The sequence below is a fragment of the Phacochoerus africanus genome, chromosome 7, assembly GCF_016906955.1.
Source record: "Phacochoerus africanus isolate WHEZ1 chromosome 7, ROS_Pafr_v1, whole genome shotgun sequence".
Lineage (NCBI taxonomy): Eukaryota > Metazoa > Chordata > Mammalia > Artiodactyla > Suidae > Phacochoerus > Phacochoerus africanus.
The window spans coordinates 24,246,575-24,390,753 of NC_062550.1; the positions used below are offsets into that span (position 1 = coordinate 24,246,575).

At 36.7% G+C, this 144,179-nt stretch overlaps 8 protein-coding genes and 3 pseudogenes across 8 annotated transcripts; 7 read left to right on the forward strand and 4 right to left on the reverse strand.

Annotated features, from left to right (window-relative positions):
• Window positions 1-11,131: 11,131 nt before the first annotated feature.
• LOC125130374 (CD2-associated protein-like) lies at window positions 11,132-15,813 on the reverse strand (annotated as a pseudogene).
• A 197-nt stretch (window positions 15,814-16,010) lies between these two features.
• On the forward strand, window positions 16,011-23,872 carry LOC125130375 (olfactory receptor 6C1-like). Its single transcript, XM_047785742.1, has 2 exons — window positions 16,011-16,079; window positions 22,910-23,872. Exons 1-2 carry the CDS (start codon window positions 16,011-16,013, stop codon window positions 23,870-23,872), a joined length of 1,032 nt encoding a protein of 343 aa, XP_047641698.1.
• Window positions 23,873-27,161: 3,289 nt separating this feature from the next.
• On the reverse strand, window positions 27,162-28,132 carry LOC125131724 (olfactory receptor 6C3-like). Its single transcript, XM_047788494.1, has one exon. It carries the CDS (start codon window positions 28,098-28,100, stop codon window positions 27,162-27,164), a length of 939 nt encoding a protein of 312 aa, XP_047644450.1. The 5' UTR covers window positions 28,101-28,132.
• Window positions 28,133-35,786: 7,654 nt separating this feature from the next.
• Window positions 35,787-36,741, reverse strand: LOC125131725 (olfactory receptor 6C1-like). Its single transcript, XM_047788496.1, has one exon. The coding sequence runs from the start codon at window positions 36,725-36,727 to the stop codon at window positions 35,789-35,791; it is 939 nt and encodes a 312-aa protein (XP_047644452.1). The 5' UTR covers window positions 36,728-36,741; the 3' UTR covers window positions 35,787-35,788.
• Window positions 36,742-47,470: 10,729 nt separating this feature from the next.
• LOC125131726 (olfactory receptor 6C3-like) lies at window positions 47,471-48,406 on the reverse strand. Its single transcript, XM_047788497.1, has one exon. The coding sequence runs from the start codon at window positions 48,404-48,406 to the stop codon at window positions 47,471-47,473; it is 936 nt and encodes a 311-aa protein (XP_047644453.1).
• A 5,933-nt stretch (window positions 48,407-54,339) lies between these two features.
• On the forward strand, window positions 54,340-55,339 carry LOC125131727 (olfactory receptor 6C75). Its single transcript, XM_047788498.1, has one exon. The coding sequence runs from the start codon at window positions 54,342-54,344 to the stop codon at window positions 55,278-55,280; it is 939 nt and encodes a 312-aa protein (XP_047644454.1). The 5' UTR covers window positions 54,340-54,341; the 3' UTR covers window positions 55,281-55,339.
• Window positions 55,340-67,624: 12,285 nt separating this feature from the next.
• LOC125131728 (olfactory receptor 6C76-like) lies at window positions 67,625-68,560 on the forward strand. The gene has a single exon (XM_047788499.1). It carries the CDS (start codon window positions 67,625-67,627, stop codon window positions 68,558-68,560), a length of 936 nt encoding a protein of 311 aa, XP_047644455.1.
• A 9,364-nt stretch (window positions 68,561-77,924) lies between these two features.
• LOC125131053 (olfactory receptor 6C65-like) lies at window positions 77,925-78,864 on the forward strand (annotated as a pseudogene).
• Window positions 78,865-86,211: 7,347 nt separating this feature from the next.
• On the forward strand, window positions 86,212-87,153 carry LOC125131729 (olfactory receptor 6C76-like). Its single transcript, XM_047788500.1, has one exon. It carries the CDS (start codon window positions 86,212-86,214, stop codon window positions 87,151-87,153), a length of 942 nt encoding a protein of 313 aa, XP_047644456.1.
• Window positions 87,154-114,366: 27,213 nt separating this feature from the next.
• LOC125130376 (olfactory receptor 6C2-like) lies at window positions 114,367-115,338 on the forward strand (annotated as a pseudogene).
• A 10,025-nt stretch (window positions 115,339-125,363) lies between these two features.
• LOC125131730 (olfactory receptor 6C68-like) lies at window positions 125,364-126,302 on the forward strand. Its single transcript, XM_047788501.1, has one exon. The coding sequence runs from the start codon at window positions 125,364-125,366 to the stop codon at window positions 126,300-126,302; it is 939 nt and encodes a 312-aa protein (XP_047644457.1).
• The last annotated feature ends 17,877 nt before the right edge of the window (window positions 126,303-144,179 follow it).

Genomic DNA, 144,179 nt, shown 5'->3' on the forward strand with positions numbered 1-144,179 from the left:
AGAGCATTTAATTAAATCTTGAAATTCCTCACTCTCTGTATAACTACACTTGCTCTTTTTATTCCTTTCACACTCCGCATTACAGTTAATATATCTTTCTGATCAATTTGTTCCACCTCCATGCCTAAGTGTCTCCCCTGCATTGTTTACTGACATTTGGAAATATAGTAAAAGTTATTCCTCCTTCAGAATCTTCTGGAAAGTAAATATATTTCTTTAAGAGATACTTTATAACACAAAGTAAAAAATAGCTTTAATTCTGTTAATATCAATTCCTGAAAGGTATGTATACTGTCACAAATGTAGTGGTTCAAAATTAGCATGTAATTTCTTGGGTATTTTCAGATGAACATTGATATTTTCCTAAGGTTTAAAGAATCTACATGTTCTGTATTATTGAATATTAAATTCAATCCAAAAATATAATATGTACTAGTGCATTGCACTTTAAAGATAAGAGTTTTATACTTTGTGAAATTGAGTGCATATTTTCAAGATAAATATTGATCAGATACTATATATTACTTATAGGGTATTCATGCTAGCTATCATTTGGGGATAATATTTTTTAAAAAATTTCAAAATATAGGCAGTAAAACTAAAACACTGCCACTTTCCTGAACTCAGTGAGCATCTTTATGAAACATACTTTGAATTCTTTTTCAGGTGTTTATATACCTCCATTTTATTGGGGTCTGTTTTGGGAGATTTATTTTGTTTCTTCGATTGTGCCTTTTTTCTATTTCTTCACATCCCCTATAATTTTCCGTTGTTGTGGATCTACACATTTGACAATAATCACCCTTCCCAGTCTTTTTAAGCTGGCTTTGTTCGGTGAAACCATCAACATTCAGCCCACTCAGAGATTCTGGGGGCCAGTGAAATCTTTTTTTGAGAAAGTATCTTCCCAGATTTGTGTTTGGAGATTCCTAACTACATAATCTTTGTCCATTTGTATATGGAGCTCATAATCTCTGGCTCCCTCTGTTTCTGTGTGCTGTAACAGCCCTTAGGCATCTAGAGTTTGTCAGGTCCCAGAGGGGCTCCCAGAGAAGCTACACAGACCCCAGTCCTCCAGCAGACCCTGAAAGGCTCAGGTGTGGGACACATGCTCCCCACCACACACAACTTTTTCTTCCCTGGGAAAGAGTCACTGAGTTGTGCTGACCTCAGTCTGCTGTAAATGGGTCCTCTGGAGCATAACATTTTCCAAAGAATCCCCTTACAGGGTCATAAATTTTACTTTCTTTAAATTCCATCCTTCTAAATTAGTTGAATCTCACTTCATGGCTTAAAATATGATCAGAGGTTTCTAAACATTTCTTGTACACTTGAAAATTATACGTAAAAGTGGTTGAGTGCAGTGTCCTACTTGAGTCAGTCTACTCAAGTTCAGTAATCACATGATTTAAATCTGTACTTTTACTGTTGGTACCATTACTGAATTATTTAAATCTCCCCAAACAACTAAGGAGCTGTTTCCTTCTGTTTGTAGTTTTGTCAAGTTTTTATAAGTGAAAATATTAACACTATGTTTTTATGCAGACACAAATTTGCAATTGTTATATCTTCTTAAACATAGCTTTTTCTCATTATGAAAATATATCAATTCTTCTCTATCAAGTATAATTTTTTTCTGTAATACTGGCATTGACGCATACTGACATAGCTACACCAGTATTTTAAAAATATATATTGTTTACATGGCATACATTTTATCTATCAATCATTTACTTTTGAGTGGATACTGGCATATTGTACAGATTCAAACTCTGGCCTGGGAACTTCCCCATGCCATGGGCGCGGGCATTAAAAAAAAAAAAAAGTAGACATTCAGATTGGCTATTTATTCTTGTGTGAGAAAGACTAATTGTGCCTTTCAAGAAATTAGTCTCAGAATTCCTGTCATGGCTCAGCAGTTAACAAACCTGACTAGCATCCACAAGGATGAGGGTTTGATCCCTGGTCTCGCAGTGGATTAAGGACCTAGCGTTGACCTGAGCTGTGGTGTAGGTCATAGATGTGGCTTGGATCCAGCATTTCTGTGGCTGTGGCGTAGGCCAACAACTGTAGCTCTGATTTGACCTCTAGCCTGAGAACCTCCAAATGCTGCAGGTGCAGCCCTAAAAAGACACACACACCCCCAAAAAAATGAAAGAAATAAATTAATCTTTCTCTATTGATTTCTTTTCTATTTTATTGATTTCTGCTCCAATTTTTATTACTTCTTCTCTTCTGCTTAACTTTGCTTTAATTTGGTCTTTTTCTAATTTCCTGAGGTGGGCATCTTAAATGATTGATTTTAGATTTTTTTTTCTTTTTTATATGTGCATTCAGTGCTATAAATTTCTCTTTAAGCATTGTTTTTGCTGCATGCCACAGATGGTGATAAACTGTGTTCAGTTTTTTTTTTTATTTAATTTCAAAATATTTTAAAATTTATCTTCAGATTTTTTTTCCTTTTTCATGTTATTTAGAAGCATGTTGTTTAATCTCCATGTATTGGGGGATGTACTAGCTATATATTTTTAATTGATTTCTAGTTTAATTCCATTGTGTTGTGAGAAGCAGACACTATTATTTCAAAACTTTAAATGTGTTAATGTGCACTTGATGGGCCAGTATGCGGTCTGTCTTGGTAAATAGTCCATGTGAGTGTGAGAGGAATGTGGATTTTGCTGTTTTTGAGTGAAGTATTCCACAGATGTCAATTTCATCCAGTTGACTAATGACATTGTTGAGTTGTCTTTGCCCTTATTGATATTCTACCTGCTAAACAGGTTCACTTCTGATAGGTGGGTGTTGATGTATCCAACTGTGAAAGTGTATTCATCTATTTCTTTTTGTAATTCTATTAGTTTACATTGTTTGATTATCTGTCATTAGGTGCATACACAACAGGAATTTTTATGTCTTCTTGGAGAATCGCTACTGTATCGTTATGTAATGCACTCCTTGGTTTCTGCTACCTTTCCTTGCTTAGATGTTTGACTGTCTAGTTAATATAGCTACTCCTACATTCTTTGAATTAGGGTTAGCATGGTGTATTTTTCTCCATCCAATTACTTTTAGTCTATATGCATCTTTTTATTAATGGTAGGTTTCCTTCAGACAACATATGGTTGAGTCTTGTTTTTTGATCCATTCTGAGAATCTTTGACTTTTATTGGTAAACTTAGACTGTAGATGTCCAAAGTGACTACTGATATAGTTGGATTACTATTTTCTATGTTACACCCTTTTCTCTATTCCTACTTTTGTTTTCCAGTCTTTCTTGCCTTTTGTTGTTTACGTGAACATTTTATATGATTTCATTTACTCTCCTTTGATAGCATATTGTTGCTGCTGTTTCTCCTTTCCCTTCTTCTTCCTTTTTTATGTTATTTCCCAACTGTTTACAGTACATATTACAATTAAAATTCATTTTCAAATCAGACTTTTCTACTGCATGAATCATGTCAGTACCTTAACAGATCAAATACCTAGTTTTTATTTTACCTTTACTTATTCCTTTTCTCTTGCTTTTTTAAAATTTATATAGATCTGAGTTTCTGACATATTATTTTCCTTCCTTCTAAAAAATTTCTTATAACATTCCCTTCAAGTTGTGTGTACTGACAACAAATTCACTTAATGTTTATTTCTCCTTCAAGAGAGAACTTCACAGGGTGCAGAATTACAGGTTGGTTGATTTTTTTTTCTCTCCACTATTTAAATACTTCACTCCACTCAATTCTTGTTCGCATGGTTTCTAAGGAGAACTTACACGGCATTCTGCTCTTTGCTCCTCTATACCTAAGGCATTGTGTTTGTTTTGGCTTCTTTCAGGATTTTTTCTCTATGTTTGACTTTCTTTTCTTTGTAAAATGATATGCCTCGGCATAGTTTTCAATATTTCTTCTCATCAGTCTTCTCTGAGCTTCCTGGATCTGTGGTTTGCTGTCTGATATTAATTGCGAGAAATTCTCAGCCCTTTTTGTTTCAAATATTTCTTTTGTTACTTTCTTCTCCTTCTGGTATTTCCATTATACATATGCTACTTCTTTTCTAGTTGTGCCACAGTCCTTGGATATTCCATTCTTTTTTTTTTTCCCACTCTTTCCCTTTGCTTTTAGTTTTTGAGGAGACTGTTGACATATGTTATAGCTTGATAGTCTTTCCTCAGCCATATCCTATCTACTAATGAAGTCATTAAAAGCATTTTTTTAAATTTCTGTTAAAATTTTAGAATGCTGTTTCCCTTTTACAGTCTGTTCTTGCATTTTGACTGCTTTATCTGATCAAGACCTTATCATATTAACTACAGTTGTCTTAAATTCCCAGTTTGATAATCCTAACATCTTTGCCATGTCTGGTTCTGAATCTCTGTATTGTCGGAAAAAAAAATTTTTTTTTGCCTTGTGGTATGCCTTCTACATTTTTCTTAACAACTACGTGTAATATCCTGAGTAAATGGTACTGGTTTAAATAGGTCTATAGAAGTGGAGTACTTAGGTGTGGAGTGAGGGGAAGCATTCTCTGGTCCTATGATTAGGTCTTAGTTTCATGTAAGCCCATGCCTCTGGACTATAAACTTCACAAGTGCTCCTTATTTGTCTTCTCCCTGCTTAGATGGAAAAGAATGACCACAGTGGGTTTGATTTGGATATTTCTTCTCTCACATGGAAGGCTGGAGGGTACTAGAGTTGGGTATTTCTTTCTCCCAGTTCAGTTAGGTTTCGGCAATGTCCCAGCTGGTTAGGCATTGGTTAACTATTTTCCTTGAGGGAAGACCTTTTTAGGAACAGAATGCTCTGATGTGTTTCAAAATGGCTCCTTTCTTCTGCTCCCTGCCAGAAGCATTAGGTGATTTTCTGTAATGTTTATTTCTGAACTTGGCCATGCTCCTGGAAGCAAAACTCAAAAATTTTGTGGAGGTTTCATTTTATTCTGGTCTCTTTACAGCTTTTTTTTGTTTTGTTTTATTATAATTTTTTAAAATTTTTTTTTAGTTTTTTTTAATTACTCAAATGAATTTATCACATCTGTAGTTGTATAATGATCATAACAACCTAATGTCACAGGATTCCCAACCCACAGCCCAATCACATCCCCCCACCCCCCAAACTATCTCCTGCAGAGACCATAAGTTTTTCAATGTCTGTGAGTCAGCATCTCTTCTGCAAAGAAGTTCCGTCTGTCCTTTTTTCAGATTCCACATGTAAGTAATAGCATATGATGTTGGTGTCTCATTGTATGGCTGACTTCACTTAGCATGATAGGTTTTAGGTTCATCTATGTTGTTAAACATGCCAGTATTTCATTCTTTTTTTTTTGTCTTTTTTGTTGTTGTTGTTATTGTTGTTGTTGTTGTTGCTATTTCTTGGGCCGCTCCCGCGGCACATGGAGGTTCCCAGGCTAGGGGTTGAATCGGAGCTGTAGCCACTGGCCTACGCCAGAGCCACAGCAACGAGGGATCCGAGCCGCGTCTGCAACCTACACCACAGCTCAGGGCAACGCCAGATCCTTAACCCACTGAGCAAGGGCAGGGACCGAACCTGCAACCTCATGGTTCCTAGTCGGATTCGTTAACCACTGCGCCACGACGGGAACTCCTTCATTCTTTTTAATGGTTGAGTAATATTGCATTGTGTATATGTACCAACTTCTTTGTCCACTCTTCTGTCGATGGACATTTAGGTTGTTTCCATGTTTTGGCTATTGAAAAGAGTGCTGAAATGAACATTGGAGTACGTGTGTCTTTGCAAGTCGCGGTTTTCTCTGGGTAGATGCCCAGGAGTGGGATTGCTGGATCAAATGGTAGTTCTATGTTTCCTTTTATGAGGAATGTCCATACTGCTTTCCACAGTGGTTGCACCAATTTACAACCCCACCAACAGTGTACTAGGGTTCCTTTTTCTCCACACCCTCTCCATCACCTCTTGTTTGTAGAATTTTGGATGATGGCCATTCTGGCTGGTGTAAGGTGGTAGGTACCTCATGGTGGTTTTGGTTTGCATTTCTCTAATAATGAGTGATGTTGAACATCTTTTCATATGTATTTTGGACTCTCTGTTTAGATCTTCTGCCCATTTTTGGATGGGGTTGTTTGTTTTTTGGTATGGACTGCAGAAGGTGTTTATAAACTTTGGAGATAAATCCCTTGTCAGTGGATGAACTTGCAGAGATTTTCTGCCATTCTGTGGGTTGTCTTTCCATTTTGTTTAGGGTTTCCTTTGCTGTGCAGAAACTTTGAGGTTTGATTAAGTCCCATTTGTTTATTTTTGTTTTTACTGTCAATACTCTAAGAGGTGGATCTGAGAAGATGTTGCTGTTGTTTATGTCAGAGAGTGTTTGGCCCATGTTTTCCTCTAAGAGTTTCATAGTGTCAGGTCTTGAATCCATTTGGAGTTTATTTTTTGTGTCTGGTGTTAGGGAGTGTTGTAATTTCATTCTTTTCCATGTGGCTGTCCAGTTTTCCCAGCACCACTTATTGAACAAGCTCTCCTTTCTCCTTTGTATATCCTTGGCTCCTTTGCCATAGATGAGTTGGCTGTAGGTGCATGGGTTGAATTCTGGGCTTTCTATCCTGTTCCACTGGTATCTATTTTTGTCTTCCATGCGGTTATGATGATTGTTGCTTTGTAGTATAGTCTGAAGTCCGGGAGGCTGATTCCTCCAGCTCCATTTTTCTTTTTCAGGATGTCTTTGGCTACTCTGGGTCTTGTGTGCTTCCACACAAACTTGAAAATATTTTGTTCAAGTTCTGTGAAAAATGTCCTTGGTAATTTGATAGGGATTGCATTGAATCTGTAGATTGCCTTAGGTAGTATAGTCATTTGGATAATATTAAGTCTACCAATCCACGAGCGTGGTATGTCTTTCCATCTATTTGTGTCATCTTTGATTTCTTTCATCAGTGGCTTATAGTTTTCAGAGCACAGGTCTTTTGTCTCTTTAGGTAGGTTTACTCCTAGGTATTTTATTCTTTTGGATGTGATGGTAAACGGGATTGCTTCCCTAATTTCTTTTGCTGCTCTTTCATTGTTAGTGTATAGAAATACCATCGATTTCTCTGTGTTAATTTTGTATCCTGCGACTTCGCCAAATTCGTGGATGAGCTCTAACAGTTTTCGGGTAGAGTCTTTAGGGTTCTCTAGGTATAGTATCATGTCATCTGCAAATAGGGGTAGTTTTACTTCTTCCTTTCCATTGTGGATTCCTTTTATTTCTTTTACTTCTCTGACTGCCATGGCTAAGACTTCCAAAACTATGTTGAAGAGTAGTGGCGAGAATGGACATCCTTATCTTGTTCCTGGTCTCAGCGGGAATTCTTTCAGCTTTTCACCATTGAGAATGATGTTCGCTGTGGGTTTGTCATATATGGCCTTTATCATGTTGACAAAGGTTCCCATTATGCCCACTTTCTGAAAGGTTTTTATCAGAAATGGGTGTTGGATTTTGTCAACGGCTTTTTCCAGGTCTATTGAGAGGATCGTATGGTTTTTATTCCTCAGTTTGTTAATATGGTGTATCACACTGATGGATTTGTAGATATTGAAGAACCCTTGCATCCCTGGGATAAATCCTACTTGCTCATGATCTACAATCCTTTTAATGTATTGTTGGATGCAGTTTGTTAGTATTTTGTTGAGGATTTTTGCATCAATGTTCATCAGTGAAATTGGCCTGTAGTTTTCTTTTTTTTTGGTATCTTTGTCTGGTTTTGGTATCAGGGTGATGGTGGCCTCATAGAATGAGTTTGGGAGTATTCCATCCTCTGCAATTTTTTGAAATAGTTTTAGAAGGATAGGTAGTAGCTCTTCTCTAAATGTTTGATAGAATTCGCCTGTGAAGCCATCTGGTCCTGGGCTTTTGTTTGTTGGAAGTTTTTTCATCACAGTTTCAATTTCAGTTCTTGTGATGGGTCCATTCATCTTTTCTCTTTCATCTTGGTTTAGTCTTGGAAGATTGTAATTTTCTAAGAATTTGTCCATTTCTTCTAGGTTTTCCATTTTATTGGCATATAGTTGCATGTAGTAGTCTCTTATGATCCTTTGTATATCTATGATGTCTGTTGCTACTTCTCCTTTTTCATTTCTAATTTTATTACTTTGAATCCTCTCTCTTTTTTGCTTGATAAGTGTGACTAGGGGCTTATCAATTTTGTTGATCTTTTCAAAGAACCTGCTTTTCGTTTCATTGATCTTCTCTATGGTTTTCTTTGTCTCTATTTCATTGCTTTCTGCCCTGATCTTTATGATTTCCTTCCTTCTACTAACTTTTGTCTGTTCTTCTCTCTCGAGCTGCTTGAGATGTCAAGTTAGCTTGTTTATTTGAGCTTTTTCTTGTTTCCTGAGGTGGGCTTGTATTGCTATAAACTTCCCTCTTAGAACGGCTTTTGCTCCATCCCATAGGTTTTGGAGTGTCGTGTCTTGATTGTCATTTGCTGCTAGGCATTTTTTAATTTCCTCTTTGATTTCTTCAGTGATCCATTGATTGTTTAGTAGCATGTTGTTGAGTCTCCACGTGTTTGTGTTTTTTGCAGTTTTTGTTGTTGTTGGTTTCTAGTCATATAGCATTGTGGTTGGAAAAGATGCTTGATATGATTTCAATTTTCTTAAAGTTACCAAGGTTGGATTTGTAGCCTAGGATGTGATGAATCTTAGAGAATGTTCCATGTGCACCTGAGAAGAATGTGTATTCTGTTGCTTTGGGATGGAATGTCCTATAAATATCTATGAAGTCCATCTGGTTTAATGCATCATTCAGGGCCTGTGTTTCCTTATTGATTTTCTGTCTGGTTGATCTGTCCATTGCTGTATGTGGGTTGTTAAAGTCCCCCACTATGATTGTGTTGTTCTCGTTTTCTCCTTTTAAGGTTGTTAGCAGTTGCCTTATATATTGTGGTGAACCTGTGTTGGGTGCATAGATATTTAAAATTGTTATATCTTCTTGGATTGATCCTTTGATCATTAAAATATTCTTTGTCCCTTAAAATATTCTTCATTTTAAAGTCTATTTTGTCCGATATGAGTATTGCTACTCCAGCTTTCTTTTGATCCCCATTTGCATGAAACATTTTCTTCCATCCTCTCACTTTCAATTTGTATGTATCCCTAGAAGTGAAGTGGGTCTCTTGAAGACAGCATATATACGAATCTTTTTTTTTTTTTTTATCCATTCAGCCAGTCTATGTCTTTTGGTTGGGGCATTTAGTCCATTAACATTTAAGGTAATTATTGATATGTATGTTCTTATTGCCATTTTAATTGCTTTGGATTTGTTTTTGTTGCTCTTTTTTCTTTCCTTCTTCTCTTGTTCTTTTCTGCCTATAGCGGATCCTTTAGTATTTGTTGTAAGGCTGGTTTAGTGTTGCTGAATTCTCTCACCTTTTGCCTATCTGTGAAGGTTTTGATTTCTCCTACAAATCTGAATGAGAGCCTTGCTGGGTAGAGTAATCTTGGTTGGAGGTTTTTTCCTTTCATCACGTGAAGAATGTCATGCTACTCCCTTCTGGCCTGCAGAGTTTCTGCTGAAAAATCTACCAATAACCTTATTGGGTTTCCCTTGTATGTTACTTGTTACTTCTCCCTAGCTGCTTTCAAGATTTTCTCTTTATCGTTAATTTTGGTCAGCTTGATCAATATGTGTCTTGGGGTTTTCCCCCTTGGGTTTATTTTATATGGTACACGTTGTGCTTCCTGGATTTGAGTGAGCGGTTCCTTTCCCATGTTAGGGAAGTTTTCGGCTATTGTCTCTTGGAATATTTTTTCTGTCTCCTTCTCTCTCTCTTCTCCTTCTGGCACCCCTATAATATGGATGCTGGTGTGTTTAACGTTGTCCCAGAGTGCTCTGAAACTCTCTTCATTTCTTTCAATCTTTTTTCTTTTGCGCATCCGTAATTTCCACTAATCTGTCCTCCACCTTGCTTATTCATTCTTCTGCCTCCTGTATTCTGCTGTTAGATTCTTCTAGTGCTTTTTTTATTTCTGTTATTGTATTTTGCATCTCTTCTTGTTTAAGTTTTATATTTTGTATCTCTTTGCTCAGTGTTTCCTGTAAGTTATCCATCTTTGCCTTCAATTGATTTCCAAAGTCTTGTATCATCTTCAGCATCAACAGTCTAAAGTCTTTTTCCTGGAGGCTGAGAATCTCCTCCCCATCACTTAGCTGATTCTCTGGGGTTTTTCCTTTCTCCCTCATCGGAGTTATAGTTCTCTGTCTTTTCATTTTTATAGGTTTTTGGTGTGGTGACCTTCTTACAGATAATAGAGTTGTAGCTTCTCTTACTTCTGATGTCTGCCCCCCTGTGGGTGATGTCAGTATGCGGGGCTTGCTGTAGGCTTCCTGATGGGAGGGGCTGATGCCCGCCCACTGGTGGGTGGAGCTGATTCTAATCCCTCTGGTGGGTGGGGCTTAGTCTCTGGATGGGATTAGAGGCAGCTGTGTGCCTGAGGGATCTTTAGGTAGTCTGTTTACTGAGGGGCGGGGCTGTGATCCCACCTGGATAGTTGTTTGCCCTGGGGCTTCTCAGCACTGACTGATGGGTGGGGCCATATTTTTCTGAAATGATCACCTCCAGAGAAAGGCAAGGCTGCTGAATATTCCCAAGAGCTTTTCTTTCAATGTCCTTCCCTTATAACAAGCCATGTTCACCCCTGTTTTCCCAGGATGTCCTCCAAGAATTGCAGTCAGGTTTGACCCAGATTCCCATGGAGACTTTGCTTTGCCCTGGGACCCATTGCACATGAAAGTCTGTGTGTGCCTTTTAAGAATGGGGTCTCTGTTTCCCCCAGTCCCATGGAGCTCCTGCGTACAAGCTTTACTGACCTTCAATGCCAGATGCTCCAGGGGCTCTTTCTCCCAGTGCCAGATCCCCACACGTGAGAGTATGATATGAGGCTCAGGATTCTCACTCTTGTAGGTGAGTCTCTGTGAACCAGTTAGTTTCCTATCTGGAGCTTCCCACCTTGGAGATATGGGGTTGTTTATATCACGAAATCACCCCTCCTACCTCTTGATGTGTCCTCCTGTTTTTCTTCTGGAGTAGGATATCTTTTTTAAGGTTTCTTGTCCATTTGGGTGAAGAATGTTCAGCCTTAGTTGTGAATTTTGTTGTTTTTAGGAGGGAAGTTGAGCTCCAATCCTTCTATTCCACCATCTTAATCCTTTCTCTGGATTTCTCAGAAACTGTATTTTCACAGAATGCCACCAGTGCTGGGTCTTCCTCTTGATTTATTTCTTCGGAGTGAAAGACCTTCAATTTTACCAACTGAACATTCAGTTGTATGTAGTTGTCACAAATAAATGCTTGAACTTTCTACAAACCGCTTGTAACCAAAGGAATGCACTTCCTCATCCTCTGTGAAGTCGTCTTTCATGGTGATAGAGCCAGGGAGCTCTGTACCACTGAGGAAGTTCACGCCCATGGCAGCCCCCATGCATTGGCCATCTACGCTCCTGCCCTCCCTTCCCGCTCTGCGCTCTGTCTGGTTTCTTTAGAGGTTTTAACTCTCCAAGTTGACCACATTAAATCTCCAGCAATTCATGTGTCATAGGCTCAGGTTTTCCTATGGTGGCACTGGTGCCTATGGCAGTTTCCACCATTGAGTCTCTGCTCCAGTAAGACTTGACTACCTGTATTCACCTGTCCAATTCACCTTACTCAAGTGCAGTTGTTTACCCTGTGTCCTTCCTGCTCCATAGATCCAAAAAGGTGTTGATTTTTCAGTCTGTTCCTCTTTTTTCCTCTTGTTAGAATTGTGTGGTTATCTCCAAGTTCTTACACACATACCTGAAAACTGGAAGTGTCAGATATCTTTTTTTTGTGTGTGTGTGTGTGTGTGGGTGTGTCTTTTTGCCATTTCTTGGGCTGCTCCCACGGCATATGGAGGTTCCCAGGCTAGGGGTTGAATCGGAGCTGTAGCTGTCGGCCTACGCCAGAGCCACAGCAACGCAGGATCCATGTCTGTGACCTACACTACAGCTCACGGTAACAGCAACGCCAGATCGTTAACCCATTGAGCAAGGGCAGGGATGGAACCCGCAACCTCATGGTTCCTAGTTGGATTTGTTAACCACTGCGCCACAACGGGAACTCCAGTTCAGATGTCTTTGAAAGCATTATTTTTGTCTTTAGGGTCTCATTTCTATATGTTTTTTGCATGAGTATTGATTTGCCTCAAGCTACTCCATCTTATAGAAACAGAAGGCTCCACATATTAGTTTTCATTTAATTCTTCTAATAATGTGCAGATTGCGTTTTATAATCCTATTTTTGAAATGAAGACAGTAAAGCTTTTATAAGTTTTCTAGCACACAACATGAATAAATAGCAAAGCCTGAACCTAATTCTCTTATACTAGAACTCTATGTTTTACTTTTATTTTTTGCCTTTTAGAGCTGCAACCATGGCATATGGAGGTTCCTAGGCTAAGGGCTGAATTGGAGCTGTAGCCCCTGGGCTATGCCACAGCCACAGACAGCAACATCAGATTCAAACCACGTCTGCAACCTACACCACAGCTCACAGCAACGCAGGATCCTTAACACACTGAGTGAGGCCCCACTGAACCCGAAACCTCATGGTTCCTAGTCGGATTCATTTCCGCTTCACCATGACAAGAACTCCTAGAACTCTATTTTTTAAATCATCATGATAAACTCTCTTCCTCTGATATTCTTGCAGTAACATTAGCACTTACTTAGCAAGGTAAAAATGGTTTTTGAAACTTTTAATCCCTAAAACTAATAAAAGTTACGTATACTTGAAAAATTTAATACAAATTAAAGATTAATATAAAAATGGCTCTTTTAGTGGATATGCAGTTATACAGATTAGCTGTGATGTGATACTAGTTATAATGATTAGCTGTAATATGAACAATTAGATAATCATGTGCCTCAAATTAGCTTAATCTCCAAATATACTTTTATCAAATGTTAGCTAAGAATAATTTAGAATATTTAACAAGTATTTTCACACAAGATTTTTGTACAATTTTTGATGAACATGTAATTCAGCAGAAAAATTAGATAATATTGAAAGTATTATTTTAGTAAAAACATAATCAAAAAATAATCAAGAAATGATGGGATCAATCACATAAATTACTTAGTACAATGGAGCAAGTTTGCTGATTTAAAAAATGCTTAATGCAGTAGAAAGCTTTTTTTTTTTTTTTTTCTGAATGTGGCCAACTATATTTGGTTTTAAATAAGCTATAATATTACACTTTATGATATAGTGAACACTCTTTATAAAGTTGGTACCTAAATGACAGCCAAATATCTCCATCAATTAGTCTATTACATAAATTACACAATGTAAAACCTGAATAGTACATAATGATAACTTGTCAAAGTATGAAACCACATACGGAAGTTCTCAAAGTTTTGGAGTTTTGTTTTTCTAACATTACCATTATTAAAAATCTAAAGGAGGGGCATGAAGAATTAAATCGCAAGATCATGAAATGAGTAATATTTGAGCCTGTAAAATAAGCAGAGAAGTACAGCAATAAGACTGGTGTTTGCATATTATATGTGCTGTAGTTAAGGGTTAAACTGACTTTTTTTTTAAGTTCCTTAAACCTAATGAATTTAAAATATAGCTCACATTTTCCCCAATATATTTAACAAGCCAATACATTTTAACTAAGTTCCTTTTGTGAATCCTACAGTGCAAGCAATATAAAATACTCCAAAAGTTTAAGTTATTTTGATTATTCCAGTTGCAGAAATTATTTTATCTCATTAGTTATTACTATATGCATGGGTAAGTAATCTGGTTTGGAGCTAGGAAACTCCTATTTTATCACCCAAAGTATAAACTAAACAACACTGCAAACAAACAGGCACAACAGTGTAATCCTGGGTAAGAAGCTAAATGTAAAAAATACATACATACCAAGTTTATATCCCTTATGTATTAGGGGAAAAGTAGTGACTATCACTACTACAAAGATAACCTGTCCCTCTCAAATAGTATATTTTACGGATTATTTGTAAAGATATCACCATATTTATAGTACAGATCTCTTTAAAATACTACAAAATTTCAATAAAAAAACTAGGGTGAATTTTTTTTCCTTTATACAGATTCAGTAGTATTTTCAAGCAACCTAAACAAAAAGTTTGCAATCCCAGCACATAAGAAATAAGGCCTCTTTTTTTTCATATTGGCAAAACAAAATACGTTAAAAAAATTTACCCTCCCTTAAAAAAATTTACCCTCCCCTACATTTTTCTATAGCTATAATAGTTCATATACTCATATTTCTTTCTTTTTCTTTCTTTCTTTTTGTCTTTTTAGAGCCACACCCGAGGTACATGGAGGTTCCCAGGGTGTGATTAGGGGCTTTTCTGTTTTTTTCTCCTCTGTTTCACTACTGCATGTTCTTGTCCTAAGTTTCACAGAGCCTTCTTTAAAAATATCTCCAAATCCAATTCCTTGGATTTTCTTTGGCTGGGTAGGAAGTGATCCAGATGTGGCTTCATTCCCATTCCCGGAGAGGTCGACCCAGTCAAAACTGTTTCTGAATCCTCCTGGGCTTCATGAGTTTCGCCATCGTCTGTTACCTCTAATTCCTTCCAAAAGTTTGAGGGAAACAGTGCCGACTTGTTGTTCAGGGTTCAGGGTTCCACCCCACCAGCCTTCCTCTGCTTCTTCACTAATATCGATAATGTTTCCCAATTTCAGCTCCAGTTCAGCCTCATTTTGTGGAATGTATTCAAAGAGAACCTTACACTGAGGTTTCTTGGTTTTCTTCTTAATGTTTTTCGTTTGTGCATGTGGCTGAATTCCTCCAGCTAGAAGTCCACAGGTGCTGATTCGTTGTACAAGACTTGCAACATTCCCTTGCTTTTCCCATTTGATAGGCAAATTTTTACCCTTGAATTCTGTCTCCCTCCTAATTTCCTTAGTAAAATTGTCAGGAAACATTCCTCTGCTCCCATTCAGTTCTCCTTCCAGCCATCCTTCCTCCTGCAGTTTTCGCACATCCCGGATGATTTCCCCCAACTGGAATAGTTAACTCATCACCACATACAGAATCATAGTCATGCTCCACAATGTAGTCGACTCAGAGCCCGACACTCTGGCTCCCTCCACGCCTGGGGTTCTCAGTCGCGACAACAAAGACTCGAAAAGTTCTGAATTAAGAGACAGGTTGTTTTACTTATATCTGTTTAGAACTTAGCTCTTAATTAAGTTGTGTGACATTGGTCAAATTATTGTCCCTCAGTGGCATGCCCTTGTTTTTGGTAGGCTGAGTGAAGGTGGGAATCACTTCTATTTTGATTCCATGGTATCTCCAGTGTTTACATAGTATCTAATGATAGCAAGTCTTCAACAAGTTTTTGTTGAATGCATAACAAAGTGATTGAATGTTAACAGACTTTTTGTCGTTTTTTTTTTTTTTTTTAACATTCTTTTTTTGGGTGAGGGAGTGTACCTGTGACATATGGAAGTTCCTAGGCTAGGGGTCTAATTGGAGCTACAGCTGCTGGCCTACACCACAGCCACAGAAATGCAGGAACTGAGCCATGTCTGGGACCTACACCACAGCTCAGGGCAACACTGGATCCTTAACTCACTGAGCAAGGCCATATGTCAAACCTGCATCCTCATGGATACCAGTCAGATTCTAAACCCATTGAGCCACAAGGGGAACTCCTTTTTTTGTCGTTTCTAAAATTAGACTGAAAGAAATTGGATTTATAAATTCTTGTAAAATTCCTAGGTTTTTTTATTTCATTATCCACTGGAACCCAGCCCACCAAGTAAAGCGGACCTCTGGATGGTAGATCCGCCTCAACAATTAGCATCATTATGGTTACAGAAAAATAACCTGAAAAGATTCTTGGAAGAGACTAAAGAGTTTAATGGATATTTTATCCAATTTTTCCCATACCTTTCAATGGGAAGTCACTGAGCACTGAGCGCTACATTCCATCTCACACTTATTTTAATTGTTCTCTAATTTTTGAATAATTTAGTTGACAGTTAATAGCTTAAAGATCCACTTATGGAGACATTTTACTCTATAAGAGTAGAAAATGTAATATTTCCACTTAAAATCCCAGTATTTTACTCGGTAAGATTAAAAAAAAAAAAAATCTTCAGAGACATCCGCATGAGGAAAATTCAGGAAACCTCTTCTAAAACTTTTGCACATTTGGTTATTTTCACATAAACATAAGGCAAAATACTCCATATGTTGCTGGCCTACTTCTCATGTCCTTTTTCTCTGTGGACATTGTTCCTCAAGTTTCCTGTTTTGGTATTGGTACTAATGTTGATAACATGTTTGTAATCCTTAGCGTGTTTTCCTTCTCGCCCTCTTTGGCACACTGAGTCGCTGGAGTATCTCCCATGAGCCTTGGGCATATACGGTAGATAAAATAACACATGGCTTATCCAGGTTACAATCCATATAGAAATTATATCCAGAAAGGCCTACAGTAACTCCATATCTTGCTTCTCTTCAGTATTTTTGCTCTCTTGACTACAATAGAAAATGTATCAAAAAATCAGAGCTATGGAAATAAAATAATTGGAAAATGTATGAAAAAATCATAGCTATGGAAATAAGAGAGAGCGATTTTTAGAAAAGCTGGATTTCTTAACCTAAAACTGAAATAGTTGCATTTTTTCCATAATTTTACCAGCTGATGTGATACCTCTGTATAACAAATAGAGGTAAGACTGTAATGTTAAAGCCAATGAAAACTTTTCCTTTTTTTTAGCTCTGATTCATTATTTATTAGTGCAACTTTTCATCACATTGAGTGGAATAATTTGGGGATGCCATTTCTTTCTGTAGATACCAAAGAAATGAAAAATGAGCATGGTTGCATTTCCTGTTTGGTGTACTAATTTATTTCTTTACTAATTTTTGGAAAAATTGCTCTCTGAATTTGGTCCCACTCATTGAATATAGGTTTAATAAATAGCATATGCATCAGTTTCAGGCAGAAAGAGTTTAGAATTCCAGTCTTATCATTACCTAGATGTATGAACTTATTTATATTATTTAAACTCGCAATGTCAGTTTCTCCACAATCAACATAGTGTTATTGTAATGAGTCGATGACAAAGCTTTAACATTATCTCTCAAATGAGTTTCCTCAGAAATGTTATTATTACTTTACAGTGGGACTATCTTTTTCAACTGTGATAACTGATTTTGTTTTTAGAAATAATAAAGATGACAGTATTTACGGTGTGAGTGTATGAGACAAAAATTTATATAACTGGATTTTACTTTTAATTATCCCTTGTAATAATTCCATGAACTATTATTATTTTCCTAGTAAAAAAAAATAAATCTAAAACTCAGAAAGAGTTGTATTTTTTATACATTTCTCCTGAAATGGAAAAACTAGGGGTTGCTCCAATAATCCCACACATTATAAATTAAAATTAAGTTCTGCATTCCTGAATATAATCAAAGCCATTTATGATAAACCCACAGCAAATATCATACTCAATGGGGAAAAACTGAAAGCCTTCTCACTCAAATCTGGAACAAGACAGGGATGCCCACTCTCACCACTGCTCTTCAACATCGCACTGGAAGTCCTAGCCACAGCAATTAGACAAACAAAAGAAATAAAAGGCATCCATATAGGAAGAGAAGACATCAAACTGTAACTGTATGCAGATGACATGATACTATACATAGAAAACCCTAAGGACTCAACCCCAAAACTCCTTGAACTGATTCATAAATGCAGCAAAGTAACAGGATATAAGATGAACATTCAGAAGTCACTCGCATTTCTGTATACCAGCAATGAAGTATTAGAAAAGGAATACAAAAATACGATGCCTTTTAAAATTGCACCTCACAAAACCAAATACCTCGGAATACACCTGACCAAGGAGGTAAAGGACCTATATGCTGAGAACTATAAAACTTTCATCAAAGAAATCAAAGAAGATGTAAAGAAATGGAAAGATATTCCATGTTCCTGGATTGGGAAAATCAATATTGTAAAAATGGCCATACTACCCAAAGCAATCTACAGACTCAGTGCAATCCCTATCAAATTACCCATGACATTTTGCACAGAACTAGAACAAACAATCCAAACATTTTATGGAACCACAAAAGACCCAGAATCGCCAAAGCAATCCTGAGAAACAAAAACCAAGCAGGAGGCATAAATCTCCCAGACTTCAAGAAATACTACAAAGCCGCAGTCATCAGAAGAGTGTGGTACTGGTATCAAAACAGATAGACAGACCAATGGAACAGAAGAGAGAACCCAGAAATAAACCCTGACACCTATGTTCAATTAATCTTCGACAAGGGAGGAAAGAACAGAAAATGGGAAAATGACAGTCTATTCAGCAAGCATTGCTGGGAAACCTGGACAGCTGCATGCAAAGCAAAGAAACTAGAACACACCCTCACACCATGCACCAAAATAAACTCAAAATGGCTGAAAGACTTAAATATACGACAAGACACCATCAAACTCCTGGAAGAGAACATAGGCAAAACACTCTCTGACATCAACATCATGAATATTTTCTCAGGTCAGTCTCTCAAAGCAATCGAAATTAGAGCAAAAATAAACCCATGGGACCTCATCAAACTGACAAGCTTTTGCACAGCAAAGGAAACCCAAAAGAAAACAAAAAGACAACTTTCAGAATGGGAGAAAATAGTTTCAAATGATGCAACCGACAAGGGCTTCATCTCTAGAATATATAAACAACTTACACAATCCAACAGCAAAAAAGCCAATCAATCAATGGAAAAATGGGCAAAAGACCTGAATAGACATTTCTCCAAAGAAGATATACAGATGGCCAACAAACACATGAAAAAATGCTCAACATCGCTGATTATAAGAGAAATGCAAATCAAAACTACCATGAGATACCACCTCACACCAGTCAGAATGGCCATCATTAATAAGTCCACAAATAACAAGTGCTGGAGGGGCTGTGGAGAAAAGGGAACCCTCCTGCACTGTTGGTGGGAATGTCAACTGGTACAGCCACTATGGGGAAGAGTTTGGAGATACCTTAGAAATCTATACATAGCACTTCCATATGACCCCGCAATCCCACTCTTGGGCATCTATCCGGACAAAACTCTACTTAAAAGAGACACATGCACCCGCATGTTCATTGCAGCACTATTCACAATAGCCAGGACATGGAAACAACCCAAATGTCCATCGACAGATGATTGGATTCGGAAGAAGTGGTATATATACACAATGGAATACTACTCAGCCATAAAAAAGAATGACATAATGCCATTTGCAGCAACATGGATGGAGCTAGAGACTCTCATCCTGAGTGAAATGAGACAGAAAGACAAAGACAAATACCATATGATATCACTTATATCTGGAATCTAATATCCAGCACAAATGAACATCTCCTTAGAAAAGAAAATCATGGACTTGGAGAAGAGACTTGTGGCTGCCTGATGGGAGGGGGAGGGAGTGGGAGGGATCGGGAGCTTGGGCTTAGCAGACACAACTTAGAATAGATATGCAAGGAGATCCTGCTGAATAGCATTGAGAACTTTGTCTAGATACTCATGTTGCAACAGAAGAAAGGCTGGGGGAAAAATGTAATTGTAATGTATACATGTAAGGATAACCTGACCCCCTTGCTGTACAGTGGGAAAATAAAAAAAAAAAAAATTAAGTTCTGCTGCTATACAATTTATAAGAATTTCTTTTCCTTTTTAAGTTAAAAATTACCTTCAAATACAGATGCTAGTTAACAAATTGAGATAATCAGGAGAGAAAGAGAACATCTCTATAAAAACCCACAGATTTTGCAAGTGATTTAGGGGATTACAGGTTTTCCTTCATTATTCTTCTTCATACTGCTTTGACTGACTGGTTTGACCTGACTCCCCTTTTCCATTAGCAAAAAAGAAAGGTCATTTTTTTTTTCAGAGGACTCAGAGAAATAACTGTAGGACTAATTGTAGGACTATTTAAAGGCAGCCTTAGAGTAATAATCTGAAAGTAATCTAAATTGATTCTTCTTATGAATTTTTGTCATGTAGTCATGATGAAGTTCTTACATGGTATTGAGAGTCAGCAAACACAGATGGAGCAGAATGAATCATTCCAGAAACAAACAGGTGGCTATAAAATTAAAATTTACTCAAGATAGTCAAATTCAACCAATATTCTGTTCTCTTCTGTGACAAATTCACCTGGCATATAAACCTAACACCAGAAAAAAGATTGTCAAGTCAGAGAGAAAGATAGAGAATTGGAAAACTACCCAGTAATGTTGAGGGTACTAATTGCCTTGAGGACGTATGTGTTCACAAAGATACTTATGACTTCTTAGGGGTCTTAATATAAGAAAGGAGAGTTCGGTACACATAGAGAATGTGGGAAGATAATTTAGGTTTCCAATTATATCATGGAATTTAGGGAGCCTCCCACCCAACTTCTCATAATTTAAATAAAATTAGGAAAAACAATCTCTTAATCTTTAGTAATCATTTAAATAATGTTGTTTCTTTAAATTGGACAATTCACGGGTACCATTGTTCTTTTCTCTAAGAGGACATCCTTACAACTGACTATGGACATTCTTGCAATTTACTATGAAAATGTCCTGAAAATCATTTCCAGTTGTTTTATTTTACACAATGGCAAGCATTTGTTTATTGAGTAGGCTAAGTCTCCCTTTCAGTGAGCTACAAGCCTGATCCAACAATGAGATATCCAAGACATTCAAATTCTTTAAGAAGAAAGATACAGGAAGGAATATAAAGCTTGGGATCAGAAGTTCCACAGACGAGGAAAACAATGTGGATGGGTAGGTAGGAAGGAAAATCTGAAATGATGCCTTAGAGACTTGGCTGTATTCTTCATTACTTCACCCAGACATCCCAGGAGTGGTTGACAGATCACATCCCAGAAATGATTACAGAACAGAGTCAACCACAGCTGTTGCTCACAGAGGATTGTCATTTGAGAACAATGACTTATGCTTGTAAATGTCCATCACATCCTTGAATTGCCATACATTTGTTTATAGGATGTGTAATTGTGACATCTGTTTTCCTTGTCAGTGCTTTTAAGACTTTTTCTCTAGCCCCTGAAGAATATCAAAATAAAAAAAATGTTCATTTTTTTGTGAATCTCACATGCTTTCCCATTAGCATTGTCCACCATATATCTTAGCTAGAATTTTCCTTAAGTTGACAGGAGAAACACTTTTTTGCTATACAGTGAGGTGAGTGAAAAGAAGGCTCAGTATTTTAAGGGGAAAAAAAATTGAAAAATTTCACAATAGTTTCATCAAATCTATATCTTGAAATTAAATATTCATTCTATTGCAAAAACTTCTATCACTGGAATGTAACTACAGGTGTTAGTGAAAATTCACAGAATGACTGATATTAAAATGAACTGGTTCAGTTAATTGAAGGAACTCATGGCTAACTTTTAAAATAAATGCATTATTACTATTATTACTGTTATTTGGGAAGAAAAATAAAAGGTTTTCATTGCTATTACATGGATTACTCCAATACACTGACAAAATAGAGCTCCTATTAAGTGAATGCTGATGTAGATAAAATGAAAAACATAAAAATGTTACATGGGGAGTTCTCTTGTGGTGCAGTGAGTTAAGGACTCAGCTGTTTTCACTGTGGAGGCTTGGGTTGCTGCTATGGTGAGGGTTCGGTCCCTGGTCTGGGAACTTCCACATGCTGTGGGTGTGGCCAAAATAAATGACATGAGATAGAAAGCCTCTGTGTGTGTGTGTGTGTGTGTGTGTGTGTGTGTGTGTGTTGCGTGAACAAAGAAAAGGAGGGAGAGGTGGGGAGAGAGAAAATACTAATAACATTTAGAGGGCAGACATTTTCAAGAAACATATGGTCTCTGAAGGATAATGTCTGATTTTAGATATTCATGCAATTTGGTTTCCTTGGTGCATGACATAGATCCAAGCTACTAAATGTCCACTCTGCCTCCTCTCTACTCCGGCCTCTCCAATACCTGAAAACATTATGGTAATGAACCCATCACCTGTGGCTTCAGATGAGGAGTAGGAAGGTGGGAAGGTGAATGAGTCAGAGGGAAGCATCGAAATCTGTCGCATGGTTAGATTTCATTCCAACGGCTTTCATGTTGGACACATACCTATCTGAATGACCATTTTCCTGACATATTTGGCTTTTCTATTCTATAGTATCAAATTATAATACAAGAAATTAGATGATAGACTAGGATGATACGATTAAACTAGAGTTGCAGAAAATGAGTTTTCCAATGGAAAGGACTTCCTTTAGGGAAAGCATTTTAAAAGTCAAAGGAGGGAGAGTCCCCAATGTGGCTCAATGGAAATGATTATGACTAGCATCCGTGAGGACTCAGGTTCCACCCCTGGCTTTGCTTCTTGGGTTAAGGATCAGGCATTGCCCTGAGCTGTGGCGTAGGTCACAGACATGGCTCGGATCTGGCATTGCTGTCGCTGTGGTGTAGGCTAGCAACTACTGCTCTGATTCAATCCCTAGCCTCGGAACCTCCATATGCCTCGGGTGCAGCCCTAAAAAGACAAAACAAACAAACAAAAAGTCAACAGGAGGCATTTCTACTCCAATATTCCCGATGTTTTAAAAAAGCCTAGGTTAAAATCCTTGTTCTTCCCATTTACTGTGTGTCATTTGGATAAGATTTAAAAAAATCTTTTTAGCCTGATTCCCATCTGTTAAGATAGGGATCTTATAAAGAAAAACTTATGTAAAACACAAGAGCCTGGAAAAAAATTCCTTTAAATCACTTTATCTTCATTAGGTTGTTTTAAAATTTCTCAAGTTAAATTAGTATGGCATCATATGTTTATTGCAGGGATAAATTCCTATGCTATCCATGGATAATCCCCACTTTTTAAGTCCTTTTGTGTTTTCTCCTGAAGGTTACTCAAGAGAAGAAGAGCAAAAATGGAAACTACACAGTAATAACTGAGTTTATCCTCCTGGGACTGTCAGATGACCCACAGCTTCAGGTTGTGGTCTCTGTCTTTCTGCTCATCACCTACCTGCTCAGCGTCACTGGGAACCTGACCATCATCACCCTGACCCTGCTGGATCCCCACCTCCAGACCCCCATGTATTTCTTCCTCAGAAACTTCTCCTTACTAGAGGTGTCATTCACAACTGTCACTATACCCAAGTTCCTGAGCACCATTATTTCAGGAGATAAAACCATTTCCTTTAATGATTGCATGGCTCAGTTATTTTTTTTCATTCTTTTAGGAGTCGCTGAATTTTACCTTTTGGCCGCCATGTCCTATGACCGTTATGTCACCATCTGCAAACCTCTGCATTACTTGGCCATCATGAATCCTAGACTCTGCATATTGCTGGTCTTTCCTTCTTGGCTGGCTTCATTCTTAATCATATTCCCATTACTCATGCTGTTCATACAACTTGATTACTGTAAGTCCAATGCTGTGGACCATTTTACTTGTGATTATTTCCCCTTATTACACCTTTCCTGTTCAGACACCACATTCCTAGAGATGGTGGGTTTTTCCTGTGCTGTGTTTATTCTATTGTTCACGTTGGCATTAATAATTCTGTCCTACATATATATCATCAGAACGATTGTGAGAATTCCTTCTACTAGTCAGAGGACAAAGGCCTTTTCCATGTGTTCTTCCCACATGATTGTCATCTCCATCTCTTATGGTAGCTGCATTTTTATGTATATTAAACCCTCAGCAAAAGACAGGGTGTCTCTGAGCAAGGGAGTGGCCGTGCTAAACACCTCTGTAGCCCCCATGCTGAACCCCTTTATTTATAGCCTAAGGAATCAGCAGGTCAAGAGAGCCTTCATGGACTTGGCAAGGAAGGTTGCATTTTTCTCCAGGAAATGAAAACATAAAAGAGCTGTTTCATATTTTCAAGGCATAATGAAGAGCAGTTAAATGAAAATTTGGGCTTTCAAAATACTTTAATTTCCACATAGTCTCCTAGAGTTATTTTTCATTGCTTATACTTTTATTGCCAGCAGGTTACCAAGGATATTTGCATATACATTTTTTCCCCATTCTAATTCTAATTCTTCTCATATAAGTTATTTTTAATTTTTTTCCCATTCAAATTCCCTTCCTTCTCTCACACACGTTCCTTCTTTGGGCTGGTCTTTCCAGTCTGTAACTGTGAGACTGGCCTCATTTCCTTCTCTGAAACTTTTTTGAATGCCAATTTTTTCACAATAATTCTAAAAAAAATTAGAAAGACAGAAAGTGGCAGAGCAAGAGCACATAAGAGAGAACTGTGTTTTATGATTTCACCAGGAAACATTTTGTCTAGATATTCAAGAATTAGTAAATCGTGTTTAGCATTACTTTTGGTTTAATGCACAAAGATCATAAATGTAATCTGACCATCATATTACTGGTACTATCCACTCCATATTGTGGCCACTTAGTCACTATGTGAAAAACAGTATAACTAGAATAAAGTAAGTATATATTCTCAAGAAGTCAAGAAATATTTCTCATTACTGATTTTTAAATTTCTATGCCATATATCAATTCAAAAATCTGTTATTGGAGTTCCCTTGTGGCAAGTTAAGGATCTAGTGTTTTCACTACAGGCTTAGGTTGCTGCTGTGGTGCAGGTTCAGTCCCTGGCCCAGGAACTTCCACCTGCTGTGGGTGTGGCCCCCAAAAAATCTATTATGAATACATAGTTGCTTATGAAAAATGATTAAAGAGCTCCTCTCCTTTTTGGGAACTCCATAATTAACTTATATACCATAAAACTGTTCAAAAAACCTGAGGAAATAAATATTACTGGATACTAAATATGACTACATTTGCGGTGGTCAGTTGTATGTGTAAATAAATGCTTGATGTTAAGTTGGTCTTTTTGATCATCAATACTAAGGGCTTTTGTAACTTGCTCACAATTGTGGCTATTTTGAAATAATCACTTCACATACAATTTCTTTAATTTCCTGCTTAAACGACAAATCTTCTAAACAGGAATAAAGAAGTTAACAATGGCAAAGTCTTTATATAAAATACACATCTTTTCATTAGAAAAATCTTATGTTCATTCTATTTTAAATATTAGAGTAGGGCATCTTCTGGAAAATGAACTCATCAGTATTTAGATGACAATCACACAATATCATGCAATTCTGGCCATGAACTTTTTTTTTTCTGTTTTCCATGAAGTCAAAAATTAAAATAATAATTGTTTATACTCAAATTCATCCTACATTAAAATACTCAAACTCATCCTAAATTTTTAACCATTTTTGGTAAGACTGCAATCATAATTCATTGAGCCAAATTCCTCATGATATTCATGTACTATGTTCAGTTGAGAGACTCATATCCATGATTTGCTGAGAAACAAACAAAACAACGTACGAAACAACACTGAGATTTCCAGTTTGCAGGGAGGTCTTGGCATTACTATTTGCTTCCTTCAAACTGAAACTATAAATTCTAAGCTTAATTGGAACATTTGAATATATTGAAATTTAGACTTGATTGCTGACTGTGAGTTCTTTTTTTTTTTTTTTTTTGTCTTTTTGTTCTTGTTGTTGTTGTTGCTATTTCTTGGGCCGCTCCCGCGGCATATGGAGGTTCCCAGGCTAGGGGTCGAATCAGGGCTGCAGCCACTGGCCTACGCCAGAGCCACAGCAACGCGGGATCCAAGCCGCGTCTGCAACCTACACCACAGCTCACGGCAATGCCGGATCGTTAACCCACTGAGCAAGGGCAGGGAGCAAACCCGCAACCTCATGGTTCCTAGTCGGATTTGTTAACCACTGCGCCACGACGGGAACTCCTGACTGTGAGTTCTTAATCACTCAATAAATATATACTATACACTGCAGATAGGTATAGATAGGAGAATTAAAGGAACTGTAAAATTATTACAAAAGTTATGAGGAAGTTTATGCTGGTATTATCAGATGAGTCAGCTCTCAAAAACTCTATAGACAAACTCCTTAATAGGTATTGTACATGTTTGGAATATATATGAGCATTTTGATTATCAATATCAGAGGTTAACAAAAACTTTTCAATAAAGGGCAATATATTGATAGTTTACGCTTTACAGGCTGTAGCTTCCCTGATGCAACTACTCAGCTCTCCCTTTAGGGTGTAACTGCAGCTATAAACAACCTGTCAATGAATGGAATGAGGTGTGTTCTAATAAAACTTTTAATCAAAATAGGTTTTGAGCAAATTTGGGCCAGGAATCATAGTTTGCCTCCCCCCCATGTAAGACTTTTCCATAAACATTGACCTATATAGTATTTATTTAATATAAAATAATCTGACTGAAATGTGAAAATTTAATAATAGAGGTAAGATTCTTTTTAGAGTTTTATTGAAGTCTATTTGATTTACAACGTGGTGATTGATATAGTTGTAAGATTTTAAAATTTAACTCAAACCTTTATTTTATTTATTATGAACATAAGTGAGGGAAAGCTTATAAAATATATCCAGAGAAAGTATAAAGATTTCTGCAGAAGAATAACAACGCAGGTACCTCATAAAGTTGTTGGCAGGATCCAATGAGCCAATAAGGAGAAAAGAATTAAAATAGGTCTGGAATCTAGTAATTGCTGAATAAGATTTTATCTTCTATACTTCTCCCTGTTTTTCTCCTTCTCATTATCATCAGCTATATTATTAATAGCATAAAAAATAGAATGTATTGACTTTCTAATCTTTTTTAAATATTTAAGTAGATATTTATATTTTATTTCCAACCCTGTTGTGATTGTGGTAATTTGATTTCACAAAAATGCCATAGCGAATCAAAATTTCCTGAAAATATTCATTTCTATTACCAGGTAAGAAGGAAAACTTCAGAAATTCACATCTATCCTCACACCCTTTTCATCAAACTAAATAGCCTATGTCTCTTCAAAAACAAATCACTTCTCAAAATCATAACATTAACCTGTGTTTTATATGCCATCTGAATACATTTGAATAAAACAAATTATAGAAATTCTGAAGCAATATTCAACTTTATCCAAGGTACTGGGTTCAAAGTGGGGGAAATTTTAATATGGGAATGGACACAGGGAAAAATATATAGCTATTGTGAAAGCAAGAGTTTTGAGAAAGTATGAATAATAGAAGCATTGACAAGAACTTTATTCTTTTAATGCCACAAATATTTTCATTTATTTGAAAAAAACATAATCTTTTGGATGCTATCTTTAAAGGCTTGCTTCACTTGCTGGTTCCTCAGGGTATATATAAATGGATTCATCATGGGAGCAACAGAAGTGTTCAGAATAGCTACTCCTTTGGTCAAGGACGCCTTTTCTTTTGCTGAAGGGTTGGCATACATGAATATGCAGCTCCCATAAGAGATGGAAATGACAATCATGTGAGAGGAGCATGTAGAAAATGCCTTTTTTCTCTGACTGGCAGAAGGCAGTTTCAGGATTGTCTTCATGATGAACACGTAGGATAGAAGGATTAATGCCAGGGTGAAAAGCAGAATCACTATGGCAGAGTAGAAACCAATCACTTCCAGGAGCCATGTGTCAGAGCAGGATAGTTGCAGGAGGGGGAAATAGTCACAAGCAAAGTGATCAATGATATTGGAGCCGCAATAATCTAACCGGAGAAAAAGAATAACTGGCGGGAAGATATTTAAGAATCCTGCCAGCCAAGCGAAAAAGACAAGCAGTGTGCAGACTCTTTTGCTCATGATGGTTGTATAATGCAGGGGTTTGCAGATTGCGACATAGCGATCAAAGGACATGGCAGTTAGAAGATAAAATTCAGTGATTCCCATGAAGATGAAGAAAAACAACTGAGCTATACAATTACTGTATGAAATAGTTTTGTCCCTGGTGACAATTGTGCCCAAAAATCTAGGAATGCAGACAGTTGTGAAGGAAACTTCTAATACAGAGAAGTTCCTGAGGAAAAAATACATAGGGGTGTGTAGATGGGAGTCCACCAGGGTGAGAGTGATGATGGCCAAATTTCCCATGACACTTAATATATATGTGATAATTAAAAAGAGAAAAATCACAGTCTGAAGCTCTGGGTCATCTGAGAGGCCAAGAAGAATGAATTCTGTGGGTACTGTGTGGTTTTTCATTGCCAATCCTGTTTCCCCCTTGAGAACAGAAAATGTGCATTCCCCTTATAGAACATAAAACAGTTTACATAGGTTTGAGGAAAGTATATAACATTTTTAAAGTATCTATGATGATAATGCATGAAATTTAAAAACATATTTGATCCTCTCCAGTAACTAATTTCCTTTTGACCTTTCATTCGAGTATTGAATATTATCTCAAGTTCAATACTGATCTCTCTTCTTTGAAAATACATCATCACAGGCCATGGACAAAATAAAAATCTTGTGATCACATTTAAATAGAGCTATTTCTTCTATAGTTTCTTTAAAATTAAGCTTAAACTTATTCTTTACAATATTTAGCTTCTTTTGTAAAAAATATGAAAATATTTTAATTGATTCTTCTCCTTTCCTTCAGTATGACAAAAACCGTATGGACCTGTATGGATTGTAGATATTCTAAATACAGTTTGAAAGCTTAACAGAGGCTACATAGGCCTACCTCCACATTTTTATTTTGAGAAACTGGGACACACATAGTTTAAGAACCTTTCACAAGTTTAAACCGCTGGTCAACATAGCAATCACCTCACTTTAGAACATATGTGTTTATCCATGGGAATGTTTTGTTGACATTCTCTCCAAATTATGTTTTTAAGGGTTTAGTTGATGCTGTCACTTTCCCACATCCTTTTTTGTTTTCCTTTTTGGGATGAAAATGCCAGAAGAATAAGAAAAGGTAACTTCTGCTACTAAAATAAATAATTGCCCAGAAACAGTTTACTTCATACAATGTACAGTCATTTTTTTGTTGGTGGTGGTGGTGTTTTTTTCTTTTTTTTTTTAAACCATTGCTTTAGCAAATGAACAAGTGGAAGGTCAAAACATTTACCAGGAAACAGATACTCCTTTAAACAGGGGATGTCTTTTTTTATGTCTTATTTCTGTAACAGAGAACCATTTAACTGAGAAAAAAATTAATGAACAACTCAAGACATCGCTGTGCTGCTTCTTCAGAAGTTCATTAATAGTCTTCTTGGGAGTAAACAATCATTTGCTTTTTAATATCAAAAGATTCATAAATTCACAAACACCACAAACACGTGCAAATAATACTTTAAAATATTTGAATGAAATTGAATAATATATACTAAAACTGAATAAAAACAAACTTACTTACTTCCTGGTTCCTCTTGATGATTTAGTTCACACTGAATCATCTAATTTGTTTCCATGTTTATATAATTTCAGAGCTGGTAAATTGAGTTTGCAGCTTACTTGGTTTCTATTGTATTGTCAAAACAAGTATTGTGATTTAACTTTGTCATGGCTCTCAAGGATTATAATTCTCATTATACATTTGATCCACAATATCCTAGATTCCTGATAGTGCAAAATTGGGGGAACATTTTAATCATAATACGAGTCATAGTGGCTTTTTGCCTCTTACCCAAAAACTCAGCTACACCTATGTGGACCAATAAAGCATTCTGACATTTGCCCCTTTTCATATAATACAAAACACTATTTATTAAAACAATTTCTTTGTACTAATGCGAAGAGTTTAAATGAATTTTTTGTAAGTCTATGTTATATATCGATACAATTTTAGTAATATTATCCTATAAACACTGCTTCAAAAAATAGACAATAGGAATGTTCTCTGAGTATGTCACACACATGGAGCTGGACTTATTTTATCTGTGTCTTTCTTGTTGTCTCAGGTGAATTCATTAAGAGTGTGAATGAGGCATCATTAAAAGATACAGGTGAATCTTTTTCATACATATGGATAAGAAAGCATAAGAAAGCAAATTAATTGAGGTGAATGAGTCAAATTCATGTGATATTGAGTCTGTGGAAATTCAATTCAGATTTAACTCTTCTATGACTGTATAAGGAATCCACATTTTTTTCTCCCAGAAATTCTGGCTTTTACATCAGGAGAGTTACTGTGCTTATATCCTTTGAATGTTGACTTTATATCACAGAAATTGACAGACCCTACAAATCAGCCCCTCACCTCCACCCCTTGAGAGGCAGACATTTACCAGAATTGACTAATACTATTCATTTAGAACGCACATCTGCCATGTTGTGTGTACTCACTAGATATTTTTGCTTATTTTTCTTTGTACTATACCTTCTAATTTATGAGTCAAATTGCTGGTGATTTTTCACCTCTCATGTTATCTTTTGATACCAAGGACAACACAGAAGTCCAAAAACGAGTTAGAAATGTTAACCTCAATACTTTATAAGACTGCTTTCATTCACATTCCTAATAAAAAAATAGAAGTTGGACTTAAATTTTAAAATCTTATATTTGTTGTTGAATTTTCAAATTTTAGTGAAATTACCTTATATTAAATGAGAAAGAACATATGGTCAATGTTTATGGGAAAGTCTAGGATGGGGGTCTGGGGGGCAAACTGATCCATGGGCCAAATTTGGCTCAGCACCTATTTTTATTAAAAGGTTTATTGGAAAACACTTAAGCCCCTTCATTTACACATTAGAGCTGCATTCACACTACAGAGGGGGAGTAGTAATTACATCAGACACTACGGTTTGCAAAGTCTATATTATTAATATATTGCCCTTTACAGAAAGTTGGTTGACCTCTGATACTGATAATCAAAATGCTCATGCCAAGTCCAAACATTTATAATAACCACTAAGGAGGCTGTATATAGGGTTATTCAGAGAGGCGAATCGTATGATAATATCAAATTAAATTCCTGCATATCTTTTGTGATAATTTTACAATTCTTTTCATTCCCAGGTTTACACCCATCTGCACTTTCTGGTCTATTTTACTGAGTGATTAAGAACCCACAATTATCTATCAAGGCTAAATGACACTATTTTCAAATGTTTCCAGTTAAGCTTAGAAATTATAGTTTCAGCATAAAGGAAGTAATTTCATGACATTCCTGCAAACTGGAAATCTCTTCAGTATTTTATTATAAGTTCTCATCTTTGCTTTTCAGCAGATTCTAAATGAGTCTCTCAATTAAGTATAGTACATGAATATTAGGAAGAATTTGGCTCAACTAATCACAATTATAGCCTTTCTTTTTAAGAAAATTGGTTTTAAAAATTTAGTATATTTTTGAGTGATCTTGTGTGTGTGTGCGTGTGTGTGCACGCGCACGCTTATTAGGGTTGCACCCGCAGCATTTGGAGGTTTCTAGGCTAGGGATTGAATAGGAGCTACAGCTGCAGGACACAACCACGGCCATACCATGTCAGATCCAAGCCATGTGCAACCTACACCACAGTGCAATGGCAATGCCATATCCTTAACCCACTGAGCAAGGCCAAGAATAGAACCCTCAACCTCATGGTTCCTGGTCAGATTCATTTCTGCTGTGCCACAACAGGAACTCCTATAATCTTCATTATTATTTCAGTTTTTGACTTCATGGAAAACAGAAAAATAACACTTCAGGGCCAGAACTACATGATCTTCCATGATCATTATATAAATTAAAATAATAAGCACATTTTCCAATACAATGCCATACTATATGCTTAAAATAGAGTGAACAAACAAAGTCCAGGACCAGATGGCTTCACAGGCAAATTCTACCAAACATTTAGAGAAGAGCTAACACCTATCCTTCTAAAACTATTTCAAAAAATTGCAGAGGAAGGGATACTTTCAAACTCATTCTATGAGGCCACCATCACCCTGATACCAAAACCAGACAAAGATACCACAAAAAAAGAAATTAAAGGCCAATTTCACTGATGAACATTGATGCAAAAATCCTCAACAAATACTAGCAAACCGTATCCAACAATACACTAAAATGATTGTACATCATGATCAAGTGGGATTTATCCCAGGGATGCAAGGGTTCTTCAATATCTACAAATCCATCAGTCTGATACACCATATTAACAAACTGAAGAATAAAAGCCATATGATCCTCTCAATAGATGCAGAAAAAGCCTTTGACAAAATCCAACACCCATTTCTGATAAAAACCTTTCAGAAAGTGGACATAGTAGGAACCTACCTCAACATGATAAAGGCCATATGTGACAAACCCACAGCAAACATCATTCTCAATGGTGAAAAGCTGAAAGAATTCCCGCTGAGACCAGGAACAAGATAAGGATGTCCATTCTCGCCACTACTCTTCAACATAGTTTTGGAAGTCCTAGCCATGGCAGTCAGAGAAGTAAAAGAAATAAAAGGAATCCAAATTGGAAAGGAAGAAGTAAAACTACCCCTATTTGCAGATGACATGATACTATACCTAGAGAACCCTAAAGACTCTACCCGAAAACTGTTAGAGCTCATCCACGAATTTGGCGAAGTCGCAGGATACAAAATTAACACAGAGAAATCGATGGTATTTCTATACACTAACAATGAAAGAGCAGCAAAAGAAATTAGGGAAGCAATCCCGTTTACCATCACATCCAAAAGAATAAAATACCTAGGAGTAAACCTACCTAAAGAGACAAAAGACCTGTACTCTGAAAACTATAAGCCACTGATGAAAGAAATCAAAGATGACACAAATAGATGGAAAGACATACCACGCTCGTGGATTGGTAGACTTAATATTATCCAAATGACTATACTACCTAAGGCAATCTACAGATTCAATGCAATCCCTATCAAATTACCAAGGACATTTTTCACAGAACTTGAACAAAATATTTTCAAGTTTGTGTAGAAGCACACAAGACCCAGAGTAGCCAAAGACATCCTGAAAAAGAAAAATGGAGCTGGAGGAATCAGCCTCCCGGACTTCAGACTATACTACAAAGCAACAATCATCATAACCGCATGGAAGACAAAAATAGATACCAGTGGAACAGGATAGAAAGCCCAGAATTCAACCCATGCACCTACAGCCAACTCATCTATGGCAAAGGAGCCAAGGATATACAAAGGAGAAAGGACAGCTTGTTCAATAAGTGGTGCTGGGAAAACTGGACAGCCACGTGGAAAAGAATGAAATTACAACACTCCCTAACACCAGACACAAAAAATAAACTCCCAATGGATTCAAGACCTAGATGTAACACCAGACACTATGAAACTCTTAGAGGAAAACATGGGCCAAACACTCTCTGACATAAACAACAGCAACATCTTCTCAGATCCACCTCTTAGAGTATTGACAGTAAAAACAAAAATAAACAAATGGGACTTAATCAAACTTCAAAGTTTCTGCACAGCAAAGGAAACCCTAAACAACACAAAAAGACAACCCACACAACGCGAGAAAATCTTTGCAAGTGACTCCACTGACAAGGGATTCATCTCCAAAGTTTATAAACACCTTCTGCAGCTCCATACCAAAAAACAAACAACCCCATCAAAAAATGGGCAGAAGATCTAAACAGACAGTTCATCAAAGAAGATATACAGATGGCCAAAATACACATGAAAAGATGTTCAACATCACTCATTATTAGAGAAATGCAAACCAAAACCACCATGAGGTACCACCTTACACCAGCCAGAATGGCCATCATCCAAAAGTCCACAAACAAGAGGTGCTGGAGAGGGTCTAGAGAAAAAGGAACCCTAGTACACTGTTGGTGGGATTGTAAATTGGTGCAACCACTGTGGAAAGCAGTATGGAGATTCCTCAGAAAACGAAACATAGAACTACCATTTGATCCAGCAATCCCACTCCTGGGCATCTATCCAGAGAAAACCACGACTCACAAAGACACACGTACTCTGATGTTCACCGCAGCACTCTTTTCAATAGCCAAAACATGGAAACAACCTAAATATCCATCTACAGAGGAATGGATCAAGAAAATGGGTACATATACACAATGGAATATTACTCAGCCATTAAAAAGAACGAAATACCAGCATGTTTACCAAAATGGATGGACCTAGAAATTATCATGCAAGTGAAGTCAGCCATACAATGAGACACCAACATCAAATGCTATCACTGATATGTGGAATCTGAAAAAAGGACAGACGGAACTTCTTTGCAGAGCAGATGCTGACTCACAGACATTGAAAAACTTATGGTCTCTGCAGGAGACAGTTTGGGGGGTGGGGGGATGTACTTGGGTTATGGGATGGAAATCCTGTGAAATTGGATTGTTATCATCATTATACAACTACAGATGTGATAAATTCATCTGAGTAATTTTAAAAAATGGAGTAAACATAAGATTTTGCTAACAAAAGAATCTCAATCATACATTCAGTAAAACTTTGCCATTGTTAGCTTCTTTATTCCTATTAGTTAGGCTTGCCTTTTAGGTAAGTGAGTAAATGAATTGTATGTGTAAACAATTATCTCAAAATAGCTGTAAGTATGAGAAAGTTATAAAAACCCTTAGCCTTTTTTTTTTTCTTTCTTTCTTTTAGGGTTGCACTAATGGCATATGGAGGTTCCCAGGCTAGGGACTGAATCGGAGCTGTAGCCACTGGCCCACACCACAGCCACAGCAACATGGGAACTGAGCTGAGTCTGCAATCTACACCGCAGCTCATGGCAAAACCAGATCCTTAACGCACTGAGCGAGGCCAGGGATCCAACCCATGTCCGCATGGATATTAGTCAGGTACATTAACCACTGAGCCATGATGGGAACTCCTAAAAACCCTTAGCTATTGATTATCAAAAGGGCCAACTTAACATGAAGCATTTAAAATACAACTGAATTCACAGAAAGTATAGTCATATTTGGTATCCAATATATTTATTTCTTCAGGGTTTTTAAAGAATTGTTACCATATATGTTAATTATGGAATTCCAAAGAAAGGGACAGGGTGCTACTTCACAGTTTTCCCTAAGCAAATATGTATTCATAATGTATTTTTGAATTGATAAATTATATGGCACAGAATATTTTAAAATGCGTAATGAAAAAGTCTGATTTCTCAAGAAAATACACTTACATTATCTTTTAGTTGTATTGATTTTCACATAGTAACTAAGTGACCACACTATGGAGAGGACAGTATCTGTAATATCCTAGTAAGACTGTCAGACAATGTTTACAGTCTTTGCGTAGTAAAGGTAAAGATAAACATAACCTAATATTTCTGAAATTTCTGGAAAGAATGTTTCCCATGAATTCATAAAACACAGTTCTCTCTTGTGTACTCCTTTCTATAATTCCTATCTTTCTATAATTTTCTAAGAATTTTTGTGGAAAAAAATATGAAAATAAAAAATATTTTAGAGCTCCCATTGTGGCACAGTGTATTAAGAATCCCGCTGCAGTGGCTCAGGTTGCTGTGAGGTGCAGGTTTGATCCCTGGCCTAGTGCAGTGGGTTAAAGGATCCAGTGGTGCTACAGCTGTGGCTCAAATTTAATCCCTTGCCCAGGAATTTCTATGTGCCCTGGGTGCTGCCATTAAAAAAAAAAAAAATTCAAAGAAGGAAATGAGGCCAGTCTCATAGTTACAGACTAGAAAGACCAGCACAAAGGAAGGAAAGTGCATGAGAGAAGGAAGAGAATTTGAATGGAGAAAAAAAATGAAAAATAACTTATATGAGAAGAATTAGAATTTAAAAGGAAAAAAGAAAAAAAAGATATATGCAAATATCCTTGGGAACCTGCTGGCAATAAAAGTATAAGCAATGAAAAATAACTCTAGGAGACTATGTGGAAATTAAAGTATTTTGAAAGCCCAAATTTTCATTTAACTGCTCTTCATTATGCCTCGAAAATATGAAACAGCTCTTTTATGTTTTCATTTCCCAGAGAAAAATGCAACCTTCCTTGCCAAGTCCATGAAGGCTCTCTTGACCTGCTGATTCCTTAGGCTGTAAATAAAAGGGTTCAGCATGGGGGCTACGGAGGTGTTTAGCACGGCCACTCCCTTGCTCAGAGACACCCTGTCTTTTGCTGAGGGATTAATATACATAAAAATGCAGCTGCCATAAGAGATGGAGATGACAATCATGTGGGAAGAACACGTGGAAAAGGCCTTTGTCCTCTGACTAGTAGAAGGAATTCTCACAATCGTTCTGATGATATATATGTAGGACAGAATTATTAATGCCAATGTGAACATCAGAGTAAACACAGCATAAGAAAACCCCATTATTTCTAGGAATTTTGGATCTGAACAAGAAAGTTGCAAGAGGGGAAAATAATCACAGGTAAAATGGTCAATAATATTAGACTTGCAGTAATCAAGGTTTAAGAGCAACATGAGTGATGGGAATATGATTAAGAATGAAACGAGCCATGAAGAGAAGACAAGGAGCACACAGACTCTTTGATTCATGATGGCCAAGTAATGCAGAGGTTTGCAGATGGCGACATAACGGTCATAGGACATGGCGGCCAAAAGGTAAAATTCAGCGACTCCTAAAAGAATGAAAAAAAATAACTGAGCCATGCAATCATTAAAGGAAATGGTTTTATCTCCTGAAATAATGGTGCTCAGGAACTTGGGTATAGTGACAGTTGTGAATGACACCTCTAGTAAGGAGAAGTTTCTGAGGAAGAAATACATGGGGGTCTGGAGGTGGGGATCCAGCAGGGTCAGGGTGATGATGGTCAGGTTCCCAGTGACGCTGAGCAGGTAGGTGATGAGCAGAAAGACAGAGACCACAACCTGAAGCTGTGGGTCATCTGACAGTCCCAGGAGGAGAAACTCTGTTACTACCGTGTAGTTTCTCATTTTTGCTCTTCTCTTGTATGACCTATTATAGGAGACATAAAGAGAAGATAAAGAAAAGGAGGTTGTCCGTGGATAACACTGAGATTTGTCTTCAGAAGTAAACTTATTATGCCAAGCTAAGTTAAGAGATTTAGAAACAATTTAACAGAAATAGATAACTTGTTTTAAAGTAAGTTTTTACTGTATGTCAGGCTCTATGTTTCACATGTAATTTTTTTTTTTAATAAACCCACTATTTTACAGATTGGAACCAGCCTAAAAAGATTTTTAAGAAGCTTATCCAAATCACATACCCACAATGGGAAGAGCAGGGATTTTTACTGAGGCTTTCTAAGTATCTGAAATACTGACTAGAAATTCTGCTGTTGACTAATAAGCCTCCCGTAAGGATATCCTTCCCACTGGAAACGTCTTTGTCTTTTCTTCAACCCCAGTAAAGGCATCTCATTTCCTAGGTTCTTTCACCTAATTTTTTGTATTATTATTTGCAGGTATAACACAGAAAAGCCAAATATGCCAAGAGAACAGTCACTCACATGGGTATGCCTTTAATATGAAAGTCACTGGAGTTAAACTTTAACTATGTGACAGATTTTGAAGTATCTGCTTTGATTCACCTTCACCTTCCCAACCCAGTCCTTCTCACCTGAAGCCAGGGGCTCATTACCATGACACCATCAGGTGTTAGAGAGTCCAGAGTAGAGAGGAGGCAGAGTGCACACTGAGCAGACTGGATCTGTGTCATGGGCTAAGGAAACGAAATTGTATGGATATCTGAAACTAGACACTACTTTTCAGAGAACATATTTTCTTGAAAACGTCTACCATCTAAATGATATCAGTAATTCCACCACCCCTTTCTCTCCCTCTGTCTCTGTATATACACAGGCTTTCTATCTTCTTCATCTATTTATCTATTTCTTTCTTTCTTTATTTATTTATTGGCCACACCCATGGCATATGGAAGTTCCCAGTCCAAGGACTGAAACTACACCATAGCAGGAGCCCAAGCAGCCGCAGTGAAACACTGGATCCTTAACCCTCTGCACTGCAAGACTACTCCCTATATACCTTTATATTTTCCCATTTATATACAACAGCATTCACTTAACAGAGGCTCTATTTTGTCAGTGTATTGGAGTAGGCCATGAAATAATAATGGAAGCCTTTTATTTTATCTTAGTAAAGCAGTAAGGATGATACCATTAAAGGCAAAAGGTAGGAAGAGTGCCCTCTGTATATGAACCAGTTCATTTTACTGTCACTCATTCTGTGAATTCTTATTAACAAGTACAGCTTACATCACAGTGTCAGGAGAGAAGTATTTTTGTGATAAAATATTTAATTTCAAGATATAGATTTGATGATTTGTAGTGTGCAATGCATCATAATACTCTGAAATTTCTCGTGTTTTTTTCCTCCCCTTAAAATCCTGAGCCCTTCTTTTCACTCACTTCACTTTATAGCAAAAAGTGTTCCTCCTGTCAACTTAAGGAAAATTCTAGCTAAGACATATGGTGGACAATGCTAATGGGAAAGCATGTGAGATTCACAAAAAAATGAACATTTTCTTTCTTTTGCTATTCCTCAGGGACGAGAGAAGTCTTAAGAACACTTACAAGAAAAACAGACATCACAATTACATACCCCGTAAACAAATTTATGGAAATTCAAGTATATAATGGACATTTATAAACATGAAAGTCATTGTTCGCAAATGAAAATCCTCTGTGACCAACAGCTGTGGTTGACTCTGTTCTGTAATCATTTCTGGGATGTCATCTGTCAACCACTCCTGGGGTGTCTGGGTGAAGTAATGAAGAACACAGCCAAGTCTCTAAGGCATCATTTCAGATTTTCCTTCCTACCTACCCATCCACATTGTTTTCCTCGTCTGTGGAACTTCTGATCCCAAGCTCTATATTCCTTCCTGTACCTTTCCTTTTAAAGAATTTGAATGTCTTGGATATCTCATTGTTGGATCAGGCTTGCAGCTCACTGAAAGGGAGACTTCACCTACCCAATAAGCAAATGCTTGCCATTGTGTAAAATAAAACAACTGGAAATGATTTTCAGGACATTTCCTCCATTCCACAGTCAATTGTAAGGATGTCCTCTTAGAGAAAAGAACAATGGTGTCCCCCACATTGTCTAATTTAAAGAAACAACATTATTTAAATGATTACTAAAGATTAAGAGATTGTTTTTCCTAATTTTATTTAAATTATGAGAAGTGGGAGGCTCCCTAAATTCCATGATATAATTGGAAACTTAAATTATCTTCCCACATTCTCTATGTGTACTGAACTCCCTTTTCTTATATTAAGACCCTAAGAACTGGAGTTCCCGTTGTGGCGCAGTGGTTAACGAATCCGACTAGGAACCATGAGGTTGCGGGTTCGGTCCCTGCCCTTGCTCAGTGGGTTAACGATCCGGCGTGGTGTAGGTTGCAGACGCGGCTTGGATCCCGCGTTGCTGTGGCTCTGGCGTAGGCTGGCAGCTACAGCTCCGATTAGACCCCTAGCCTGGGAACCTCCATATGCTGCGGGAGCGGCCCAAGAAATAGCAACAACAACAACAACCACCACCTCAACAACAAAGACAAAAGACAAAAAAAAAAAAAAAGACCCTAAGAAGTCATAAGAAATGCTGTGAACATGTATAGCCTCAAGGCAATTTGCACCCTCAATATTAGCTCATGGTTTTCCGAGTCTCTGTCTTTCTCTCTGACATGACGTTCTTTTGCTTGGTGTTAGGTTTTTATGCTGGGTTAATTTGTCACAGAAGAGAACAGATTATTGGTTTACTTCAGGTTATTTGCAGATTATTATCTTAAGACTGCCTCTTCAAGACACATTACAAGCAGCCAGAAGAAGTCCTAGGAGCAGAAGTCTCCATTTATGCAACAAGTATAAAAAGTACAGAGGGTTCTCTTTAAAATCTGAGAAACATGCATTTTTATTAAAAAATCGTCCCCCCCCAAAAAAAGACTGCCTCAAATTACAATTAATTCTCCTACAATTAGTTCAGAATTCTATTTCTCTGAGTCCTCTGAAAAAAAAAAAAATGGCCTTGCTTTTTCCTCATGGAAAAGAGGAGTCAGATCAAATCAGTCACATCAAAGCAGTCTGCATAGGAGTAATGAAGGAAAACCTGAAATCTTCTAAATCATTTGCAAAATCTGTGGGTTTTCATAGAGAAGTTCTATTTCCTGATTGTCTCAGTTTAACTAATATCTACATTTGAAGATAATTTTCAACTTAAAAAGAAGAAATTCTTATAAAAATACAGCATCAGGATTTAATTTTAACTTATAATGTGTGGGGTTGTTGGAGAAACCGCTAGGCTTTCCATTACAACAGGAATGGATTAAAAATACAACTCTGAGTTTTAGGGGTTTTTTTTTTGTTTGTTTGTTTGTTTGTTTTTTGCACTGTGAAAATAAGAATAATTAGTTCATGGAATTATTGTGAAGGCTAATTTAAATTAAAAGTAAAATTATGTTGTTTAAAAATTTTATAGCATGTACTCCCACCTGCTATCTTTATTATTCCTAAAAATAAAATCAAGTATCATAATTGAGAAAAATAGTCCCATGATGAAACAATAATAACTATTTTTGAGGAAACTCATTTGAGAGAGCAATGCTCAAGCTTTGTCATTCACTCATTACATTAACCCTATGTTGAGATGGAGAAATTGACATTGACAGTTTAATACAAATAAGATCATATAATTATTTAAAGATAAAACTAGAATTCTAGAGTTTCTCTGCCTGAAACTGAAGCATGTGCTACTTATCAAATCTATATTCAATGAGTAAGACCAAACTCAGAGTAATTTTATGAAAATCACTGAAGAAATGAGTTAGTATGAGAAATAGGAAATGTAACTATGCTCATTTTTAATAACCCTTGATATACAAAGAAAGAAACGGCAACCCCAAATTATTCCACTGAACCTGATGAAAAGTTGAACTAAGAATTAATACATCAGTGCTAAGAAAAGGAAAGTTTTCACTGGCTTCAACTTTACAATCTTACCTCTATTTGTCATACAAATGCATCATATCAGTTGGTTGAAATTACGAAAAAGAAATATCAGCAACTATTTCAGTTTTAGGTTAAGAAATCCAGCACTTTTAAAAATCAGTCTATCTTAACACATTTGGAATTATTTTATTTCTGTAGCTAAGACTTTTTGATGCATTTTCCTTTGTAGTTATGAGAGCAAAACTATTGAAGAGAAGCAAGATATGCAGTTACTTTGGGCCTTTCTGGACATGACTTCTGCATGGATTTTAACGTGCATAAGCCACATGTTGTCTCATCTACATTTATGCCCAGGGCTCATGGGAGATACTCCAGTGAGTCAAATGTGCCAACAGGGGCCATGAAGAAAATACACTACAGCTTATAAACATGTTACCAACATATGCACAAATATCGAAACAGAAAACTTGGGGGTAATGTACAAATAGACAAAAGGGTATGAGAGGTAGGCCAGCAGCATATGTGATATTTTGCACACTCTCTAAATGAGAAACTATCTATATGTGCAACGGCCTTAGAAGAGGTTTCTTGAATTTCCTGAATCAAAATTTCTCTGAAAAATAAACTTTTTCTCCCGTTGCTGATTAAAATACTGGGATAACTTGATCTTATGTGGCAATGCTACATTTGATAAGGGATGAGTTCTCCAAGAAGACATAAAAATTCTCAAAGACCATGCACCTAACAACAGATAAACTATGGGAGGCATAAACTAATCGAATTGCAAATACATAGATGAATACACTATCACAGCTGGAGATGTCAACACCCATTGATCAGAAATGAACATACCCATCAGATAGGAAATCAAGAGGGACACAGAACTCAGCAATGTTATCAACCAACTGATTAAAACTGACACCTCTAAATACCCAGTAACAGGAAAAATCACATTATTCTCAAGCTCACACTGAAAATTTACCAAGATAGACCATATTTTGGGCCATCAAACACACCAAAAATTTAAAATACAGGAATAATACAAGGTCTCTGTAAAAGGCAATGACTGGAAGAAATATCTGCAAAAGAAACCTCTGACAAACAAGTGTTACACAAAATAGCCAAAGAATTCTTAAAACTCAGCAATAAGGAAACAAACAACCTGATTAACAAACAGGCAAAAGACCTTAACAGACATTCCCCAAAGAAGATACACAGATGGTAAATAAGCATATGAAAACATGTTCACATCATAAATCATCAGAGAAATGGAAAATAAAACAAGACTTTCCTGTACACCTATTAGAACGGCCAAATCTGGAACACTGACAATATCAAATGCTGGTGAGGATGTGGAGCAATAGGAACTCTCATTTATTACTAATGGGGATGCAAAATGGGACAGCCACTTTGGAAGGCACTTTGACAGTTTCTTCCCAAAGTTACCATACTCCCCCTTCAATCCACCAGTCATGTTCCCTGCTATTTACTCAAGGGAGTTAAAAACAGGTCTTCACAACATGTGAAAATGGTCTTCTGACCTTTGTTATGTCTCTTTTCTCATTTCTGTGCCCCACCAGTGTTGTATATCCTCTCTCTTCGATGCTAGAGCTCACCTGAAGGTACTTTCTCCTATGGATGCTTGGCTTTTTTGGTTTTTTGGTTTGGTTTTTTGGTTTTTTTTTTTTTCTTTTTAGGGCTGCATCCGTGGAATTTGGAGGTTCCCAGGCTAGGGGTCTAATTGGAGCTATAGCTGCTGGCCTACACCACAGCCACAGCAATGCCAGATCGGAGCTGCGTCTGCCACCTACACCACAGCTCACGGCAACTCTGGATCCTTAACCCACTGAGCGAGGCCAGGGACTGGACCCTCAACCTCATGATTCCTAGTTGGATTCGTTTCATCTGCACCATGACGGGAATTCCCTCCTATGGATGATTGTTAAATTGATGTTTCATTTGGGATATAAGGCTGAAGCCTCCTTATTCTGCCATCTTGCTGATGTTATTCTTCCCTACATTATTTTGTTTTCTAGTAATATTTTCCAAAGTTAACCATATTCTGGGTCATAAACTAGTTCAAAATAAACCAAGCATCAAAAATTTCAGAGAATTGAAAAAACTTCTGAAGTATTTAGTTAAAAACCAGTATCAGTCCTAATACTAGTAATATCAATAGGTCTGATAAAAAGGAGTTCAAAGAAAATATTCCAAGTGAGTATAGGCAGCATGATTAGGGCTTCCAGGTATCTGATAATCTATCATCATTCTTCTTGTTGGTTGACTACATGCGTGCACATTTTTTTCAAAATTAAATTTGTTAGACACTTATTTTATGTATTTTCTTGATGCACATAACTTCAAAAAAATTGAAAGACAGTACTGCCAACACAATCCTGAATAGGAAGACGGGGAGGAAACCTGAGTAATTGTACTGCAGATAAAGACACTATAACTAAGACTGTGTATTATTTGTAAGAATCAATGGGACTGAAACATCTCAATGCCTCATATTAAGAGCTATTTCGGGTCAGCTTTATACTGTTAATAATGTGGATATTTATTAAACTTGTCAATGTGGTTCTTGACTATAAAGTTCTCCACTGCAAAGGTACTTCACTCCCCTGAGTAATTAAAAATTACTGTGCACTAAAGAGCAAAAAAAAAAAAAAAAAATTACTGTGCAGTGATATTTTGTGCAGTGCTGGGATATTCTGACAGCATAAATATTACATTTACTAAGAAATCTTTATCTACTATAATCATTCATTATTATTTATTCTCTAACCTAATTATTAATGGCAATATATAATACCATAACATTAATATGATGGCTATTTTTCTAAAGCTACCACTCCTCCATCTATTACTTGGAATTTTGTCATGAAGAATGGCATTATCTTCTCTAATCCTGTTACAAATTTTCTAATTTATTTGCAGTGTTTTTCTGCCTAACATGTTATTATCTATTTTTATAATTAGTTATTCCAGTGCCCCAATTGTCCTAATACTGTCAGTTAGAATTCCTTCTAAGTGAATCCTTTATCATTTGACATGTTCCTACACTTTCTGAGCACTTACTTTTTTTGGACCAAGAAGGGACTCCAGCTCATCTTGTCCTTTAAATGTTTAGTCCTGGAATCAACCTGGAATCCCCACTTCTCCAGTTTTCAGAGGTTATTTTAGTACGAAATGGTACTCAGAGTGCAAGATTTGGATGGTTTGTGTGGTCTTTGGTACTGAGTTATCACTACTCCTTGGAAATTCCATGAAATGGAGAAAGGAAATACATTAAAAAAACATTGTGTCACACTGACATGTCTTATTCCAGTCTAACAACACAGAGTTTTTCAACTTCTTCTTTTATACCACATTGTATCTCTCCTTCTCCATGGTGAGAAACCTAGCTCCAACAAAAATCCATTAACCTACCAATATGCAGTTCTACAACACACACAAAATAGTCTCTGAATTGTCACACTACTATCATTACAAAAACAAACTGACTATATATATAAACTTAATTTTTCTTTGCAGTCCCCGTCCTATTGATGGCCACTGGTCAAAATACTGTCTTAAAAAAATTACTTGTCCCTATGTGGTTAAAAATTTGTCTTACAGCTATGTTCATTTGTGTATATTTGGTTTTAAGGACTCACCCCATTTTGCTCATTTAATTTTATCTTTGGAATATGTAAATAAGAAAATTTTAAAAGTTAAAACTATGGAATGAAGTATAATTAGATTTGTGTCACTTTTTTTACTCCATTGATCTCTCTTTCTTTTCCTAGGTATGTTTTCGTTGTTAGCCTAATATTTTCATATTTATGTTGTCAGTCCTCTCACATTGCTCTTGTTTCTCAAGATTTCTTAATTGTAATTGTATGCTTGTTCTTCCATGTTAAATTTAGAATTGTTTTTGGTATCATTGCCCTTCCACTTGGATCAAATAACCAAGAAATCCCAATGCCATTTGAAGTGTCAATGACAAGTGGGATGCTATAAGGCTTTGCCACAGTGGAGATTCATAATGCAAATGTGATTATGGAACAGCCTTTTGCAGATAAACACTCTCCCTTTGAACACTTCCTTGCTTGCTACTGGCTCCCAATAGAGACCAAAGGCCAAATCATAAGGCGTCAATTCACCATGTGGTTTGAGCTCCCATAATGAACTGGGTGTTACTGGCCCTTCTGATGCATAAACCTGGTCATTTACGGCAGCAAACTCTCATCAAAGGGAGATAGTGCTTGGGATGTCAGGCTTGAGCAGGTCCAGAAGGCACAGTAAAGCTTCTGAACTGAGACTTCTTCAAAGCAAATTTCTACTGCATTACATCCTCTTCCTCTCTCCATATGTATTGGCCTCGATGGGGAATAACTAGTAACTAGCTGACCAAGATATAAAAAATAGGTAGCTGATTACAGGCATTCTGCACAATATCCTAGGATCCACTCAAAAGTAAATGATTGTTAATAAAATACATGCCATGTAAACAATATATATATAATTTTTAAATGCTGATATAGTGTTACCAATATTAGTCAATGCTGACTTTCCAGAAAAAAAAGTGCGCTTTATCTGGAGAGAAATTGATGTTTTCGTCATAATAAAAAGTTATGTCCAAGAAAATATAATAATTCCAAATTTGTGTCTGCATAAAAACACAGGTTAATATTTCTACAAATAAAAACATGACATAACTACAAACAGAAAGAGTGAGCTCCATAGTTGTTTGGGGAGATTTAAATAATTCAGTAATGGCAGCAACAGTAAAAGTACAGATTTAAATCATGTGGTTAATGAACTTGAATATACTGGTTAATGCAAATAGAACATTTCACTCAACTACAATTACATATAATTTCCAAGTGTACAAGAAATGCTTATAAAAAACTCTGATCACATTCTAGGCCATTAAGTTAAATTTAACTAATTTAATGAGTTCCCATTGTGGTGCAGCGGAAACAAATCTGACTAGGTTGTGAGTTCGATTCCTGGCCTCACTCAGTGGGTTAAGGATATGGCGCTGCCATGAACTGTGGTGTAGGTCGCAGATGTGGCTCGGATCTGGCGTTGCTGTGGCTGTGGCTGTGGCCTAGGCCAGCAGCTGTATCTCTGATTTGACCCCTAGCCTGGGAACCTCCATATGCTGACGGTGTGGCCCTAAAAAGACCAAAAAAAAAAAAAAAACAAAAACTAATTTAGAAAGAAGTAATTGAAAGAAAGTATGGCTTATGACACTGTAAGAGGATTCTCTGGAAAATGCTGTGTGCTCCAGAGGACCCATTTAGAGCAGACTGAGGTCAGTACACTTTAGTGACTCTTCCCGGTGGAGAAAGAGTTGGGTGCAGTGGGGAATGTGTGTCCCAGACATGAGCCTTTCAGGGTCGCCTGAAGGACTCATGTCTATCTAGCTCCTCATGGAGCCCCTCTGGGACTTGACATCTCTAGATGCCTAAGGGCTAACTGAGAACAACAAAGAGCTGCATAACTTGCCTTTGCTTCAAGGAGCTGAGTTACAGAAGACAGGGAGTAAGAGATTATGAGCTCCGCATAAAAAAATGGACAAAATTTTCTAGTTAGGAATCTCGAAACACAATCTGAGAAGATACATTCTCAGAAAAGATTTGAGAAGCCCTCAGAATCTCTAGGTGGGCTGAATGGTGATGGTTTCCCCTGAACCAAGCCAGCTTAAAAAGACTGGGAAAAAAAAAAAAAAAGATTGAGGAGTTCCCGTTGCAGCACAGTGGAAATGAATCCGACTGGGAACCATGAGGTTTCGGGTTCGATCCCTGGCTGCTCAGAGGGTTAAGGATCTGTGTTGTCGTAAGCTGTGGTGTAGGTGGCAGATGTGGCTCGGATCTGGCGTTACTGTGGCTCTGGCATAGACCGGAGGCTACAGTTCCGATTAGACTCCTAGCCTGGGAACCTCCATGTGCTGTGGGTTCGGCCCTCAAAAAGACAAAAAAAAAAAAAAAGATTGGGAGAGGTGATGGTTCTCAAATGTGTAGAGCAACACCAAGTTACAAGGGACATGAAGGAACAGGAAACAGCCCAATCAAATAAACAAAACAAATCTCCAAAAATAGACCCTAAGGAAATGGACGTATTGAATTCATGAAAGTGGCAGTATTTTAGTTTTATTGCATGTATTTTGAAATGTTTAATAAACATTTTCTAAAAATGACAGAGAACGCAGAAGTTCTATAAATAATATACAATATACTGATCAATATTTCTCTTGAATATATGCACTCAATTTCACAAAGAATAAAGCTTCCTTTAAAGTGCACTGCTCTGTAATTATTTCATCTATGGATTGAATTTAGTATTCTACAATATGAAATAAGTAGATTCTTTAAACCTTAAAAAGCTATCACTATTCATCTTGAAAATATGGAAGAAATTACACATTAATTTGGAAACTCTATGTTAGAAGTACAATGTGACATTATGTGTACCTTTTAGGGATTGATATTGACAGAATGAAAACCATTTTTTACTTTGTATTATACTATATCTACTAAAGAAATATATTTCCACAAAATTCTGAAGGAGAAATAACTTTTACTGTATTTTCAAATGTCAGTAAACAACGCAGTGGACACTCCTAGGCATGGAAGTGGAACAAATGGATCGGAAAAATATATTAACTGTAATGTGGAGTGTAAAGAGAACAAAAAGAGCAAGTGTAGTTATACAGATAGTGTATGCTCTTTAGAGTGTCTTTTTTTTTTAACCACAATATTCATTTCTTTGCAGAAAACACTGCTTTATAGACCATGTCTTTGAAGGCTTGTTTTACTGGCTGGTTTCTCAGGGTGTAGATGAAGGGGTTCAGCATGGGGGCAACAGAGGTGTTGAGAATAGCTACTCCTTTTGTCAGTGACGCCTTTTCTTTGGCCGAGGGATTAGCATACATGAATATGCAGCTTCCATAAGAGATGGAAATGACAATCATGTGAGAGGAACAGGTGGAGAAAGCCTTTTTTCTCTGATTGGCAGATGGGATTCTCAAAATAGTCCTGATAATGTACATATAAGATAAAATCCCTAGGGCCAAGGTGAACAGCAAGGTAACCAAAGCAAAGTAAAAACCGGTTACTTCTAGGAGCCATGTATCTGAGCAAGACAATTGCAAAAGGGGGAAATAGTCACATGCAAAGTGGTCAATGACATTGGAAGCACAGTAATCCAGCTGGAGGAGAAGCATAAGGGGAGGGAAAATGGTCAGAAAACCACCCAGCCATGCACAGAGGACAAGCAGGATGCAGAGTTTCCTGTTCATGATGGTCGTGTAATGAAGAGGCTTGCAGATGGCAACATAGCGGTCATAGGACATGGCAGTTAGAATGTAAAACTCCGTCACACCCATGAAAATAAAGAAAAAGAGTTGAGCCGCACAGTTGTTATAAGAAATAGTCTTATCCCTGGTGATAATCGCGCCCAGAAATCTGGGGATGCATACAGTAGTAAAGGAGATTTCTAAGAAAGAGAAGTTCCGGAGGAAGAAATACATTGGCGTCTGTAGATGGGGGTCCACCAGGGTCAGGGTGATGATGGTCAGGTTTCCAGTGACACTTGATACATATGTGACAAATAAAAAGAGGAAAATCACGACCTGAAGGTCGGGATCATCCGAAAGGCCTAAGAGGACAAACTCTGTGATCACCGTGTGGTTCATTTCTCTTTTTCTCTTTCTTTTCTTCTTTTAAAGATATTTAGGTGGAGAGTATATTAACGGGAGGGGAGGAATGATATGATTCATCAAGATCAATATCATCATTGATACATTAAGGGTTCTATTTTTGTGATTTCACATTATTTGATTGCTCATGAAATAGTAAGTGATTGTGATTAATGGAAGTGACTGTTTGGAGAAGTCAACATTCAGGTCCTCTCTGGGACACAAAGATGTGTAACCATTCTCAAGGGAGATTCACTATAGAGGAGAGATAGGTGGATGCTGAGAGTGCTGAGAGTGACTTCCAGAAATCCCTCCTGGTCTGTGATATGGCAGAGATGTGGCCTGGACTTTGCTTTGTTCCCAGGAGATCAGTGCATGACTCTCTTTTTACGTCAAAACACTTAAACTCAAAAACAGAAGCATTAGTCCAACCAGAGTGACCTAAGATCTAAGAATCTATCTACACTCATAATACCCAGTGTTGTCATATCCCTGGCAGTTCTTTCTTTAAATACTGTTTCTTAAACTTCTAGACCAATTTTACTGAAGATGTTGATAGTATATTTTCACAACTTCTTAAGGTTTCTGATATTCTACTTTCATTTCCCGAACTATTTCCTAAGAATTGTCATAAAATAGAGAAAAATTTAATCACATTTGCTTAGTGTGACCTTTGCAGGTGTCTGGCAGAGAAGCAATGCTTTTACTTATTCTATTGTTCACAGCAAAAATATGGCTGTCTGAAATATGGAGAAGGTAATGTCATGATTTTAGCAAGCCAAATACACAGAATACATACCCAGCAGAGCTGGAAATTAATTGAACAGGTTAGGATGAATAGGAGAGGCTTTCCTGTACGTCTATGAAATATACTTTTGGATCAGTTGTCTCATGCAAAAGATAAATGTGGGGCAGAACTACAAGGGAATAAAGTATTTTTTTTTATAAAGCTTAATAGCTAAGAGAGAAGAATGCACAAATGGAAAATGCATAGGGCTACAAACTGGGTGACAGAGTTGCTAGGTTCTGAGGCAAGCCATTACTTTTCAATTTGTGTATCAGTGTGAAGAGAAAAATGGATAAATAGTGCATATACCTTTAAAAGCTTAAAAATAAACTGGGTCACTTTGCTATACGGTAGAAAATTGACATGACACTGTAGACCAGCTATAATGGAAAAAATAAATTGGCAGAACACTGTAGGCCAGCTATAACAGAAAAAATAAAAATCCTTCCAAAAAAATAAAAATTAAAAATGTTTCTATGTACACATATCTAGTAAGCCGTGGAAGATGTCAAACATTAGCGATTTCACTGAATTGTAAGACAAATCAATAAGTGAACATTTCCTCTATTAAGTTAAATAAAATGATTAGGATATCTATATCAATGGAGATATAATTTGTTTTTTAAAATTGTTCTTAGAAGTATTTGTTTTCAGCACTATACTGGTTTGTGTCATGCTCTTCAAAAAGTTGACACCCACTGGAAATCTGTAGATACGACCTTATTTGGAGATAGGGTCTACGCAGATGTAATCAAGTTAAGATGAGGTCCTGTACATTAATTTTCCATGTAGCTTTATTTAATAACAGGTTGTCCATGATTTATTATTTTAAATAACATTTTCATTTACAGATTAACACCATATAAATACAAATACAATTTATAATTAAAGATGAGCATGTTTATGGCACATTAGTCAAATTCTTTTTAATAGTCTCTTTCTGCAATATGTTCTAAGTACTGCTTCATCATTACCATAAATAACTTCATTTGTCCTCCAAAGCAACAGTGAAAGTAATTTTAAAATCTTTCCTCAGAAAGTTGCTATTATTTTAAGATCTTTAGATAATACCAATTTCCATTTAATTTGAACTAGTTATATGTTTTATGGAATTCCTGAATTAAACAGCAACTAAGTATGTCTCAAATAATTATTGTGAGTATTATAAATGCCTTTTCAGACCAAAGCAGTAAGTAATATGATAATGCTGGGAGAGAATATTGCTCGTATTGAACAAGAAAAAGGGAACCTGAGATTTCAAAAACAATGTAGAAATCTCACACTTTCTTGTAAGAAGTGAAAATTATGCAAAAAGCTGCCTTTGACATCTCTATTCTCAGAACCTAACCTGATCCCAATACATACTGTCAAAAATACTTATTGAGTGAATAAATGGTAGTGATTCTAATTATGATCAGATTTTCTGCCATCATTCAGTGGAAAGATAGAAAACCTTAAAGACAAGCCTGACATCTCCTATGCTGCTGAGTAATGGAGACCTCAGGTCCAGTCTAAAACATCATAATGAATTCTTCACATTTTTCTTAAGATTAGAGAAAGACTCACTTGTTCACGACTTAGTCTGCTGCCATTCAGAAACTAATCTCTACAACTTGGTTATTTCTACTTGTGAAGTTGTGGATTGTGATGAAAACGCAAATCTTTCTACATATCTTTTGTGCCCTGACTTCAGGCCACTATCACCTAAATATTTTATTCTAATTCAGGCCATTGTTTATTGTGCGGTGTCTTGAGAACACCAATCTCCATGGTTGCCTTTTGTTTACTTATCAACTAGTTCCCCTGAGTCCCCTGTAATAGAGCAGATAAAATTATGACTGGCCTGCATAACATTACTTCTGCACAAAAGATTGTACCATCTTGCCCACCAAGCTTGGAATGACACTACCTCATCCTTCATTTCAGCTCTAATGTATTTCATTTCAAGTACAAAGATAATACTTCTCTAAGTGACAATAGGTAGGATATCCTGGGAACTTAGATTCCTGGAGAAATTTGCACTGATGTTTAGAAATGGATTGTAATTTACCCTATGTGTAAACATTGCAGAAGAGCTCTTAGAATTATTCTTTATTATTGGTATTTTGGATATTTGATTACAAATATACAACGACAGAGGAGAAACAGATTGCAAAGCTTTTTGAAAAATCCCAAATCATTAGTTTCAAGCAAATTAAAGATGACTTTAGAAATGATATTGATTAAACCAGTCATATTTATCATAAGTAAGTACTTCTTTGATAGTTTCTTTGAGAAATATATTTTTGCTTTAATAGTATATAGTTATGTTTATACAAGTAATCTCAATTATGCACATTATATTTAGATAAAATTAAACCAATTACTTTATATGAAAGATATAAAGAAAAATTTTAAACTACTAAAACTTACCAGGAGTTCCCTTCATGGCTCGGCAGTTAACGAACCTGACTAGGATCTATGAGGATGTGGGTTCCTTCCCTGCCTTGCTCACTGTGTTAAAGATTCAGCATTGCCGTGAGCTGTGGTGTAGGTCACAGATGCAGCTTGGATCCTGCGTTGCTGTGGCTGTGGTGTAGACCGGCAGCCATAGCTTCGATTGGACCCCTAGCCTGGGAATTTCCATATGCCGCGGGTGTGGCCCTAAAAAGCAAGGAAAAAAAAAACTTCTAAAACTTATCAATTACAGGTGATATTTTATTATAATATAAAGATTTTGTGATTTATAGGACTTCCACGATATGTGTGTTCTTACCTACATGGCTTTTCATTATCATTTTTAATATCACCAATATCATAATACCATGTAATCAATTTTGCCCAAGATTCAAAACAATTTATTTGATACGTTTTAACATTGAGCAGATACACTTTATGTTTTAGTTTTGCACCACTTGAATTTTGTTCATGGTGAAGGTTAGCATTCATCATATAATGGCAAAAGACCAAAAAAAAAGGCATGGTTTATGACCACAAAGAAAACAGATGGTTGAAAGTGGGAATACATCCCTCCCAGCAATTTTGTAGGTAAAAATTTTGAGTAAGTTCATTAACATATTAAATATAATGGCTGTTACTGAGAAAAGAGTATTCTTTTGAAAGCTCTTAAACCTCTAAAAAATATAAGATAACAAATAAGGCATTGAGGCATTGCAGACTTGGACAGTCTTTCTAGACATTAAGTATTTAAATAATTATCTTAGATTACAGCACATCTAGCACTTTTTTTTTTTTGGTCTTTTTGCCTTTTCTAGGGCTGCTTCCCACAGCATATGGAGGTTCTCCGGCTAGGGAGCTAATCAGAGCTGCAGCCGCCGGCCTACGCCAGAGCAACAGCAATGTGGCATCCAAGCCGCGTCTGCAACCTACACCACAGCTCACGGCAACGCTGGATCCTTAACCCACTGAACAAGGCCAGGGATCGAACCCACAACCTCATGGTTCCTAGATGGATTTGTTAACCACTGCGCCACGATGGGAACTCCCAGCACATTTAACACTTTAAGGGAAAATAATGACTTGTTTCCCATTTTCAAATATTATTTGATCCACTGAATCCTTTAAAATATCTTATCAATTGTGCATACACTAATACCAATATGTTAAAAAGATTTTAAAGATTTTTTTATAGAAGGTTTCGATTCAGGGCAAACCTGAGAGTAAGATACAGAGATTTCCCACAAACCTCTTTCTCCTGCAGAAGCATAGCCTCCCTCATTATCGTCATCCACCATCACAGTGGTGCCTTTGTTACCAGTAATGAATCACTGACACTTAAACATTTAAAGTCCATATTTTAACTTAGTTTGCTTTTAGGAATGAGCAATTTATGGTTTTGTACAATCATAAAATGTCATGGATCCAATATTATACTTTTCCACAGATTATTTTCATTGTCCCAAAAATCCACTAGACTGAAGATATTCATAGCCCATCCTTTGCAAACCCCTGAATCCATCAAAAAATTTTACTGTCTTACACTAAACTATGTCTTTAGAAAGAATCATATTGTTGACACCATACATTATGTAGTCTTTATATATTGGTTTCTTCCACTTAGCAAGATGCATGTAAGGAGCTTTCATATAGTTTCACACTTTGATAACTTCCTTTTATGATGCTTAGTGGAGCAAACAGTTAAGCAAATCCTGTGTAATACCAAGAGTTATATTAGAAAAAAAGAAACAAAGAAAGAAGAAGGAAGGAAAGAAGGAAAGAAGGAGGAAGGAAGGAAGGGTCTTTGCCTTTCAAAATTTACTTTGAATATTAACTATTGCCTTTCATCATCCATCAAGAAAAGAATAGGCACCATTGTGGAGAAGTGCCAAAATGATTTTTGGAAATAAGCAGGAATGCTTGACAGTTGTATAAGTAAAATTAGGACTTAAGTAAAACTACTACTTTATATACATTATGTAAAAATTATATTTATATATATCATAGAGTAGACATACAGTAGATAAAGTTAATAAAAATATATTCAAGAGTGATATATTTACAACCTTAAAGACACCATTATAACAGATTACTGTTTAAAACTAGAATGTCTTGCAGTGCAGACACTGGAATTAGAAGGGACCCTACCCCCCACTCATTAAAAACCTCTCTCTGTGTACTATTGTCAGGGACACGTTAATCGACCAGATGGACACCTGAGTTGACTCCATAAGAGTTCAAATGGGTAAAGAGAAAGAAATACTTATACGAAATCAACAAATTAAAAATGTGTATGAAGAAGAAAGCAACAAAAAATATCTTCAAGAGTATTGTGGTGTGCTGGAGGTAAGCTCTCAGAGTCTTATTTGAGGTTTCAATCTCAGAGATTTCAACCTCTTTTTTCCCTTGTTTTCAGGACTATATTGAAATATTTAGCACACAGAGATTTACACTGAAACGTGTGAGAATGCAATGAAGGAAATGTAGGATAGTGAATTAATATATGGCATAAGAATTACAAAGTTATTTTAAGTATTTTGTTTCTGGGTACTACAAAATCATTTTTCTCTAAAAGCCCAGGCAGCAATATTTTTCAGTGTGTATTCATGTGTGCATGATCATGTGTGTATGTGTGTACGTGTGTCTTTGCCGGTGTTATACTTTCTTACACCTTCATCTGTTTTACAGCTAAAACAAAGAAGGAAAATAATGAGAAATTACACTGAACTAACAGAGTTTATTCTTCTTGGATTGACGGATGATCCACAGTGGCAGGCTGTACTCTTCACATTCCTGCTTGTTACCTACATGCTGAGTGTGACCGGGAACCTGACCATCATCGCCCTCACCCTTTCAGATCCCCATCTGCAGACGCCAATGTACTTCTTCCTTCGAAACTTCGCATTCCTAGAAATATCCTTCACGTCTGTCTGCATTCCCAGATTCCTTGTCACTCTCGTGACGGGGGACAGAACCATTTCTTATGATGGTTGTGTGGCTCAGCTGTTTTTCTTCATCTTCTTGGGGGTGACAGAATTTTACCTCCTGGCCGCCATGTCCTATGACCGCTACGTGGCCATCTGCAAACCTCTCCATTATACCATCATCATGAGCAGCAGAGTCTGTGCACTTCTTGTCTTCAGCTCATGGCTTGCAGGATTCCTGATCATCTTTCCACCAATCATCCTGCTGCTGCAGTTGGAGTTCTGTGCCTCCAATATAATTGATCATTTCATCTGTGATTCTTCTCCAATTCTGCAGCTGTCCTGCTCCAGCACTCGCCTTCTAGAACTCATGGCATTTTTCTTAGCTGTGGTCACACTCATGGTCACGCTAACACTAGTTATTCTCTCCTACACATATATCGTCCGGACGATTCTGAGACTTCCTTCCACAAGTCAAAGGAAAAAAGCCTTTTCCACATGCTCCTCCCACATGATCGTTGTCTCCCTCTCTTATGGCAGCTGCATCTTCATGTACATTAAGCCTTCGGCAAGGGAAAGGGTGACTTTAAGCAAAGGAGTGGCTGTGCTCAATACCTCAGTGGCCCCTCTTTTGAATCCTTTTATATACACTCTACGAAATCAGCAAGTGAAGCAAGCCTTCAGGAACATGGTCCAGAGAAGGGCCTTTTCTTCAAACCAATGAATTTTTGTTAAAGCACCTCTGGAAACAAAGCGAAATGAAAAACTCTTTCTCTGCATAAATTCTTTCAACACTTCATTTCGCTCTTTCAGTTAGATGTAGTTATATATCATCAATGCCTCTTACTAGCCTAAAACAAGGTCTTAACCATTTAAAGTTATATAGAGAAGATCAATGTTTACTTTGTAACAGAAGTGTAGATGTCAGCAATCTCCATTGTTTCTCATTTCAAAGCAAGGTAAATTATAGGTTCATGCAAAAACAGTGTGTTATAAGATGCTTACTAAAACCATGTGCAAAAATAAAATTTATTTCATACTAAATAAAAATATGTACCTTAATTAATAACTCTAAAATTTCTTCTTCTGCGGCACCAAGAAAACATGTCATGAAGTTTAAAGCATTATTGAAATACATCCTTAACTTGTCAATAACATATAATCAAAAGGTGTTGAAAATGTAATAGAAATTTAAGATAAAATGTGCTGTGATAATTATTACTTGAAATGAGACTGTATCAATTTTTGTTGTTGTTGTTGTTGTTGTTGCTATTTCTTGGGCCGATCCCGCGGCATATGGAGGTTCCCAGGCTAGGGGTTGAATCGGAGCTGTAGCCACCGGCCTACGCCAGAGCCACAGCAACACGGAATCCGAGCCGCGTCTGCAACCTACACCACAGCTCACGGCAACGCCGGATCGTTAACCCACTGAGCAAGGGCAGGGACCAAACCCGCAACCTCATGGTTCCTAGTTGGATTCGTTAACCACTGCGCCACCACGGGAACTCCCATGTATCAATTTTTGTATTAGTTTTCTTAGAATATAAGAGCAGTTTTTGTGCAACAGAGGAGGTTTAATTTATCTTTTTCCTTTGGTAATGCTTTGTTTTTAAAAAAATAGATTATTTGACTAAAGATTTCCCTCTTTATGCCAGCTATATTAGAAAAGGAAGACCATGGTTTATGAAGGCAAATCAAGCGATCACTTAATATTCATATTTATATCCATACTCTCTCAAATAATACAAAAATGGTGTTGCAAACAGACATGGGCAAAATGACAGAATCTAGAATGGTGTGAGAAATTGAGAGTCTAGAGAGTATCTTGGAAATGATGCCATAGAAAGTATTTACGCTTCTGTTTTCCTTTATTAGCAAATCTACAATACTGTCTCTGTCTTTCCACTGTCTCTTTCACAAAAGGGTCTACCTCCCTCACTCTTATCTAAGAGCATGATCCTGGGAGGTAGTGTTTGATTATTGGAAAGAATGTGCCCAAGCCTACTTCCTATAGTTAATGAGGCAGTAACAAAAACTAAAACCATGTGCAAGCGTTTTGAACGATATTATGATATCAGGTGAGCAATGTTGTGGAATGGATTGAGATACATCAATTTATCTCTTCGAAACCTAGCTCTTAGTCATACTTGGGGGTGAACTTATTCTTCCGTAAGACAGAATCTCATGCGGCCTCTCTGCACATTTAAGAAAGTCATTATGGTCACCTGTTGAGGGGCCCAAAAAAAAGAGTACTTTAAATTAATATGAATGACTTGGTATAAATGGCATATGCATCTCAAAATTAATGGGCAGAAATGAGAAGCAGAGAAGAGGTTATCAGGGAGTAAAGACCTTTCTCTAGAACTGCTTGATTTCTTATGTTGCTGCTTCTGATTTCTTTAAAATACCAAGGAGGTCTCTTGTGTCATAGCAGCTTAAGTATCCAGTATTGTCACTGAGGCAGCCTGGGTTGCTGCTGCAGTGCGGGCTTGATCCCTGGCCTGGAAACTTCCATATGGCATAAATAAAACAAGATAAAATACTGAGTAAAAAAGAAAATTATCTCTCACCAATGAAAAAGTCTTCTACAAACTCATCAAAATTGGTGTCCATTATGGACGCCAGATTCAGCAAATAAATCACATAATCTGGGCACATCATCAGAACAATATTATGTAGCCAATTTCATAACTCTATAAGGGAAAGTTATTCATGCAATAGCATTTCAAAAAGTTTTCTTTTTAGTTTGATAGCAATAACCAAGAAAATCTTAGGCTAAAATATGAGGGCCTAATCCAAACTTCCTATTTAACATTAATCACAAAAATTTCCGTGCACTGAATGTTAACAATGCCAAAAGCATTAAGAATTGTTTGATCACTGTATATGTATTAATCTTATTTAATCCTCCAAACCATCTTATTATCTTACTCTATGTCAGGTAAGTAACATCAGCCTTGAGTTTCCTATAGCTCCTGTACCCCACAACCAGCCATATGGTCATATGTTTCTTTGGTCATATGGTATTTGCAAAGACTTTGAGGGGACAGGATCTCCAAATTATATAAAGATTTAGCTATGTTAAAAGCAAAGAAATCGAAAAAGATACATTATGTTAACACTAATCAAAAGAAAGCTAGAGTAGCAATATTAACTGCAGACAAACTATATATTCTTAGAAGCTACAGAAAGAAGAGCAATTTAAGACAAAAGAAGATAAATTAAAAATAGAATAAAAATGAATGAAATTAAAACAATAAAAACAAGAGAAAAAATCATGTAAACTGATGAATGTCTAGCCAAGCTAAACAAAAGGTGGGGGAGAAGACAAATATTAATGAAATAAGAAAGGGAAAAGAAGCCATCACTACTAATCCCATGCATATTAAATGGCAGAAAAGTTTACTATGAGACAAAGGGCCTAAACAGACATTCTTTCGAAGAAGACACACAGTGGCCACCAGGTGTATTAAAAGTGCTCAAAATCACTAATCATCAGAGAAATGCAAGTCAAAACCACAATGAGACATCACCTCACACCTGTTAGAATGGATATTATCAAAAAGACTAAAGATAACAAGTGTTTGTGAGGATGTGAAAAAAAGGGAACCCTTGTATTCCGCTGGTGGAACGTAACTGGTAGAGCGCTATGGAAACAGTATGAAGACCACCTTTAAAATTTGAAAATAGGACTTCCAGTCGTGGTACAGTGGTTAACGAATCCGACTAGGAACCATGAGGTTGCGGGTTCGGTCCCTGGTCTTGCTCAGTGGGTTAACGATCCGGCGTTGCCATGAGCTGTGGTGTAGGCCGGTGACTACAGCTCCGATTCGACCCCTAGCCTGGGAACCTCCATATGCCTTGGGAGTGACCTAAGAAAAGGCAAAAAGACAAAAAATAAATAAATAAATAAATAATAAAACAAATTTGAAAATAGAACTACTATACGATCCAGCAGTCCCACCTCTGGAAATATATCTGAAAAAAAAGTCAGTATCTTGAAAAGATGATCTGCACTCTCATTTCATTTCAACACTATTACTCACAAAGCCCAAGGCATGGAGCAAGCTAAGTGTCCATCAACAGATAAACAGATAAAGAAAATGCGATGTGATGTGTGTGCGTGTGTGTGTGTGTGTGCTGGAATACTATTCAGCTATAAAGAGGCAAGGGTCTTACCATTTGTAATAACAGATGAAACTGAAACCGGAGGCCATGAAGCGAATGGAAATAAGCTAGAAAAAGATGAATACTGTATGGTGCTGCTCATGTGTGGAATCTAAAAAGTAAATAAATAAATAAATAACTCAAAGTCAAAGTAAAAGAGAGTAGCATTGTGGGTGCCCAGGGTGTAGGGGTGGGGAAACATGGAGATGCTATAACTTTCTGTTATAAAATGAATAGAATAAGTTCAGAGGAGCTAATGACAATATGATGGATGTACTTAAAAAACTGTATTGCATTCGTGAAATTTGCTAAGAGAGTGGATCTTAGGTCTTCTCAAATCACATGAAAAAAATAATTATGTGTGGGATAAATAAGTTAACCGAATTGACTTTAATAACCACTTCACAATGCATATGTTTATCAAATAGTCATATGTACACTTAAGAAGTTACAATTTTATTTGTCAATTGTAAAACTGGGGGAAACAAAATAGTATGTGAACTCTTTTTAAAATTGGGCAAAATCCTGAACAATGACAATACCAAATGCTGGTGAGAATCTGGAGCAAAGGTAATTTTTATTCACTGCGGGAGGGAGGGAAACCAAAATGGGACAGCCACTTTGGAAGAAAATTTGGCAGTTTCTTATATATGATCAAGTAATCCTGTCTTTAGCATTTACCCAAAGGAGCTGAAAACTTATGTCTACACATAAAACTTCCAGGTAAATGTTTGTAACAGCTTTATTCATAATTGACGAAATTTGGAAAGCTACCAAGATATTCTTCAGTAGGTCAATGGATAAATAAAATGTGATACACCTAGACAATGGAATATTATATAGTGCTAAAAGAGATGAGCTATCAAACCGTGGGACAGCATGGAGGAATATTAAGTGCACATTCCTTAGTGAAAGAAGCCAATCTGAAAATGCCACATACTTTAAGATTCCAACTACATGACATTCTAGAGAAAGTAAAACTATGGGGATGGTAAAAAGATCAGTGGTTGTGAGGAATTGAGGTTGGGGAGAGGGATGAATAGGTGGAGTACAGAATATTTTTAGGGTATTGAAAATATTCTGTGTGACAGTATAACGATGGATACATGTCACTTTACATTTGTCTAAACCATAGACTCTGTAACACCAAGAATGAACAATAAGGACTTTAGGTAGTTTACATGTTGTTGCAGGTTCATCAGTTGTGACACATGTACTACTCTGGTACATACTGATACTATGGAGCATATTGATAATGGAGGAGTCTATGCATGTGTAGGCACAGGAGACATAGGATAAATCTCTGAATCTTCCTCTCAGTATTGCTGTGAACCTAAAAGGGCTCATTAAAAACAGTCTTTAAGAAGAGAAAGGGGAGTTGCCACTGTGGCACAGTGGGATGGGTGGCATCTTGGGACTGGGTCACAGACTCGATTCCCAGTCTGGAACAGTGGGTTAATGACCTGGCACTGCCACAGCTGTGGCTTAGGTCATGACTCCACCTGGGATCTGGTCCCCGGCCTGGTAACTCCATATCCCAAGGGTGGCCAAAAATGAAAAAAAAAAAAGAAAAAGAAAAAGAAAAAAATGACTTTATGTTCAAATCTTGAAACCTTTAAATGAGGCCAATTTTTTGAAAATTACAAGCAACAAATTCACACAAGGAAAAAAGATCATCCGAATGGGTTTATCTGAGTTAAAGAAATCACATTGATAGTTAGCAACATTCCAAGAAGAAAGCCCCAGGTTCAGACGTCCTCACTGGTGAATTCTACCAAACATAAAGAAGACATCAATTCTCTACAATCTTTTTCGGAAAACAAAAGCAGACGGAGTTGCCATTGAGGTTTGGCAGGTTAAGAGCATAGTATCTGTGAGGATGCAGGTTCAATCCCTGGCCTCGCTCAGTGGCTTAAGGATCCAGCACTACAGGAAGCTGCAACATAGGTCACAGATGCAGCTCGGATCCAGTTGTTCTGTGGCTGTGGCATAGGCTGGAAGCTGCAGTTCCAATTCAACCCCTAGCCCAGAACTGCCATATGCTACAGGTGTGGCCAAAAAAAATAATAATTATATAAAATAAAATATAGTAAAATAAAAAATAAAGCAGAGGGAACACTTCCTAACTTATTCTACAAGACCAGCATTACTCTAATACCAAAACCACATGAAGTCATTACAAGAAGAAACTACTGGCGAATATCTCTCATGAACATGAAGGAAAACTTTCTAAACCAAATATTAGCAAATCATATCTAACAGTGTATAAACTGAACTAAACACCAAGAACAAATAGTATTTATCCCAAATATCCAAGTCTGGCTCAACATTTGAAAATCAGTCATAGTAGTTCCTCACATCAACAAGCCAAAGAAAACAAGTTACATGCTTATATCAAGTGATCTAGAAAGAGCACTTAGACAACAAAACTAACTGATCATAAGAAGTTTCAGTAAACTAGGAATGAGGAGAATGTCCTCAACTTTAAAAGGACACCTAGGGATAGGATAAAAAACATATGGCTCACGTCATACTTAATGTTGATAAATGTGGAGCTTTATCCCTAAGTTTGGGAACATGGCAAGAATTTCCTCTTACCACTCCTATTCAACATCAAACAGGAAGCCTAATTAATCAAATAAAGCAAGAAAAGAAATTGTGTACAGATTTGAAAGAAAGAAAACTGTCTATGCACAAAATCCTGAAAAACTGACAGAGAAAGAAAGAAAACAAAAGGCAAAACCCCCTAGAATTAATACGTGGCAATAGCAATACTGAGGGGTACAGGTTAATATAAAAAATCATTAAAAGACATTTATCTGCTTAAGCATCGGCAATAAAGAAATTCAGAATTTGAAACAAAGTAATACTATTTACAATAATGAAAAAGTGAAATAATTAATGCAGAAATCAAATGAAGCACATATAAAACCTATATGCAAAACACTATAAAACACTGCTGAAAAAATCAAAGACGACATAAGTAAATGGATTGAAAGACTTAATATGGGTAAGAGACAATTCTCAACGTGTTTTGCAATTGCACAGAATCCCAACCAACATAGCAGCAAGCTACGTTGCAGACATCAACAGACTGATTCTAAAGTTTACGTGGGAATGCAAAACACCCAGAATAGCCTGGAATAGTCAACACAGTACAGAAGAGGAGGAACCAAAGTGGAAAATTCATACTAAACTATTTCAACACTTACAATAAAGGTAAATTAAGGAATAGAGGGTGATATTCTAGACACGGAACAACACACACATAGTCAGTAGAACCTTTTACAAAGAAGCAAAGGCAATTTAATTGAAAAAAAGTTAATCTTTCTCACAAATGGTACTGGTAGAATTGGACATATAAAAAAATGATCCTAAACACAGATCTTTCACAAAAATATACTCAAAATGGATCACAGACCTAACTATAAAATGTAACATCAAATGCAGAATCCATGGAAGAATAAAATAATAACTTGGACTTTTTTAAATTAAAAAAGATAAACTTCTGCTTCACAAAATACACCATTTGGAGAATAAAAGATAAGGAATATGCTGGAAGAATATATTTGTAAATACATATCTCATTAAGGACCTTTATCCAAATATAGAAAAACTCAGTTAGCAATAAGAAACAAATATCCCAAATAAACATGAGCAAAAGATCTGAACAGGACTTTCCATTGTAGCTCAGCAGGTTAAGGACTGAACGTTTCTCTCTGAGGATGCAGGTTCAATCCTTGGCCTCACTCAGTGGGTTAAGGATTCAGCTTTGCCAAAAGCTGTGGCATAGGTCACAGATGCAGCTGGGATCCAGTGTTTCCATGGCTGTGCTATAGGCCTCAGCTGCAGCTCTGATTCAACCCTTAGCCTAGGAACTTCCATATGCTGCAGGTACAGCCTTGAAAAAAATATCTGGATACCTCATCAAAAATATAGAGAGGACTTTGGATATGACAATGATGTTTATATATAACAATAAAGATATCACCTGTGAAAGAAATAATGGTTAAGCTTGTCCTCATTAAAATTTAAAGTTTCTGGCTGCAATAGGCACTGTCAACATTGTGAGGACAAGCCATAGACTGGGGGAAAATACTGGTAAATACATATTTGATAGAGGGCTGTTTATGCAAAATTTACCCAAAAAAGCCTCTTAAAATTCAATGATAAAAAAATCAACAACCTAAATAAAAAGTGAGAAGATGATTCCACAGACACCTCCCCAAAGGTTGAAATATAGGAGGAAAATAAGTATGTGAAAATATGTTCAGCATCATTGTCATTAGGTGACCACAAATTAAAACAGTGAGCTACAACTATGCACATGCTCATTTACACTCATTTGTAAAACACTGACACACCACTTGCTAGAGATAATGCAGAGCAACAGGAACTCTGATACTCTCATTTATTGACAATGGTAAAACAAAATGATATAATCACTTTGGAAGACATTTTGCACTTAAAATCTAAGTATAGTCTTCTGTATGATCCAGAAATTGCAGCCCCTGATGTTTACTCAAGTGATTTGAAAACTCATGTCCACAAAAATTGCATGCAAATATTTCACAGAAGCTTTATTGATAATCACGAAAAACTAAAAGTATCCAGCTGCTCCTATATAGATGAATGGATGAACAAATTGTGGTCCATTGATACATTCACTGAGAGAAAGAAATGAGCTATCAAACAATGAAAAGACTCTTTGGATGACTCAATGGATGACTCATATCAATATTTATAACTGAACGAAGCATTTGAAAAGGTAACATACTATATGACTTCAGATATATGATCTTCTAGAAAAAGCAAAGCTATACAAAATGCAAAAAGATCGATGGTTTCCAAGGATTGTTGAGAGAAAGCGAAGCTTACATAGGTGAGGTGAATGAGGACTCCAGGCAAAGAGCCTATTCTGTATATAATTCAAATGGTGAATTCATAGTATTATGCATTTGTCAAAATTCATAGATCACTGCATTACAAAGAGTAAATTTTAATTTATCAAAATGTTTGAAAATAATTTAAGTGGTTAAGGGATCATGGAATGAAATGTAGAAAATGACCCCCCTGAAAAAATAACATTATTTTCAATGTATGCAATAATCTTACTAAAGGTGATAGGACTGAACATTACTGGCCTAACGAAACTTAAGAAATGAGTGAAATTTCTAAGACAAAAAAAAAAAGCATATTTAAGTACTATATTCTAGTTAATAAAGTGGTTTCCCATCATGGTATAGATCTATAATTCTGACAATGCTATGTATGTATGTAGGTATTAAACAAGTAAATGGGTGGTAGATGATTAAGCCGGAATTCTCAGTTTTGCGGTGGGAGGTTATAAAGAAGAAAGAAGAAAAAGCTACTACAATCTATGTAGTAATGAAGTATCATATCAGTATGGACCCATTTTTAGCTTATTATAGATTCAGAAAGTAACACAGAGTAATATTTGCATACACATATTTATGCACAGGTTAGTAGGCTGACATATATTTCCTGGTTCTATCCTCTTATAGGACCAAGAAGCAGTGAAACCACAGTAATGAACACACCCAGAACTGAGATCTTGGTTCCTAATACCATTCTCCAATAAAAGGAACCAGGTATCAGTGGAGAAATGTCAGATTAGACAGATGTGGTAAGGAATAGACAAGACAATCCTAAAGCATCTCATAGTTCCAGAAAAGAAATGTCTTTTTTATTTTATTTTTTTTAAAGCACTGTAATGGCTCTTGTCAAAGGAAACAATAGCCAACTGAAAGAGCTTCCAGGGCCCAAAGCTGAAAAAATTTAGCAACAAAGTAAAACAGCATTGGGTATAACTGAAAGTATAAAACAAACATCCATGAATCCAAATGAAATAAATCAATAAGTGAATAAATTAATAAATGGGGAAGAATATACAAATTACCCATGGAAAGGAATCCCAAATAATTTATATAGATATTCCACCTTCAATAGAGAAGAGCTTAATTCCCACCCCTTTAGTGTGAGCTGCACAGAATGATTTCCTTCTGAAGAATATGGTGTAGAAAGTGGAGGGTGAAGGGGGAAAGTAACTTTATGGTGGAGAATCCTAACAGTACCTCTGCTCCCACCCATCGGCAGTGATAAATCACGTCGAGAGTAGGAAAAAAATAACAATTATAATAAAAACAGCAGACAAATTTTGCTTGCCTCAAACTCTGTGAAGGAAGCAATATTTAAGGAAGTTTTTAAGATAATCAATTTCATGAGTTTTATGTGTGTATGTCAGTCTCTCAATTTTTGCTGTATCTTGAGAATGTGCCTATCTGCTGATGATAGGTACTTCCTCTTGCTATTATTTTTTCCTTTTTTCTTTTTTAGGACAACACCTGTGGCATATGGAAGTTCCCAGGCTAAGGGTCAGATCAGAGCTGTGACTGCCAGCCTACACCACAGCCACAGCCAACACCAGATCTAAGCTGCATTTGCAACCTATACCACAGCTTATGGCAACATCGTAACTTCAACCTACTGAGTCAGGCCAGGGATTGAACCTGGATCTGCACAGACACTGTGGTGGGTTCTCAACACAATGAGCCACAATGGGAAATCCTCCTCTTGCTATTTTCTGCTTTTTATCCAGTTTACATTAGTTGAAATACACTGCCACGGCAGACATTTATTTCAAGTAAAAATAAAATAATATTGACAATATGAAATCCAAAATTTCAAAGACTGCTGTTTCTTTACTGGTTGGTTGTTCCTTGCATTATACACCTCTCTACTTAATACTTTAAAAAAAATATTTCCCAAGGATACCCAATCAGAATTATTCAACTAAATTTAGAGTGAACTAATAAGCACTCTCTCCAGAGGCATTTTAATGCTGTTTCACTGTAAGAATCCCCCGTGACTATTTTGAGGAAAGGACAGATAAAACAAATCTGTTTGTTTTGGAGATAATAGTTAGAAAGCCTAGCCTTCACAGTAGAAAGTAAAGAAAGTAAAATGAGATTTAGAACCATAACCATCTCTCTTTCAAAAGGTACTGATAACCAAGTAAGATATTGCATTATCAGGTTTTCCTTGCATCTAAGGTTAGGTCATTGCTATTTTTATAAAATTTGGGGGAAACCAGAGACACTAAATGCCTGGCCTTAGACTGTGCAATTCGGGATAGTTCTTTACATCCCAAGGATTTTCTTTCTCCTGAATTTCTACTCATAGGCCATGCAGCTCACCTCTTTTCCATAGCTGTTATTTCTTGATTCTCATTCAGAAGGGTTTGAGCTCTCTGCTCATGAACTAAAAGCTCCACTTCACTAACCACCGAAATATATGACTTTGGAGTTCCTGCTGTGGTGCAGGGGGTTCAGCATCCAGAGTTGTCTCTGTGGTGGTGCAGGTTCAATATTGGCGAGTGAGTTAAGAAGAATCCCGCATGGCTGCAACTGCAGCATAGGTCGCAGGGGCAGCTCAGATTCGATCAATGGCCCCAGAACTTCCATATGCTGTGGGTGCAGCTGAAAAAAACAAAACAAAACAACCTAACTCTATCACCTCTATTTGCCTGTTTCACTGAAGTAACTATTGCCCTTACCCCACTTTCTTCTCTTCCTTTTTCTTTCACCGATGTAGTTTTTTGGGGAGTCTCACACACATTCCAGGCAAGTTTAGTTCCTGATTCTGCTTCGCAGGCAGTTAGAGACTAAGGACAGGGGTTCATTTGGTTGCTACTCTCTCCCATTTTCAGGAATTCTAACTTCCCTCCCAAATAACAAGTTAGGACCAGAAGCCCTGTTTCTTAAGAAAAAACTTTGCAATCCTACCTTAGTCTCAGTCTTTCAGATTTAACATGAATTGACTTCTTGCGACCGCCCACAGAGCTTTGCCACCATGTCACCAAGGCTTTCATGGATCACACGTTGCAGGAGCTCCTCAATACCCTGCTTGTCTTCTGGATGTAGCACCTGCCACCAGCCACTGGGACTGTCACCTTCCTGTTACGGCCTTCTCAATATCAGGAATATACTTTCGATTGGACCTATTCTTCAGTATGTTTCATCTCACTCTATACAGCCAGGAGCATTCTGCCCACCTCCACCTACATACTATGTAAACTTGTTATCACACAAGAAAAGCAAAGGCAGAAACAAGCTGTGAAATCCATGAAACACTCCAAAAGTAAAGCATCACACATGGACTCTCAAATGAAAGCAACAGAATATTTGGGTTTGAACAGTCAGTCAAATTACTACCACATGGGATTATGCAATTGCAGGTATATTTTTCATTTCTCATCTCATCGATTTTTTCATTTTCTGTCAATTTATAACTTAGCTCAATGAACTTTGGTTGTGAGAATGTCCTCTAAAAAATGAAAGGTCATGATTTAATTCTCAAAAGAATATTATTTGTTTACTAGTATATAACTTTTAATTTTGATGGCTCTGACCCTTTCAGCAAGTTATTAATTATCTTTGTAGGCAGGAATGACATTATAGACCTTGAAAAAAATTAATGGAAAGTAACTCTCTAAAAAGACAAACTTTAAAATGTTTCATTTTCAGAAAAATCATTAGAAAATATGGAGACTGAACATTAGAATATCTTATAGTGTCTACCTAATTTTTTTACACATATGATCAAACTTTTAAAAGAAAGTATAACACGTTTGATAAGTGTTTTTATACAAAAGTGATTATTAGTCCTATCAATTTGCCTCACTGCAATCTATAAGATATAAGTTTTTCTGTCCTGGCTTAGATACATTTTCAGAATTCAGTAAAATCTGGTGAACAATTTATCGGACCATTATATTATACATTTCTTAAACCAGCAGAGGAGATTTTAAAAAAGTAATCCTATATTCACTAAGTCTTGTTTCTTGTTTGCATTTATAAGCCTGGAAGAAACAATTAAGAAATGAAAAACCACACATCTGTGAATGAGTTCATACTTCTGGGATTAACAGATGATCCAGAGCTAAATGTTTTGATTTTTCTATTTCTATTTTTCACATATATACTGAGTATAACTGGAAACCTGACAATTATCACCCTCACTCTGACAGATTCACACCTCAAAACTCCCATGTATTTCTTCCTTAGGAACTTCTCCTTCCTAGAAGTCTCATTCACTACAGTGTGTATTCCTCGATTTCTGGTCAGCATTGTAACAGGAGACAGGACCATTTCCTATCATTCTTGCATGGCCCAGGTCTTTTTCTTCATACTCCTTGGTTCAACAGAATTTTTCCTTCTGACTGCTATGTCCTATGATCGGTACGTGGCCATTTGTAAGCCCCTGCATTACACGACAATAATGAACAGCAGAATCTGCAACCAGCTTGTCGTTAGTTCTTGGCTGGCTGGATTTCTCATTATCTTTCCACCTGTGATCATGGGACTTCAGCTGGATTTCTGCGACTCCAACATCATTGACCACTTCACCTGTGACTCTTCTCCCATGCTTCTAATCTCCTGCACAGACACAGCATTCCTAGAGCTCACGGCATTTTTCTTGGCAACATTCACGCTCATGGTAACCTTAACACTGGTGATTCTTTCTTATGCATTCATCCTTCAAACAATTCTGAGGATCCCCTCTGCTGAGCAAAGGAAAAAGGCCTTTTCCACTTGCTCCTCACACATAATTGTTGTCTCCATTTCTTATGGAAGTTGCATTTTCATGTATGTTAAAACTTCCGCCAAAGAAGGAGTGGCTTTGACCAAGGGGATAGCAGTGCTTAATACCTCTGTTGCCCCAATGCTAAATCCTTTTATTTACTCCCTAAGGAACCAGCAGGTAAAGGAGTCCTTTAAGAAGATGGTCAAAAAATGCTTCTTAGATAAATTTTAATCAGACAGAAATTCATGCCTTGAACTTCACGTGGAACCTATGTCTAACACAACTATTAATATTATATTTCTCCATCTGATATTATTTTCAATGTCCTTTCCCTTCAGGTTTTATTCTCCTTTTATTCCTTTTGATCTCACTTACTTCATCTATATTTTTATTTATTTTTTAAGATCAACATGAGTACTTTTATTTGTCTGTAATAATTAGACCTCACACCTTGCAATGGGATCTAGGAACCAAGAGTGTTTCCTAGTTTAACTAATGATAATGCCATTATATCACGTTATCTTTTTATATGTACATGCCCCGAAATTTTTCTGAGCTTGAGTGATTTGATATAACATAAATGAGAACGGGAATTTAATAAAAATTCCAGAATTTAGTTTTAATAATCACTGAAGGACTTTCTTTCTGGACATTAATCAAGAGTTAAAGAAAAGTTATCATTAAGGAATTCTAAAAAGATGATTTCTCCCAGGACATAAGCATGAGATATTAAAATAAATATACCTTAGAGTTCCCACTGTGGCTCAGTGGGTAAAGAACCCAACATAGTGTCCATGAGAATGCATGTTCCATCCCTGGCCTCACTCAGTGGGCTAAGGATCTGGTGCTGCTGCAAGCTGCAGATGCGTAGGTCACAGACGGGGCTCAGATCCAACATTGTTGTGGCTGTGGCACATGCTGGCAGCTGCAGCTCCAGTTCTAGCTAGCCCCAGAACTTCCATATGCCCCAGGTGCGGCCCTAAACGGAAAAAATAAAAAACCTGTCTGTGTGATAAAGTCTCCTACATCCAGTGTGCCTGTTCTATTTATCCTTGTATCTCCTATAGTTTTTACATAATAAATGTTGATCTTTGTTATTTGGGGTATAGGTATTATATCTTCATTGTGAAGTCCAGGCCTTAATATTACAATATATTTAATACTTTTTGTACTAAATTTCAGAGTTACTCTAAGCATGGTATTGACATTTCTGTAACACCCCAATACCCGCACAATGAAACGTCTTCAGGAAACTATGCAGATGGTTGATCCACAGCCCATTATTTTCTTTTGATTTGTTAAGAGTGAGCCTGGAGCTCATTTGAGGCTTCTATGGAAAGAAACTCCTAGGGAAAGAAGGCTTTTGCTTCTCTTAGGAATTTCCTCTCTGAAATTTCTGACAATTAAAACCATATATTTTTATCTCCCAGATAGTTCTAAAAATTTCTGATATACTGACGTTACCCTAAAACGTTTTCCACTGTTGACAGAAATAGAGTTATACATAATCAAAAACAGGTGAACATTAACAAATTCTGAGAATATGAATGCCTAAAACATCCATAGGATATTTACATTTTCTTGTCTCAGCAATAAACATTTTCTTTTTTTATTCTTTCCTTTTTTTGTTCTTTTGCTATTTCTTGGGCCGCTTCCCGCGGCCGGCATATGGAGGTTCCCAGGCTAGGGGCCTCGAATCGGAAGCGGTGGCCACCGGCCTACACCACGAGCCACAGCAAGCGGGATTCCGAGCCACGGTCTGCACCCTTACACCACAGCTCACGGGCAACCGCCAGATCATTAACCCACTGAGCAAGCGCAGGGAATCGAACCCTGGTACCTCATGGTCCTATCGGCTTCGATTTAACCACTGTCCGCCACGACGGGAACTCCATCAAAAACATTTTCTATATCTCCTTGTAAAAAGTGTTTTGCTCGGAGTTCCCATTGTGCCTCAGACAAGTTAATGCACATGACTAGGATACATGAGGATGCAGGTTCCCTCCCTGGTCTTGCTCAGTGGTGTTAAGAATCTGTTGTGTGCCATGAGCTCTGGTGATGAGGGTAGCAGGACATGGGCTTGGATTCCCGTGTATGTGTGCTGTGGCCTGTGGGCATAGGGCTGGCAGCGGATAGCTACAATTCGACTCCTATCCTGGGAACCTACATATGTCACGGGCGTGGCCCTGAAAAAGAATTAAAAAAAAAAGTGTTTTGGCTCAGTGTGATTGTGATAGTAACTTCATTCAGAATTGCGAAGTATAATAATGGCCTTTTCTGAGGCATCATAGGTGTGAATTTTCCCGCTTTTCCAGAATACCTTTGTGTTTATCTCTTTGCTTGATAAGACTTTTTATTTTTTCAATAGTTGTTTTGGAGATTCTATGAAAATATAAATATTTGCTTTGCATATGCTGATGTAGCTATGACTCAAGTAATGTAATGCTCAGTCAAGTCCAGATCCTTGAAAGCACATAGCAGAGAAATAGTGTTTTGGTAAATGTTTAACCACCAGTTCTCAGAAAAATATACACAGACATATTATAAACGTTACTAACATACAATAATAAAACATATAGTAAACTTCACTGTAAGTTCTATATGCTCAGTTGACTTTCAAAGAATGGTTTCACTGACTTTCACCAAACTCACGACTATTTCCAAACTTTGGCTGCCAATCCACCACAATTTGACAAATGGCTTTGAATTTGACAAGGCTCTCAAATGCACAATTACAGTCAGAAGTTCCAATATACTCAATAATTGGTATAAAAATGTTTACCTACAAAGATAGTAAATATATGGAAGATTTGAACAAACATCTAATTGACACTTTTAGAATATTCCACCCAATATCAAAAGAATACTCATTCTTTCCAGTAACACACAAAACATTATCGTAATAGGCCATAAGCTGGGTGACAAAAAAGTCTCAAAAGAAATTCCCAACACTCAAGCCATACAATGTATGTTTACTGAAGACTGTGTGTAATTAACATAGGAAATAATATCGTTAAAGACCCTGGAAAATCCACTAATATTTGAAAACTAATATATCAATATGTAATCTATGGGTCAAAGGAAATCAAAGAGAAAATTAAAGTGCAGTTTAATTTAATGAAATAACATGAAATTACAGCATACCAAAATTTGTAGGGTTACAGCAAAAGCAATTACTTTAAAAGAAACTCTACAATTCCCTTGTGGTGCAGTGGTTTTAAGGACCTGACCTTGCACTGCAGCAGCCCAGGTCACTGCTGTGGACAGGTGTGATTCCCTGGCCCCAGGAACTTCCACATCCTGCAGGCATGGCCAAATAACTACATAAATGAAGTCTACTTTAAATCATCTTCCAAAGGCCTTTGTAGAAATAAAAGAAACTTAAGATTCTCAAATTATATTAGAAAAAAAGGAAATTTTTCAGATCAATGATGTTAACTTCCTCTCTATAACTAGAAAAATAGGAGAGCAAATCAAACTCAAAGCAGCCAAAATAAAAGGAAATAATTAAAGATCAATGTGGAAATCAATGAAAAAAGATAACAGAAAAGTAAATAAAAATAACAATGAAAACGAATCTGGCTCTTTTAGAGTGCCATTAAAACTGACCAAATTTCTAGCCACATGAGAGGGAAATTATTGAGTGAAAAATGTGGAGACCTGAATTTTTTATTTTTGCTTTTGGCCATGCCCAAAGCATGTGGAAGTTCCTGGGCCAAGGATCAAACCACACCGCAGTAGTGATCTGAGCTGCTGCAGTGACAATGCTGACTCTTTAATCCTCTACATCACAAGGGAACTCCAGAAGGTGGATATTTTGAACAATTTAGGCTGGTTAATTTAAAAACAAGTGAAATGGTAAAATTCCTGGAAAGACATAAATAATAAAAGTTCATTAAGAAAAAATAAATATAATTGTCCCATATCCATTGTTTAAAACTGCACATCTGATAAAAAAAAAAAAAAACCTCTCAGCGAGTAGATCTAATGGCCAATAACCAAGGACATACAAAATATAATTTAAAAAAAGAAAAAGAAACCACAGCTAACATTTTACTTCACTGTGAAAACCTGAAGTATCTCAAACCAAGGAAAACATAAGACCTAGATGTTCACTCTCACATCGTACTGTAGATCCTCATTTATAGAACCAAGTAAATAATAGTAATAATAATAATAAAATATGAAAGCATTCATATTGGAAAGGAAGATGCAAAACTGAATTATTTGCCAACAGCATAAACACCTACATAGAAAAGCCTATGACTTTCTGTTTTAGCTCCCAACATGTAAAGAGCATAGAAATTCTCACCTCTGCTTTATAAGGTGAAAAAACTCAGTATTAATAACTTCATCTGGATCCAAAAGAGACGTGAAGCTGCAGAGCAAACTGCCACCCTAAAATCTGAGCAAACAGGAGAATCCTGAGTCACAGTTGAGACTACTTGCTCGTCACATGATACTGGAATCACGAGTAGGTAGGAACACTATATTAGTAATTAAGACACACTACTGGAGACAAGAGCTCATTATCATGAGAGTGAAAATTATCTAAGGATTGTCATAAAAAGGGGGTCCCACTTTTTTGTAGGTTTTGCCTCCTCTAATCCCACCATGTTCTCAAGCTGAAAATCTGAGATCACCTCCTGATTCAGGCGAGAAAGGGGCCATTCTGAAATAATCCCAGAATACTCTTCAGACAAAGGTCTACATTCCAAGGAAAAAGTTGTACCAGAAACACTTACGAAGGCCCAGAAACACAGGCACCCTAAAAGCCTGAGATTTCATCATAAGAATGCTATTCTTCTTCTATTCTCTTGTGCTACTCTTTACAACTTAAAACCACAACAACAGAAATCAAAGTATCTCCCTCAAAAATACTTAATTTCAGAAGGAAATCTTTATAGTGGAGAGATCTGGATGATATCCGTTAACCCAAGTTTAACAGAGTTAGTTAGCATCAGTGATAAGACATATGGAATTCATAGTCTCTCTAATATAACACACTGAAAAGGCCATACTCCCCTCTGTAGTATTCTTCACACACACACACAAAATTATAGCTTCATATTATTCCTAGAAAACATCACACAAACAAAATTGGGAGGTATTCTACAAAGTACTATGACCAATACTCTTAAAATACATGAAGGTCATGGAAAATGAGGAAAGACTGAGGACCTTCACAGATTAGGAGAAGCTAAGAAAACCTCTGACCTCTGAAACAATGAAGGACTACAGACTTGACCCTCAACAGGTAAAGGGCATTGAGAGAAACATTGATGAAATCCGAATATAAAAGCTTGTACTTTACCTATTAGTAGTGTAACAAAATTAGTTTCTTAGTTTTTGCTAATGTTTCATGACTAATAAGATGTTGCCCTTATAGAAAGCTGAGCAAAATATATAAAGGAGATCTGTCACTATTTTTTACCAATCTTTTACATCTAAATTTATAAAGACTTTTTTAAATCTGGTGCTTAACCCCATCTTCCTAAATGTAAGAAACCATTCAACTAGGCAGAGACAAACTCCTAAAATTGCATGTGCTGTGGCTACACCTTCTCCCTCTTATTCAAAAAGGACTATGTCTGTGGATTCCTTTCCATTTATCCAACAGGGGACACTTGGTTGTTCCTATGCTTGGCTTAAATGTAAATAATGTGGCAACAAACATGAAAGTGCAGATACTTGTCAAGTTAGTCTTTTTAGTTCCTTCAGGTAAATACCCAGAAATGGAATTTCTGCATTATATGGTAATTCTATTTTCAGTTTTTAAACCCCCAGCCCACCCCAGACAGTTTTCCCTAGTGGCTGTACCAACTTATACACCCACCAACAGGGCCAAAAGAATTCCCTTTTCTCTACATCCTCCTCTCCAATACTTGCTACTTGTTGGGTTGATAATAGGCATTTTACCAAGGATGAGATGCCATCTCATTGTGGTTTTTGATTTGCATTTCCCTGATCATCAGGGATACTGAGAACTTTTTCATGTACCTGTTGGCCATCTGTATGTCTTCTTTGGGAAAATACGGTCAGATCCTCTGCCTACTTTCTATTGGGTTTGGATTTATTTGGTTTTGCTATGAGTTGTATGAGTTATTCATGTATTTTGGATATGACCCCTTATGAGATAACGGTTTTGCAAATATTTTCTCCCATTTTTCAGCCTACCTATTCATTTTTTAAATTCTTTTGCTGTGCAGAAGCTTTTTTGTTTTGATATAGTCCCACTTGTTTATTTTGCTTTTGTTGCTTATGCCAAAAAAGTGTGGTCAAGAACAAAATCAAGGAGCTTTCCATCTGTTTTCTTCTTTTCTTTTATGAATCATTCATGAAAAGTGACACTAAATAATTGACAAAAATATCCTTTCCAGGTGGATTTTTTTCCCAGAGGTTTGGTTTCTATACCCTTTCTTACAGTGAGAGGGAAGGAAGGAAGGAAGGAAGGAAGGAAGGAGAAGGAAGGAGGAAAAGGAGAAAGAAAATTCAGTCAAAATATCACTGAGTATATCCACTGTTCAAATGTCAGAGATTTCCTGGCTGAGGTTGGTAGAAGAATGAGATAATTCCCCCAGAGAGCCTCATGCTATTAGGTTTTATCTTAAATACCAATGCCTGATAATAGAGCAGTAGTTATCATAATCACTACTTCCAGCCCTATAAGTGGTCCCTATTATGCAAAGTAACAGCTATTGTTTTAGCTTTTATTTTCTTGGTAGAGCATTGACCACATAGTCTGGCATCCCCATGACACCATTAATTAAATCCTGGAACTCATTAGCTGATTGAATTAATAACTAAAATTCAAGTGTAAAATACCCACTCTTGGGTCACACATTTTATCTATTCTCTCTAAATCCAAGAATGCAGGTATCTATAACATTTTGTTAAAACTCTCAACTAACAATGCATAACCTTCCACGGAGACCCTCAGCTATACTTAAAAAAAAAAAAAAAAAACACTCATCATCATTTGTGCTATAGAATCACACAGGTTGGGATTTCTTCTATTTCCCAGTTAAATTTCTACCTCATATTCATGTTTTCTCATTAAAATTTGCAAGACAGCCAATGAGAGTCTCTCTTCCTTTAAAACAATAATTAGGAAAATAATTTGAAAAATAATCAAGGAAGAAATATTCTTTTCATTAGCCTTTCCCTTTGTGTCATGCAGAGTCTGCTTTGTAGGTAGAATTCTATATCCTTCCCATACATATGGCTCCCAAGGGGAGACCTCATTAAAAAAGTGTTGCCTAAAATTATTGCATGTGTAAATGCACTAGTTTTTCTGTCTCCAGAGAGGTTTCTTTTATGTTTCCCTCAAAAACAAACTCTTCTATGACCTTATACTCAAATATATATATATATATATATATATAGATATATATATATATATATATATATATATATATAATGTGTCTCTTTCTTTGGAGAAAACCTTTTTGGAAAACGTTTATCACTGAGCAGTATCAGAAAAGTCATGAAACATATGACATTTAAATTTCCAAACAAAATATTTTTGGAAGTTGGGTCACTGGATTTTCTCATCCTTACGGACTGAGTATTTGACTGAGAAATGGATGGTTTATGACAAGGAATATCTGAACAAAAATCTTTAAATTTGAAATAGTGAGTACACAAATGTAAATTAGTTTATAAAATGTAGCAAATTGAAGGAAGCCTCTTCTATCTAAACATTATGTTTCTCTTCCTACAGATAATCAGAAAAATATTTCAGCTTAAACTATGATTTGGCTCCATCAAGGACTAGCATGAAAATATGTTTCTTCTTTATCTGCAATGTTAATTATCTTTAGAAATCATATAACTCTAAGGATTACTCTCTTTGAAATGCAGCATGGGGACATTATGTCAATTCTTGCCTTATTTTATCTCCCTACAACGTCCTAAATTTGTCACAGCTGAGCCCATATGTATATCACACTTGCCTCTGGAGGTAGAATTTTTTCAGCCAGGTCTAATCTTGTATGACCAAGTATAGTCATTCCAGCCACAGGCTACGGTATCTTATGCCTTTGTCATTTGCACAGTCCTAACAACACACACCTTGATTCTGTTATGAAATCAGTCTACCCTCAGAGTTCAATTATCATCAATCTGCTAGAAAGTACTCTTTCTAGTACTGGTAGCAGGCACATCATGCTGAACTACACAGATAAGTATCTTTCAAGATATTGAGCATCTACCTCACTGGGATTCCAAAATTCCCATAACCTAAAGTTCCCATTTTGTGGACAATCATTGTTCCTAGTATCTTTATCTGTCAGGATTGACTGGTTCTGAATAGTTGAGGCATAAATGCAGAGCTAAACCCATACAGCTAATGAAGTCTCTGGATTTTGAGGCTACTTCTAATCAAGGTTGCATACACATTACTCAATTATTAATGTGGCATTTACATCATCAAAAAATTGAATCAGAATCAGTGTTAAGCACTAGGAATAATGCAGTGGCAGACAGACATGGATGCTAACACCTATATATACTTCTCATGTGAACTTGGGCAGGTTACACACCACCTCTGTACCTCAATTTCCTCAGCTGCAAAGTGAGTCTCTTAATAGGGCCTACCAAGAACGTTTTGGGGGCAGAGGGTAAAAGCCTGTCTAGATCTTTGCTATAATATTAATGATATTGATAAAAATAATAAAACTCTATATAGTGTGTTATATGAGTCCTTATTGCTATTATTGCTGTTATGATATATCTTTCAATATACTTTCTTTCCTGATCACAAGCTTGAAAACTATGGTTTGATAAACAATGAAGTTACCAGATTATTATTTTTGAAAGCAGAACTTGATAAGGGTTGTCATGAAATAAATTTCTGAAATAATTATTTAAGTCAGAGGAAACAATGTGATCTCTTTCATCGTTTACATGATTCACTACACTGAAGCAGTTCCACTGGAACTTTTACACTGTGGCTTTGTTTATTGATAAGGGCTAGCATTGTGCTGTGTCATCTTTAGTCAAAGAGGAGTGAGTAGGATCAATTTTCCATAAAGGCAAAGGGAACGGATTTCAATGAATCAATTAATAAATACAACATTTTCTGTTTAAATTTTTACTATGAATAGACCAAAACTTATTTAGAAAAACATTGCCTTCCAATTCAAAAATAAGTTTTCCAACAGCAGAATGGAATTTTATGGACATTACATTTTCAAAAATTCTATCAACTCAATAACTTGTTTAACTTCCCAATGAATGACTTCCCAATGAAGTATGCTAAGTAGTTTTATCATCATTACTCATTTTTAGGACTGTAAAAAAACACACATCTATGTGTAAAATAACTAATAAAAAGTATACAGCAGGAAATTATCCAAGTTTGGATTAAACTCCAAGTTTTTAAAGTAATAAAACACAGATAATTTTTCGCTACTAAATACATTCTAATAAGAGTTTACTATTCTGATGGTAACAATTTTTTTCTTCTTGTTAATGCATGCCTTATTGTTCTTTGTGCAGAAGAAGAGCGCTATAAATGTATTAGAAAATCATATCAGGAGATGATATCCACTCTTATTTTTACCTACAGATCTGCAGAATTCAGAGTTCAGTCATGCCAAATAAAACGACAATTAGAGAATTCATTCTTCTGGGACTTACCGATGACCCCGAGTTACAAGCTGTGATATTCCTCTTTATGCTGTTCACCTATTTATTAAGTGTAGGTGGAAACATGACCATCATCATGTTAACGCTATCAAATGTCTGTTTGAAGACTCCTATGTATTTCTTCCTCAGGAATTTCTCTTTCTTAGAAATTTCATTCACTACGGTCTGTATTCCTAGGTTTCTGATCAGCATTGCAACGGGAGACACAACCATTTCCTATAATGCTTGCATGACGCAAGTATTTTTTTAATCCTTCTGGGTTCCACAGAGTTTTTTCTTCTGGCCGTGATGTCCTATGACCGCTATGTGGCTATCTGCAAACCTCTACACTACACAACTATCATGAGTAACAAAGTCTGCCACCAGCTTGTCATCAGCTCCTGGCTGGCTGGTTTCCTCATTATCTTTCCCCCGGTGATTATGGGCCTCCAGCTGGATTTCTGTGACTCCAACATCATTGACCATTTTCAACTTGTGACTCTTCTCCTATGCTACTGATTGCTTGCACTGACACAAAGTTTCTAGAGCTTATGGCATTTTTCTTAGCAGTATTCACACTCATGGTAAACTCTGGCCTTGGTGATTCTCTCTTACACACTCATCCTCAGAACAATTCTCAAGATCCCCTCTGGCCAGCAAAGGAAAAAGCCTTTTCTACTTGTTCCTCCCATATGATTGTGGTATCCATTTCTTATGGGAGTTGCATTTTTATGTATGTAAAAACATCTGCAAAAGAAGGTGTCGCTTTGAGCAAAGGGGTGGCAGTACTTAATACCTCCGTTGCTCCCATGCTGAATCCTTTTATTTATACCTTAAGGAACCAGCAGGTAAGACAGGCCCTTAAGGACATCACCCAAAAGATGTCATTATCAAACAAGCATTAATCACTATGAAATCTATAGCTGAAATCACAAGTTAACCACACATAAATACCAATTACTGTTCTAGGTGGTAGGTATACAGAAGGGGATAAAGCATCAAAAAAGTTCTTGCTATTGTAGAGCTAGCTCACTTCTAGTGAGGGATAATACATATTAAGGTGTCAACCTCACAGAAAATTAAATTACCTAGTATTTTAGTAAGTGAAAATGCTATGAACAAAACTGAAATACTTTAAGGAAAGGAAGGTAGAAGTCACATTAAATAGGGTGGTCAACGATTTCACAGGCATTTTACAGCTCCTTCTTAATTCCCTTTTTCTATTTCCAAAAGTATTTATCTGTATTCATTAACTTTTTTTTCCAATAATTTCCCCCAGGTCCCTGTATTCATCTATTTCACACTTGTCAAACACAGGGAAATGTGAAGTGTGACTGAAGTAAACATTGGTCTTAAATTTCAAAAGACAAGCAGAAAGTTCTAGATAGCCTGTTCAAACCCCACATGAAAATAAACGGTGCAAAATGAAGTTCACAACAACCTCCCACTAATGAATGAAATACAACCTAAATTCAAGGCTTAGAAACCCATGCTTTAGGATTATGTCTACCAAAGGACTCTGCCCCATCCCTCCTCTTATTTCCTTATTCTATTGAGTCAGATAGTCAGAATCTGTCAAGAGAAAAATAGCTGATAAATAATTATCTCCCAGTGATAATGGGTTATTCAACCTGTCCAGGTTACTTTCCTCCAGCTCTGCTTCATCAAAAATATTTATCTACATCTTCTCAGGTTACACATTTTTTATTGAACAGTAAACTTAAATTGTGATAGACTGCAGCAGTTTGGGAGAGTGATTTCTCCCAATGACTGATACAAACAGAAATTACTACTAATTATAAATTAATAAAACAATTAATGACTTATTATTAGGAATGACTGCTTTTACCCTACATGTGGTGACTTTTTTTTGACATATCACATTATCAGAAAGTTTTAGCATTAAATAGACAGAGGTGGATAGTCATAAAACTCAGTTCATGAAATTACTGAAAATCAGTACAGAATGTTTACACACATATTTAACACACATATAGGGATAAGAGAACCCAATTTCATGGGTATTCAAATAAGAAGGGAAATTCAAAGACAATTCACACAGCTTTGCTGTTTTCAAATGATCATGCTATTTAATTAGGGGGAATGAAAATATAGTAATTAGGAGTTCCCACTGTAGCTCAGCGGTAAGGAACCTGAATAGTATCCATGAGGATGCAGGTTCAATCCCAGGCCTTGCTCAGTGGTTTAAGGATCCGGCATTGCCGTGAGCTGTGGTGTAGGTAACAGATGTAGCTCAAATCCCAGGTTGCTGTGGCTGTGGCTTAGCCTAGCAGCTACAGCTCCAATTCAACCCCTAGCCTGGGAGATTCCATATGCCGCAGTTGCAGCCCTAAAAGCAAATATATATACATATATGAAAACAGTAAGACTAATACAAAGCTAATTACTGTAAAATCTTCTGAAATTCTAATATCATTTAAAATGTGAGCCAAACACAAATATAAGGTTACATACAACACTCCAAATACTGACAAAACTGTAAAATTGTATAATTACATGGCACCAATGTAATTATAGTACTATATAAAATATTAAAAATACTCTTGAAATCCTTAGGATAAAGTATTAATTAGCAAATGTTCATATGTCCACAGATAATATGAATATATACATGAATATATATATATTTATAATATGGAAGTAATTACTAAAAAACTAAAGTTTGAAGAGCTGTGGCTACAAAACTTTCCCAAGACTTATTGATATCATATTAGATGCATAAACCATTTATTTATTTAAAGTATTTGTGCGTGTGATTCCACACACTGTAGTTTATTTTTTTCTTTTCTTTCTTTTTTTTTTTTTTTTGTCTTTTTAGGGCCGCACCCATGACATATGGAAATTTGCAGGCTAGAGGTTGAGTCGGAGCTGCAGCTGCCAGCCTACGCCTCAGCCACAGCAATGAGGGACCTGAGCTGCCTCTGCAACCTACACTGCGGCTCACAGCAATGCCAGATCCTTAACCCATTGAGCGAGCCAAGGGGTCGAACCCACGTACTCATGGGTACTAATCAGGTTCATTACTGCTGAGCCATGGCAGGAACTCCAACACACACTGTAGTTTATTAAAGCGTACAGAAACACAGTGGAAGGAACTTAAAACCCTAGTAAACTGAATGACTAGGCTAGTGCTTTACATATAGTTTTTATATCCAAGAACAGAGCCTATAATCCCATATTTTTGTAGTAGATTGGTGTGGGGTATCTTTAATATTATTGAGAGGGGTTGAAAGTCATTTTCTAGTCTCCAGCATCAAAAAAACTATGAAAGTGCTTAAAATAACTGCATTTTCCATATAGAGGGGATTATACATATACCGTGTTTCAGGAATAGCAGATAAAAGAGACTTGCCATGAACTTCACTTTCCCATGACTGTGGCAAATAATTACAAATAGGTTGAAATATTCTTTCTTGAAGAATGAAGCTGTGACTCCAGAATTCTCAACACAGAGTCAGTATCCTAAGAGTTGAGCTGTGAGAGGAGATTCATTTGCACTCTTGATGTAGTCCAACTTTCTCACTTGTGAGATGAAGAAAGTGAACCCAGAAAGGGGAAGGAAATTTTTCCAAGTGACTCTGAATTGGTGCAAATTTCAATCTACATCCCAATTCAGTTAACTTTCCATGCACCATGCTGCCTACCAATTTGTTCCTTGCCTGGTCGTGGCTTCTGAAACGACTTATGCTTTCCCAACAAATTCTGCAGGCCAAAAATTAGGAGCACTTTATGGTAGCACATAGAACATCAAACCCAGCAAGAAGATGGTATGGAATGTCCTCCAAGTTGAGAAAACACCCCTCTCCCAGTTATTAGGAAATGTCTCCTGACAGCCGATCTTTTCCTAAACTAGTCAAGGGCTTTTGCTTGGATATCAGCCTTTTTTCTCAATTCCCAGATAGGGCAGTGACTGGCAGAAATCCAATCAGAAATGCACTTTGCTGAAAATCTTCAGGTACCTGACATCCCATGTCTACTTGTATCTCAAAGTTGCCCTAAATAAAGCAGGGAACTGTTGGATTTGCAAAGCCCAGGTTCCAAATGCATTAATGTTTCCTCTCACTTCCTTCCAGTGCAACTGCCTGTAGAGATTCTCCAAGGAAAACATGAAAGCAACCCCCTTGTTTTAAACTGTAGCAAGAACACTTAACATGAGATCTACCTTCTTAAATTTTTAAGGCTGCAGTTCAGTACTGTCAACTGTCGGCACAATGCTGGACAGCAGATCTCCTCCCGGTTATAGAATTACATAATGTCTTTGAGGTTCACTGATTTTACAGCATGTGTCAAAATCTCCTTCCTTTCTAAGGTTGAACACTATTCATTGTACATTTACATGATGATTTCTTTATCCTTTCATCTGTTAGGTTGAATACAAAATACAGCAGTAAGGGGTTGCCTTATTTTGGCTACTGTGAATAAGGCTACAGTGAACATGGGAGTGCAGGTACCTCTTTGAGATTTTGATTTCAATTTTTTTTTTAATTTTATGGCCACACCCACAACATATGGAAGCTCCCTGGCTGGGAATCAAATCCGAGCCACAGCTGAGATCTATGTCACAGTTGCAGAAATGCCAGATCCTTAATCCACTCCCCTGGGCCAGGGAACTGCACCACAGGGGGAGCTCCCTGACTTCAATACTTTTGAATAGACACTCAGAAGTGGAGTTGTCGGATTATATGGCAATGCTATGTTTAATCAGGTGAGGAAACAACATACTGGTATCCATGGCAGCTGCACCATTTTACATTCTCACAAGCAATGCGCATGGATTCTAATTTTAGCACATTCTCCTCAATGTTTGTGATTTTCTATTTTTGTATATTTATATAATCTCCATTCTAAAGTGGAGGAGTGGTATTTCATTCTCCTTCACATTGGAAAGGGTTAAAGTATTCACCTTTTGTATGCTATTTGTGTTAAAACAGCCATTCTTACAAAAGTATGAGATACAAACAACCATTTCTTTAGAAAATGCTGTATGAATATGTTAAGTATGCAAAGTTATGATTAGTAACTACTTTTGTGGAAACTTACAAAAGATAATAGCACAATGATGCCAAGAGGTAAATCTGTGTCTATGCATTCTAATATTATTTGTATGTGGGAATTTGAAGTGCTCAACAAAGGGGGATTTGATTAATCGCGGAACATCCTTAAAATGAAACCATATTTAGCTATTAAAGCTGAGCCTGGAAACGTATATTCTACTAGGCAATGGTTAACTATTGTGTAAAATGAAGATTTCCTAATTATCAAGTGCTTGAAATTATATGTGTGTATACACATATCACACAAAGACAACTTCTTTAAAATAGAAAGATCCCTGTTGAGTTTTCTTAAGTTATATTTGTATTGACAGTAGTGATAAAGTCTCTAGTAATTCAATTATTAACTCAACCTCTGTTTTTCAAGTACCAGTATCAGATATACAAAAATAATTTAAATATCCTAGTTTTCACTTACATATGTTCAGTAAGAAGATACTATTTCAAAGAAGTTATATATTTCAGCATGGTACTTACTCACTGTGGAATGAACTGTGCCTAATTTGGTCATTAGTAATAGCTTTAGTACACATTAAAATGTATCTTGGGTTTTATACCAACACATTAGAAATAATACAGAAACATAAAGGTAAAATTTCTGTTGTTTCTAACTTTAGATGTATACCAGAAATTTACCTCATCTGATGAAGGGTGAAATACTTCCTAAGGAAATGTTAGCTGAAATGATACAGCTCAAAAGATTTTAATAATTTTAAAATTATTTTATACAGAATGAAACCAGGTGTTTCTTCATTAATAGCTTTCTGCCTGTTTTGCCTTTCAGATTTTAAACAGATACTACACCATGTTAAAAATTACTTATCAATCATAGGAATATTATCATCAGAAACTGTTGGTTTATTTTTGCAAAGCTTCCCACCATCCCCCCACCCCAAATACCTGGGCATCACCCTGCTGGATAATTTCCCCAGTCTTCTCCTGGGACACAGGTCCCATAATATCAATTAAAATATACTCACCAAAGTTGCTCTTGTGCATGATTCATCAGTGACCTATTACTATTTTCCCAAAGGTCATTAAGAATTGATCTTGAAGAATATTTCTGAAGAAAAAATGTATTTCTATAGCATAACACATTAAAAGTGCTAGGTTTACTTTGTTCCTAAGGAAAATAAACGGCGATGGACTCTGTGAAATATCAGACCAGCTCATCAAAAAAAAAAAAAAAATAGTGCTAGATTGTTTTTCTTTTATAACTTTCATATGAAAAGTTGTGTTAAAATAGCAAGTAGGACATTTTAGGATTTCAGATTTAGAACAATAATGAAGAAAAGCATGCAGAAACTTCCGCTAGGTGTTTTGAGATGAAACTTGAAGGTTTTTATGAAGGAATATAGACCTTTGTGGGAAGAGAGGGAAAAACAGTTATTTCTCCATGAAGCATCAGGTTACTGCTTGTCTTTTAATCTATAATAATTGGGCACATTTAGTCTGTATTCAGTACTTCGCACTACTCACCCATCTTTTGACAATATGTAAGTATTTTCAGTTTATTTTTAACAGATGTTTCAACCTCTATTGATTAAAAGCATTGATTACTATCCTCTGTTGACTTCTTCTCTCTCCTTAAAATATATATATTTATTTATTATATATAGGATATAGAAACTATACATAATATATGTATTAAATAGTTAAGTCAGTAAACAAATGTAAAAATATTTCAAATGGTGATTTTTATCAATTAACAAAAACATGTAGACCATGGCCTTCTTTCCTTAATACTGGTACACTTACAAGGTCTGATGCATATTCCTGGCACGGTAACCCAAGATAGTTCTAAACAACATATGTAAATTATCTAAATTCTATATATGAGTACTCCCAAACTTCATTAACATATTCTGTGAGTGCATTTTTGATACTGAACTATTTATTAAATTTTGAAAAATTATTTTATCAGAGTTTTGAAACAATCAAATAAAAATCACTAAGTTGGAGTTCCCATTGTGGCTCAATGGAACTGAATCTGACTAGCATCCATGAGGATGCAGGTTTGATCCCTGCCCTTGCTCAGGAGGTTAAGGATCTGGCGTTGCCATGAGCTGTGGTGTAGTTTGCAGATGTGGCTCGGATCTGGTGTTGCTGCGGCTGTGGCGTAGGCCAGTGGCTATAGCTCCAATTCGACCCCTAGCCTAGGAACTTCCATATGCCTCAGGTGTGGCCCTAAAAAGACCAAAAAAAAAAAAAAATCACTAAGTTAATTGCATTTTCCTGAAAAGACAACTTCTTTAGGTAATCAAGAATAAAAATAGAGGGTAGAGGCTCCATTAATTTCTGGAAATAGAATGGAGTAGCAGATACAGATTCTATTTACACAAACCATTGTTTAATATAAATTAAAGTGTATAATACATTAATGACTTCGTCTCCAGATTTTTTACAGAGAAAAGGGGAATAAGTAAAACAACAGGGATAGAAATCTCTACTTCCCCAAAAGAATATTTAGACTATTCACTGGAAAATATTAATTAGGGATGGGCTGATCACTGATTTCCACCATAGCTAAGAATTTTATGCCTGGAAAAGCTAACATAAGAAAAGCATAATTTCCTCTATATTTTAGCTAAACAATGAAGCATGAAAAGAGTTCATGTTCAATCACTATATTTCCCAAGTAACAAGAGAAATAAATGGAGGCAGAGTAAACACAGAGCAATGAACCCGAGGGCATTATGCAGAGTAACAAGACTGATATTAAGCAGAAAGCACAACTGCAAGATGTATTTACAATTAGGCAAAATAGAGAATGTATATACAGAAGGCCATATACTTTCTATGAAAATGCAATTACTACAAAAAATAATTAAAAATAGTTGCAGATTATTGATGCTTGACTAATTGATTATTATTGTCTGTCTTGATTTTGTCAGTAAGATTTGTCAAAAATCAACCACCAGAGAGTTCCTGTCATGGCTCAGCAGAAACAAATCTGACTAGTATTCATGGGGACGCAGGTTTGATCCCTGGCCTCACTTAATGGGTTAAGGATCCGGCATAGCTGTGGTGTAGGTAAGAGACACGGCTCGGATTTGACATTGCTGTGACTGTGGTGTAGGCCAGCAGCTGCAGCTCTGATTTGACCCCTAGACTGGGAACCTCCATACGCTACTGGTGTGGCCCCAAAAAGACGAAAAAAAAAAAACCAAACCACCAGAAATGAGAAACAGAACATCCGTGACTGAGTTCATCCTCCTGGGTCTGACCGACAACCCAGAACTACAGGCTGTGATTTTCTTCTTTTTACTTCTCACCTATGTGCTGAGTGTTACTGGAAACCTCACTATCATCGTTCTCACCCTGCTGCATTCCCACCTGAAGACCCCCATGTATTTTTTCCTCAGGAACTTCTCCTTCTTAGAAATCTCATTTACGTCCGTCTGTAATCCGAGATTTTTGGTCAGCATTCTAACAGGGGACAAATCTATTTCCTATAATGCTTGTGCTGCTCAGCTCTTTTTCTTTATCCTCCTTGGCTCAACAGAGTTTTTCCTCCTGGCCTCAGTGTCCTATGACCGTTACGTGGCTATCTGCAAGCCCCTCCACTACCCAACCATCATGAGCCACAAGGTCTGCTACCAGCTCGTAGGCAGCTCTTGGCTGGCGGGTTTCCTGGTGATCTTTCCACCACTGACCATGGGGCTGCAGCTGGATTTCTGTGACACCAACGTCATCGACCACTTCACCTGTGATTCCGCTCCTTTACTGCACATCTCCTGCACAGACACAAGCACTCTAGAGCTCATGAGCTTTGCTCTGGCTGTGCTGACTCTCATGTCCACCTTGACGCGGGTCATCCTCTCCTACTGCTACATCCTCAGGACGATGCTGAGAATCCCCTCAGCCCAACAGAGAAAAAAGGCCTTTTCAACCTGCTCCTCCCACATGATTGTTGTCTCCATCTCTTATGGAAGCTGCATCTTCATGTACGTGAAAACCTCAGCAAAGGAGGGGGTTGCTTTGACAAAGGGGGTGGCCATGCTCAACACCTCTGTGGCTCCTATGCTGAATCCATTTATTTACACCTTAAGGAACCAGCAGGTGAAACAGGCATTTAAGGACCTTACAAGAAAGATACTTTCCTCAAAAACATTGATCTAACACAATTTATAACCAAAACACACAGCAATTGTTAGCAGAGAACCAATAAAGAATTCATTGTTTTATTTCTTCTATTTTCTTAACTTTTACCCCTTTGCAGAAATATAACAACTTACGGTATTTTCCTTTTTTCTTTTTCTTTAATCTTTTTAGGGCCATACCCATGGCATATGGAGGTTCCCAGGCTAGGGGTCTGATCAGAGCTGTAGCCGCTGGCCTCTACCAGAGCCACAACACCACCAGATCAGAGCTGTGTCTGTGACCTACACCACAGCTCATGGCAACACCAGATCCTTGACCTGCTGAACGAGGCCAGGGATCAAACTTGCAACACCATGGTTCCTAGCCGGATTCGTTTCCATTGTGCCACTGCGGGAACTCCTGCTTTTGGTATTTTCAATTCAGTTCTTATGTTACATGTACTATTTTCCTTATATGAATTTAAGCACAAAATCATTACAAAATGATCTGTAGAATTTTCCTATGATATAACACAAAGAAATGACCAAAGCCAGTTTTTATATTAACCTATGTACCTCAAATAATACACATTGTGATACTTATCACAATCTAATTTATTTGAACAGCATATAGCATTCATATTTTTAAATCATTAAATCATATAATATATAAATGAAGGTACTTACATATATATGTATTTACATATATATTTATTTAAATACTTTTTATTTATTTATGTGAAGGTGTATACACACACACACACACACGCTGCTTTAATGTTTTCCTTTAAATTGACACTTATTTCATGGAATATAGGAACATCTGATATATAAACAAATGTAAAATTTTATGTGTCAAACAATGTTGATTAGGGGACATTGATTTTTATATAGATCAAGGAACTTGCTTCCCAATTTACCTAGTTTCAATATAAAACAGAAAAACTGAATCATATATCTGTCATTGTTATGGCAAAGCAGTTAAGATATTAGAATAGCTTTTAGCTGTTTTTCTCTCCTTTAAAGCAATTTGCTGCATGAATGTTAAATAAGAATAATAAAATAATATAAAAACCTGTATCATTAAGAAGAATTTCATGATTGCAGATGGTTTCTAATTAGTTATTACATAAAGGAAAGACACTAGCATGTAATAATGACTTTTCTATAAAGCAATTCCACTGAGAGCTAGCATTTGCCTTGGTAATGATGCCCTCTTGAGACCTTTACCCAAGATTGTGGTTAATAATACTCTAACCACAGAATATACAAGTTAATAGTATTGCTGCTTCTCTTTTTTAGTTGTCTCAGCATAGTTTTGGTAGATTCACCTATGGGAGTATGTTGAATTATACTGTTGCGAAAAGCAGATTAAAAACTAAAATCATATTAAAGAAAAAAAAAGGTTTACTGGATTGACAATCTTTGGATGACTTGTAAAGTCCATTTAATTCTCTTAGCTCAGGAACCAGAAAGAAGGATTCATATGTGATATAACTTATTGTTGCTTCATCTCACTCGTACATGCACCTCTTTTTCTCATTTTTTCTACATCATGGTTGTGTTTGAATGTTTTCCTTCTTCCTTAATACAGATACTCTGCGTCACATAATAAATGCCATGCTGCTTTGTAGCCTCCAACTGATTCTTTTCAATTCACAATGCAAAGGGAAGAAACTCCCAACCACCAACTCCAACAGAAGCGCAGTTTAAAAGAATTGATCCACCCATCCTTGAGTGAGTGTTAATCACTGACCATCTCTTTAATCCAAGAGGATCAATTACTTGATTCTCAGCCACCGTGTGTGTATTGGTTAGTTTAAATATGCTGGTTTTATGTCGCCTGGTTTGTACTCTGGCTCTGTCATTTACAAGCTTGAGACTTTGCTGGTCATCCTAAAAGTGCTTAGTAATGTTAATCATTTTTACGGTCATTGATCTCCTAAGTTACTCCTGTTCACTTATCTGCCTACATCATATTATTCATGGACAGGCAGAAGTGTAGCTCCTCTTACTTGAAGTGAGCGGGAAACACTTCTTAGATAAAGAAAATACCATCCAAATTTATATCAGTCAACTTCACTTGGCCAGTTTGATTGTATAAAAAGCATACTATATCTAATCTCTGGGGATAGATGATGATGGAAAAGAATATAAAAAACATGTCTATGTATAACTGGGTCACGTTGCTATAGAGCAGAAATTGGCACAACATTGTAAATCCACTATGCTTTAATTTTTAAGAAGTTCCTCTGGTGCTTCAGCCAACTAAGAACCCAATGTAGTCTCCATGAGGATGTGGGTTCAATCCCTGGCCTAGCTCAGGATGCAGCATTGCTGCAAGCTGCAGTGTAGGTTGCAGATTCAACTTGGATCGGGTGTCGCTATGGCTGTGGTGTAGGCCTGCAGTCTCAACTCCAATTAGAACCTTAGCTCAAGTACTGCCATAAAAAAATTTTTTTAAAGTATGCATATCTGCAGATGCAGAAACCCTTAGCCAATTAAAGGCCACCTAAGGACGCATATCCACACTCTTTAAAAGGCAGCATCCTCTTGGTAAATTTATGATATCGAAGGGTCAGCCTTCTGCCTTGTCCAAGTGACATATTTCATCAGATTTTGGTTCTATCATTCCATTTTAGCTATTTATTTCCACCATAAAGAAATGTTTATCTTTTAGGTTAATTTTCTATCCTGTAAACCTCTAAACTCCTTTATTAAATTGAGTTGTTTGTAGACTCTGCCTGGACAGCAGTGTGCTGGGTAAGATCCACTTTAGAAAGGTGCTCATGGGATTTGGAATACAGAATGTAAGGACGAGACAGCACAGTTGTGCAGCAGGTATTGACAGTAAGGAGTCAGCAGTATCCATACATCCTGCAAATTTCAGCTCTGCTGCTAAAGATACCTGAGATGACTACAGGCCTTTTCTCATTTACACATACTATATGCGTTTTTATTATTTCCTTTGCCTTCCTAGTTCTTCCATTGCTTCAGTGCCCTCTAATTTCCTGCCCTGTATTAACTCCCTCACCACCTGAAACACCTTGGCTAGTTTCAATTTTCCTTCCACAACCCCCTTAATACAGAATTATTTTAACAGGCAGAACATCTGGCTTAATCCAGACACTAAATTTTAAAGAACCAAATAAGATGTTGGTATTGAAAAGTGAGAACAAAGACAACCTATGGAATGGCAGAAAGTAGTTTCAACCTATGCAACTGACAAGGGCTTAAGCTCTAAAATATACAAACAATCATACAACTCAACAGCCAAAAACAAACAAACAAACAAACAAAAAAACCCAACAACCCAATTGATAAATGGGCAAAAGAACTGAATAGACGTTTCTCAAAAGAAGATATACAGATGGCCAACAAGCACATGAAAAAATGCTCAACCTCCCTGATTATTAGAGAAATGCAAATCAAAACTACCACGAGATACCACCTCACACCAGTCAGAATGGCCATCATGAATAAGTCCACAAATAACAAATGCTGGAGGGGGTGTGGAGAAAAGGGAGCCCTCTTGCCCTCTTGGTGGGAATGTAAGCTGGCACAACCACTATGGAGATCAGCATGGAGATACCTTAGAAATCTATACATAGAACTACCATATGACCCAGCAGTCCCACTCTTGGGCATCTATCCAGACAAAATTTTTCTTAAAAAATACACATGCACCCGCATGTTCACTGCAGCTCTCTTCACAATAGACAAGACATGGAAACAACCCAAATGTACACGTTCAGAGTAATTTCTGTTATATCGCCACAAAAAAAATCATATGGCCCTTCTTTTCCTACAACTGATAGTGTGTGTATGTGTATATACATACACACACATATAAATATATATATATATTTATTATTATATTTATATATTTATTATATATATATATATTTTTGCTTTTTAGGGCCACACTGTGGCATATGGAAGTTCCCAGGCTAGGTGTCCAATCGGAACTGCAGCTGCTGGCCTATGCCACAGCCACAGCAGTACAAGATCCAAACTGCATCTGCTACCTACACCACACCTCAGTCAAAGTCAGAACCTTAACCCTCTGAGCAAGGCCAGGGATCAAACACACATCATCAGGATACTAGTCAGGTTCATTTCCACTGAGCCACAAGGGGAACTCCTGATCAATATTCTTTCTTTATTTTGTTCCTATTTGTTGCTTTCATAATATGTTGAAATGAATCCAACTGAGTTTCTTCTTTAATTTAAAACTTCTTCTTAAATTGTTTCTACTCCTTCTCTACCATGCCGCGTTTAATATTTGCTCAGTCAGTGCTGTCTTCCTTTTATCTCTACTTTCAAGTTCTACAACGCTCCACATTATGGCTTGAGGCTTCAATGTTTTAGAAACACATTGTTTTTGTTTTTTGTCAATATGTAGTGACATATAATTTTACTGTACACCAGATGTTTACCTGGGTAAACACAATACCTACTCTCACAGGTATAGCACTACCACAGCAAAGATCAGTTAAAGCCCCTTTATAACCGCATTTAGGACTTTCTTGTAAAAGAGCATCACCTCTGGAATTGGCTTCTTAAGCACTGGCTTGTGGGATATTAGTGTTTGGGGACTTTTCACAGCCATATTAGTAGCCTGTGAGAAAAGCTACTTCTGCTAATGGACAACTGATGAAAAAGAACCGCAATGAATTAAAAGGTCATAAATTACTGAGTCAAACTTCTTTTAGTCTATCTTATTTTGTTCCTTCTTCAGGACTCTGAAAAACATGCCTTTTCTCCATAATCTCTTCGACACCATACCATTTATCACATGCAAGTTAGGCATATGAATTTCAAAAAAACAAAAACAAACAAAAAAAACCCACTAACTGCCATTTCATCCGGAAAGGATAAAAAAGTCACTTAACAAACGAAGAAAGTGGCATCCAATTATTTTGGAAATTTAGCTTTCTTGAGGAATGAAGTGAAGGAAAAGTTGAATGAAATATTATTCTATTCCTGACAATGATGGGCTAAGTGGTTTATATCTAAAATTACACTGAAAATCAGAAAAAAAGATGGATAAATATATTTTTAAGTAGCGTTAATTAACTGAAAAACTAGCGATATTGTTATTCAGATTAGAGTTCTCATCATTTAAGGCTACCTTTCCCCTGAGACATGGAAGAGATACTGGAAGAGATTGTTGTGAAGCTTAGACGCTAAATACAGTTTATAACATAACCATGGAATTGTGAAAAAAATTATATAATTTGGATTAGGGGACCCAAGAGGCAAAGATTAGGTAATCTTCCCAGGATTTGAACTGGAAATACCATGAACTGACTACAAAGAGTCAAAGGAAAAACTGGATATCCATATGCAAAAAAAAAAGAGAAAATCTAGACCCAATCCTTACACCCTACACAAAAATTTACTGAACATAAACATAAATTGAAAATGCAAAACTACTGTACAAAAGTAAAACATAGGAGGAAATATAAATGACCTTGTATTTGGCAATGATTTTACAATAGCTTGTATTAGTAAAAATTTCACATTGTTTTAGATGCTAACGGCAAAGGCATGACTTATGAAAATAAAACATTATCAGTTGGGTTTTTATTAAAAATAAAAACCTTCTGTTATGTGAAAGACCCCGCCAAGAGATTAGTAAGATTGGGGAAAAAATACTTGCTATAGACATATCTGATAAAGGACTGTTAACCAAAATATACAATAACTCTTAAAATTCAACAATAAGAATCTATACAACCCAATTAAAATGGACAAAGACACCTCACAAATACTGATGTACAGATGCCAATAAGCACATAAAAAGATGTTTAACCTCATGTATCATTAGAAAACCTATAAATAACGAAGTACTAATTAAGAATCTATTCAGGAGTTCCCATTGTGGCACAGCGGAAACAAATCTGACTAGGAACCATGAGGTTGCGGGTTCGATCCCTAGCCTTGTTCAGTGGCTTAAGGATCTGGTATTGCTGTGAGCTGTGGAGTAGGTCGCAGAAGCAGCTCGGATCCTGCATTGCTGTGGCTGTGGTGTAGGCCAGCAGCTACAGCTCCAATTAGACCCCTAGCCTGGGAACCTCCATATGTCACGGTGTGGCCAAAAAGCAAAAAAACAAAACAAAACAAAAAAAACCTATTCAAAAAAATCTTAGGCAAAAATCTTAAGGAAAAAATTTTTAACATACTGTTTTGCAACACAAGAAACAACAGCTTTGCTTGGTAGCAATATGGGCTTATAACCAACTTGAATTAGCATCAGGTACATGAAAACACTAATTTGAAAATAAAATGCAACCCTATATTCGCAGCATTACTGACAATAGCCAAGATATGGAAACAACCTAAGGGTCCATGAATGAATGAACAGATAAAAAAGACATGGCATATATACACAAAGGAATACCGCTCAGCCATAAAAAGAATGAAATCCTGACATTTGGGACAATATGAATGGACTTTGAGAGTATCATGCTAAGTGAAATAACTCAGAAAGAGAAAATTTACCGTAGGATCTCTCTTACATATGCAATCTAAAATCAAAACAAAACAAAACAGAAAAATACTGAATTCACAGATACACAAAACACACTTGTGGTTACCAGAGGCATGAGGTAGGGGATGGGTAAAATGAGTGAGGGGGGCCAACTCTACGGTGATGGAGGTATATACACCTGTGGTGCTATCACTCTATAGTGTATATAGATACTGAACATAATGCTGTACACCTGAAACTTACATATTTTCTTTACAGAAGACAAGGCAAAACAAAAAACCAAAAACCTATCAGAAAGGTTAAAATCTGAAGCACTGACAACACCAAATACTGACCAGGATGTGTAACAGAAAATCTCACGCGTTACTATATGAATCCAAAATAATATAGCCACTTTGGAAGAGAGCCTGGTGATTTCTTAGAAATTTAAACATACACTTACCCTACAATCCAGCAACTGCACACCTGAGCAAAAATAAGGAAATAAATCAAATGATAAAATTGTAGATGTAAATTCAAATATATCAGTAATAGTTTTAAATATAACAAAACACACAGTGACTCTTCTGAGGCTCAGATACTGCATTTCACAAAACCAGAACAGTTTACAGTATTAACTCACAAGTATTGTGCGCAGGAAACTCACCATGTCAGAACAGTAACATCAGGTGTCTCCCAGTCCTTGTAGCATCCAAAACAAGCCTCCTTTGGAATTCCAAGTTTAAGAGAATCATAATTCTCATGGATAAGTGCAGATAGATCCATTTAAGTTTAGAAGCCTCATGCTTCCAGGAAATTAAAGTGTCTCGTAATAATCTGTGAGCATAGTTTCCACAGTACCTAGAAGAGACATGGCAAGTTTCTAGTTACCACACTCAGCAAAGTCCAAAGCCAAGGTCACCCAATTTGTATTTTTAGTTCATTCACACTTGTCCCAGTACACATGACAATCAGGATTGGAATTACTATAAGTGATGCAGCCTAGAATAACAGCTGATATGTTACCTTTATCAGAGAGAAGTATAAAACACAGCGTTAAGATGTGTAATACACAGTTTATTTCCCCTGCGCAAGAGGAAAAAATTTTTTTGTTGAAACTGTTTTTTTTTACAAACTTATAAATGTTTGTAAAATAAATGCTGTATTTAAATATAAGCCTTGTTAGAATAGGTTTTTAAGTCTATATGTTCTCTTGCAAAAGACACTTCTAAATATGTGTACAGATTTCAAGTAAAAGCACAGAAAGCATACATAATACATACACTGGAAAAAAAAAAAACCCAAAGTGGGTATACCAATGTCAATAAGGTTAAGTATTCTCTAATAATGAAAAAACTTGGCAAGTGTAATACACAAATTGGAACTAACTGATATACAAAAAAACACTGCAACCTCCTACTCCAGAATTGGTATTCTATGCAAGTACTTACTGAAAATAACCTTATGTCGGGCCATAAAACAAATATTAAAAATTACAAAAAAGTGAAGTTAGTCAAAGTATAAATTCTGACTAGAATGGCAATAAAGAAAAAAAACACATGACCCAGTAATCCCACTCTTGGGCATCTATCTGGACCAAACTTTCCTTGAAAAAGACACATGCACCCGCATGTTCATTGCAGCACTATTCACAATAGCCAAGACATAGAAACAAACCAACTGTCCATCGACATATGATTGGATTAGGAAGACGTTGTGTATACATACACAATGGAATACTGCTCAGCCATAAAAAAGAATGAAATCATGCCATCTGCAGCAACATGGATGGAACTAGAGACTCTCATCCTGAGTGAAGTAAGTCAGAAAGAGAAAGACAAATACCATATGATAGCACTTATATCTGGAATCTAATATACGACACAAATGAACTTTTCCACAGCAAAGAAAATCATGGACTTGGAGACTAGACCTGTGGTTGCCAAGGGGGAGGGGGATGGAGTGGAGTGGACGGGGAGTTTGGGGTTAATGGATGCAGACTATTGCCTTTGGAATGAATCAGCAATGAGATCCTGCTGTGTAGCACTGGGAACTATGTCTAATCACTTATGACAGAGCATGATAATGTGAGGAAATAGAATGTGCAAATGTATGTGTAACTGGGTCACCATGCTGTACAGTAGAAAAAAAACTGTATTGGGGAAATAACAAAAAAATAATAATAAAAAAAACTGAAAAAGAAAAAAAATTTTTAATTGAAAATCATCATACATTTGGAAATTTTTAAATAGCAACGAAACAAAATATTCATCAATGAATAAATCACAACAATATTAGAAAAAAAGATATGTCATAGGAAGTTATGAAGTATGAAATTTGTGGGATAAATAAAAAAGGTGATGATTAGCAGCATAGTTGGAGTCTAAATCCCACACACACAAAAAAAAACCTTGAAAAACAATGATCTAACATTTAAAAAAATAATTAACTATCTAGGACTAATTCTGTGTAGTTTCATAGTATTGCTTTCTTGGTATGACTCATTCTCTTCATCAAATCCCCCATATAAAGTCATAATTTTTATAAATTTTAGTGAAATATAGTGTTTTAACTTCTTTCTATGCCCCAGATCAAAAATTTGCACACTTCTTGGCATGATAATCCTATAATATATTGTCTCCCACAATTCCAATTATAAATAAAGCATATTATATACATTTTAAAATATGAAAATATATAATAATTAAAAACAAATATTTTCCTTAAATAAAATGTAAAATGAGAATTAGGAAAACTAATTCATAAAATAAATTCTAGTATCAAAAAATTAAAAAAAAGAAGAGTTTCATTTATTCAAGCAAAGAGAATAAAGACATTTTCCCTTTACCATAGGGACTTTCCTTCTTAATCATGAACAATTTATTAATCATAAGCCCTAATCTACCATCATCAAATAAACTCCTAAGCAACTAATATATATACTCATGCAAGGATTTTCTAGCTTTCTAAACAGTCATCCCATTTTCAACTTACTCTACCGTTTATCTCCCATTTTAATTGACCAAAAGCAACATTTCTTCTAACCAGTCCTCCAAAACCTAATTTTACTTCTCAGAATACTCTGAGATGGGTCAAGATGTTCCTTTGAAACACACGTATTTCAGATCTCGGAGGCAGATATTTCAAAGCAGGAATCCATTAGATTCGTGCTTTCTAACTGGAATAATTGACTTTGAGTCATTCATGTTCCATGGTTTTACAGTACTTTGTCTATAGGCAGAATAAAGAATATGTCTGCATATATATTTTATGTTTCTCAAATTTAAGTAAATGATCTTGTGAATAAAACATAAATTTAATGTACTAGTATTGAATACATAGTAGTTTCTCAATGTATATTTTCACTTTAACTAAATATTTTACCAAAATTATACCATGGGGAGTTCCCGTCGTGGCGCAGTGGTTAACGAATCCGACTAGGAACCATGAGGTTGCGGGTTCGGTCCCTGCCCTTGCTCAGTGGGTTAACGATCCGGCGTTGCCGTGAGCTGTGGTGTAGGTTGCAGACTCGGCTCGGATCCCACGTTGCTGTGGCTCTGGCATAGGCCGGTGGCTACAGCTCCGATTCCACCCCTAGCCTGGGAATCTCCATATGCCGCGGGAGCGGCCCAAGAAATAGCAACAACAACAACAACAAAAAGACAAAAGACAAAAAAAAATTTAAAAAAAATTATACCATGGAAGATCAGGAAAAGTAAAATAGTTTATTAAAATCTCTTACATTCTTAAAAAATGTAGCAGGGAATTGAATCAGTCTTTTGTTTTTTTTTTTCCTCATCAGTAAAGTGGGAACCTGGTCTTTGTCTGATGCTGTTTTGCTATTTACTTTCTCAAAGGACAGTATCTAGGCTACTGCCTATTTTAGGTGCTTTGCCAAAGCTTATTATACAAAATGTTCCTTATATCACTATATTAGAACCTAGGTCAGTGAGAACTCTTTATTTATTCCAGGGATCCCAAGGCACCTCCAGAACATTGAGCAGAAGACTATAGATAGCATCAATGTCGGACTAGGAAACCCAGTTCCCTGTTTAGAAACAGCAAAGTTCTTCCAAAACCCAGAGGAAGGTCTTTTGTTCTCCTCCCTTACATTAGGTTCTCTTCCCTTGGGACAGAGACCAAGACAGAGACTCTAATGAGAGTCTTTCTATGCTATGAAAATGGGAGATGCAGAACTCAAGACTCTCCAGAAGATGCCTGGAGAGGAAATGTAGGCTGATGATCCTGACGGCCTAGCGCAGAAGCACACTCCCTTATCACAACGCGAGACAACACGGTAAGGAGCTGCCAGCTGAACCCAGGAAAAAATATCAAAAGCTTATCAAAAGGGTAAGTAACACAAGGTAGACAGAAGAACCAGTTTCTCTTTTGAGAGAAAAGAGAAAGAAATAATTGTTGTCACTTTCTGCTATGATGTGGTTACACTTGTTTCAGCTTGTAATATGAAAAATTACAGTAGACATGGTATGAATCATCCAATAGCCCTTTGTAAAACTATGGTCACAGCCAGGGCTATATTTTTACATCCATATGTAGTCACCCACGCAGTGTAATTCCAAGAACATACTGAATTCCAAATCCCTGGAATTTTTACCCCAAAAGAAAATAATATGGCTTAAAATGTCAGCATTCTCTTAGTTGTAATTTTTATTTTATGATGAAAAACTTAAGCAGAAAAAAAGTTTTTTCCTACAGATCTACATATTTGATGAAAATGTTCCTTTAATATCTAAATTATGCAACAGACAATAATTGGATGACTCAAGAGAGAGAGACACTTTTTGTTGATTATGAGGCATTACACAGGATAAAACAAGACTAAGGAGAATGTTTCACTAAGAGTTTATGGCCTGAAGTATATTCAGAGGGAGAAGAAGAAAAAGGAGGTGACAACAAGGATGTCAGTTTTTAGCTCCTTCCTAGTTTTTTTTGCAATCCTGAAGTAGTCGAAAGAGAATTAATTCTTAGATAAACCAAAATCAAAGGAGAAGTCATCATAAACTATTGGTATACACTTACGTGCTTATAAGAGAAACTGAATAAATTGATCTTATCTAAGACAAAACAGGAATTACATAGAGAAAGAGGACTGAGGAGATATGAAACATCTCAGGGTTTTTTTCTTTCTCTTTCTGATTTACTTCACTCAGTATGAGAGTCTCTAGTTCCATTCATGTTGTTGCAAATGGCATCATTTTGTCCTTTTTATAGCTGAGTAGTATTCCATTGTGTATATATACCACATCTTCCTAATCTGATCATCTGTTGATGGACATTTGGGTTGTTTCCATGTCTTGGCTATCGTGAATAGAGCTTCAATGAACATGCGGGTGCATGTGTCTTTTTTAGGGAAAGTTTTGTCCAGATATATGTTTGGGTGCTTGGGGTTAATAGATGCAGACTATTGCCTTTGGAATGGATTAGCAATGAGATCCTGCTGTGTAGCACTGGGAACTATGTCTAGTTATTTATGATGAAGCATGACAATGTGAAAAAAAATGTATACATATATGTGTAACTAGGTCACCACGCTGTACAGTAGAAAAAAAATGTATTGGGGAAATAACAATTTATTACAATTAAGACTACTTGAAAAAAATTGTTTTCAACTTTGGGAAAAGAAAAAGCTCAGAGTTTGAAAACAACTTGCTTTTGTCTTTTTAGGGCCCCCCAAGCGGCATATGGAGGTTCCCAGGCTAGGGATCAAATCAGAGCTGTAGCTAGCGGCCTACACCACAGCCACAGCAATGCAGGATCCAAGTCGAGTCTGCAACCTACACTACACCACACCGCAGTTCGCGGCAACACTGGATCCTTAATCAGATCAAGGCCAGGGATGGAACCTGCATCCTCATCGATACTAGCTCGGTTCGCTAATCACTGAGCCATGAGGGAACTTCGAAAACAACTTTCTTTTTTTCCCTTTAGATAAGCTATTGATTGGGATGTGGAGCTCACAAAGAGATCACTGCTTTGGGGTCAAAGGGTCACTGAAGGAAAGGGTTTCCATTATTCATGGATGTCCTGAAAAGCTGTGAGTGTCGGTTCCCATCGTGGCTCATCAGTAATGAACCCAACTAATATCCAGGATTTGGGTTCAATCCCTGGCCTCACTCAGTGGGTTAAGGATCCAGCATTGCCGTGAGCTGTGGTGTATATCACAGAAGCAGCTCAGATCTGGTGTTGCTGTGGCTGTGGCTACGGCACAGGCCAGCAGTTGCAACTGCAATTTGACCTCTAGCCTGGGAACCTCCATGTGCCACAAGTGTGGCCCTAAAAAAAAGACAAGCCTTGAGAATTTAAGTGTGAGTAAGTGTACATGACAGGCTGTCATTTTGGAATGGTGGCCATTAGCTTTGTTAGCACCTTCAGCTTAGTTGTTCCAGGTCCACATCATTCCACCTCCTGCAGTTTTTCATTTGTTTCCCTGCATGAATGTCCATTTTCCTATGATGGTTCATTTAGAGCAAGACTGGCCTGGCCATATATACCACTTTGGATTTTATAAGGCACAGGTGCATAAGAAATGGAGGACTTCATTCTTCCAGACTCAGGGGGCTCGTGTCATTTGCAGAAAATATCGTACAAGAAATACTGTAAAGCCAAATGAGTGAAAAATCATTCATATGACAAACTAATTGATGTCTCCAGGGAAATAACATTGAATTCAATGATGGGGAAACAGCAGGAGCCCTGGAGAATGTCTTCAGATAGAACATATTTTCATAACTACCATTATAAATCATTAATGCTGGGTAGTGAATAAACCTAGCTATTGCTCTCTGAACAGTGTCTTTTCCCCTTGCTGAAGAATATACATAGTCGTAACAAATAATATCAACAATTTTTTTTTCCACTGGCACTTAATCCTTCAACCTCACTGCTTGGCTGAAAATTTTTAGGTCTCCCTGAGTTCAGGAACCTATGCTGTGAAAGCTTCCTTGATGAATCTTTAGAATAACACACATTAAACAATGAGGTAAAATGCAAGCATTTCTGGAAGAAGAGGTAAAACATTAATAAATAACTGTGGTGAGGATTTTTGTATAAGTTAAGTGAATTTTATGACACAGAGCCTAGCCCTGTGCTTGACAAATGTCCAGAATTGCACCATTAGTTGGAAACAATGAGCCTGGGAGAATATCACAGCACAGCAGTTTATACATGTTTTGCACAGATTTCAGCCTATGGATAAACTGCACTGCGAATGGACCCATGGTTCTTATGACTGCAAGACTCCCTTTACCCATAACCATCAAGAAATTTTGGAAAAAAAAATTTATTTCTCACAGGTCCTGGAAAGCACATGACACCTGGGGCCACACAGAGAGGTCATATGAAGACAGATGGAGAAGTTGTGGGGAGAGGGAGACGGGGAGTCTGCTTTTCCTAGGGTCCATGGTCGAGCCTAGGGGTTATTCCTTCAGGATTTATGTTATTATAAAACAATCCATCTTCTATGATAATTCTTTGCCCCTAAGTATTTACAAATGTAGTTGTTTATTTGTAATTCCTGACCAGGACTGGATTTACAAATAAGGAGAAAAAAAACATGATTTTACATCATGTGTGCATGAATTCTCTTCAATGGTTACTTTCAAAGGTTTCTTTGAAGATAAGACACATCTTTCCTGGAAAACAAACAAACAGCAAACAACAAAGCAAATCCTGGATGGTAGAAAAAAAAATCTAAGCACCTAACATGCAGGAGGTCCAGAAAGATCACTAGAAATAAACTAACAAACAGAAAATGGAGAATTAGAATATTGAAGGTAAACACTAGTTGAAAAGCCAGAGGAAAATGTCCAGACAAGGAAGATTTATAAAGTTTAGGTTTGGGATTTTTCAAGTCTTTTATTTAAGAATACACTTGACATGACAGAGCAACTTGAAACACATGTGAAAATAAGAATCCTGGGCCAACTGACAGAATAGGCACTAAAGAATATAGCTGAGTTTCAGCTCATAGACAACTCTGTTTTGTTTCTTCAGTTCACGTGAACATAACACTCAACATGTTCCAATGTAAGAGAATATAGTGGTATATAAAATATAGTCTCTACTTTGGAGAATTCTGGAGAAACAAAGAAGAGATATACGATACCGAAGCATTCAATGGGATCCATTCCAAGGCAGGGTACGAAACAGGTGCTTGAAGTAACACAGCAATACAATCTCACATAGTCTGTCTGGGTGAGTAAATGAAGATTTCCTTGAAGAAGTGACACCTAAGGAGAATAAGAAGGACCAATGGGCATTAAGTAGTCAAAGGATTGCCCTTGTAGAGGAGACAGCCTGTAGAAAATACAAAGAACTGCAAGTACTCAAGGCTGGTGGAACTTAAGTTATGAGGAAGAAAGGTAAGGAATTTGTGATGAGGTGAGAAAATAAGGAAGGTTCTGCCCATGAAGAACCTTACAGGCCACAGAAACGACATTAACCTTTATCAAGAGTTAACCCTCGATGAGGAGACCGCTTGGACAGAGAGCATGATTTCACTGTGAGCATGTAGTATGTGAGATGTCCATGAAATATCCCACTCACTGATGTGTACTTGGCAATGATTTGTATTTGGGAAAGTGATGGCCTTAGGAGTCCATCATATCAATGACAACCAAACCAATCACCGGTGATATCAACCTTGGGCAATAAGGAGTTGAAACAGGAAAAAAATGAGACGTCTCAATATAAAATATTGGGGAATAACAATATTTCACTGATGAATAGAGAATGAGGAGTCTGTGCAGCACACTAAAAAAAAAAGAGATCTGAAGCCAGGAGAAAAGTCAGGAAGAGGCCATGGGATCCATTTAAAGAATGAAATTTAACTGAAATATGTATATTTATATGTATGTAATATATACTCACACAGTGAGAATACCAGGCAAAATAAATACCAAAAACGTGCCATTGGCTTCAGCAGTAATGAAGTTCTAGTAGGTGTTAGAGAAGCAGTGGGAGGCTGGACGTCAAAGTCAGGTTGCAGAAGCTAAAAGTATAACCGGAGTGAGGGTACATCGAGAAGGTGAAGACAGTAATGTCTTTGCAAAGAATTACAAACATAATGAAAGAAGCAGGAGCCTGGAAGAATATTTTTAGCGATATTATATATAGTTTTGTCTCAGAACTTCAGAAACCACTGTCGATTATCTGAAAAATAACATGAATGCACACAACAATATTCCTTTTGCGAGTATCTTGAACACAACCTTTCCTCACACTATAGATAAAATAGTGGACTTCAAACCATCTACGAATTAAGAATAAGGAATGCAAATAGAGAAAAATTAGCAGACAAAGGAAAAATCTCAGGATCCAAGGTTCTTTTATTTTGTCTTTGTTGTTGTTTGTTTCCCAGAAAAAAAAGTATACCTTATCCTTCTAATAATCCTTAGAAAGTAAGAGCTGAAGAGAATTCATGTGCTTCATTATCTGGATATGTCATACATCCAAGATTTGTCTTGGAAAATAATGTTTAAGTACACACGAAGCAAAATCTACTTTTTTCCCCCTAACTTATCTGTGAATCCAGTCCAGGTCATGAATGACAATCAACTACATTTGTACATACTCAGGGGCAAGAGTGGTCTGAGAAAAAGTTGGATTGTTTTATAATAACCTGAATCTTGAAGGAATAATACACTGTTCACACATGTAAATTCAGGAAGGCTATTGCAACAGTGGTGATATTGATTATCACGTGAAAGGAGAAAATAAATGCATACTGCTTTGTTTGGCTTTTATCTGCAAGGTCTTTTGCTACAGAATTCAAATACTGACCTCCTTATAAAAACCTCTTTGATTCTGACATGCCAATTGGATAGATTTCAAAATTCATGAAAAATGAAAAATCACACAGCAATAACAAATTTTATCCTGCTGGGACTGACAGATGACCCACAACTGCAAATCCTGATTTTTATTTTTCTATTTCTCACCTACACGTTGAGCATAATAGGAACCAGGGAACGTGACTATCAGCAGCCTCACCTTGGTGGACTCCCATCTGAAAACTCCTATGTACTTTTCCTCCAAAATTTTTCATTCTTAGAAGAAGCCAGTCACCCAACAGCTGAGGACTATTAAGGCACAGACTTTATTGTTCATGACAGTCATGTACTGCAGGGGTTTACGGATGGCCACACAGCAATCATAGGACATGGATGCCAGGAGAAAAAATTCTGTAGCTCCAACGAGAATACCAAAAAAAAAACTTAATTGCACAAGCACTGGAGGTAAATGGCATTGTTCCCTGTTGATAAACTGTACAGGAATTTAGGACAGCGAGTGATAAATGAGACTTCTAAAATGGAAGGAAGGAGGGAAGGAAGGAAGGGAGAAAGAAAGAAAGACAGAAAAACAACTACTCTTCACCGATAATAGCCCCACCATTTTCATTATCTTCTTTGGAAGTAAATAATACCTTCTACTGGATAACAAAAAAATGAACAAAGAATTAATTCTTTTAAAAAATTGAAAAAATATGGCTGACATTAAAATGTCAAGAACTATTTATTTTGACATGGGATTTGAAATAGCTATTAGAGATTCCTTTAAATTATCTCTTTGGGCATAATTTCAAAAATAACTGCCTTTTTTGAACTACCAATCATACATCAAACTCTTTTCAGACATGCCCTTCCCAATCCTACCAATATGGTTTAGTTGTGTCAACAGATACAATCTGAAAGAGATTGAGTAAATTAACCAATACATCACTGCAGCAAATAATGGAGCCTGGATTCTGATTTCAAGTCATGTTCAGTCTGCTACACTACACTACCTATCAAGCAGTCGTGTACGTTTGGTGGGGAAAGGGTGAGAAAAGGCCCTGTAATTGAAAGTGTATACGCCAACACAGTAGAAGAGACCTCTCTCTGCAAGAATACTCTCATGTTATCAATATGTTCGCTACCTGTTTATTAAATTGCTTAATTGACATCGATGAAAAAAGAGGATTATCTAAACATTTCAGAATTTATGAAATAGATTTTTATAGCACAATTCATCCTGTTGTAGCATATTTAGGATTTTATGGGTTGTTTTTTTTGGTTTTGTTTGTTTTTTTTGTCTTTTGTATTTTCTAGGGCTGCACCCATGGCATATGGAGATTCCCAGGCTAAGGGTCTAATTGCAGCTGTAGCTACCAGCCTTTGCCAGAGTCACAGCAACACAGGATCCGAGGCTCGTCTGTGACCACAGCGCACAGCAACGCCAGATATTTAACCTACTGAGCAAGGCCAGGGATTGAACCCACAACCTCATGGTTCCTAGTTGGATTCGTTAACCACTGAGCCATGACGGGAACACCATGGATTTTATGTTTTTATAAGAAGAAGGGACATGAGAGAAAATTGTAATTATCACTTTTCTGAACTTTTGAAACATATTATGCACATGATCTCAAAGAGCATACAACAAAGACCTCTTAATTACTGGTCACTCTAAGAAATATATGAATAAAGAAATCTGCACAAGAAACTCTAAAATAGTCATTATTGAACCAAAGTAATTATGTGCCACTTAGAAATGTGTGGTTAATAAGCTAATAAATAGAGAATATAATTATTATATTAAATATATCTGTAAATGGGACTTAAATAATTTTAATTACTCAATTTGGATAATGCACTATGAAATCTATAAGTTAAAATAAGAAAAGGTTTAGGCCACCAATATGTAAAATTGAGACGCTCTAAGAGTGGGAGCTATGAAACTGGCCAAATGGCACAGCTCCACTGTTCTTTACATGGGAGTCTTAAGTGTTACATCCACAAATAAATGCAAAACATTGATGAATAGTAATTAATATCTGAAGCATTTAAATTTCACTCCGTGTTGAAAGTAGCAATCTTTTAAAAATGGAAACGAAAGAAGGGCATTGGTGGGAGTATCGTAGCTTGAAATAAAAAAAGAAAGCTAATGATTCTGAGCACCTCCATTTATTTAGCTGTACTTGCTAGAACACTATTTTTCTCCTTTTGTGGTAATATATTTCCCTAATTATTTGTGATCCACGTGGATTTAGTAAAGAATTTTATAATTAAAACGGTATTAATGCCTAAGAATAAACCTACCTAATGATGCAAAAGATCTGTACTCTGAAAACTATAAAATGCTGTCTTTACTCTGAAAACTACAAAACACTGATGGAAAAAAGTGAAGACAACACAAAAAGATGGAAAAATACACCGTGTTCTTGGCTTAAGAGAAACAATATTGTTAAAATGACCATACCATCCAAGGCACCCTACAGATTCAATGTGCAATGGAATTTTCTAGAGAACTATAACTTTTTTTAAATTTTAATGGAAATACAAAAGAATTTTGTATGGAATGGAATTTTCTAGAGAACTAGAACTTTTTTTTAAATTTTAATGGAAATACAAAAGGCCCCAAAGAGACAAACAATAATGAGCAAAAAAAAGAAAAAAAAGAAAAAAATGGAACCATACCATAAATCTATGGTAATCAAAAGAGTATGATACTGGAACAAATACATAAATATAGATCACTAGAATATGATGGAAAGCCCAAAGATAAGCCAACACACTTATGGTCAGTTAATCTACAACAAAGGACGTAAGACTCTACAATGGAGAAAGGACAGTTTCTTCAATAGGCGATGCTGGGAAAACTGGACTGCAACATGTAAAAGAATGAAACTAGAACACTCTCTAACACCATTCACAAAAATAAACTCAAAATGGAATAAAGATCTAAATGAAAGACTGGATACTATAAAACTCTTAGAGGAAAACATAGAACAGTTTCTGACACAAACCGCATCAATGTCTTTTCAGATCCACCCCTAGAGTAATGAAAATAAAGACAAAAATAAACAAGCTGTATCTAGTTAAACTTAAAAACTTTTCTACAGCAAAGGAAACCATAAGCAAAACAAAAAGACAACCTACATAATCGGAGAAAATATTTGCAAACTATGCAACTCACAACAGATTAATTTCCTAAATATACAGAAAGCTCATACAGCACATTATCAAAAAACAAACAGCCCAATTAAAACATGGGAAGAAGACATAGATATTTCTCCAAAAAAAGACATAAAGATGGCCTATAGGAACATGAAAAAAAATGCTCAACATCGCTAATTATTAGCAAAATGCAAATCAAAAGTACAATGAGGTATCCACCTCACTCCAGTCAGAATGGTCATCATCAGCAAGTCTATACATAATAAATGCTGTAGCAAGTGTAGAGAAAAAAGAGAACCCTCCTATACTGTTGGTGGGAATGTAAACTGGTGCAGCCACTATGGAGAACTGAATGGAGATTCCTTAAAAACTAAAAGTAAAGTTGCCATATGATCCAGCAATCCCACTACTGGGAATATATCTAGAGAAAACTCTAATTTGAAAATATACATGCACTCCAATGTTCACTGCAGCACAGTTTACAACAGTCAAGACAGAGACACAACCTAAATGACCACTGACAGATGAATGGATAAAGATAATATTTCTATATATAATGGAATATTACTGAACCATAGAAAAGAAAGAAATAATGCCATCGAAAAGAAAGAAATAATACCAATTGTGGCAACATGGATAGACCTAGAGATTATCACACCAAGTAAGTCAGAGAAAGACAAATATCACATGATACTGTTTATATGCAAAATCTAAAAAATGCATTTATACAAATGAACTAATTTACAAAAATGAAAGAGTTGCACAGACATAGAAAACAAACTTATGTTTACTAAAGGGGAAAGGGATGGGGAGAGAGGTTGGGATAAACATACACACACTACTATGTATACAACGGATAACCCAATGAGGACCTACTGCATAACACAGGAATCTACTCTATAACACCTCAATATGTTGTAAGTACAATATTATTTTGTAATAAACTTTAAGGGAAAATAATCATATATACACAATAATATATAATTATATATATGTATATAACAACATTATAAATCAACTACACCTCAATTTAGAAAAAATGATACAACCCAAAAAATAAAATAAAAAGTCATGCTCTGAGGATTTATATACTATGTGGGAGAGTCTAAAGGGTAAAAGGATTACGAACACATCTTTTTTTTTTTTTTTCTAGGCTCCCACCCACGGCATATGGAGGTTCCCAGGCTAGGGGTCAAATCAGAGCTGTAGGTGCTGGCCTACACCACAGCCACAGCAACACGGGATCTGAGCCACATCTGCAACCTACACCACTGCTCATGGCAACGCTGGATCCTTAACCCACTGAGCAAGGCCAGGGATCAAACCCACAACCTCATGGTTCCTAGTCAGATTCGTTAACCACTGACCCACGATGGGAACTCCACAACCACATCTTTAACTTCATATAATTTGTGTGTTATCATTGGTGGTATTGACTGAACAATTCCAATTTCATTTTTTGTGAATTTGAGCATTGGACAACCTAGTGAAATACTGATGTTGCAAATATTGATGTTTTGAACAAGGAATATCACCATAGGTGGAAAAAAAAAGGAAGTGGGAGGGAATCAAAAATGAATGGGAAAAAAATGCAATGTTGTTGGAAATGGAACACACCCTCACACCATGCACCAAAATAAACTCAAAATGGCTTAAAGATTGAAATGTAAGACAAGACACCATCAAACTCCGAGAAGAGAACAGAGGCAAAATATTCTCTGATATCAACCTTACAAAAGTTTTCACAGGCCAGTTTCCCAAAGCGACAGAAATAAAACCAGAAATAAACCAACGGGACCTAATCAAACTGACAAGCTTTTGCACAGCGAAGGAAACCCAAAAGAAAACAAAAAGACAACTTACAGAATGGGAGAAAATAGTTTCAAATGATGCAACCGACAAAGGCTTAATCTCTAGAATATATAAACAACTTATACAACTCAACAGCAAAAAAACCAACAACCCAATTGATAAATGGGCAAGAGCTGAATAGACATTTCTCCAAAGAAGATATACAGATGGCCAACAAGCACATGAAAAAATGCTCAACATCCCCTGATTACCAGAGAAATGCAAATCAAAACTACCACGAGATCCCACCTCACACCAGTCAGAATGGCCATCATTTATAAGGCCACAAAACAAATGCTAAAGGGGGTGTGGAGAAAAGGGAAACCTGGGGTTCCTGTCGTGGCGCAGTGGTTAACCATGAGGTTAAACCAGGGGTTGCGGGTTCGGTCCCTTCCCTTGCTCAGTGGGTTAACGATCTGGCGTTGCCGTAAGCTGTGGTGTAGGTTGCAGATGCAGCTCGGATCCTGCGTTGCTGTGGCTCTAGCGTAGGCCAGTGGCTACAGCTCCGATTCAACCCCTAGCCTGGGAACCTCCAGAACCTCCTGCACTGTTAGTGGGAATGTAAGCTGGTACAACCACTATGGAGGACGGTATGCAGGTACTTTAGAAAAGTATCCATAGGACCCAGCAATCCCACTCTTGGGCATATATCCAGACAAAACTTTCCTTGAAAAAGACACATGTGCCCACATGTTCATTGCAGCACTATTCACAATAGACAAGACATGGAAACAACCCAAGTGTCCACTGACAGATGACTGGATTAGGAAGATGTGGTATATACACAAAATGGAATACTATTCAGCCATTAAAAAGCACAAAATAATGAAATTTGAAGGAACATGGGTGGAACTAGAGACTCGCATACTGAGTGAAGTAAGTCAGAAAGACAAAGACAAATACCATATGATGTCACTTATATCTGGAATCTAATATATGTCATAAATGCACCTTTCCACAGAAAAGAAAATCATGACATAGAGAATAGACTTGTGTTTGCTGAGGGGGAGGAGGAGGGAGTGGGATTGACTGGGAATTTGGGGTTAATATATGCAAACTATTGCCTTTGGAATGGATAAGCAATGAGATCCTGCTGTATAGCACAGGGAACTGTATCCAGTCACTTATGATGGAGAATGATAATGTGAGCAAAAAGAATGTATACATGTATGTGTGACTGGGTCACCTTGCTGTACAGTGGAATATTGACAGAACACTGTAAACCAGCTATAACGGAATAAATAAAATTCATTATTAAAACAATTCAATGGTGTTGAATTAAAATTAGAAGCAGCAGTTTAAACTGATGATTTCTTTCTTTCTTTTTTTGGGGAGGGGCCACACTTGTGGTACATGGAAGTTCTTGGGCCAAGGACTGAACCAAGCAACAGTAGAGACCCAAGCCACAGCAGTGACAACAACAAATTCTTAATCCACTAGGCCACCAGGGAACTCCGTAATGATTTCTTAATATGCTTTTTTCTAGCTTTGTCTTTGAAAGATCCAAGCATTTTGATAGCATCGCTATGCTCCAAAACAAAGGGGGGATTCCGAAATGACACAGAAGCCTTCTTGAGAACTAAATTGCAAAACAGTGAGTACTGGAAAGAAAAATTACCATAAAACAAAGGATAATAATATTCAAAAAAGAGATTTCATAGTGATGCCACTATAAATACGGATATTGGTATGGACAGGGACATGAAGATGGATGTGTACTGAAAAAGAGAAACTACAGAAGCATCCTAATGCCAAATTATTCATTTAGAAAGAGTGGAAAATTTTTGCAATCACCGTTTCAAAACCTCATGTCACATGAAACCCTTTCCACTTGATTCCCCCCATCCCAGTGCTCACCTAGGCTGTGTCCCTCCTACCTCACTATGTGCGCTTTCTACGTAGTATTTTCTGTGGAAACCTCCTTATCTGGTTGACTGGTGCATGTTGGATACAGATGTTAATGCACATAACATAAAATAAAATAATAAAATAATTGGAATAAAATAGAAGTATATGACAAGATCAGGATCAGTAAAGCTTCTCACATAATGGCAACAGATTCAGAAACAATAAAACAAAGATAAGCATATTTTACTACAATGTAACCAAATTTCTAATTTATCACCACCAACCAGAAGTGGCATTAGATGTTAAATAACAAATCATAAAATCGGATTTGTAAACTCTTAAGACTTGCGAAGACTTAATATCCTGTATATGTGCAAAGATCGTGGAAAAGCCTAAAGAATCACTTTAATGCAACATCAGTGAAAGGCAGTCATGTTCTTTTCATCAATAAAGCACAAATTAAAGATAAATATTTGAAATTATGCTATAATATTAGCAATTACAAACTGTGAGTTAACATGAATAAAATATTTGGATCATCATGTTGACAAAGATTTAGTACACTAATGATACATCCTGACCTTGGTGTTATGAATGCATTTTCCAGTCTCCAAGGACACTGTCCCAATTCCTAGGTGCATTAGTTAGCTTTTGTTTGTGTGATTTTTTTCTATATTATTGTATTTTACATTCATTACTGACCTTGAAGCAGGGTCACCAAGGACCCTTTTTTTAAATTTAGTTTCTCTTACCTGCTCCAGGTTGATCATATGAAGAAAGCATCCTCAGCCACATCTGTGGTGAAACTTTTCAGAGAATCACTTTGTGTTCAAATTGTTGGATCAGACCATCAACTTTTCAAGAATCAGAATTTCTGGTTTTCTTTTGTTTGTTTCCCAGTCTTTCCTTCTATCTAGCTGTTCAGATTATGTAGAAATAGTCCATTTTCAAATTTAGACTGATACTGTCATTCATGGTAAAATGTTAGACGCAGGAATATAGAATTTCAGATACCTTATTGATGCATTTCCACTGCTATCTTTGAGTGAAAGTTAAGAGCGAAAGAATTACTAGGCTAAATCCATGTCACTACTAATAATTCTTGTTTAATTATGAGAATCTGTGGGCAGAAAACAAAAACTGAAGCCTGAATGACAGACTAATGCGTAAGTATGCACATATTTCTTAAATTAATACTTTTCCTATTCTGAAATTTAGAAAAATAATTAAAATAGCTCCTATCTCTTTCCTAACTATACATCTATATTATATGTAAACATGCATTTATACATAAATGTACATTTATATGTAATGTATGCATTGTGTATTTTTAATTTGAGAAGTTCACAAGAATATGGGAAATTAATTTCACTTCTTGAATGTCGTTTTCAAGAATGTTAATCATGGGAGCAAATAAGGAAATCTCTAAGCTTATTTTATACACTGGTTAAGTGGGTGGGCAATAATACAGTCAATTCTGACGGGCATATAATGTAACATCTATTGTTCCCACACCAACACACGTGCATGTGCACAGATATGCACAGTTTTAAATACATAAATATATCTCTCCAACTTAATAAAACGTGGCTTGACATTTCATCTAGAAAAGTCTTGTCTTTTAAATAACATAAATATTTTTGATGTCTAGGCATAATGAACAAAAAATGGTTTAAAAAAAATCTAGTAAGTTACAGCTGTAATATGACTTAAGTTGTCAGAATGTTTCTGAGACGTGTTTCTGAAGTAGGTGACCAAAAGGACAAAACGGTGGTTTTGCATCCTGGGACAATGCCAAGGATGAGCAAAGACTTTTGCTACAGGTTACAAGGAATGAAGAGAGGATGATCACAGGAAGGAAGGAAGGTGGGCTCTAGGGGAAAACAATCCTGTTTCTCAATTTGAGCTACTGCAAATACTTCAATGGTGGATGTGCAAAGCAGGAGAGGGAACCACATGTAGACCAAATTATCCGTCCATGAGCCTACATCAGTGTTTGTCCTCCCTGATAATGTCTAGACTCTGAGCACTGCCATTCATTGGAGACAATCTGGGTAAAGAAGGCACTCAGGAGTCAGCTGTGGTTGAAACTAACCATCCAATAATTCAACACCCTGAAAAGAAGCCAATTCTAGTCTAACTAGACAACCATCAAAATAGTTTGCCCAATGCACTATCAGTAAAATAAAAAAGAGTATCCCACACAATTAAGGGACTTTCTAGCAAAAAGTACAAGTAAATATAACACAATAGAAAAGTATCATTAGCTCATATCTAGAACTTTTTAAAGGCCTCATTACCTTAGACTTATTTTTCTATAAGTCCCATTTTTTAAATGATCTATATTAGAAAGAATTTGAATGAACAGTCATGGAGCTGTGAGCAGTCAAGCTGATGAAACGCCCAGACTGAGTGACCACACTCTACTGCTCAAAAATTGGTGCACCAAAGGGTCAAGGAAGCATGATACGAACTCCTGCTGAAGAAAGTACCTTCAACATCATTGTAGTATCTGTAATATCTTCTATCAGGATCACAGGAGTAAAGAACTTCAGTCACGTAGAATCTTGAAATACAAGTAAAGAATGTATCTTCATCTTTATACATAAATATATGTATGTATATATGTGTGTGTGTTTATACATATACTGAGCAACTATTGTAATTCCAGAAATGTGATAAGATCTGGGTATAATATTGAGAACAAGACAGACCCTGATCTAAGATTATCACAGTCTAACTGAGTGATGAACAATAAATAAAGCAATACTAGACAGTTCTGATTTGGGGATGATGAATCCAGGAACACAGTGGAGATGTGCCTTGCCTCATCTGGAAGAACTGAGATGGGACCTCAGAACTCATTTTAGATACAGTGAGGGAAACAGATTACAATAATCAAAACAGGTGACAGGAAGTCCAGCTAGAGCATGACTGTTTCATATTGAGTGTGAGATCAAAGTGTTCTGAAACAGGCTCTTTTATAATATACTAAGGATACAGGTCTAACCAGAATAGCCAGGATCCATCTGTGGCCAACAGGGTTGAAGGAACCCTTCCAGAAGAAGAGTAATAATAATGAATTGAGCAGGAACAGTGAGAGTGGATTTGTGGATTTGTGGATAAAGACGCTAGATTTCAGCAGCCTTAGTAATGAAGAACGAGAAAGAGACAGAGAAGACAAGTAGACACGGCATAAAGATAAAAAAGGAATATACATGCTCACCCGGAGATTTTATTATTTTTTCAAAGCTTCATTTCAATGGCATGGTCTTTGGAATTAAATGTTTTTGACTATATCATTTCTTGAAAGTGTGTGTGGCCTATAATTACAGTATACACACTGAACATTTCACAAGCCATATGGAAACAATACTTTACCACTGGGGGGTGGAATCTAAGAAAAAAATGGATATCCTGTAGTCTTCCCGTTTTTATTTTGGTTGTCATTTCTATCTTGTCTATGCACACTGGAAATTCCATCAGATAATGTTAAATTTTTGCTTTCAACAACTGTATGAAAGGATCTGTAAATACCTGGATTTTTCCGGCTTGATTTAAATGTTTGGTAGAAATCTACAATTCAGCCATCTGAGGCTGTAGTTCTCCTTGTGGGATGATTTAAGTATGCATTTGTTGACTTTAATACTGGAGATAGGGCTACACTGGTTAGATGTTTCATCTTGAATTAGCTTAAGTAGATAATATTTTTCATGGACATAGTTCATTCACTTAAATGGCCAAATCTACTTTGCAGAGCTTTCCAAAATATTCCATTTTAATCTTTTTAGTATCTGTATTGATGTATTTAATCTTTTCAATCATCTGCAATGATGTATGTACAATATTATAATATATGTTATTATAATATGTAATGTATTATCTGTAATGATGTCACCTCTCACATTCCTGATAAATTTCGTCTTTTCTCTTTTTTCCAGATCAGTCTCCATGACAGTTTTATCCATGTTAGTCATCCTCTCCAAGAATCAGCTTTGGATTCTAGTAATCATCTCTCTTGTTTTTTCTGTTTTCTATTTCACCTCTTTCTGACTCATTATTTCCTTTCTTCTGTGTAGTTTGACTTTTTACACACAGATCGCCTAGAACACCGAGGGTAATAATGAGAAATCACACGGTCATAACAACATTCATCTTGGTGGGACTTACCGAGGACCCAGAGCTACAAGTTCTGATTTTTATCTTCTTATTTCTTACCTACATGCTGAGCGTTACAGGGAACCTGACCATTATCATTCTTACACTCACAGATTCTCATCTTAAAACGCCTATGTATTTTTTTCTTCAAATCTTCTCCTTCTTAGAAATCTCATCACAACAGTCTGTATCCCCAGATTCCTGTACAGTATATCAAGTGGGGACAACACCATGACTTATAATGCCTGTGCCAGTCAAATATTTTTTATTGGACTCTTTGGAGCCACCGAGTTTTTTCTCCTGGCTGCCATGTCCTATGACCGCTATGTGGCCATCTGCAAACCCCTGCATTACACGAGCATCATGAACGGCAGAGTCTGCACCATCCTTATCCTCTGCTGCTGGACCTCTGGGTTGATGATCATCATCACCCCACTCAGTGTGGGCCTCCAGCTGGAATTCTGTGACTCCAACGCCATTGATCATTTTGGCTGTGACGCATCTCCTCTCTTTAAGATCTCATGCTCAGATACATGGCTCATAGAACAGATGGTTATAATCTGTGCAGTCATGACATTCATCATTACACTGGTAGGTGTTGTTCTTTCATACATATGTATCATCAGGACAATTCTCAGATTTCCTTCTGCTTCACAAAGAAAGAAGGCTTTCTCCACGTGTTCTTCTCACATGATTGTTGTTTCCATTACCTACGGCAGCTGTATTTTTATCTATATCAAGCCTTCAGCCAAAGAAGAGGTGGACATTAACAAAGGAGCATCTGTGCTCACTACATCTATTGCTCCATTGTTGAACCCCTTTATTTATACTTTGAGGAACAAGCAAGTGAAACAAGCTTTCAATGACATGATCAAAAAAATTGCATTTACATTACACGAGTAAGAGCAAGCTGAATTTAAATAATCAAATGAAATGATAGATTTATTGCTTAATATTTTTTCTGAAAATCCTAACTAGTTCAGTAAGAGGACACTTCTTATGAATCCTTCATATCTTGATTTGTGAAACTACATGGAACAAATCCTCTCTCTCAAAACCAAAATAATTTATATCATTACAAGAAGATGAGAATTTATTTCCAGGAAACAAAATCTTCCTTCATCTCATAATAAGCCTTTCCAATATTGCCCAAAGAAACTGCATAACATGTTAAATATGGTACCAATGATTTCTAAGAAATTTTTGGAACAAAGAGTTTTAATTTGCATATGTAAATATACTAAAACATTTTCAATATAGGAAGAAATATTTCATATTTGTTTTAAGGTACTAGTATGACAAAATACAAAATAAAAGTACTCAAAGCATGACAAGTAAAATTAAAAGATACTGATGGAAGATAGTGTGAGAAAAAGAATATGTGTGTGTGTGTGTAAATCAACTATGCCTTAATAAAAATAATAAATTTTAAAAAGATATTGTAAAACAATAAGAAAATAAATATCTGGAATATAGAAACAAATATGATATGAAAAAGATACAAGAGCTGGAATACTTAGCAGATTAACATCAAGAAACAGGAGAGAACTTGAAATCACACCTGCATGAAAATAGCATGCAAGCACTCATGGAAAGAAAACAATAAACAACGTTAAAAACAAAAGTGCTTTTGTTTCCAGCTCTGTCAGAATAACCAGCGTGAGACCACTGGTTTTCTCCCTTATATCATGAAACTAAATCACCTATATGAGGAAACTTTTGACAAGCAGCTCAAAAGAAAGAGAAATTCAGTACCTATAAGACCACAGTTAGCAGTGGCTCAGCCCACCCTATGAGCTAGAGACGAAGCTCAACATGACTGTCTCATTGAGGTCAGCTGGAAAACATCAGGTCGGCTGAAATGGTTAGAATCTGCCAGTGATGGCTACACTATACCAGGATCTGGGCAAAGTTCCCCATATACCCTTGCCTGAGTGATTGGCTGAAGACACTGGGGCAAGGGTAGTCTATGCTCACCAGTAATAAGGCTGAGAGGTCAACAGAGATACTGGAGGTCGAGCATTCTGAGGGGCAGGAGTTTGGGCACAGCTAAAATATGGAGACCTTGTCAACATCTCTTCCACCATAGGCCCCCCGCTGAATACTTGGGAAAGTCACCTAGAAGTACCTTAGCAGTCAGGACCACATTGTAGATCAAAAATCCAAAAATTAAGGCCTGAGAGTAAGATGTATCCACCACCAGTTCTTTTTAGTTTTTTCATTTTTTAAAGTTTTCTTGAAGTGTAGTTGATTTACAATGTCGTGATATTTCCTGCTATACAACAAAGTGATTCAGTTACACATACACACATCACTTGTTCGTATAAATAAAGTTTTCTTGGAACACATTCATTCCCACTCATTTGTACACTATCTATAGCTGCTTTTAACGGCAGAGTGAAGCAGTTTAATAAAGACCTCATGGTTCCCAAAGCCGAAAATGTTTACTAACTGGCCTTTTCCTGAAAAAAAATTTGCAAACCCCTAGTGTAGAGTTTACTTCTCCATTTTTACAATTTTGGGTCATTTGGGAAAAAATAATGAGAGGTAGGTTGCTATGCAAATAACATTCTCTTCATCTCCCCAGATGACTCCAGGCATAGCTCTCACACTTGGCTAGCTGAAAGAATTCAATTTGTCCATCCTTCTGCAATCTTCCCCTTTGTCCCTGAATAGGCTTCAAAAGAGAATTTCTAAGGATGAGATCTTGGGAAACTGCCTATTCTATCCACCTAGAGCTCATAATAACAGCTAAAGGTAGAACTGTAACACTGTTTTATAGCAAATAGAGAATTCAACTGCCTGGCCTTTTAACAGGAAATTTTATTCAGCCGACCAATTTCTATAAATTTGGACTCTCACCTCCACCTTCCCTGAAAAAAAACAGGCTTATTTACAACTCCCAAAGTTGTCTATGTATAATTAAAATCAAGCAATATGAATATACTCGCTATGGCAACTGAAGTCCAGGGAACGCCATCTCCTTGGCCTGCCCATCAATGTGCTAAACTATTTTGGGGGCCATAAATGTACGATATTGTCGAGTTTGCATAGTGTCTCATAAGTGCTATCTGGCTGAGTCATCACAAGAGCATCCTGCCCTGCATTCACATACAAGCAGCCTTTTAATTTTGGACAAAGCCACCTTAACATGAAGAGACCATCCAAGATAAAAATTATTGGAGACTACTTCTAATTATATCCTGCTGGAAAATGTAACTATTTTTTAAAAAGAGTACATTTATTAATTCTTATAATTTGTCTAATGTTTTTTAAAAAACCTTTTATGTACGAGGTATTTAAAGTATATATTGGAAATTTCTGTTTTCAAATTGAAATAAGGGAGTTCCCATTGAGGCACAGTGGGTTAAGAATCTGACTGCAATGACTAGGGTTGCTGGGAAGACGTGGGTTCAATCCCCAGCCCAGTACAGTTAGTTAAGGGATCCGATGTTGCAGTAGTGGTGATGTAGGTTGCAGTCACAGCTCAGATTTAATCCCTGGCTGGGAACGTCCATATGGCAGAGGGGCAGCCATTAAAAAATTAAGATTAAACTGAACATTATACACTCAAAGTCAGATGACACATTAAAATGACGGTTTAAAGCTGACATACATAACACAGAGTTTACATCTTATTCAATGGTGAATTAATGAATTCTTCCCCTCTAAGATCAAGATATGAATGTCTAATTTCGCCACATCTATTCAATATTCTACTGGAACTTCTAACCAATACAATAAGGCAAGAAAAAAAGTCCAGATGGAAAGAAAGTCACAAAACTGTCTTAATATTTCATTGCATTTCTATTTATATAGAAAATACTTAAAATCTACTCAAATATCTACTGTAACTATTTCAATAAGTTTGAGATACAAGGTGAAAAATGCAGTTATCTGAAAGTTGATTAAAATATAGCATCAAATTATTCTAAATACTTAAGAAAAAAAAAAAGGTATCCAAAACCTCTCTAATGCAACTTATTGAACATTGTTGAAAAATATTTTAAGGATTTAAACAAATGGATAGATACACCATGATTATGGAACAAAGATTCAGGCCTACAAGTACAATCAAATAAATTCTCACAAAAACCTGAATGAACTTGGAAGCAAATCCCTTCTCAGCTAACCCTCCACATGAGAATACAATACAGTTCACACCTTGATTAAAGAGCCCAAGCAGAAGACCCAGCAAAGCTGTGCCTGGAATCCTGATGCACAGAAACTATGAGATAATAAGTGTGCAGTTTTAAACCACTAAGTTGGTGGTCAGAAGTGATGTAGTAATAAAAACCTAATGCAAGACTTTAGGAAATGTTTACTGCTTTCATTAAAATGCAATTGTTTGGAGTACGCTAGGTTCCTATTTTTTCCCTTATTTCTCAGCATGTAAAAATGGCTTCAACATGAATTTGCTAATATTGAAATTTCTCTTTGTATTCATATCTTCATGGTTTGAAAGCTGATATATATTTAGGCTCAACTTTTTAAGTCGGGGAAACTATAATGTGCACAAAACAGGAGGAAACAATCTTTATGTTTATAATCACCCTAAGAGTGTACAGACAGGATAAACATACATAAAGTAATAATGAATATTACAAAAGCAACCTCTGCAACTGTAGGCTTTATGAACCACGATTCTGATCATATGATTTTTTAGAATAGACTATACATTACAGAAAAAAAGGTGATTAAAGATAAGATTCACAGACATCCAGGGAGGAATTTAAAGTAACTGAATGAGGATGATCCTCACTGCTGCCAGAAAACAGCAGACGAAGTCTTCTAGAAACAATGTCATGTATTCTAGGCCTTTGGAGATGCCCACATCAAAAGCACGGGACAGCTCTTCTTTTCTAATTTTCTCTACCCAGATTATGACTGGGACACATTCACTGGCTGAGTGTTTCTGGGACTGAAAAATTAAACTGAGGAGTTCCTGCTGTGGTGCACTTTCCCAGCTTTTTGTTTAAGGTCTCACTCAGCCTCTCAAGCGTTTACGGCAGAAGTGAAGGTGGAATGTTCCCTCTGTACCCACTTTGGCGAGGGTCTTGATCATGAATGGATGTTGGACTTTGTCAAATGCTTTTTCTGCGTCTATTGATATGATCATATGATTTTTGACTTTTTTTTTGTTAATGTGGTGTATGATGCTGATTGATTTGCGTATGTTGAACCATCCTTGTGAACCTGGGATGAACCCAACCTGGTCATGGTGTATAATTTTTTTGGTATGTTGTTGGATTCGGTTGGCTAAGATTTTGTTGAGCATTTTTGCATCTATATTCATCAATGATATTGGGCGATAGTTTTCTTTTTTGGTGGTATCTCTGTCTGGTTTTGGAATGAGGATGATGGTGGCATCATAGAATGTCTTTGGGAGTATTCCTTCTTCTTCAACCTTTTGAAAGAGTTTAAGGAGGATGGGCACCAATTCCTCTTTATATGTTTGATAAAATTCACCTGTGAAGCCATCTGGTCCTGGACTTTTATTTGTAGGGAGTGATTTTATGACCTCTTCAATTTCATTTCTAGTGATCAGTCTGTTCAGTTGGTCTGTTTCTTCTTGATTCAGTTTTGGCAAAGCCACAGTCATCAAAACAGTGTGGTACTGGTATCAAGACAGACACCAGACCAATGGAACAGAATAGAGAACCCGGAAATAAACCCTGACACCTAGGGTCAATTAATCTTTGACAAGGGAGGCAAGAACAGAAAATGGGAAAAAGACAGTCTATTCAGCAAGCATTGCTGGGAATCCTGCACAGCTGCATGCAAAGCAAGGAAACTAGAACACACCCTCACACCATGCACCAAAATAAACTCAAAATGGCTGAAAGACTTAAATATACAACAGGACACCATCAAACTCCTGGAAGGAAACATAGGCAAAACACTCTCTGGCATCAATCTCATGAATATTTTCTCAGGTCAGTCTCTCAAAGCAATAGAAATTAGAGCAAAAATAAACCCATGGGACCTCATCAAACTGACAAGCTTTTCCACAGCAAAGGAAACCAAAAAGAAAACAAAAAGACAACTTTCAGAATGGGAGAAAATAGTTTCAAATGATGCAACTGACAAGGGCTTAATCTCTAGAATATATAAACAACTTATACAACCCAGTAGCAAAAAATCCAATCAATGGAAAAATGGGCAAAAGACCTGAAGAGACATTTCTCCAAAGAAGATATACAGATGGCCAGCAAACACATGAAAAGATGCTCAACATCGCTGATTATAAGAGAAATGCAAATCAAAACTACCATGAGATACCACCTCACACCAGTCAAAATGGCCATCATTAATAAATCCACAAATAACAAGTGCTGGAGGGGCCGTGGAGAAAAGGGAACCCTCCTGCACTGTTGGTGGGAATGTCAACTGGTACAGCCACTATGGAGAACAGTTTGGAGATACCTTAGAAATCTATACATAGAACTTCCATATGACCCCACAATCCCACTCTTGGGCATCTATCCGGACAAAACTCTACTTAAAAGAGACACGTGCACCCGCATGTTCATTGCAGCACTATTCACAATAGCCAGGACATGGAAACAACCCAAATGTCCATTGACAGATGATTGGATTCGGAAGAGGTGGTATATATACACAATGGAATACTACTCAGCCATAAAAAAGAATGACATAATGCCATTTGCAGCAACATGGATGGAACTAGAGACTCTCATCCTGAGTGAAATGAGCCAGAAAGACAAAGACAAATACCATATGATATCACTTATAACTGGAATCTAATATCCAGCACAAATGAACATCTCCTCAGAAAAGAAAATCATGGACTTGGAGAAGAGACTTGCGGCTGTCTGATGGGAGGGGGAGGGATCGGGAGCTTGGGCTTATCAGACACAACTTAGAATAGATATACAAGGAGATCCTGCTGAATAGCATTGAGAACTTTGTCTAGATACTCATGTTGCAACAGAAGAAAGGGTGGGGGGGGAATGTAATTGTAATGTATACATGTAAGGATAACCTGACCCCCTTGCTGTACAGTGGGAAAATAAAAAAATTTTTTAAAAATAAAAATAAATTAAAAATAGAAAAAGAAAAAAAAGAAGTTAAGGTGGTTTCTTAATTACTTATTTTCTGATATCTCTAAGCCTTAGTGGAACCAATTCTCACCAGAACCCTCTACTGATGTCCCTTTAAACTGAGGAACACAAAATTATGAATTGAACTGTCGACTGATCTCTGTGTAGTTGCAGAAAACCCTCTCTAGTACAAAGAAAGATGCTGAGTCTTTTTCTAAGACAATGCATTAAGGTTACCCACCCAATCACACTCGTACTAATGATTTCTTTTCCTGGGTTGGGGCAACATATACTTTTAATACAACAGATGAGAAATCTATATCAAAAGCCATACAAATAGAAAAACTTATCTACCTACAACTAAGAATTTTTCATAGAGGAATTGTCTGGAGTATAAGCAGTCATATGTCAAAGATATTTATATAAAACCTTTATCTTTTTTTTTTTTTGGTTGTTGTTATTGTTGTTGTTGTTGCTATTTCTTGGGCCGCTCCGAGGCATATGGAGGTTCCCAGGCTAGGGGTCGAATCGGAGCTGTAGCCACCGGCCTATGCCAGAGCCACAGCAACGCGGGATCCGAGCCACGTCTGCAACCTACACCACAGCTCACGGCAACGCCGGATCGTTAACCCACTGAGCAAAGGCAGGGACCGAACCCGCAACCTCATGGTTCCTAATCGGATTTGTTAACCACTGCGCCACGACGGGAACTCCATATATAAAACCTTTAGAGTAGTATTTCTTATTATACAAACAGAAATGTAAACAACTTAAGTTTCCAAACTGGTGGTAATTATTACCATAGAGAGATTATAATTTTATAAAGGAAGTCATTAAAACTGCTATAAATCTCCATATGTAATTAAAGACACCATAACAGGCTGGATGAAATGGTAGATTACAGCAGTGTTTGCAAGTTTACTTCTGCTCTTAAGCTTGAGTGAGTCAACCTCTGAAACTTCTTTTATAAGGCAATTTACAATGGTAATCTCTAAGTCATTTTTTTCCTTTTGACCTTCACATTTTTTTCATAAAATCTATGAGTTACATAAGTAGAGAAAGCATTTATCAATGCCAATGTCATTGCCTTAGAAGATACAGGGGAAAAAAATTAAACATTTTATTGTTGGATTTATATTAGCCAGCATCATCACACTGTATCTAATATTATTCTTGCACTTTCTTGTCATTAAGAGCACTGTCCACACTGCTGTCAGGTTCACTTTCAAAACTTTATATTAATATTCCTTGGTGTCTTTCAAACCTGGGTCTCCAAGGACTTTTGTTTGTTGACGCTAATGATCCTTGTTATGGGTAGAATACATAAATTAACAAGCCACAATATTTGGTGCCAAATATGTTTTCCTGACCAATGATTTTAGAATATGAACAATCCCTGATCCGTCAATAGCCTATGATATACTCCCAGCCCTTTAAAATAGGCATTACTTTATTTCAGCTACCAAGCTAAGACAAGAACGTATACGCCTAGTGTAAAATGACAAAGTACCTCTTACAGAAGAAGTTCTGTGGTATAGGAAGTATATGAAATGGTATATGATATAGGAGGCTCTGGGTGTCTCCAGGGAATTTCTAGCTGAGGTAGTTTCCTGAGAAAACGTGGCATTCAGGTCTCCACCGGCATATTCCTGTTCACTCTAAGAGTATGTTCAGGAGTTCCCGATGTGGCACAGTGGAAATGACTCTGACCAGGAACCATGAGGTTGCAGGTTCAACCCCTGGCCTGGCTCAGTGGTTTAAGGATCCACTGCTGCTGTGAGCTGTGGTGTAGGTTGCAGACAAGGCTCGGATCTGGTGTTGCTGTGGCTATGGTATAGGTCAGCAGCTGTAGCTCTGATTGGACTCCTAGCCTGGGAATCTCCATATGCTGCACGTGCGGCCCTAAAAATAAAAAAAAAATTAAAAAAAATAAAGTATGTTCAAATAAACTGTCAAGAGATGCCATGAGATAACTTAGAGCTTAAATGGTAAGTATGACAATGTTTGGTGCCTTACTTATTTTAATGGTTTGTATGTGTGCATTCTGGCAGAAGGTAGCAGGTGGATGGGAAATGTCATGATAGATTTTTCTCTTTAAGCAAAGTGTTAGACTTAAAAAAACCAATACAATTAGCACTTGAAGGTACTATCCTACAATCAGTTAAAAGTGGAGCACATATAAATCTCACAGGATATCATAAGGCTTATACAGATGATGTCTATGATAGACTTAACCAGTGCCTGGACCATATGAAGGGACTAGTAAGCAGGCATTATTATAATTATATTGAAATATATTTATATTATGACTTACACTGAATGAATTCAAAGGACACATGATCAAGTGTTATCAAGAATGGTGAGGTTGAAACCCAGAGAGTAAGCGATTGAGAAAAAAATGCAAAATGCAAAAACAGAGGCAAAAATGTGGACTTGAAAGAAACGCCAATGGAGGAAAGACTTTCATGGAAAGTCTAATCAGCAACTTTTGTCTTGACTTTTTCTCCATAATATGGTGTGTAAATATGTTTCAGTATGAGTGGTTAAATGAAGCATCCAAGGAAAGCTTTTATATCCTTCAGAAGTTACTTCGTTATAATCAGCATAACCTCACAAGGTGATGAAGGTGCAATAAAGTAACCAGGTTGTACTGCACAGTGTTATCCAAGAAGTAACATAAGATACAGGAAGAATCTAGAACCTCAAAACTGTACGTTTTGTAGTCTTTTACCCTTACAATGAATGATCAAACAATAGAAAGCAAAAAAATATATATTTAAAAGATAACTGAAATGCCTACTTTTGGCCCTGGTATGAATCTTTGTTAGGATTTTAATAATTCCCAAAACTTACAGCAAAGAAATGAAATCTGAGATCAATATTTTTTATTTTGCTTATGTATTGAAATAAAACATTTGGCAGAATGAAAAAAAAGCTATAATATATGAAATGCAAAATAAATGTTATATAATAATAAATGCATAGTGTTATAAAGTGGTAACACAAAATATAGGAAATGAAGCTTTAACTAGAACTGCAAAATGACAAATCAGATGTTTTTGAGTCAAAACATGTTTTGCCCTTAAAATGAATGACTCATTAGAAAGCCAAAAAAGGAGTTCCCGTCGTGGCACAGTGGTTAACGAATCCGACTAGGAACCATGAGGTTGAGGGTTCGGTCCCTGCCCTTGCTCAGTGGGTTAACGATCCGGCGTTGCCGTGAGCTGTGGTGTAGGTTGCAGACGCGTTGCTGTGGCTCTGGCGTAGGCCGGTGGCTACAGCTCCGATTGGACCCCTAGCCTGGGAATCTCCATATGCCGCGGGAGCGGCCCAAGAAATAGCAAAAAAGACAAAAAAAAAAGCCAAAAAAATTGAACTGAAGAGATTGCAATGTCTTGTTTGGGTCCTGCTCTAAAATTTTATTTATGATTTTAATGATCCCCAAATTTTAAAGCAAAGAAATGAAATAGAAGTTTATTTTTTTAAAAAACTTTACTTAAGATTTGAAGGAAGCATTTGGCCAAATTAAAACGTAGCTACAACATAGGAAATGAAAAATAAATGTAATATAATAAAAAATCCACAACCCAGGGTAGGAGCTAAAAATATTTAATTCATTATACATTAAATTTACGAGTTTACTAAAGGAACAGTTAGACTTTAAGTCAAGAACTAAAAGGTATAAAAATTTTCTTGTCATTATGTATAAACAGACCAGGGAGCTCAGCTCACTGTAAAATATGAAATGTATTCCTTGGATCAACAAGTAAAACTCATGGATGTTGGATAAGTCAAATATACAAGAGAGTGTTCATCACTGGATGACTGTGTCACTGAATTCTCCATTCAAATCTCTCCGACATTGACATATAGGGTTGACAAAATCCAGGAGTCAATAATGAGAAACCACACTGCAATAACAACATTCATCCTTCTGGGACTGACAGAAGATCCTCAGCTGCAGCTTTTGCTTTTCCTTTTCCTCTTTCTCACCTACACATTGAGTGTAGCTGGAAATCTGACCATCATCACCCTAACCTTGCTGGATCCCCACCTTAAAACCCCCATGTATTTTCTCCTCCAAAATTTCTCTCTCCTAGAAATCTCGTTTACAACTGCCTGTATTCCAAGATTCCTATACAGTATATCAACTGGAGACAGAACAATTACCTATAATGCATGTTTCATTCAATTATTTTGTACGGATCTCCTTGGGATAACTGAGTTCTTTCTCTTGGCAGCCATGGCATATGATCGCTATGCGGCCATCTGCAAACCCCTGCATTACATGACAATCATGAGCAACACACTCTGCAAAACAATGGTTGTTTGCTGTTGGGGGGCAGCACTTCTGATTATCCTCCCTCCATTCAGCTTGTGTTTTCATCTGGAATTCTGTGACTCCAATCTCATTGATCATTTTGGCTGTGATGCATCTCCTCTCCTGAAGATCTCATGCTCAGACACCTGGTTAATCGAGCAGATGGTTATAGCCTGTGCTATGCTCACTCTCATCACCACTCTTGTAGGTGTGGTTCTCTCCTACATATACATCATCAGGACGATTCTAAAATTCCCTTCTGCCCAACAAAGAAAAAAAGCCTTTTCTACCTGTTCTTCCCACATGATTGTCGTTTCCATCAGCTATGGAAGCTGCATCTTCATCTTCATCAATCCATCTGCCAAAGAAGAGGTAAATATCAATAAAGGAGTTGCATTGCTTATTTCTTCCATTTCACCAGTGCTGAATCCTTTTATATATACTCTGAGGAATAAGCAAGTTAAACTAGCCTTTCATGACTCACTCAAAAAAATTGCATTTCTTTTAAGAAAGTAAAATGTGTCTCTTGATAAAGGCACTCAAAAGATGCACATCTACCTTATTTTTCCATAAAGCTGATAACCAATATTATAGTTTCTTAGCTTTTGCACCAATCAGGTTGACGTCACTGGCATTTAATCCTTCATTTTCCCTTCAATTCATATACTTAGCAACTAACTATTGATCACTGCTTTGTGACGAACCCAATACATCATTTTTAATCCTTTACCCAGAACCTATCCTAATTACTTCATTCCTTTTTCTCCTTTTTGATGATTTTCTCACATATTTTACAATATTGGTATAGAGTTGTCATTCTTTTATAATGAATTATAATTGACATACAATATTAGTTTCAAGCATACAACATAGTGGCTCAATATTTTTATGCATGATGACATGATCACCACAATAAGTCTAGTTACATTATGTCTGTTGAGTATACTGTCTGAAAAACATTATGAGGGAATGTTTTGGGATGAAACAGACCTTTCATGTAATATGCATTTTGGTAAGTACTTGAATGGATATATTTTTCAATATTTCTCAAAATTTACACTAAAAATGGGTGTATTTTCTTATTTTAAATTATACTTCAATAATGTTAATTAAAATGCAAAGAAAATGAGCAAAACAACTTCAGTAGGAACAACACATAAAGAAAATGTTCAAATGGTAAATAAGCACATGAAAATGAGATATGACTGCAGACACACATACAGGCATCCACACACAGTCCAAATGAGATGTGGAGTTCTTACACACTACTCACGGGAATGTAATCGGTACACGCACTTTGAAAAACAAACCACATGACTATCAAATAAAATTTTTGGTATATTACCACCAGAAATATATGCATATGTAAACAAAAAACATATACAATATCTTCATACTGAGACTACTGAAAATAAGCAAGAGCTGGCAATTTCAATTTACATCACCAGCAATACAAATAAACTTTGCCATGTTTATACGTGGAGTCAATATACAGCTTTAAAAAAGAATAAGCTATTGCTATATCCCAAGAGTTTTTGGATGTCACAAACACTCCAAAAAATGTTGCACTAAAGACCAGGGATACAAAGGTAATAGTTCTTTTAGATCAAACTCAAAAACAAGCCAGAGTAATATAGAATAACGGAAGTTAGAATAGTGGCTACTTTGGTAGAATCTTGACTGACAGTGGGTAAAAGAGAGTTAAACTTAATGACTGGTAATAGTCTAGATCCTAATCTGGGTGGTGGTCAGTTTGCCTGTATATATTTATAAAGATTAGGTAACCAGTATAACTTAATTCTGCGCCGCCACTACACTTTTTCTTGTGTTATATATATCAATATATTATTAAAGTGAAACTGAGACGTTTCCAGGAAAACAAAAAATTAGGAAATTCATCAACAGTATACCTACACTAAATAATTATAATAATAGATTGCTTTTTACAGCTAATAAAAACAATCATGTGTATTCTTGAAGATGCCATAAGTAAGGTAGAACACTGGAAATTTAAATGCATATCATCTGCATAAATAAAACAACTTTCAGGTAAATGGAGATTTTTTAAAACAACAAATATTTCTGGAAAATTAGAATTTTTCACAGAACAACCAGAAAGTTTGAGGATTTTTAATGACTTGTCTGCATGCTAGAATAAAGGATAAAGAGAGTGTCATAATATATTTATTGTTTTGTTACTACTTCAGAAACTTGTGGCCAAGCTAGATTCACACATCTTTTAAGTCCTTTACGGAATTCCTGAATTTAGAAAATGCCAATTCAGGAGTTCCCTTAGTGGCTCAGTGGTTAATGAATCTGACTAGCATCCATGAGGATGCAGGTTCCATCCCTGGCCTTGCTCACTGGGCTAAGGACCCTGCGTTGCACTGAGCTGTGGTGTAGGTTGCAGATGCGGCTTGGATCCCACGTTGCTGGGGCTGCGGCTGTGGCTGGCAGCTACAGCTCTGATTCAACCCCTATCCTGGGAACCTCCACATGCCGCAGATGTGGCCCTCAAAAGAAAAAAAGACAAAAAAAAAGAGAAAAAAACTAATAGAAAATGCCAATTCAAGCTTTAATTTTTGAAAAAAAAAATCCAAATTCTATCCAAACATCAACTACACTCTACTTAAAAATAAAGGTGATGGACGCATACATTACTTTCGTTGTGGTTAGGGTTTCACAGAGGTAGGCATAGGTTACAAACTCAGAGCACTTTCTACATTATATATGTGTGTTTTTGTATATCAATTATGTGTCCCAGTAAAGCTGCTGACAAAATAGAATAAGCAGGATTAAAACTTGGAGAGGAGGATTTTGTCATCTTCTTTATATATTTAATGCATAAGGGCTAGAGAATTTTATTTCACAAATTAACATTCTAGAACTACTTTCTAAAGCCTCTGAGTTTGTATAGTGTAAGAACCCATGTACTGTAAGATTTTTAATCTATATTAAGAATATCTCTAAGATACAAAGTTTTATTACCAGAGTAACTACAGTGTCATTTGATCTTAGATGGCCTGTGTTAGCATACCTAAGAACTTTCTCCTGTAAAAATATTAGGAGGTTAATTTTCAGTTATAGGTTTAGGTGGGCCATTCAACTGTGTCTTTCTAGGTGTTGCCTAGTAACATAGAGGGTCAAAGATCTGGCATTGACACTGTTGTAGATCAGGTGGCTGCTCTGGTGTGGCTTTGATCCCTGGTGCTAGAACTTTCACATCTTGAAAATGGACAAAAACAAAGGAAAAGAGGAGTTCCTGTCGTGGCTCAGTGGTTAACGAACCCAACTAGGAACCATGAGGTTGCGGGTTCAATCCCTGGCCTCACTCAGTGAGTTAAGGATCTGGCGTTGCTGTGAGCTGTGGTGTAGGTTGCAGATGCAGCTTGGATCCTGCATTGCTGTGGCTCTGGTGTAGGCTGGTGGCTATAGCTCCAATTAGACCCCTAGCCTGGGAACCTCCATATGCCATGGGAGCGGCCCTAGAAAAGGCAAAAAGACAAAAAAAAAGAAAGAAAGAAAGAAAGAAAAAGAAAACTGGAAAAGTGAATGTTGTATTCTCTTAAGGAGACTGATCCTCTCTCTTGAGTGGTACAGCCCCATGCTTTCATAACCACAGGCTGAAATTTAAGCCAATTTGGTTTAGAAAACACATTAGGAATGTGGTAAATATTAGGAAGAAATATAGAGTCCCTACTCTTCATATTCTCTCCAACTGGAGGTGCTTTTTATTATAAACTCATTCCCCCAAAGTTAAAAAATACATGATTCATGCAATTTTTCAATGAAGACAGCAAAATATTTTAATTAATTTGAACAATGATATCAGTAAGATATATAATATTAAATAATTTTAATTATTTAAATATCTATAATTTATAGAGAAATATATAACCTATAATTAAATAGTTTTCCAGGAGCATATCTACAATTAGATTGTAAGGTCAGGCAGGTCCTCTCCTCCTTTATTTCCAAGATATGGACATTTTTTCAATAGTCTATCTGTGCAATCTCCTAAATTCCCTCCTCCCTATACTTCCCCTGATGGACGGATTTTGAATAGGAATATGATACGCTAGATGCATCCTATTCCCTTTGCTCGCATATGGTTGTTGTTCTACAGACCAGATTTCAAATCAACTGAAATCTTGCAGCAAAAGGGTCTGTCCAAGATGCAGGAGTAGATCTGGATTTCTACCACTGCCTATCTGATCGCTATGACTAACTCAAGATACTCTTATTGGGATGTTCGAAGCCAATGATTTCAATAACCCTGTAATAAATTTGGTAATTTAATCCACATTTACTTGCCTACTTTCTCTCTCTACTTGACTCAGAACTCAGGCAAGGAACAAAGGCGGAATTCCTTCAGGTCCCATGGTCCCAAGTGTGCCAATGAGTGACACAAACATTTTTGCATATACAAGTGATATCACACATTGGAAGTACGGTGTGACAATATACCTCAAAGTTCTAAAATGTAAGTGGCTTTTGCCTCAGGAATTCCCTTTCTGATAATATAAACTAAGGAAAAAAAGGATGCTTATATAAAATACTTAATATATAATTTAACAAGTTCAATATGAGAAACTTCATTAAATAATGCTTTATCCACAAAGAGCATAATGCAAAAATTATGATGCAAACCTATATTTTCACCATGTAAATATTTAGTTATTGGCATAGAAACTATATATACATATATATACATACACACATATATATACATACAAATTTCAAATACATATGTATATATATATTTTTTTCCCAAGTGAACACATAGACATAAAGCAACTTTGCTGTATTTCCTTAACACTTTGTTATCTATGAGTTGAAGAGTATCCACAAATATCTTTTCATTGCAAAGTTATTATTTTACTCTAGGAATATGTCCATAAAAATGTTGCCTCTTCTTGTCTCCAAGGACATGATTCCCACTGCTGCCTGTGTTAGGTATTCTGCCAAACTTCAATGCATATTAGATTCTTTAGTCATGTTTGAACTTTGCTCATAAAGGACTATATTTATCCACACAGAGTGTTGCCGATCATCCATAAGAGTCTGAGATAATGAAATATTCATCTTACTTCATGGGGGAAAAAAAACCTGTCTTTGCCAAGAGAGATCAGAGTATAGGCAATCTACAGATTCACTGCAATCCCTATCAAATTACCAAGGACATTTTTCACAGAACTCAAACAAAATATTTTAAAGTTTGTTTGGAAGCACACAAGACCCAGAATAGCCCTGAAAAAGAAAAATGGAGCTGGAGGAATCAGGCTCCCGGACTTCACACTATACTACAAAGCAACAACCATCAAAACTGCATGGTACTGGCACAAAGACAGAAATAGAGATCAGTGGAACAGGATAGAAAGCCCAGAATTCAACCCATGCACCTACAGCCAACTCATCTATGACAAAGGAGGCAAGGATATACAATGGAGAAAGGACAGTTTGTTCAATAAGTGGTGCTGGGAAAACTGGACAGCCACATGGAAAAGAATGAAATTACAACACTCCCTAACACCAGACACAAAAAATAAACTCCCAATGGATTCAAGACCTAGATGTAAGACCAGACACTATCAAACTCTTAGTGGAAAACACAGGCCAAACATTCTCTGACATAAATGACTGCAACATCTTCTCAGATCCACCTATCAGAGTATTGACAATAAAAACAAAAATAAACAAATGGGACCTAATCAAACTTCAAAGTTTCTGCACAGCAAAGGAAACCCTAAACAACACAAAAAGACAACCCACACAATGCGAGAAAATCTTTGCAAGTGAATCCACTCACAAGGGATTCATCTCCAAAATTCATAAACACCTTCTGCAGCTCCATACCAAAAAAACAAACAACCCCATCCAAAAATGGGCAGACGATCTAAATAGACAGTTCTCCAAAGAAGACATACAGATGGCCAAAATACACATGAAAAGATGTTCAACATCACTCGTTATTAGAGAAATGCAAACCAAAACCACCATGAGGTACCACCTTACACCAGCCAGAATGGCCATCATCCAAAAGTCTACAAACAAGAAGTGCTGGAGAGGGTCTGGAGAAAAAGGAACCCTAGTACACTGTTGGTGGGATTGTAAATTGGGGCAACCACTGAGGAAAGCAGTATGGAGATTCCTCAGAAAACTAAACATAGAACTACCATTTGATCCAGCAATCCCACTCCTGGGCATCTATCCAGAGAAAACCATGACTCGCAAAGACACGTGTACTCCGATGTTCATGGCAGCACTCTTTTCAATAGCCAAGACATGGAAACAACCTAAATGTCCATTGACAGAGGAGTGGATCCAGAAGACGTGGTACATATACACAATGGAATATTACTCAGCCATTAAAAGGAACGAAATACCAGCATTTTTAGCAACATGGATGAACCTAGAAACTATCATGCTAAGTGAAGTCAGTCAGACAATGAGACACCAACATTGAATGCTTTCACTGACATGTGGAATCTGAAAAAAGGACAGACGGAACTTCTTTGCAGAACAGATGCTGACTCACAGACATTGAAAAACTTATAGTTTCCAAAGGAGACCGTTTGGGGGGTGGGGGGATGCACTGGTGGTGTGGGATGGAAATCCTATACAATTGGATTGTGATGATCACCTGTACAACTCTAAATGTAATAAATTCATTGAGAAATAACAAAAAAAATGCATTACCTGAAAATATGACATTATTTGAAATGCTTGTGCATTTGAAATTCAAAATTAATCTATTACTCTCTTCCTCTTCACAATCCTATATATAAAACACAACAGTATTTTATAACAAATGGAGAACAAATGCCTTGACATTTTACAGGAAATTTTGTTCAGCTTCCCAATTCCTATGAATCTGGAATCTCACCTCAACCTGCCCTGAAAAAAAATGGACTTATTTACAACTCCCAAAGTTGTATATGTACGATTCAAAATTAAGCCCCAGGAATACACTCCCTAAAGACACTGAAGTCTAGGTAGGCCATATTTATTGAGAAACCACGATACGGCTGGTTCTGCTGCAGGTACTACTGCCCATCATTTCGCTCAACTATTTGAGGTGTCATAAGACATTGTCTCTAAAGTTTGTAGAGGGTCACATAAGTGCTGTTTGGCTGAGTCCACACAAGTGCATCCTGCCCTGCATTCACATACAAGCAGACTTTCGTTTTTGGACAAAGCCACATTAACCTGAAGAGACTATCTGAGATAAAACTTACTTGAGGCTAGTTCTTATTAAATTCTGCTGGAAATTTTAACTATTTTTATAAAAGAGCTCATATACTAACTCTAACGTTTTTTTGTAAAGTAAAAAAAACAACTTTGCCCTAGGTGTTTAAAGTAGGTATTAGACATTTCTGTTTCAAAAGTAAAATAAAATTTACCATTGTACACATCAAAGTCAGAGAACTTATTAAGATGAAGGCTTAAAGTTGACACATACAGCATAGAGTTTACATCGTTTTAATAGGGAAATTACCAAATTCTTTCCCTCTAAAATCAGTAGCAAGATAGGAATGTCTAATTTCACCACTTCTATTCATTATTGTACTGGAGCTTCTAATCAATGTAATAATGCAAGAAAAAAGTCCAGATGGGAAAGAAACAACACTGACTTTATCCTCATTGAACTGCTATTTATATAGAAAATTCTCAAAAATCTACTCAAAAATACTACCATAAATATTTTAATAAATTTAAGAGACACAAGGTCAATAAAATGCAATAATCAGAAAGTTAATTAAAATATAGCATAAAATCATACTGAATACTTAAGGGCAAAAAAACAACAAAGGATACCCAAGGCCTCTCTAATGCAACCCACTGAATACTGCTGAAAATTATTTTAAGGATCTAAATAAATGGATAGATGCACCATGATTATGGAACAAAGATTCAAGCCTACAAGTATAATGAAACAAATTCTCACAATGACCTGAATGAACTTGAAAGCAAACCCTTTCTCAGTTGAGCCTCCAGGTGAAAACACAACACAGCTCACACCTTGTTTAAAGATCCTAAGCAGAAGGCAGAGGAAAGCTGTGCCTGGAATCCTGATGCACAAAACTATGAGATAAGAAGCATGCAGTTTTGGGAGTTCCCATCGTGGCTCAGTGGTTAACGAATCTGACTAGGAACCATGAGGTTGCAGGTTTGATCCCTGGCCTCGCTCAGTGGATTAAGGATCCTGCATTGCTGTCAGCTGTGGTGTAGGTTGCAGACACGGCTCAGATCCTGCATTGCTGTGGCTCTGGTGTAGGCAGTTCTGGAGTAGGCCAGTGGCTACAGCTCTGATTAGACCCCTAGCCTGGGAACCTCCATATGCTGCGGGAAGCGGCCCTAGAAAAGGCAAAAAGACAAAAAAAAAAAAGAAGAAGCATGCAGTTTTAAACAACTAAGTTGGTCGGCATGGGTTATACAATAATAAAAAACTAATACGAGCTTTAGGAAATGTCTATAGCTGTCATTAAAATGCAGTCGTTTGGATTATTTTATGTTCTATTTTTCTTGCTTATTTCTCAGCATATAGAAAAGGCTTCAACATGGACTAACTCCATGACTTTAATATTGAAACCTTTCTTTGTTTACATATCTTCATTGTTTGCAAGTTGATATACATTTAGGCTCAAATGCCTAAGTCAGAGAAAAATATAAAAATGGAACCAAAACATGAGAAAACTATCTTCAAGAATACAACTATCCTAATGGTGTACAGACAGGATAGTTACACATATATAAAGTAATAATGAATATTACAACAGCAACCTCTGCAACTCTATGCTTCATGAACCATGATTACCTTCATGCGATTTTTTTCTAGGAGACTAGACATTACAGAAAAAAGTGATTGAAGAGAAGGTTCACAGACATCCAAGGAGAAATCTAAAGTAATTGAAATGAGGATGATCCTCGCTGCCGCTGGAAAACAGCAGATGAAGGCTTCTAGAAACACTGCTGTGGAACCCAGGCCTCTAAGGGCCACATCAAAAGCACATTTCTTCCTTTCTAATTTTTTTTTATTCAGATAATCACTGGGACACATTCACTTGCTGAGTGTTTCTCGGAGTGAAAAATTAAGCTGAGGAGTTCCTGCTGTGGTGCACTTTCCCAACATGTTGCTTAAGGTCTCACGCAGCCTCTCAAGTGTTTACTGCAGTAGGAACGGGGTTTCTTCATTCACTATTCTCTGACATCTCTAATGCTTATGGGAAGCAATTCTCCCCAGAATCCTCTCCTGATGTCCCCGTAAACTGAGGAAAACAAAATTATGAGTTGAACTGTCTACTGATCTTCTATATGTGTGTAGTTGCAGAGAACTCTCTCTAGTACAAAGAAAGATGCTGAGTCTTTTTCTAAGACAATGTGTTAAGATTATCCACCCAGCTACATTCATGACTAATGATTCCTTTTCCTAGATTGGGACTACATATGCTTTTAATTCATTTGATGGCAAATATATATCAAAGCCATACAAATATACGAAGTTGTCTACCTACAACTAAGAATTTCTCATAGAACAATTGTCTGGAGTTTAGGCAGTCATGTGTGCAAATACATTTATATAAAACATTTAGGTAGTATTTTGTATTAGAAAAAAAGAAATGTAAACAACATACATTTCCAACCCGGTGGTAATTACTATAAAAGAGATATTAAAATTATATAAATACAGTCATTAAAAACTGCTATAAATCTCCATATGTTACTAAGCATGGACACCCATAACAGGCTGGATGAAAACGGTAGAGTACAACAGTGTTTTACAAGTTTACTTCTGTACTTATGTTTGAGTGAGAAAAACTCTGACAATACTTTTATAAGATACTTTACAATGGTAATCTCTATGTCATTATTTGTCTTTTTACTTTTGCATTCTCCTTCATAATACCTATGAGTTACATAAGGAAAGTAGAGAAAGCTTTTATCTGCCAGTTTCATTGCTTTAGAAAATACAAGAAAAAAATTAAACATTTTATTGTCTGATTATATTAGCCACCACCATCACAGTGTATTTAATATCATTCTTGCACTTTCTTGTCCATAAGGGCACTGTCCCCATTCTGTCAGGTTCACTGTCAAAACTTTATATTAATATTCCTTGGTGACTTTCAAACCTGGGTCTCCAAGGACTCTTTTGTTTGTTGAGTCTAATGATCCTTGTTATGCGTAGAATACATAAATTAACAAGCCACAGTATTTGGTGCCAAATATGTTTTCCTGACCAACGAGTTTAGAAGATTACCTACCTCTGATCACTCAATAGCCTGATATACCCAGCCCTTTAAAATAGGCATTACTTTATTTTAGCTAGCCAGAGGAGAACATGCATTCCTTCCTAAAATGGCACAGAACCTCTTAATAGAAGATGTTCTATGGTATAGAAAGCATATGGTATGGTATATGAAATAGGAGGGCTATGGATATTTCCAGGGAATTTCTAGCTGAGGTAGTTTCCTGAGAAAACCTGGCATTCAGGTCTCCACTAGCATACTCCTGTTCAGCCTGTGTCTCATTAAGAATATGCTCAAATAGACTGTCAAGAGATACCATGAAATAACTTACAGCTTAAAGGGTAAGTATGAAAATGTTTGGTGCCTCACCTATTTTCATTGTATGTCTGCATATATTCTGGCAGAAGGTAGGAGGTGGATGGGAAATGTCATGATAGAGTTCTCTCTTTAACCAAAATGTTAGACATAGATAGCCAATACAGTTAGCATTTGAAGGGACTACCCTACAGTCATTTATGAGATACAGTTTTTGTTCTAGAATGATGGCCCTAGAAATCATTAGCAGGCCTGGCTGAGGAACACTCAGAAATAAAACATCCTGCAAACACACGAACACACAAAAAATAAAATCCAACTGTGCATGTGCACACACACACACACACACATCAACTGCAGACTCACATACTCAAATTTTATTCATTTTTTCATCTTTTGCACAAATAAAATCCTCTGTGAAAGTTAAATACTTAAAGCAGGACTTGGTCAATTTGAATAGGTTGGCATTGTTAAATATTTAATATTTATGTTAGACTGGAATAAGGGAAAAACAACATGGTGATTACTAAAAATGAAATCATTTCCAGACCCAAGCAAAGCTGAGTCAAATTCCAAGAGAACTACTGGGAGGTGAACTTAGCTCATGAAAAAGAAGAAAACAGGACAGAGCTTCTCATGTGAGCGATGGTCACCGTGTATGATAATGCACTGTTTAAGAGGGTATTAGCTTTCCATCAAACTTTATCCACCCTGAGCCTCAATTAACACCCCTGCCTATGATGGCATCTGTCTACCCTGGAGACTGCATCCTGTATACTGAGCCTATGGTATCAGAAGACAGGGTTTACTGGCTCAGATGAAAGAGAGAAAGACGTTGCTCAAAACGCTGTGAAATAAGTTAAACAGAGAAAGACAAACACTGTATGATCTCACTTTTATGTGAACTCTATAAAACAAAAAACAACCAACCAAAAGAAACCCAGTTTCACAGATTCAGAGAATAGATTGGTGGTTTCATAGGTGGGGAGTGGGAAGCAGTAGGAGAAATGGTAGAAGGGGCTCAAATGATACAAACTTCAGTTTAACGTAAATAAGTCATGGGGATGGAATTTATAGCATAGTGACTACAGTTAATAGTAACGTATTGCATATTTGAAAGTAAGAAAGTAGATCTTACAAGTTCTCATCATAAGAAAAAAATGGTGGATAACTATATAAGGTGATGGACGTTAACCAGACAAAATGCGGAGATTATTTTACCACGTATACAAACATTGAATTGTTATGTTGTTTACCAGAAATTAATATAAAGTTAAATGTCAATTATACATTATTTTTAAAAAATCTCCTTGGTCATATCTGGATGATGCCAGTGGAAGAAATAGTTTAAAAAATTAGTAAATGAAGGGAAATAATTTTTTGGAAAAAAAAAAGCTCGCATTGTACATGTATCAGTATTTTCTGAGAAAAATATTTTAAAAACAAGAGAAAATGGCATATTCCTAGGAGATCCACTTTGCATTTAGCAAAGGTAAGGGACTGGAGCCTTGAAGACATTACTTATAGGTTAGAAACTGATTATCAATCAGAATAATTGAGGATAATTGAGAAATGATTCCCACCTACCTTGATCTTATTAAGCCAGAATAATATAGTCCCTACTCTTCCGACTTAATATTTCACTGAAAGAAATATTGAGCCAACATGGAAGGGTCAATGTACAAACAGGAACAAAGAACAAAATAGAAAATTAGCTAGCAGCCCCATCAGCCACATGAATTGAGTGACTGCACATGTTTAGATTTTTCCCTCAAGAGCACATTCGCATCAGATGCATCAACATAATTACTTATTACTCCTGCCCCTATTTGCTTCTCAAGTATCTTGTTTGACAAAGAATTATATATTAATACTACCTTTGTTTTAACTATTCATACAAATACTGTCGTCATGAAACCAAGATATTCAGGTAAAGGTGCGCCAATGACCACAGTGCAGTGATTCAGGCCAGGACTCTGGAGCCTTTCTGGGTAGATATTGAAACAGTGGACTTAGTTTTTATTTCTCTGCACCCTAGATTTCCCATTGTTAAAGTGGAGCACATATAAATCTCTACCTCACCGAACATCACAAGGTTTATATGATGACATCTGTCATAGACTTAGACCAGTGCCTGGTGCATAAGAAGAGACTAGTAAGCAGGCATTATTATGATTATATTGAAACATATTTAGGTTATGACATACTGAATTAATTCATAGGATATATGATAAAGTACTTCTTGATAATGCTGAGGTTAAACCCAGAGAGTAAGCAATTGAGAAATAAATGCAAAATGTAAAAATAGTGGCAAAAAATGTCGACTTGAAAGAAATGGAATGGAGGCCAGAAACTTTCAAAGAAAGGATATTCAGCAAATTTTGTCTGGACTTTTTCTCCATAACATGGTATGTAAATATGTTTCAATCTGAATGGTAAAATGAGGCATCAAAGTATAGATTTATATCCTATAGAAGTCAATTAATTACACCCAGCATAACCTCACAAGGTGATGAAAGTGCAATAAAGTAACCAGGCTGTCCTGCACTGTGTTATCCAAGAAGTCGCATAAGATATAGGAAGTGAAGCCTCCACTAGAACCTCAAAACTATACGTGTTTTGTAGTCTTTTACTCTTAAATAATGAATGATCAAACGTTAAAAAGCAAAAAATATATATATTAATTTAAGAGAGAATTGAAATGCCTAGTTTGACTCCTGGCATGAAACTTTATGATTTCAATAATTCCCAAAGTTTACAGCAAAGAAATTAAACTACAGTTAATATTTTTTAAATTTTGCCTATGAATTGAGTAAAGCGTTTGGCAGTTTTAAAAACTGTATTAGCCTATAAAATGAAAAATAAATGTTATATAATAAAAAATAAACAGTGTTTTTTTTTTCTTCTATTTTTTTTTTCCTGCTGTGCAGCATGGGGATCAAGTTGTTCTTACATGTATACATTTTTTTCCCACCATTTGTTCTGTTGCAACATGAGTATCTAGACATAGTTCTCAATGCTATTCAGCAGGATCTCCTTGTAAATCTATTCCAAGTTGTGTCTGATAAGCCCAAGCTCCCGATCCCTCCCACTCCCTCCCTCTCCCATCAGGCAGCCACAAGTCTCTTCTCCAAGTCCATGATTTTCTTTTCTGAGGAAATGTTCATTTGTGCTGGATATTAGATTCCAGTTATAAGTGATATCATATGGTATTTGTCTTTGTCTTTCTGGCTTATTTCACTCAGGATGAGAGTCTCTAGTTCCATCCATGTTGCTGCAAATGCCATAATGTCATTCTTTTATATGGCTGAGTAGTATTCTATTGTGTATATATACCATCTTTTCCGAATCCAATCCTCTGTCGATGGACATTTGGGTTGTTTCCATGTCCTGGCTATTGTGAATAGTACTGCAATGAACATGCGGGTGCATGTGTCTCTTTTAAGTAGAGTTTTGTCCGCATAGATGCCCAAGAGTAGGATTGTGGGGTCATATGGAAGTTCTGTGTATAGATTTCTAAGGTATCTCCAAACTGTTCTCCATAGTGGCTGTACCAGTTGACATTCCCACCAACAGTGCAGGAGGGTTCCCTTTTCTCCACAGCCCCTCCAGCACTTGTTATTTGTGGATTTATGAATGATGGCCATTCTGACTGGTGTGAGGTGGTATCTCATGGTAGTTTTGATTTGCATTTCTCTTATAATAAGCAATATTGAGCATCTTTTCATGTGTTTGCTGGCCATCTGTATATCTTCTTTGGAGAAATGTCTCTTCAGGTCTTTTGCCCATTTTTCCATTGATTGATTGGATTTTTTGCTACTGGGTTGTATAAGTTGTTTATATATTCTAGAGATGAAGCCCTTGTCAGTTGCATCATTTGAAACTATTTTCTCCCATCCTGAAAGTTGTCTTGTTTTCTTTTGGGTTTCCTTTGCTGTGGAAAAGCTTGTCAGTTTGATGAGGTCCCATGGGTCGATTTTTGCTTTTATTTCTGTTGCTTTGGGGGAATGACCTGAGAAAATATTCATGAGGTTGATGTCAGAGAGTGTTTTGCCTATGTTCTCTTCCAGGAGTTTGATGGTGTCCTGTCGTATATTTAAGTCTTTCAGCCATTTTGAGTTTATTTTGGTGCATGGTGTGAGGGTGTGTTCTAGTTTCACTGCTTTGCATGCAGCTGTCCAGGTTTCCCAGCAATGCTTGCTGAATAGACTGTCTTTTTCCCATTTTCTGTTCTTGCCTCCCTTGTCAAAGATGAATTGACCCTAGGTGTCAGGGTTTATTTCCGGATTCTCTATTCTGTTCCATTGGTCTGATGTCTGTCTTGATACCAGTACCACACTGTTTTGATGACTGTGGCTTTGTAGTATTGCTTGAAGTCTGGGAGAGTTATGCCTCCTGCTTGGTTTTTGCTTCTCAGGATTGCTTTGGCGATTCTGGGTCTTTTGTTGTGCCACATAAATGTTTGGATTGTTTGTTCTAGTTCTGTGAAAAATGTCATGGGTAATTTGATAGGGATTGCACTGAATCTGCAGATTTCATTGGGTAGTATGGCCATTTTTACAATATTGTTTTTCCCAATCCAGGAACATGGAATATCTTTCCATTTCTTTCCATCTTCTTTGATTTCTTTGATTAAAGTTTTATAGTTCTTGGCATATAGGTCCTTTACCTCCTTGGTCAGGTGTATTCCGAGGTATTTGAGTTTGTGAGGTGCAATTTTAAAAGGTATCGTATTTTTGTATTCCTTTTCTAATAGTTCATTGCTGGTATACAGATATGCAACTGACTTCTGAATGTTCATCTTATATCCTGCTACTTTGCTGAATTTATGAATCAGTTCAAGGAGTTTTGGGGTTGAGTCCTTAGGGTTTTCTATGTATAGTATCATGTCATCTGCATACAGTGACAGTTTGATGTCTTCTCTTCCTATATGGATGCCTTTTATTTCTTTTGTTTGTCTAATTGCTGTGGCTAGGACTTCCAGTGCTATGTTGAAGAGCAGTGGTGAGAGTGGGCATCCCTGTCTTGTTCCAGATTTGAGTGAGAAGGCTTTCAGTTTTTCCCCATTCAGTATGATATTTGCTGTGGGTTTATCATAAATGGCTTTGATTATAGTCAGGAATGTTCCCTCTCTACCCAGTTTGGCGAGGGTCTTGATCATGAATGGATGTTGGACTTTGTCAAATGCTTTTTCTGTGTCTATTGAGATGATCATATGATTTTTGACTTTTTTTTTGTTAATGTGGTGTATGATGCTGATTGATTTGCGTATGTTGAACCATCCTTGTGAACCTTGGATGAACCCTACCTGCTCATGGTGCATGATCTTTTTGATATGTTGTTGGATTCGGTTGGCTAAGATTTTGTTGAGCATTTTTGCATCTATATTCATCAATGATATTGGGCGATAGTTTTCTTTTTTGGTGGTATCTCTGTCTGGTTTTGGAATGAGGGTGATGGTGGCATCATAGAATGTCTTTGGGAGTATTCCTTCTGCTTCCACCTTTTGAAAGAGTTTAAGGAGGATGGGCACCAATTCCTCTTTATATGTTTGATAAAATTGACCTGTGAAGCCATCTGGTCCTGGACTTGTATTTGTAGGGAGTGATTTTATGACCTCTTCCATTTCATTTCTAGTGATCGGTCTGTTCAGTTGGTCTGTTTCTACTTGATTCAGTTTTGGCAGGCTGTAAGATTCTAGAAAATTGTCCATTTCTTCCAGATTGTCAAACTTGTTGCCGTAGAGTTGTTCATAGTATTCTCTTATGGTTTTTTGTATTTCTGCTGTATCCGTTGTGATTTCTCCTTTTTCATTTATAATTTTGGTTATTTGGGTTCTTTCTCTCCTCTTCTTAGTGAGTCTGACCAGGGGTTTGTCCATTTCGTTTACCTTTTCAAAGAACCAGCTCTTGGTTTTATTAATTTTCTCTATTGTTTTTTGAGTCTCTATTTTTATTGATTTCCTCTTTGATCTTTATAATTTCCTTCCTTCTTCTGACTTTAGGCCTTTTTTGTTCTTCTTCTTCTAATTCATTTAGGTGGAGGGTTAAGTTGTCCATTTGGGATCTTTCTTCTTTTTTGAGAAAGGCCTGTATTGCTATAAATTTCCCTCTGAACACTGCTTTCGCAGCATCCCATAGATTTTGAGCGGTTGTGTCTTCATTATCATTTGTTTCAAGGTAGTTTTTAATTTCCGTCTTGATTTCCTCATTGACCCATTGGTTTTTGAGTAGCATGTTGTTTAGTCTCCATGCAGTAGGTTTTTTGTCATTTCTCTTCCCATGGTTGATTTCTAATTTCATGGCATTGTGGTCAGAGAAGATACTTGAGATAATTTCTATGCTCCTAAATTTATTGAGATTAGCTTTGTGTCCCAAGATGTGGTCGATTCTTGAGAATGTTCCATGAGCATTTGAGAAGAATGTGTGTTCTGCTTTTTTTGGATGTAGTGTCCTGACGATATCAATGAAGTCTAACTTTTCTATTGTTTCCTTTAGGATCTCTGTTGCTTTATTGGTTTTCTGTCTAGACGATCTGTCCATTGATGTGAGGGGGGTATTAAGGTCTCCTACTATGATTGTATTCTCATCAATATCTCCCTTTATGTCTGTTAATATTTGTTGTATGTATCTGGGTGCTCCTGTATTTGGGGCATATATGTTAACGATAGTAACATCCTCTCCTTGGCTGGATCCCTTAATCATTAAGTAGTGTCCTTCTTTGTCTTTCTTTATGTCTTTTGTTTTAAAGTCTATTTTGTCTGATATGAGCGTTGCGACTCCTGCTTTTCTGTCATGCCTATTGGCGTGAAATATTTTTCCCCACCCTTTCACTTTCAATCTATATGTATCTTTTGTCCTAAGGTGAGTTTCTTGTAGGCAGCATATTGAAGGTTTTTGCCTTTTCATCCACTCAGCCACTCTGTGTCTTTTCATTGGGGTGTTCAGTCCATTGACATTTAAGGTGATAATTGATAGATGATTATTTAGTGCCATTTGAACTTCGTGTTCCAGTTGATTCTATGGTTCTCCATTCTTCCTTTTTTTTTTTTTTTTTTTTGGTTGGATGGTCTCCTGTTATTATCTGCTTGAGTGTATTTTTTTTTTCATTTTTTGCAAATGCAATATTTGGTTTTGGCTTGTGGTTGCCCTGTTTTTTAAATATGCTAACCCCTTCCCATAATTGTGTGTTTTAGCCTGATGGTCCTGTAAGTTCAAACACTTCATTACTATATTAAAATTAAGAAGAGAAACATACAAACTAACAAACAAAAAGGGTTATTTACTTCCTAACATCCCTTGCCCACATGTTATGGTTTTGATGACTCTTTTTTATTTTTTTCTTTTAAATTTTATTTTGTTTGAAGCACGTTCATGATTAAATCTGTATGCTGGCTTATTTGAGTGACTGCTCTCTGATTGCGGTTTCCTCAGTCCTAGTTCTTCCTCCTCTTCTTCTTTTTTTTTTTCCCCTTTCTTTTTTCTTCCCTTTCCTTCCTTTCTTTTTGGTTTAGAGAAGCCCTTTCAATATTTCCTTTAACCTGGGTTTTGTGTTGCAGTATTCTTTAAGTTTTTGTTTGTTGGAAAAAATTTTTATTTCCCCTTCTATTTTAAATGATATTCTTGCTGGATAGAGTATTCTAGGTTGCATATTTTTTCCTTTGAGAACTTTAAATATCTCTTGCCATTCCCTCCTGGCCTGTAGTGTTTCTGTAGAGAAATCAGCTGATATTCTTATGGGGGTTCCCTTGTAGGTAACATTCTGTTTTTCTCTTGCTGCCTTTAGGATCCTCTCTTTATCACTAACTTTTGCCATTTTTATTATGATG

Coding starts and splice junctions, on each gene's coding strand:
- LOC125130375 (XM_047785742.1), top strand. CDS start 16,011: ATGGAGACATTTTACTCTATAAGAGTAGAAAATGTAATATTTCCACTT. Junction 16,080..22,909: donor AAATCCCAGTATTTTACTCG/GTAAGATTAAAA, acceptor TTTCTCCTGAAG/GTTACTCAAGAGAAGAAGAG.
- LOC125131724 (XM_047788494.1), bottom strand. CDS start 28,100: ATGAAAAACCACACAGTACCCACAGAATTCATTCTTCTTGGCCTCTCA.
- LOC125131725 (XM_047788496.1), bottom strand. CDS start 36,727: ATGAGAAACTACACGGTAGTAACAGAGTTTCTCCTCCTGGGACTGTCA.
- LOC125131726 (XM_047788497.1), bottom strand. CDS start 48,406: ATGAACCACACGGTGATCACAGAGTTTGTCCTCTTAGGCCTTTCGGAT.
- LOC125131727 (XM_047788498.1), top strand. CDS start 54,342: ATGAGAAATTACACTGAACTAACAGAGTTTATTCTTCTTGGATTGACG.
- LOC125131728 (XM_047788499.1), top strand. CDS start 67,625: ATGAAAAACCACACATCTGTGAATGAGTTCATACTTCTGGGATTAACA.
- LOC125131729 (XM_047788500.1), top strand. CDS start 86,212: ATGAGAAACAGAACATCCGTGACTGAGTTCATCCTCCTGGGTCTGACC.
- LOC125131730 (XM_047788501.1), top strand. CDS start 125,364: ATGAGAAACCACACTGCAATAACAACATTCATCCTTCTGGGACTGACA.